This window comes from Lygodium microphyllum, chromosome 1 (genome assembly GCF_053477565.2).
Source record: "Lygodium microphyllum isolate KBCC chromosome 1, Lygodium_microphyllum_v1.1.10, whole genome shotgun sequence".
NCBI lineage: Eukaryota > Viridiplantae > Streptophyta > Polypodiopsida > Schizaeales > Lygodiaceae > Lygodium > Lygodium microphyllum.
The window spans coordinates 134,901,372-135,045,550 of NC_141135.1; the positions used below are offsets into that span (position 1 = coordinate 134,901,372).

The following is a 144,179-nucleotide window of genomic DNA, read 5'->3' on the forward strand; positions in this document are numbered from 1 at the left end:
TTGTTGCCTCGTCTCTTGTTGTATTTTCTTCCTCTTGTAGGAATGGAATTTCTCAAAGTTCAATGGAGGAACTCCAACTTGCATATTGGGAGACATAACCAAAGTATCATATTTTGGAGGTAGCATATGAATATATATTTGTGCAAGATCTTCAATTGCAATAGGTATTCCAATAGCTACCGTGTGATCTCTCAAGTCCTTTATATGAGTGATGAACTTATTAGTAGGTTTAATCTTAGACATCTTCTCAAGAGCCAACCGATTTTCAATTCTTCTTCCTTGTCTCATTTGTTGTTTCATGCTGGGCTTGCCCATCCTTCTATAGTATTATCAATGTCAAGATTGAGTCTTTGAAGTGATCACAATTTGACACAAGACGTTTGCATCCTGTCTACTCCATGCCACCACATCATCTAGGTTGGGTTGAAATTTCACCTATGGATCATTGGGATTTGGGTGTGGAATGGGCTTCACAATTTGACCTTCTATAGTATCCCATAACTCGTAAGCACTTAAGATGGCCTTCATCCTAGATCTCCACAATATGTAGTTTGTGCCATCAAGCTTTCCTTTGCTCCCCCATGTAGGAAGTTGAACATGAGAAGGCAAGTTCACGGTAGGCTATGCTATCTCTCCAAATCTCACAAATCTCTCACAAGTCTACTTACTTTGAGCCTATGCTCTGATACCATGTAAAAAAACAAGACATAATGGAATACATGAAATTTGTAAGCAAGTGACAAACTTAGAATACAGAGAATCAAAAACTTTGATTATCATAGAAGAGTACAATGGATAACTAACGTTTCCCTACCATGTGTGTGTTTGTTATAGGAAGTTTTGATATCACAAAGGAAATAGGCAAGACTAAAGACCATGTATACAGAAAAGCATGGCTATAGCAACAAAAATGAGCCATGAATTGATATGATAAACAAAGCATTGTATGCATGGTTTTTTTAGCATGCAATCAAAGCTAACGAGTAGGTCCATGAATTATACATGGTATTTAGTGTAGTGGCCCTTCAACAAAGAGGGGCTCTACCCCCCTTCGCACTTCCCCTCAAGAAGGTTGGTGGAAGTGCTTCAATAGGGCCTCCAAACAAAGCATTGTATGCATGGTTTTTTTAGCATGCAATCAAAGCTAACGAGTAGGTCCATGAATTATACATGGTATTTAGTGTAGTGGCCCTTCAACAAAGAGGGGCTCTACCCCCCTTCGCACTTCCCCTCAAGAAGGTTGGTGGAAGTGCTTCAATAGGGCCTCCAAATAAGGACCTAATGTAGTAATAACTTTACACATGTGTATACCAGGCATGCAATGTGCCAACCCCCACAATGGTTTACCTATGTAATTACATGAGGGGTGGTGTATTGATCTCCAACAAAAAAACTACCCTCTTATGCTTGGTTAGCTGAAATGGCTAGTTGTGCTTGGTTAGCTAAAAGGAGTCTTGTTTGGCTAGTTGAGCCTTATTGTTGTAACTTCTTTTATTTTGAGTTTTATGGCTCATCGTGTATTGTCTAATCCTATCTTACTAAGGATAATGATAAGGACTTTGTATATCTTATGTTATGAGATTATGGTTCTCACATTCACCCAAAAAAAAAAGAAGAAGAAACATTTGAAGATTAATAAAGAGATGGACAATACAAGTTTTTAAAATTGGAAAACATGAGCAACATACGCAGTTTCCAGTGCAAGTCAAGAGTGGGATTAAGAATAAAACCTCCTTGAAATTTGTACGCATTAGTACCAAAATAACATGCTCAATTTTTGGTTGATCAAAAGAACTTTGTAAGGATTATGACATTGCCTCACAATGTTTATTCATTCGCATTACATGTGCATGCTTGTGTGTAACATATAATAAAATGTACATACTTTGCAATCGCCACAATGGTCATTTGTTTGCCACAAAGAGGATACAATTTTCACTAGAGATGTTGAGTTGCTCTTATCCATTTGCAATTGCTCTTTCATGTTTAGGCATATACAAACCACCTAGTTAAATGTTTAACAACCTTTGCAAAAACTTGCCACTACTTGTTGAACAACAAAAAGAAATAAATGTTTTATGGCATCGTGCGACTTTAAGATGTAGAACTTCCAAGAAATTTTGCGTAGTACAATACATCCCAAAACAATCGAAGATGAGCAGTTAGTTTGTGCATGTTTGCTGGGTTCCAATTGAAGCCTTTCAAAGAGGGAAAGAAATAAACAACACAGACGAAGATCCCAAAACCTTAATGTGCATAAAGACTTCAACGAAAAATTTGGATAGCGATGCCATATCCAAAACTTGAGGTAAGAGAAACTCGCTTAACTAGAAATCATTGGGAGTGTTACACACTAGGAGTGCGTAAGGTAAATATTCCCAAGTTGACTTTGGCACAACATAACACGTCACGTCACAACACGTCACAGCACGGCGCGGCGCGGCGCGGCGCGGCACGGCACGGCACGGCGCAGCACGGCACCGCACGGCACGACACGTCACGTCACGACATAACACGATTGCAAGAAAAGAGAGTGAGAGAGTTTTGAGAATGAAAGTGAGAAGATGTTTTAGATTGAGAAAGATTTACAAAGGAACGGGCAATTCGAAGATGGCGCAACACGCTACCAATATCATCTCAACACCGTTTGGTAAGGAAGCAAGAGGATACTCCCTTATACACTCCCCCCCCACGAGAAAGCTCAATGTCCTCATTGGGCGAGAGAGGGACTGGATTTTTGACTCAAAAAGATCGGGGGTCTTAATCCACTCCTAGAGAGCAGATCAGTGTCTTAGCCCGCTATTTACAATAGGTGTATGTACAAGCCACGTCTTATCCACGGAAATATACAAGTGTGAGATAAAACGGATAGTCAAATACTGGAAGTAGTATGCCTTGCCCACTGACTCAATTACACTTGTGGAACAAAGGACTTTGCCAAAAAGATGAAGTAGATTTGTTCTGCCCACTTCTCACTGTACAATTCGTGAGACAGAAAATCACTCAGGAGGTAACAATGGATGATAAAGATCGGGATTTTCTCTTTCATTGTAGAACTGAAGGAGTAAGTCACGAGCATGCTCAATGACTAAGGGTTCAATCACCCATGAAGCTTCTTTGATTGGACGATTCTTCCATTTGATATGGAATTCGGGATGTTTACCGGTGAAGCGAGTTGCAAGAACGATTTCAGGTTCGAAGGGTAGATGTTTAAGTTGATCTGGCAAAGGACGTTGGCGACCGAATCTGGTGTCGGCGTGGAATCTCCGAAGTAGTTGTACATGAAAGGCATCATGAATTAAAACATTGGGTGGCAACTGTAGTTTGTAGGTCACATCATTAATATTGGTCACCACCTTGTAGGGGCCATAATATCTGTTGTTGAACTTCGGAGTTAGGTTTTTGGGCAAATCTATATTTTTGGAACTGACCAACACCAAATCACCTGGAAAGAACTGTACATGTTTGCGGCGATTGATGTTGTATCTTTTGGCTACCAGAATCTTGTTTTGACGAAGAGTATCTTGAGCGACTTGCATGCGTTGTTTCCAATTGAGCAGAAACTCTTCAGCATCTGGATTTGAGATAAATTGCTTTCGTGCTGCTAAGGCCATGGGAGTTATAACTTCTTTACCAGTCGCCACCTCAAAAGGAGTAAACCCGGTAGAACTATGGAGTGTGGCGTTGTAATGAAATTCAAGGATATCAAGAAATTGAGCCCAATCTTTCTGATATGCTCGAACATAACTTCGAATGTAGTCTTGAATGCCCTGATTGAGTCTCTCTGTCTGCCCATCGGTTTGGGGATGATATGTTGAAGAAAACCTTAATTGAGTATCCAATAACTTGAATAACTCCCTCCACGTGTTGCTTAGAAATCGGGGATCCTGATCTGAGATGATAGCCAAAGGTAGACCATGATATTTGAAAACTCTTGAAAAGAACAAATTTGCCACCCTAGGAGCTGTAATGGGAGGTTCTGTTGGAATGAAATGGGCTTGCTTTGAAAAATAATCAACTACCACAAAGATCGTTGTACAACCATGGGACTTTGGAAGATCTGTGATGAAGTCCATACTGACCACGTCCCAAGGACGGGAAGATACGGGCATCTCTTGCAGCTCTCCTGGTGGCTTCATGCGCTGTGCTTTGACCATCTGACAGGTAGGACATGTGTGTACATATTGTGTAACATCATCCCACATCTTCGGCCAGTAGAAAAATCTTTTAAGCCGATCAAAGGTTCGGATCTGACTGGAATGGCCCCCAATAGGACTATCGTGACACTCCCAGAGTATTTGGTTGCGGAGAGCTGCCACCTTTGGAACATATAGTGCTGACTGATAATGAATGAGTCCATCTTTGATTTCATACATGCCCCATGGTGTTTTACCTAATTTTATGTCTTTGATTAACTGCTCAGCTTCTTCATTTCCCCGCATGTGCTCTTTGACTTGAGCACCAAATCTACTTTTAGCCCACTGTGATAGCTTGTAACTTGACTCTTCGACTAAGGGCATCTGGCATTTTATTAGAAGACCCAGGCTTGTGTAAAATTTCTATATCAAACTCTGCTAGGAAATCCTACCATCTAGCTTGCTTGGGAGAGAGCTTCGGTTGGGTTTGGAAATATTTAAGAGATATATTATCTGTGTAGACCTTTGTGGGTTTGTCTTGAACATAGTGTCTCCACTTCCTTAAGCAGTAGACCACTGCGAACATCTCTTGCTCATGGGTTGCCCACCTCCTTTCTGTAGCATCCAATTTCTTAGATTCATAACACACTGGGTGTCCATCTTGCATAAGCACGCCCCTAATGGCATATGCTGAGACATCAGTATGGACTTCGAATGGGCAGGAAAAATCTGCCATCTTGAGTATTGGTGCCTGTATTATCATCTGCTTGAGTTGGTCAAACGCCTGTTGTTGCTTATCTGTCCCACTGAAAAGTAGTTGCGGGGGATGTCAAATCTGTTAAGGGCGTTGTGAGCTTGCTGTAGTCTTGAATAAAGCGGCGACAGAACATTGTAAAACCCAAAAATTCTCTGAGTTGTCCAAGCTTAGTAGGGGGTTGCCACTTCACGATGGCTTGCACCTTCTTAGGGTCAATTGCAATACCATCCGGCTTGATCAAGAAGCCTAGAAAATCTATCTGCTCAACTGCAAACTCGCACTTCTCGGGCTTAACATATAGCTGATGGTGGCGGAGCCGAGAGAAAACTTTGTGCAAGTGCTCCAAATGCTCCTCCAGAGTTTTGCTGTAAATCAACACATCATCAATATAGATGACTACAAAATCATCTAGGAAATCAATACAAACTTTATCCATTAGTTCACAAAAGGTTGCTGGTGCATTAGTGAGTCCCTCAGGCATCACCAGCCATTCATAACTGCCATAACGACTCCTAAAAGCTGTCTTTTCTTCATCCCCTTCTGCTATTCTGATCTGATGATATCCCGACCTCAAGTCGAGACGCGTGAAAAACCTGGCACCTTGAAGCCGATCCAATAAATCATCAACGACCGGTACGGGATATCGATTTCTGACTGTAAATTTGTTGAGAGCCCGGTAATCTGTACATAACTGGAGTGAGCCGTCCTTCTTCTTAACAAAGAGTACTGGAGCTCCATAGGGGGATCTACTTGGCCGCATGTGCCCAGAGGCTTCCATTTGACCTATCTGCTTCTTGAGCTCCACCAGTTCCGTGCCTGTCATCCTGTAAATCGGCCCAGCTAGAGGTTGAGCTCCTGGCAAAAGATTAATCTTATGATCGACACTTCTGCGAGGCGGCAACCCATCAGGCAAACGGTCAGGCATGACGTCTTGAAACTGATTACGGAGCTCTTGCACCTTGTCATTGCCTATGGTCCAGATGATCTGCTGAATCACTGGCTCTTCTTCAATTATGCGTATAATGCAAAGACGTAATTGCCCCCCATGTTTCAACTCTTTTTCTAGCTGCTTAGCCGTAATTTTTGAAATAGCTGAGATTTGAGTTTGATCCTGGTGATACTGATTGTGAGCAGACGTATCCCCTGTGAAGACTGGGATGGGGACGGGTTTGGGTGGAGGGCTGGATTGCTGATGTTGTTGAGAAACTGTATTCACTTTAAGATCTGGTAGCTGCACTATTGCGTGAAGAACTTTTGATGAAGCTTGCTTAACTGGTGTGGGCTGTTGTGGTGACTGTTTGGGAACCCATTTCTGTGTATAGTTAGTATGAACAGTGAAGAACGGGTCACTCACCGGCTTATTGTCGATATGAGTAGTCAGTGGATTTAGCGCTGAACATGCAGCATGATCCTGAGATTTACTGCGAAAGTATGGAACCCAAACCACTGTGGTTGGGGTTTGAAGATAAATCTTGTTTCTTTGCATCCCCAAAGTTTACACCACATGATGATCTACCCAATCCATTCCTAAGATACCCTCAAAACCATCCATGGGCACAACAATGAAGTTTAACTTTGCTCGCCACTGCCCTATTTGCACTAGAACATCCTTTGCCAATTCACAAGCTTTGTATTTTCCCTACACGAATGAAACTTCGACACCTGCTGCCTTCGAGGGCCTGACACCCAGTCGCGCTGCTAACTTCGGTGAAAGAAAATTATGTGTGGCACCAGTGTCCACCATTAAACTTTGCGAAATGTCTTCCACTGCTGCCTGCACATACATATTGTTGATGCTAGGAATAAAAGCAGGCATAGTAGGAGGGGTGTTAGCCCTGACAGCACCGACTTTGGGTTGATGGTCCCAATTCTTACTGTCTTCTTCAATTTCTGTGATATGAACTGAGGATGGGGGCAACGCGGTACCAGCTTGAACATAAGCTGCCCTAGACCCACTTCTTGATGACGTTGCCCCTTTGGAACAATCTCGAGCGAAGTGGGGGCCTCCACATAAATTACATGCTATGGGCCCTCCCCTTCCTTTATATCCACTAGAATAACCCCCCCACGATGAAAAATTACTTCGACCGGTTCCTACACCTGTAGATCTAAAGGTTGTAGATGTACTGGCAGGGCTTGAGTCGATGCGTGTGCCTTTAGTATACTCAATTCGAAGGGGTTGTTGATTTGACCATCCAGTTTCTACACTAGCATTGGTTTGATTGAACCCTTGACTTGTTCTTGGAGTCCATGATGTGCCACCAGAAGACGTATTGCGCATGGATCCGACCTGCCTACCTTCAAAATCCATGAGCCTTTCGGCCATATTCATAGCATTTGCAACTGTGGCTGGCTCCTGTTTTTCTATTTCTTGACGAGCCTAGCGTTGTAGACCATATAGAAAACCATGTAGTTTTGTCGTCGGATCCTTGTCGTGAAGCTGAAGCATAAGAGATCGATATTTTTGAATGTAATCCCTCATTCTTCCAGTATACTGCTTGAGGAAACGCCGTTCGTCTCTGACTTTGAAGGGCTCATTCTTGGGAACAAAATAATCTATCATTGCTTTCTGTAGATCCTCCCAAGAAAGTTTGCCCCCCTGCTGTTCCTCCTCAAACATAAGCCACTTAGCCGCGTCTCCATCTAATAACTGAGCTGTTGCGAGACCTTTGCGACGGCTTGAAAATTTCATTAATTTTAGGTACCCGTCCACCTCACGGATCCATCTATTTAAGTTGACGAAGTCTCTTTCTCCTTTGTATTTGTTCGGTGGTTGCGGTTTAAATTTTCCCATTTCATCCGAAGAAGAATCATCCCGATCTCTTCTGTCTTTCTTTCTGCGTCTTCTATGTGGTTCAACTTCATTATCTGTTTCAGCCTGAATTTTTCCCATAGCTTTGGGCAACATTGTGGCCAAAAGATATTGCATCATACCCTGCATGGCATCAATAGAGTTGGGCTCCCTACGAAGCGCCACTCTTTCCTTCAGTGCTGCATCCAAATCATCCTCATGTTCCGTTGGGTACTCTTCCCCAACCTCCATTTGAGGTTTACTAGCCCCAATTCCGAGGGCTACCGAGATTTCATCTTGTTTCTCTCTAGCTGCACTTTTATTTTTGTTGCGTCCACCCATTTTTGATGACACACAACTAGCTTTCCACTATGATCACTCCCACACCCGTTGAAGGTCCTGCCTTCGCGTGAGGAGAGGCTCTGATACCAAGTGTTTCACACTAGGAGTGTGTAAGGTAAATATCCCCAAGTTGACTTTGGCACAACATAACACGTCACGTCACAGCACGACACGGCGCGGCACGGCACGACACGTCACGTCACGACATAACACAATTGCAAGAAAAGAGAGAGAGAGTTTTGAGAATGAAAGTGAGAAGATGTTTTAGATTGAGAAATAGTTACAAAGGAACGGGCAATTCGAAGATGGCGCAACACGCTACCAATATCGTCTCAACACTGTTTGGTAAGGAAGCAAGAGGATGCTCCCTTATAGGGAGCTTCATCACTACTACACTAACATAGCATGCCTTGAGGGGGGCAAATGCTAGTACATAAGCGTATTTATCTGCCTCTATTCAATCTAATTTAAGATGCATTTATCAAAACTTTATTACTATGGTATTTAAAAAAAGCTCATTTTTAGGCGAGTTTCGTTTATTTACTCTTAGCTTAGTTTCATGTTGAGCACGGTTGCAAGGTTTTTGGGCCTTAAACCCTAGTCAGAGTCGGCGGGCTGCGCCCGCATTGGACCATGCAGACATTGCGACATGTTTCCAGGGGTTCCGGACGAGGCATTGGCTTGCTCAAATCCACAGGTGCATTACTGTCTCAATGTCTGGAAGCACAGTTTGTTGTTTTTACTGATTCGCCTGCTGCTGTCTGGTTGCCTGTTATCACTGTTCCGGCATTATTAACTCAAGAAGAAGTTGCGCTTCTCCTAGTTTTGTAAGCAAATGGTCTTATCGTAATAGGCATTCTCAACGTTGTCTACCTTTTGCTACTGCATGTCTCAGAAGCAAAATGTAACAGGTAAGTTAGGCAAGGCGAACAGCATTTCTAGCAGACATGGAAATGTCATACCAGCGTGGTAAGTTTGCATTGATTCTCCTAGTTTTGGTATTGCAATGCCATACCGGCGTGATAGCACTGCAGGCATTCTCCTAGTTTTGTTCGTAACAGCCTACCAGCGTCATCGCTGACAAGAGCACTTGTACTGCATTTTACGTTCTGAATGAGGTATTTATTGATGGAAATTTCTCTTGCGGTAACTCTCCTCGTAATGTTAAGAACATTGCAATGTCGTACCAACATCATGACCGACTCAGTGCTTGTGTTGTATCATAGGATTTTCTCTTCTTGGGGGACGAAAGAGAAAACATTGCAATCTTGCCAAGGATGACTAATAGTATTTTCTACTAACATTGTGATGCAAGGACCAATGTGAATATAGAAGACATGTCTTCTTCTTTATTATGCTGGTTGCATGCACCCGTTTTCAAAGAGACACACTAGTTTGCCCTTGGATCTTGTTAATGTGCAAACCTATGGCTGGCTAAATGCCTTTGTTACCAATGTAGACCAGCTGTTTTAGCTTGGCTATATGTATAACATTGATATAAAGCTCTACATGGGCTCAATGCATGCCATCTCCTGAGGTTTTAGATGATCAATGAGATATTTGAAGACATGATCCTCTCTATAAGATCGGGACTACATTCATATTGTTATGGCACTTCCAATGTTTAGCTCAAAGTAAATTCTCTCTTGACTAGGGTTACCTCATCCATGTGATTTCCAGTTCTCTATGGTAGCCACTGTAGGTGGTGCAATTTTGCACTATTGGAGCATCAAAGCACTTATTGTTTCTACAAGAGCTTTATCACCCCATATTGTTAGTCATTGATGGTAGTTTTTGAAACTTGGTAAAGGTTGTGTGACCATTATCAATACTTTTAATCACACCTAAGCAATAACATAAGACACAAAATGGAAAACACATGAACAAGGTACTAATGTAAAAGGGTCCGTGTTTCTCACCAGGAAAAAAACTCAGTTGTTTCATTGAGATGTCCTTTTCCAAATTCTTGTACGATGAAGATAATCATCCTCTAGTCAACTTTTAAGTCCCAAATTGAGACCTCAAAGTTAAGAGGCAAAATCGACCTTTAGATAGTCTTGGAGAAGCCTATCATGAAGAATTGGAGCAATGGGAAAGAGTAGAATAATCTTACTTGATGAAGAACGATACCTAAATATGCTCAATAAAGTAGAAGCAACCTTGCTCGTCAAAATTATACATAGGTAACTTAGTTAGATGAAAATGAAGCTTTGAAAGACTTACATGGTGGAGAAAAGTCAGTCCATTGATGATGGTGATGATTATCCTTCTCAGCCTGGGTGTAGAAAACCTTGGATTGATTCCTTTTGCAAGAAAGGGGTTCGATAGGTTGACATCAATAAAAATGGTGAAGGTTATGGCATTGATATTATTATTGTGGTTGTCTTCGTGATGCTTTTAAAATACAAGTCTTAGCTTTTTTGTTCAACTTTCAGCTTTTTGGCCTTTGGAGTTAATGTTTCCTTGGCTAGACAAGGAGAAGGACAGCCAATATGTGTCAAAATTCAGGTTTATGTATAAATATGTCATATTAAAGCTTTAGTCTTGACATATGATGCTTGAATTTTCATAAATGATGTCTTACTCTCTAGGACTTGAGGCCACAATCGAAGTATAGGAGGGAATGCATGCTTTTGAAGAGGTTAGAAGTGTTAGGAGTGGATAGTGATGCTAGCATAGAAGGTTGTAATAGATTGCACAACACGAGAAAAAAGAGTAAACAAAAGAAAATAAAAGAACTTTGCAAAGAGACAACTTAGAGATATGCTCGGGAAATGGAATCTATATACCAAACATGAGGTAGTTTGACAACAGTGAGTCATTGCCAACTGGTTGCATGGACATTGGCATCGGCTCCTCTCTCCAATAGGGCCTATGTTGGAATTTGTACATGATGGATGAATGATTGTGGAGGAGGGTGTCAGAGTGCAACAAATGTGGAAGTGTATGACCGGATTGAGAGTCTAGAGTAAAGAGTGAACACGGAGAGAGAGAGAGAGAGAGAGAGAGAGAGAGAGAGAGAGAGTAGAATGTAGTAAATTGCAATGAAGAATGTTAAATAAGGAAGCAGATATGCAGATGTGGGTGGTGTGTATGTTTGCGAATCTCTCCACTTGAAGATCTCACCACTTGTGCTCCTCGAAGTGTGCAAAATAGAATGTGTTTGTATGCTGGTTGAGTGGCCAATAAATAGCCAGAAATAATGAGGAAAAATATGGTAGGTTGTCTAGCCAAATTTGGCCAATTGCTACCAGATTTGGTTGACTTGCCAAATTAAGTTGTCTTCCCACTAACTCTAGCCGATTGATGGACAGCAATAAAGGCAGCTTGCCTTGCTTGCCCACATGGTACAAAATTGCTTGGAAATTGGTGCTTGTTGGAAGATGCACAAATTGATACTCGAGAGAAGCGATTGCACCAACTATAACCTAAGAATGCTAGTCTAGGGGATAACTAAATCTCTTAAAGAGGGAGCTTGAATGTGTGGGCCAAAAATATGCCATAAATGCAATCAAATCGGCGAGCATTAAATGTTAGTCGGTTGGCAATAATTGCTAAAATCACCACAAAAATTGCACATGAAAAATACCTAAAATCACTACAACGTTTGGCCCATTACTGCACATACCCAAACTCACTCATGAGTTGATAAAACTATCAACACCCTCTCTTAGATCGTGGGTGACTTGATATAATACAACGATAAAATAATCACGACTCATGATAGTTGATACAACAAAGACCACTAGATTAGGACCATGGATACCCAAGCAGTGGGTGATTAAGCCACCAAAGATGCCTCGGAAAGAACCGATGTTGATGTTGATCATACTAGCTCCTGAAAATAGGGAAGAATCATTGAAGTTCTTTGTGTTTGTCAAACAATGCCTCACACTAGCATACATGGCCTTCATATTGACAATGTCTATGAGCATACGTGACCATGGATTCCCCGCCTTTGGCTAGACCCCCAAAGTGTCCCCTCATGTGAGCTTGGACTAGGAGCCAATCTCACTTGTTGTCAAGTAACAACCCATCATGAACTTGGAAGTCAATCCTAGTTCCAAGATTTCAAAACTGGCCCGACTTGAGTCGCGATATGGAAGGGAAGTCCCTCTTTGGATCCTTTTCATTTGTGTACTTTATGTAGACGAGGTTCACTGCCCCACCTCACCACCCTCTCACACTTCCTCTTTGGCACTGGAGAGTCGTGAGGGATGATATTATCACTTGTATTGGAAAGTAGCAAGAAGGGCTACCAAGCTTTTCCCTTGATTTGTAAAAGATGACCCCTTTTGCACCTTGGTCTTTGCCTTATATATCTACTTGACATTAAGCAAGAATGATTGGATAGTATCCTTTGGCTCGAACTTGATCTTCTAGAGCTAGCCATAGAGGGTAACTGCATGCATGGTCAAGGGTGCCTTGTACAACATTTGAAGCTTTGCCCATATTGTTGAAGCTATCTTGTAGGAGGTTACTGCTAGTAGAACCTCTTTAGAGATAGATTGAAGCAATGTAGAATATGTGCGGATATCATTGGAATCCCATGTAAGCCCAACTTCCTCATGGTTGCCTTGGTCCCATTCATTAGGAAGAGGAGTGGGAGGTCAAGGATTCTCAATAGCTCGAGAAACCATGTACCACAATGGCTTATGCACAGACCATGCTTTCATAACAGCACTCTAGGTTAAGTAATTAGGGCCATGAAGTTTGCCATTAGTAGAACATCAGGGAGGAGCCGTCTGGAGAGGATAGGAAGAGAAGATAAAGAATAGAGAGACAGTATAGCCAAACACAACATAGATTGTACAAAGTATGAGTTTACATGTAGTGTTAAAGGAGTGGAGCATGAAAAGTCTGCAAAATCTGGGAGAATCAGAGTGAGAACAGCCAAAAAACATGGTCAGAAAGCTGAAATCACTGTTGCCCAGCTTGCACAAGGAGTAAATGCACAGAATACAGCTGATGCAGGTCAAAACACAGACAAATAAGCATCAAATATAGGTATCAGCATTAAAATATTGCAGAAAATCAGAAAGTGCAGATAGCTGATTGAAAATGCAGGCTGCAGGGGGTGGAAAATCAGGTCGGTTGTGGCAGGGACTGGTTGCCTAGGCTGCAGCAGACAGATGAAGGCAGATCAGCACCAGAAAACTGGGAGGGCAAACTGTCCACAGCATAAAACGGCACTGAGAGCCTGGACACAGACGTCTAATACCATGTTAGAAATGAATGCAGCGATGGAAGTGTAGAAGACCACTGTAATAGACTGCACAACACAAGCATATGGGGGTATCTGAGCTTTGTCAAACCAGCAAAACGACTGTGAGCATGGTTCTTGATTGCAGCCAAACATCCCATGACTGAATTTAATGCTTATGCCTGTCTTCAAACTGCCGTGTAGACAGCAAGGATCTACTACGACTGCTTTGAAAGTCAATTGCATAGGGGAAAAGCCAGCTGCACAAAATTGGGCCATGACTACTTCAAACAAGTTAACCATTGCATTAAATGTATCACTGGCAGCAGATTTAGTCACGTTTACGGCAAAGATAGCAACATGACTACTTTAAAAGTGTATTTACCATTCCAACTGCCTGTCCCAGCTATTACAACAGCATTTAATGTTGCAAACAGCATGTGACTTGCAAGATTTGACATGTGCCTTGCTTAGAAAGAGAAATAAGTGCTGTACCTACAATTACGACAGAGAATTTGCTGCTATTGCAACATATCATGCCAAGAAATTCATGTCTTTTGTTTAGTTTTGCAAATTAGGACCTAGTATCTTCGATGATACAAACTGGAAATACTTTAGATAGCAGTAATAAGCTGATTGGACTTTGGTATAATGTCAAATTGGATTTTTTGAAAAGGCTTTGAATCATAAATTCATACTTGCCACAAATTGAATGAAAAATTATCCAATTGCTTTTGTTCAGCTTGCAAATTTAGGTTTTTGTTCTTTTCTCAATTTCAATATGCTAACTCAAAAGGATAAAAAAAAAAGTTTCTGAATCGGATTATCAAGGTTAGGAATGAACTTGCCTTGTTATATCCTTTACACATGTGATGTAGGCATCCATTGAATCACCCGCAGTCACATGCTCCATCTTAAGTTGTTTGTGCACATAGGTTGCATAAGCCTCATTGCGAACTTGTCACAACAAAACAAGTTTATCCCAAGAATCCTTCGCTGTTGTGCACGATCAAATGTGTAGAATAACTTGTCTCTTGCACGATAGTGCAATTAAAGCATGTGCTTGGGCAATTCTCCCATTCTATTTCAATTGATCAATGGTGGGATGTGCCGTAGAAGGTGGATTGGAAGATCCACTTGTAACAATGGATGAATTGGATGAGTAACATATTGTGCAATAGGGCATGTAGGCCTAACATGTGAACATGTAACCCCAAAGTTGTCATGCTTCATCATGTATGTTCAGATTGGATAATTTGTGCCATCCAATTTATTGGAGTCCAGAAACATAGTTTGGAAGTCATTTTTGCTTGCTGTTGCTTGTTGTTTACAACTGAATTTTCACAATGATGGTTGCCAAATATGTGCTTATAACTGTGACAGTATAACAAAGCAAGAAAAAACTAAAAAAACTTGCATTTTGTACACAATTGATGATGTTGATGAAAATTTGTCGGTGAGAAGGCTCTAGTGTTCCCAAATTTTCGGTGTAGATGATGAAATCAGCCTTAATGTTGATGAATTTGGATAAATTTCACTAAGTCTCGAATTGATTTGAGGAAATTTGGACTTGAATGTGAAAAGCCCTATATTTTTGATGTGAAATTGGGCAAATTTACTCATTGAACATAAGATCTCTAAAATTTTGGTGAAAATTGGGGGTTTTGGATTCTTAAAATTTTTGAAGAAATTGAGTGAAAATTGATGTTTGTTGCGAAAATCCCCAAATCTTGTGCTTGTGAAGGGGTTGTATATGAATAGTATTTTTATTTTATGGGATTAATGTTGATCAAGACTGGGGAAAAGAATGTCTCAATGTTGGGATTGTTGGGGGAGATTTTGATGTGCCGAATTAGGTGATAGGATTGGGAGGTTATTTGTCAAGTCACAAGTTAGGCGATACAAGTAGATTAGTGTCAAGCATGATGTGGATAAGGGAGTGTTGATACTAGAACTATGGAGGAATAGGTGATAAGTGTAACAATTGGGAGCATTATCTTCCTTAGATAGAGTTTGCTCATAACAATGCAAAGCATTTGGCTATTCGCTATAGCCCCTTTACACTAGAACTTTTTACATGATATGCAAGAGATGTTGATGAGTGCAAAGGAAAGCATTAAAATAGTCCAAGATTGTGTTTCATTTTATGTTAGCCAACATCATACTCCTTGAGAGCTCTAGAAGGGCATGTGGATTTATCTTAATGTCCTAAAGGACTTTGATTCAGTGACTACTAGCAAGTGCTATAAATAATCTAAAGTATTGTGGCATTTTTCAAATTACCGAGAAGATAAATATGATAACCTACGAGGTGGTTTATCTTTGGAGATTCAAGTTTATCTTGTGTTTCATGTGAGTTGTTTAAAATGACTATTGGAACAAGGTAAAAGAATACCTTCGATTGAGGAAGTCCCACGGCTTGAGGACATAGCTCAGTATATTCCACTTGAACCCTAATGGTTCTTGACCATAGGGATATGACTAAATGGTCTCGTCAAACTATGTATTCGGAGTATTTGGTCAAGTCAAAGAATTGCCTACTCGGAGACAAGGCGGTGACTTAGTGCAAATGCACTAACACTTTGGGGTTAAGTTAGTTGCGCCCTATTTATAGGACTCAAGGCCCTATTTTACACATTTTGTGATCATCACTCTTGGACTTTTGGCTTGTTGATCGACGTATCCATACACTGGGAAGGTGTGGATGGGTGGTATGGGAGGCCAATGCTTGGGATGTGGTCGCGAATTGGAGTGCTACTAGCTTCCAAGCTCGAGGGTGAGCCCATTTGGCTCTATGACTAGGAGGTGAGTTTGACGTCCAATCCCTTTATATTCATGGATACAACTTGTGTTGTGTCTTGTGTGTATGTTGAATCTTAGGTGGATGTTTCATTCTCTTTCTTTGCAATCCCTCTCTTCTATCTTGTTTTGTGTAGGCTATTACAACAAATTTACACGCTTTCATTGCTACACCCACTTCTAACCCCACCAACATTCTTTGATGTTGGAAGGTGTGTTTGGATCTATGATTGTGAACTTTTATCTTGCATTTCTCTTTTGCTATCTCTACCCTTTCTATCTATTTCCACTAACATAGTCAATTGCAATTTTATGGTATCCAAAGTCTACATGAAGACAAGCAATTGCATTTCTATATTGTCTACCCAAGTGGTTATATTTCATGTTGCTCCCAAAGAGCATCATAGCCCTCCCAATTTCGGCCTGTTATATTCTAGTTTCACAATCAGCCATAGACTGATCATTCTCGCTTGATGTAGCTTGCAAAATTTAGATGTAATTATTCTTGATGCTTCTCTTGTTTTTATAGTCTTGGTTGGCCTATCCAAGTCTTATTAGAGTTTTGCCGCCAGTACACTTCTCTTGTGTGCAAAAGGAGACGTTGATGCATACACATTTGATGCGTTGGTGTCATTGTCATTGCAAGAAGAGCAATCACGAGTGAATTGCTTCAACATAGGTATGAAACACCAAGCGTTTGTATCCAAGTGTTGAAACAAAGGAAGTCCTGGCATCCATCCAACTGAAAGGGCAAAGGCAAGCCAGCCTCTTCTATGGACTCTTCAAGCACCAATGATGAGGGTGCTAAGAAAAAGAGATGTAATTATTGCAAGAAAAAGGGGCATGTCACTGAGGAATGCAAAAAAAGGATTGCTGGTGAAAGAGAGGAGCTGATCACAAAATGAATTGCTGAAAGTAGGTAAGATCAGATTGAACAAGGTGAAATTAGTGAGAGCAAAACCAAAAGCAGCAAAGTCAGCCTGAAAATATTGTCACCAAGCCACTAGATGATGCAAAACCTGATAACATAGATGTTGGGAATCAAAATGCAAGCAACAATAGCATTAAATGCAGTCAATACAGCGTGGAATCTAGTTATGGAAGCAAAACGAATGTATGGTTGATCAAAATGTAGATTTCAGGGGCACTTGACAAGTTGAACAACATAGCAGATAGGGGTGGTTGTCATGAGGACATGTATTTTTGAAATCTCACTTAACATGTGGATTAATTTTTAATCACATGATTAAGTAAATGTTGCATATGTGAGGTGCAACTAGGATTAGAGTAAATTTACGGGCCTCGGACCCTAGAAAATCACAAGATGTCAAAGGTAAAAGTTGCTATAAGTTATGTTGCACAGGTACTAAGTGGTATCTGGTGTCAATTGTTGGCCTAGGTCATTCATTTGGCCATAAGTGTTAGTTGGTGACACTAGAGATGTGGCGTTTAATGGTACCTAACGCCGATCTAATGGTCAAAGATGGCATAGAGAGACTCTGCAGTGGAAGATGCCCAACCAATTTAATTATTGGCCAATCGGATTATTTTTTTGGGCATTGAAATGATTATTAGATTAATTTTCAATAATTAAAGACTGAAAATTAATATTTAATGATGGATAATGTTGCAAAAACTATTTGGGAAGGTTGCCACTCGGCAATCTTGCCCATACAGGTTGGTAAAAGGTTGAAGAAGAGGAAAAACGAGATCATTCTTGCTGTAGCAAAGTGTGGGAGTGCTGTGAGCAGCCATGGCCAGCCTATTTTCAGCCATTGTAGCTAGCCACGAGTGAGTTTTGAGGAGGCGATTGTAGATTCGGACTCTCCATAGGTGGGCGATTGCATCCAGGTACAAGGTGATAGCTGATTTGGATGTCTCAGTTGTAGGCAATAGCATTCAATTCTATTGTGGTAGGGCAGCAGCTGCATTTGTTCTATTTTCAGTCATTCTTTGTGACAAAACTCTGAAATTTCTCTCTCTACAGCTTTCTCTCTCATCTCCTAGCCATTTCAAAGCCTTGCTCTGAAGATCTCAGCATTTGGACCCTTGGAGGTTGGGAAATTGCAAATTTCTTTGCAATAAACCCTAATTTACAATAGAAATTAGGGTTTACCATCAACCTCGGGAAGCGTGCCAAAGATTGGAAGCTCCAAGACTTGGATTTTTTAGGGCTGAAGGTGAATTTCAGCTAAATTTAGGTGGAGGACTAGCCAACCATTGAATTTGGGGCATTTCCATCGTTTATGAAGTGGGTAAAGGCCAAGTAAGTGCCCGAAACAAGGGGCAAATCAGATTGAAGACTTGCTGGTCACTTTGGAGAGCAAGGGGAGTTTGGATTGCGAAGGGGTTTGGGAGAATCCCATTATAAATCAACTTCTTCTTCAATAAAGCTAAAGAAATACCGAAAGGGGCGCCAATTTTGGGGCCAATTGGGTGTGCATTGTCCAAGATCAGTAGGTAAATTTGTATTTTCAGATTTGCATTTATTGTTTGCTGCCGTAATTAAGTTGTAATCAGGGATTTACCACCCATCCACGGAAGGAAGGCTGGTTTTAGTAGCCTAGGTTGGAAACACTTGGAAGCAGTCAAGGAAGATCAATAACAACAAGGGAAGAAGTTGTTAGACTTGCAACAATAGAAAACGACACTTTGGGACCTAATATGGACATTTGATACCATGTTAGTGGGTGTAGCAATCAAAGGGTAGAAGACTGTTGTAATAGACTGCACAACTTAAGAAAGAAACAGAGATTGCAAGGGAAGAGAAAATAGTAGAATATTGCAAAGAGAGAACTCAAAGATATGCTCGAGAAATAAAATCCATATATGAAGACATGATATAGTGGAGTACAACATTGAGTCACCAATTGATGTGGGCACAAGCATCCAAACTTAGCCAACTACCAAGTATCAAATCTTTCTATGCACGCTCAGCCGCTAGAGTTAATTCCTAGCCAATAATAATAATAATTAATTAAATAGAATACATGTCTAGGTCTGAACTTTAGCCATGCCTAGCTTGAATTTAACCTTTGTGAACTTGGAATTGTTGAAACTTTTTACAACCCTTTGTCTAGGACATTAAAATGTTTGAATGTCTAATCCCTATGACACCAAAAGTCATTCCCAAAGGGAAATTTAATGTCCTTGACTAAGATTTGTTGTAGGTGCTCCTCTAGCACTTGCCCATGACAACTCCTCTTAATCTCCCCCATTGTCAAAGCTAGGATTATTTGCCGTTGTGACACATTTAACTTAATCTCACGTGTGTATCTAACATATGCACAACTAAGTGCTCGACTTGGTGTTCGAAAATCATTTAAGTCTTGTGACATATATGTTAATTTGTACCTTTATACGATTTGTTTGTGCGAAAATGAAGTGAGCCATTTATGGCAATTGGTCCATTATGACTTGGATTGCATCATAGCCATGGCCATATGAGGCAATTATGCTATGCAACTTCTTGAGTGTACTTGTGCAATATTGATCTATAGTTTGTGAGGGATTGAATACCAAGTGACTTTTGCTATTCAACTTGTAAGGCTAACACTACAACAACTCGTGCACATATTCATTCATCAGCAAAGGATTTGTGCAATCAACAAAAGTACTAGCTGTCCAAGGCCAAAGTCAAGGTGTTCAACATTTAGGTATATTGGGTCACACAAAGTTTACTTGTGGATACCATTATAAAGCCACCCATGCTTTCTCTGGAGTCTTGATTGCCACACATGCTTTCTCTTGATTGGAAATAATCCGCCATTTTTGGGGTATTGTTGCACTATCTTTCTCTTAGTAGCCAACTTATGTGTTCACAAATCGGCTTAGGCTCAATAAGCTAATGTTCTATCTTGGACTAGCTGCCATATCCAAGCAAATTGAGGATTGAAGTAGCAACATCCGTTAGAGAAAATGGAAGTCACTTGAGATTGTTGAAAGAGATAAGGTATAGACATGGTACCACAAGTATGGAAAGTTAGTTGTGCCCGTACAATAGCATATGTTAAACATGAACTCTAAGATGAGTTTTGCTCTCCTTGCCTTGTAGTTATGGAGGCTGTTGTTCGCAAGGAAATGAACAAAGATTGGGCCATGTGTAAGAGGGATTAGGCATTGCACAAACAAGGATGTTAAAAGTATGCGGATGATCGCCAATAATCCATGTTCCTAGGTGGTGTATCTTTAAAGAGTTAGGAGCATGTGACACTTGAATGAGATTCGTCAGCCATTATGAGTGAGGGTGGCACTTGATTATTAATAATTGGTATTCTTACCAATGTTGCAAAGGCTCACGTGGATGGATGATGTGCAATAATGATGCAGTTGCAGCAAGTCACCTCAATGTAGAAAAACATTGATGTAAAACTGGTTAAGACAATTGATGGATGTGTGTGTGTGTGTGTGTGTGGAGATTTTCATATTGGAGGATATGCCTGGAAACCTTACAAAATGTGAGCTAGCATGTAACAGTCTAATGGAATCGAATGGGATTTCACTAGTGGGACAAACAATAGGTAATTTTGGCATGAATCTCTTCTCTTTATGGCTAAATCTAGTGTCAACAATTGACATCATATATTGAGAACATAAGTACTCCATGTGCAAAGTAATTTACATTTGGATTGTTGTACTATCTTTCTCTTAATAGGCAACTTTTGGGTGTTTGTATGGCTCAAGCTCTCAACTAAGCTAAATATTCTATCTTGGATTAGTTGCCAAGTACAAGCCAAAGACGTATCTATTTGGCACGTTCCATTAGAGAAAGATAGGGGTGGTTGAAATCGCTAAAATAAGATGAGGTATAGTCCTTCAAATTGTTACTAATAGCATTGGCAACTGTAGTGACAGGTCGTAGTGGAGGTGCGATGTTCAGCGATGGAAACGGTGGAGAGAGAGAGAAAGGGTGAGCAATTATTCAAACAATTAACTCACTATTAGACTACATCTCTGTGCTTCTCTTTATGGTGCCCTCTGACTTAGTACTTCTGAAAATGATGATGGCCCCTAACTCAGTGCCATTGTTACAACTCTATAGAAACAGAATTTGTATCCTTTTTCATTAATTTGACTATATAATGATTTATTAAATTTGTTTCCTTTGCACTAATTAGATATAAAGAAAAGTGCATTGGAGCTGTCCACTGATGAGTGGTCACAGGTTATGGTGGACCCACGCGGTGTGTAAGAGAAAAGATAGTTCACACTTCCACCTATATGGCCCGATTGGGCGCATGTGACCAGAACTCACACATATCAGGGTTAGACTTGCACACAGAAAGGATTGATGCCTTGAAGTGTGGGCTAGATCCGCTAGAACAGACAGTTACAATCAATAAGATGGCATGATTATGAAATGCTTGTACAATGTGCATGTGTGGGCTGAAAGCTTGAAATGCACATTTCTTTGCATAGGAAAGTCACATGAAGATTCTGATACCGTTTTTGCGATGTACATGGAAAAAGCTTTCATATGACACCCATATTGGGGGGTCCCTAAATTTTAGGAGGTCCCTAAAATTTAGGAGCCTCGAATTAGCCTAAAAATGCTAGTCCTAAAAAATAGGGATGTCATTCTAAAAATAGTAAATTTTGTACTCTGACTGTGCTTACTAAATTTGGTTGTTTCTATTCTTGACAGTATTTAGCCCAAAAAGGAAGGCCATAGAGAAGAGACAAGTGTCAAGACACTTGTCACACAAGTTTCCAAGTGTCCCACCACTTGTCACATTTCATGACATGTGGTTGGACACTTGTCTTATGCTACTCCACTTTCCCCTTTTGTACTAGCTCTTCCCTCTCCTATAAATAAGAGCTCGTTTTTCTTCATTTAGCATCATTTTTCTTTGCTGTAAACTCATGTACAGCACCGACAGATAGCCAGAAACTAGCCCCATCCATCCCCATCATCATCCCCCTCTTCTCCATTATCAAGTTCCTCCATATTCCCTCTTCTATCAATGCTGTTTTTTAAGACAGCAAGCTTGCAAATTCATTACAGCACCTCCTTCTCGAGCTCTTTCTTCCATTTTAGCAACAAGAAGCAAGCCCTATCCATGTACTACTGATCAATGATGGAGAAAGGTTGATTTTTCCTTTTTCTTCTCTCATACTGTAAAGAAATCAGTTCTTATCATTGCATAATAGATAATGCATGTGTGTTTGTACATCTTTGTATGATCTTGTGAGAGTGAGAATTACTTCTCCTCACTCTTTGGTTGATTGTAACTGAGCTCTTCCCTAAGGGACTTGGGTTGAGTAGAAATACATTCCTTCGGGGGGGGGGATTGCCCATCTTCAACCCTCAATCTTGTCTCCATTACTTTTACATTTTCGTGGCTGTAATTTGTGAGTAATTTGCATTTTTAGCTTTAAGTGTTCATTCTCTTTTATATTAAATCTCGAAAACAAGCGAATATCATAATTGTTAAGCATACTACGTTGTTCGGGGCGTTTACAGCCACAAGTTTTCACCAAGGGCTATCCAATTCCAACAGAGATGCTTGAATTATATAAGTTGTTGAGATAATGACAGCGATGCTTCCATACCAGAAGCAAATCTCCTACTTTTCAAAGAGTTTCTCACAATAGTCTCACCTAGAAATGGGCAAACCTCCGCCAAGTCTTGTTTGACTCCCAACTAGCTCTTCATCTCATTAATGCGTGAGAAGGGAGTTGACATTGAGGAATAAGTTGACATATATATTTGGATGGTAAAGAATATGGCACCAGAAACGTCAAATTAGTCAATTACGCTACAATAGCTAAACAATAAAGTAGATCTCAGCTTACCAAAATCCATCACAAGTAGAAGGTTTGCTCATTGTTGTAGGTGTAGTCAGACTTAAATCCGTAGAGAGTGAGAGTAAGAGAGATGCATGATGTGTGGGTACAATGAGTTGTACCTTTGTTTAGGTTTTTTTGTGTGATAGTTATATGTAAAGTACAAGTGCTAAGGGTGTGTTCACACACGAGCACGTATAAAAGGCATAGTGGCCTTTTATTCCCAACAACCTTCCACCTAAAGATAGTGTGCCTCAAGGTTGAGAAAAGAATCAGCCAAGCCTAAGTACGTACTTAGTTGAAATACATATACTATCCAACTCCCATCATTTGTCAGCAATGAGCAAACCACTTTGTTGGAAGACCCTTCGTGAGAAATTCTACAAGATTATCATCTGTATGTACCTTAGCAAGCTCAATACTTTTACTGTTAAGTACATCCTTGATAAAGTGATACTTCACTTGTATGTACTTTCTCTTTGCATGAAGGACACGATTCTGTGCTAGCATGATAGCACTCTGGCTATTGCAATGGAGAACAAGAGTCTCGGTAATACCAAGCTTTTCCACCAGATGTGAAAGCCATAAAACCTCCTTGCATGCCTTAGTGGCAGCCACATACTCTACCTCTGTAGTAGACAATGCAACATACTTCTGCAGCTTGGAGATCAAGGAAATTGCTCCCCCTACGAAGATGAATACATACCTTGAAGTAGACTTCCTACGGCTAGCATGACCATCAGTCCATATTCGTAAAGCCAATGACAAATGCCTTTTGCTTTCCAAAGCGGATGCACAAATCCTTTGTGCCCTCAAGATATCTTATGATACCTTTCATTGCTTTCCAATGCTTTCTACTAGGATATGCCATGCACCTCCTAACCACTCCCACCGCAAATGCTATGTCAAGACATGTAGCAACCATAGCGTACATCAAGCTACCCACAGCTGAAGCATATGGAATCTTGGCCATATTAGCCGTTTCATCATCAGATGTAGAGCTGTCCTCTGCATTGAGTTTCACATATGGAGGCAATGGTATACCAATTGCTTTGCCCCCCTCCATATTGAAACGTTGCAAAATCTTGGATACATACTCGTGTCGTGATAGATAAAGAAGACCTTTCGATTTGTTCCTAAGTATACACATGCCAATAATGTGATTTGCCTCATCAAGATTATTCATATCAAAACACTACTATGTAGGTTATGCTTCAATGTGTCCAACACACGAACATCCCTACTACCAATCAGCATGCTATCAACATACAAAATCAGTATAATAAAATTGCCATTTGTTGCCTTTTTGGTATATAAGCAGTGATCCACTCGACTTCTTTTGAATTTGAGATTGCATGAATGTATCAAACTTATTCGTCAATGTTACATTTATTGTGTAACTTGTTGGGGAACAAGTGCGAGAGATGACCGTCCCGGGGCCTTAGGCGCCTGAACAGGGTCAAGGGGAGCCTAGGAAGTAAGTGAGTTTAAAAATAGTAGAACTCACCTGAAGTGGACGGCTAGTGGGAGAGTCATGATTTGGGGTTTCTAGCCAGCAACTTCCTAGCTTGATTGGGTGGAGAGTCGAGGAGAACTCTCTCGTGCTCGTTTTCCTTATAGGTGAGTGGGGACACCGGTAGAAAAGAGTCCTGCATGTAATACTAGTATCAGAGCCGCTTCAACCACGTCCGCGTTGGCGATCTTGATGAGAACTGTAGTCGGGCCACGTTAATTGTCACTTTCTGTGTTGGCGATCGCGACAGGATGGTTTCAAGTTAGGCCACGCCAATCGTTAGTGTCCGTATTGGCGACCACGACGGGATGGTTTCAAGTCGGGCCAAGTCTCGCTTCTATTCATAATTCAGGTCACAGCCTTGTTTCCACGCGACCTGGCGGGGGTGTTTAATCACACCCTTACCCAACGCTCTTGTCGACAAGCATTATTCCCATGCGACCTGCACACAATTAGTGCAGATCTAAGGAAAGCTGCACCGTTTTTCACGCCATCTCTACCTTATAGAGACCATCGACATCTGTCCTACCTTTGTAATTAGGGAAGTACCTCATCTTTGTACGCAAATTTCTTATATTTTCTTTCTAATTCCAATGTATAGATGGAGGGGAAAGAGAGAGAGGGGGTAATCGAAGGTTCTAGTTCTGGGGACCACCCTACGGTGGATTCCCATGAAATGGAAATACAAGAAGAAAAATGGGAATAATTTTTTGCTACACGAGAACGATTTGATGATTTAATTGCTCGTGTGCAAGCACAGGGGGTTCAAATTGAGTTACTAACTCAAGTACTCACCGAAATAAAATCCCAAGTAGTCTTATTACTAGAAAGGGATAAAGGTAAGGTAGAGATCTCAGATATTCCATCTTCATCGAAAGATCTAGATGTGACTATGCAATACCAAAGAGAAACCCACCAAAAGCCGAGGGATAACCTAGTGTTAAAAGATATGAACCCCTCTCAGTTTCATAGGGAGAAAAAAGACAAATAAAGATACTATCTTTAACTTCCTCCAAAAATGGGAAGATTTACACAAAAGAATACTCCACCACTTCTTCAAGCGTTGGAGGCCAGTTTAACCTTGGGGCCAAAGGCATATAAATGGTGGAGAACTTTAAAGGAGGCAAATAAAATACCTGAAACTTGTGCTCAATTTGAATCGGTTTTTTTGAAAGAATTCCTTCTTGAAAATGAAATGGAAAGAAATTGGGAAGATTGGGATTTTGTCAGACAAAAGGGAAGACCGTTGCTAACATATCTCAAGGAGTATTGTGAGATAATCTTCAAATTGGAAGGAATAGATGAATTTCAAAAGACGAGGATTCATAAGGGGACTAGATAAGGCTTGTAAAAAGAAAGTGAAAAGTAGCTTATCTAAGATGCTTGAAGAGGCAATTAAATTCGTATTAATCAATGAAGATAATACGTGTCCAGGTGCACTCACTAGTCTCAACGACACGGAGCCCAAGACTAAGCAATTTGAGGCCTCAAAATTTGTAGGAAAATCTAAAAGGAAAATGCCATTCCTTAAGGGTAAGAAACAACCCTTTGAAAAGAAACAATATGTAAGGCCGAAGTTAAGTCAAGATGACTTTGATAAGGCCAAAAAAGAAAGGCTGTGTTTCAACTGCCTATCTTCTAACCATGCTGCTTGGAATCGCCCTCATAGGAAAAAAGGGGAAGATAAAGGAAAGGATAAGGACAAGGGCAAGGGAAAAGAGAAACAAATCCATGTAGTGCAAACCTTGGAATTAAACGGGCAAGAAAAGTATAAATCTTTAGAGGTCTTGCACAAGGATGTACAACATGTGTTGTATGTCAACTTCTATGTGGCAGCCTACTTTCGGGCCACATGATTTAGTTAGAGTGCATGGATTGATAGCGGAAAAGAGGATTAGAGTCATGATTGATGACTTTGCCCTAAAACTTCATAAATTATGCACTTGTGAAAAAGTTGAAACTTCCCCAACAAAAGAGTGAGCATCAATATGTTGTTCGTATGATGCAAGGTGAGGATAATAAAATATGGGATACAATGGTATCCAATTTGGAAATTGAGATCCAAGGATATAAAGATAAGCTTGATTTTCAAATTATGAATATGGAAAGAGCCGATATTGCTTTAGGGAGGGAGTGGCTATGGGGATTGGAACCATCCTTAAAGCGTAGTTATCATCATAATACACTGGAATTTGAAAGGGATGGTAAGACTTTTGTGATTCAAGGTGAACATGAAGTATCTGATAACCCTTTGATGTGTTCCCTTGAAGTTCAGAAGCTGATAAAGAAGGAAGCTTGTGAGGTATATATTTTATGGTCCCTCCTTGTACAGGACACTTTTACTTTTTGTAATATAAATCAACAAATTTCTTATGTTTGTGAGTTGAATGTAAATAATCAATTAAGTGGTTTGTTAGATGAATTTAAAGATGTGTTTCCTTTTCATTTACCAAGTTGCCTTCCACTAGATAGAGGTGATGTAAATCACCCAATTGACATAGATAGCAATTCACCTTGGGCTTTGCCAATTTTATTGGTAAAGAAAAAAGATGATTCTATGCGACTTTGTGTTGATTATAGAGCACTTAATAAGATAACGGTGAAGAATAAGTTTCCTATGCCCAGAATGGAAGATCTTTTTGATCAATTACAAGGGGCAAAATTCTTCACAAAGATTGACTTAAGATCAGGCTATCACCAAGTAAGAATTAAGGCCCAAGATATTCCTAAGACGGCATTTCGTACTAGACAATGTTACTATGATTTTTTGGTGATGCCTTCTGGTTTTACTAATACACCAACTACTTTTATGAAGCTGATGAATAGTGTGTTACGGCCCTATCTAGGACACTTTGTAGTAGTCTTCTTGGATGATATCTTGATCTTTAGTAAATCAAGAGAAAAACATTTGGAACATTTACGGTCAGTATTTCAATTGTTAAGAACCCATTCCCTTTATGCGAAGAAAACTAAATGTTAATTCTTTACACAAGAGGTCAAATATTTGGGACATATTATCTCGAAAGAGGGAATCAAGTTGGATCTAGAAAAAGTAAGGGCAATTATTGAATGGCCATCTCCAAGGAACCTAGAAGAGCTGTAGATCTTCCTAGGTTTATCTGGATTTTATTGTAGATTCATTCGAGATTATGCCAAGATAGCTGTTCCAATGACGGACCAACTTAAAGGGAAAGGAAAGAATTTTAATTGGGAAACATATGAAAATGAAAGTTTTCAAAAACTTAAGATAGCTATTGCTACAGCTCTAGTACTATTAATTGTGGATCCCAATAAACCATTCATGGTTGAGGCTGATGCCAGTGATAGGGCAGTAGGTGCGGTCTTATTACAAGAAGGTTGACCGGTTGCTTTTGAAAGTAAGAAATTAGACTGTGGAAAATGGAATTATTCCTTTTATGAGAGGGAGCTGTATGCAATAGTACATGCAATGAAGAAATGGAGGCACTATCTGTATGGTGCCAAACTTTTGATCTTGTCGGATCATGAAAGCATTAAGTGGCTTAATGACCAACCGGATCTACAAGGGCGTAAAGCCAGATGGGCCGAACTCCTCCAGGAGTTCGACTATGAGATAAGGTATAGAAAATGAAAGTATAATATAGTGGCTGATACACTCAGCAGAATGCCCATTATAAATGAATTGAGTTTTACTCAGTTCACTTTCGATTTGCTTGAATCCTTAAAAGGGAAATGCCAGGTTGATCCGGCATATTCCAACATATGGGAAGCAATAGAAAATGGGGATCCAAATGGAAGAGCTTGCACTGAGGAAGGAACATCTTAGGATGTTCAACAAGGAAATGGAGCATCATGGATTGCTCTAATGTGATTCAAGTGGAATAATTTTACCATTGATAATGGTTATTTACTCTACAAGGGTAGGGTATGTGTCGCGAAAGATGAAGAAATAAGGCGCCGGATACTCTTTGAGTGTCATGATATCCGAGGTATGGGACATCCAGGAGTTAATAAGACTTATAGTCTTATTAAAAGGCAGTTCTATTGCCCTCGAATGAATTGACTATGTAGTCAAATGTAATAAATGCCAGGTTAATAAAGCTGAAAGATTGAAAATGGAAGGACTTCTCCACTCATTAGAGATTCCTTTGGAAAAATGGGAGAGTATCTCCATGGTCTTTATTGTCGCATTACCCAGAACACAGAGGGGGCACGACTCTGTGTGGGTGATTGTGGATAGGTTAACCAAAATGGCTGGGTTTATTCCAACTTCAACTGATGTTAAAACACCAGAATTGGCTAGATTGTTCATAGAGAACATATACCGATTGTATGGTCTTCCGGCAAGTATAGTTTCTGATCAGGATAGAAAATTTGATAGTCAATTTTGGCTTCCTGTTTTCAGGAAATTGGATACTAAACATACGCTTTCGGCGCCAAAGATGGAGACTTACTGTTACTTCTGATAGCACATTTGCACAAGGCCTGATGTCTTTGTTAGGAACACATGCCAAATGGTCTTTCACGCGCGTTATACTCCTTGATTTCTCCAATCCACAATAGTTGCACCGCCACTTCTTTGATCCGCTGAAGCCCTCATATCCTTTGATTGGAGTGACGTGCCTCCAATATGAGTCTGGCGCCATGATATGATTAGCCTTTAGGACCTAGGTAATGGATTAAAGGAGAAGAAGAAAGAAGAAGAAAGAAAAAGAAAGAAGAAAGAAGAAAGAAGGAGAAGGAGAAGGAGAAGAAAGAAAAAGAAAGAAGAAAGAAGAAAGAAGAAAGAAGGAGAAGGAGAAGGAGAAGGAGAAGGAGAAGGAGAAGGAGAAGGAGAAGGAGAAGGAGAAGGGGAAGGGGAAGTACGGTGGAGCACCCGCAAATTGATGGGCAAACTGAAAGGGTTAACCAAATCCTTGAAGATATGTTGAGAGCATATGTAAGTAAAAGGCAAACTAATTGGGAAGAGTATTTACTGATAGCAGAGTTTGCATATAATAGTGCCAAGCACTCTTCCATTGGATAATAGTCCATTTATGCTAATGTATGGGTTTCAGCTCAAAGCTCCTGATGTAGTAGGACTGCATAAGGAAAAAGTTCAGGCAACAAATGATTTTTTGGAGGATATGAATAGTATGTTAAAATTTGCTCAAGAAAATATTAAGAAAGCTCAAATCGAGCTAGAGCTTATGCAAATCCTCACCGAAGAGACATCTCCTTTGAAGAAGGGAAATTGGTCTATCTTAAGGTGCCTGAACAAGCTAAAACCATGAAAACGGGACGATGTCCAAAGCTTTCACCTAGGTCCTCATAGCTGAGTGGGGGCACTGGCAGAAAGAGTCCCGCATGTAATAGTCAAAGTCAATCCCATGTTCTTGCTTATATCCTTTTGCAACAAGTCGTGCTTTCTACTTTGGCAAAGGATCAGATGTGACCATCTTGTAAACCCATTTGTATGGTAGGACTTTCTGTCCCTTGGGCAAATGCACCAAATCCCAAGTACCATTTTTCTTTAGAGATTCGATCTCTAATAGCATAGCTTTATGCCATTTTTGCTGTCCTCTTTGTCCATTGCTTCGTTGAAGCATGATGGTTGACCACAATTTGTGAACATGACATGCTCAACAATATAATTCGCACTAGGAATAAACCTATTTGGTTGTTTGGTATTTTTGGTAGACCGACGAATTCAATGATGAGTGTTGGTTGGTTGTTCGGCTTGCTAATCTGCATTAATAGCTTGTTTTTCATATGGTTTAGCATATTGTCTTACTTGTTCTGGCTGTTCTAATGGCACATTTTCTTGTTGAGATTGTGGTATGTCATGGGAAACTCCTTATTGATCAATTTCAGCATCATTCCTTGCATTTACAAGGTCATTTACAGCAAGTATTTGTTGTTTGTACAACACTCTTTGTTGTCCTACATGTATTTCTTCTCGGAACACAACCCTTTTGACTTTCTCAATCTTTTCAAGCTGTTTATGCATGCGATCTTCTTGGAAGATAATGTCATTGTCGCGTACAATTTTCATTTTCTCGAGATTCCATAATTTATATCCCATTTCACCCTTGTCACCATATCCTAGGAAAATGCATTTACAGGACTTTGGCTTCAATTTGCTGTGTTGTTCCTTGCATATGTGCACAAATGCCTTGCAGCCAAACACTCTTGAGTGTGCATACAAAGGTGACTTGCCCGACCACACTTCTTGAGGGACTCTTCTTCTCATAGACATGTTTGGTACGAAAAAATAGGCCTTTCTTACCCACCGTGTTTGCCTCGTCTCCCCATGTTTTGCGCGTTTCACTTGCGCGTGTCTTCTTGCTTGGCACTTTTGAGGGGATGAGAAGCCTTGGATACTTTAGCCCTCTCTCTTTTCCAGCTCTGCACTCCTCCCCCAGCCCCCCTTGGATTCCATCCAGCTAGCAACCTTGTTTGACTGTTGAACCTCCTTTGACTGTTTGACCCTTCTCTAGTATATAAAAGGTGCTCCTCTTCTCCATACTTCCACACCAATTTAGCAAGCATTTGTCTCTAGCCTCTTACTCTCTCCTTTTTTCCACACCCTACCAAGGTTGAAGGCTTAAGTCACTTCCATTCCCTCTAGTAGTGTTGCTCTTTCAACTTTACTCCAATCCTCTCCCTTTCTTTCAAGTTTCAAGTTTCAAGTTTTAAGCCTCAAGACTCAAGCATCTCACTCACTCACTCACACACACACACACACACTCTCTCCAGCCTTTTCATTCATCATTAGCACCATGACTTGTGAGAAGCACGAGGTCTTTAATTTGCACGCGATCCATGTGGAGAGGGACATAAAGAAGTCCAACTCCCACCATTGGATGTGCAAGTATTGTGGGAAGCACCATACGAGTGGTGCAACTTGGCTTCTCTAATATCTTTCCAAGACCGGGAGGGAGGCAAGTTGCTCCATGCAAGGAAATCCCTCAAACATCGCGGATGAGATTCTCCCAAGATGAGAGGGGGATCCATAAGAGGAGGAGGAAGTGGCATACTGGCACCAATTGCCATGTCTACCAATGAGAAAGCATCAAATGTAGGCGTATCTTCAACCGATGGAGGAGAGGCCTCTATCATTAGTGGTAGGGGCTCCACATCCGCATTTGGCTTCGACTAAAGGTAGAGAGTGGAGGCTCATGCGGCATCGGTGAGATAATTCTCTCTCTCTCAAGCTCCTTGTCATATGCATTGCCTTTCTTAGAGAAGGGTGATGACTTGCGGACATTGAAATTGCATGCACGGTGACTGAGTGCAATCTTGTATTCAATGTCCTAAAGAAGAGTGATGAAAGAAGATGGTAAAAGCCATTGTCAGTGTGGGTCCATGTGAAGGATGGATTGGTGTCACATATAATGACATGGGGATGAAAAAGATTGATGAAGAGGAGAGGATTGATAGAGCCCTTGATCCTATTCAAGGTGCATGGATAAGATATGGTTGCTCCATTTTGACTGACGGATGGAGTGATCGTAAGGAACAGGGCATCATCAATATACTCGACAAATTTAAAAGGCAATGTATACCTCAATAATAGCTTGCCGAATGTGGCGATAGATGAATGTACCTATCATTTTCCTCCCCCTCTTGCCGGTATCTACGGCTTGCAAAAAAATAAGTGTTGAGTGGACATGTAATTTGTGGTTATAGATGGGCCTCTTGAATGTGGTGCAAGTTGTTACCGACAATACATCAAATTTTCGGTTCATGGGCTGTTTGCTTAAGACGGAGTTTCCCATGATTGTGTGGACTCTTCATGTGCAAGTCATTGTTTGAACTTACTCATGGAGGACATTGGGAAACTCAAGTGGGTGAAGAGGGTGGTTCGCAAAGCTACATCAGTTGTCACCTTTTTCACGGTAAAGGCAAAGGTGCTTGCAATGTATGGTGAGTATAGCACACTTGAGTTCAAGAAGCCTTCTTCAACTTGGTTTTGCTTATATATGATTGTTGCTCGAGCGCCTGTTTGAGTTGCGGTTTTCCTTGCGCCAAACAGTGGTGTCCACTCTATGAAATGAGTGGAATGAGCATGAGATAGAGGAGGCCAAAGCCATGCAGCGCTTGTGTCTTAATGAGTATTTTTGGGAGAAAGTTCGTGCTGTTGCCATTGTCGTGACTCCCTTTTATAGGGTGTTACGTACGAGTGATTGTGAGGGCTCTACCATAGGCCTTCTCACTTACTTCTTTAGAGTGGCATTGGTGGAGGCACGTGCTTGCATGGTGATCACAGAGACACAACGTGCACATGTTTTAGAGATAGCAGAGAGGAGATGGGCATGGATGTATAAGCCCATCCATAGTTTTGTTTCATTGGTACATCCGACCTACAAGTCGTTGGTGATCATGGATGATAGAGAGCTTCGTTTGGACTAGCTTGCTTATTTGACTTGTGTGGTTCTTGTGGATAATCACAATGTAGTGTTGGAGAGCTAGAATGCTATGCAGATCAGAGAGGGCATGCGACTTTTGCGTCTTCTACTTGTTGGAGGAGAGAGTCACTTGTGAAGCCTTGAAACCTTTTTTTTTGGTGGCAACACTTTGGATACACATTGAAGACCCTTCAACCCTTAGCCATGAGAGTCCTTACTTAGGATTGCTCTTCGAGTGCATGTGAGAGAAACTGGAGTGTTTATTTTCTCATTCACACGAAGATTCACAATTGTCTTAGGACACGACAATTAGAGCGGCTAGTCTATTGTTGCACTAACATGGCTATGATGAGCATGGGTAGTCCAAAGCAAGTAAACACTTAATCATGAAATTTAAAATTTGTTGTTTTAAACTTTAAAGTTTAAACTATACAATTTAGACTTAGTATTTACAATCTTATGTGCATTGTGTAGGTAAATGTTGATACATTTAAGTTGATGCATGACACTCTTTTGAGTGTACATTAGGAGGTGAATGAGGAGAAGGAGATGATTTTTGCGGAGCTCTATAGAGAGCTTATGGTAGCAGATACTCGTGACACTCACAATTAGTGTGCTCGTGGGTGAGGAGTTCGAGTAGCTAGTAGTAGGGGCATGGTTATTCGACGCCCTCCGACATTGAGGGGTGGTTTGAGTGGCTTGCAGACATATGTAAGGCGGGGGTCTAGTAGCTCATATCCTGTGCCCTATGATGGCATTTTCCCCTTGCCTTACACAACTAGCACCTACGGAGCTATCGTTTGATGATGATGGTAACCTCATCAATGAGGATAAGTATTAGAGTGTCTCATCATTTGATATCGAGGAGTCATCTTTAGATTCCCTTGATGAGCACTTAGATGGTTCTAATGATGATGATGATGATAGTGATGCCTCATTATAGATTCATAGGTCTCTTTTTTTTTGTATCTACTATCGTTGTATCCACATGTCACTATGATGCATCATCCATGGATCATGTATGTACTAGACTCTAGTTGTATCACAGTTGTGCGCAGCCTATGCGACCGCGATGGCCACCCTCATGTATTTATTTTATTTTGTAATGAAATGGCTATTTCCACTTTAAACATGTAGATTGTGTTCTATCATTTAATGATTTATGGTCTTAAAAGAAATCATGTTAATTTTTCTTTGTACTAATATTGTATCTTATCTTATAAAATCATAAGGTACTATTTAGTACCTTATTTTATCATACCGTATCGTATCGTATGTTTGGTAAGTGACAACTATGTTTTTAGTAAGTACTAGGAATTTTTGAAACTTATCTAATGCCTCGTTTTTACCACAGATTGGATAAATCTATACTTTGTGTGTGGCATCATCAACATGTGTGATAAAATACTTCTTCCCCCCTAGAGACAACCCTAGCATCTCACACATTTGAATGTACCAACTCTAAGGGTGAAGATTTTAATGAAAGAGACATTTTATGTGATGTTTGAGCATGTTGGCTAAATATACAATGATCACAATGATCAAAATCAGCATATCTCAAACATGGCAAATAACCAAAACGAGAAAGCACTTCCATTCTAGTTTGTCTCACGTGCCCCAACCGGCTATGCCACAAAGACACACTTGGCTGCTCGGTTATGGTGACAACATGATCGCACACACCAGATACATATAATGGATATAGAATGTCACTCTTAGAGCCTAGCAACAATCTTGAATCCCTTACATATCTTCCATTTTCTATCCCCAAAGGTGATGTGATAGCCTTCATCATCTAGCTACCCTATGCTTATTTTACAAATGGCTCAAATTACTTCAAACATAACTCTTGAGTAAATTGCACAAGCCAATTTTGCCAAAATTTCACAATTTTTGCAAAAGCCTCAAATTTGTTTGGGGTCCAATATAGAAATTGTACTACAAATACATGTTGAGACCAAATTTGCCGCAAATTTTCCAATTTTTGCAAAAGCCCCAAATTGTGCAGGGTTCAATGTGTCAAAACTTCAGGAAATTGTACCCATCCCACTACAATTTCCACAATTACATGCAAAGCCCCAATTTTTGAGATATGAGAGTGCAAATTCCACGAATTTTACTCAGCCGAGTAAAATCTTCAAGCAAATGCCAAAAGCCCCAATTTTACGGGAGTAAATGCGTGCCCAATCTTTGGGATTTGTCAAACTATGCTTGTACATATGCTTGGGAAATGGAATCCATATACTAAACATGAGATAATAGTGTACAATAGCATGCCACTAGCTATGTAGGCATTGACACCGCATCCTCTCTCCAATGGGAAGTCCACCTGAAGAATGATGATTGAAGAGGAGGAGCCCTACTAAATATAGGAACAAAATAGGCCAAATATAGCAGTTGGTTGGTGCTGGCCGACTGGCACGAAATGCCACAAATGCCACACAATTATTCACAATAAAATGACTAAAATAAGGACAAGTGTGCTCAGCCCTGACTAGCATGCATTGACTCACACAAGCTGACAATCGTGGTAACAGATGGTGTGTCACAATTATTTTTTAATCCAAGCTCTTTAGCTAATTGCAAGGAAATGACATTTTCATTCGCCCCAAGATCTATCAAGAATAGTGCTTGCTTACCTTGCAACTGTCCCCGAGCTTTTAATAATTTGGGCATCTCTGGAGTGTGAGTTGTGTTTGCAACTACATCACTGATAGCATTGATTTTCACTGGTGACTTAGGCTTGTTGTCAAAAACCCTGCTTTGTCCTTTGTTTGGACATTGCTTTGCTATGTGGCGTGTTTGTCCACATTTAAAGCACTTCCCTTCTTTCATGAAGCACTGCTTTTCTTCTTCGGAACGTTGCTTTGCTTGTGGGTATAGATTGGAGCGAAATTGAGGAGCATTAGGAGGTGTATAGGGCTTCATCTTCTTTTGATTTGATGGCTGTTTTTGCCGCTGTTTTTGTGCTTCATTTGGGGTTGAATACTCCTCATCATCAGCTACTCTCTTCTTATCATTCTTTTGGAATGATTTGTTGCCATTGTGCTCCATTTCCCATGTCTCAGCATGGTCAATGAGTTCCCTGGGACTAGAACAATGATAATGATTAAGAGCAGTACGAAGTTTAAAATGCAAACCTCCTTGAAACTTCCTAAGCTTTTCCGAACTACTGATCTTCTTGAAATGTTGGACCTTCAAAAGTAGCTCCCAAAATCTCTTGGTATAGTCACCAAGTGACTCATTTTTCCTTTGCCAAAGCCGATCCCATTCCATTTTTACATCTCTTTTGAAATGAACAGGAAGAAATTGACTTTGTATCATGCGAACAAAGGACCGCCATGATTTTGGGGCAGCATGATTATATTCCAACCTTGTCCACCAAGTATGGGCTAAGTCGGTCAAATGTAAAGCTACAAACTTAATCTTTTCTTTTTCTTTATACTTGTCACGACCGTACAAAATTCGAAATTGACGAATAAACTTTAGAAGAAGATCAGGATTTCAGGAACCATCATACATACTGAACTTGATCTTCTTTTCAAGTTGAGATAGTGACTTAGTCTTCTTCTTCTTCTTATGCCTTCCTCCATGCCCGGATCTTGAGGTTGAAGATCATGAAGTACTTGATGGGGATGAAGATGGAGACGAGGGTGAAGAATGTCGACGCCTTTGACGATGATGAGGTCTTCCATGAGAAGAGTGTGACTCTTCGTCTCACTAGAAGAGGGTCCATTAGAGTAGGCGCCAGATGACTTTGAAGAAGAGGATGAGCTTCGACGCAATCTCTTTCTTTGTCTTGAAGTAGAATGGGACTGCCTCTTTGGACTTCTTGATCGGCTCCTTTCATAGGTATGGCTTTGTTTCCTTGAAGCAGATGGGCTTCTTTCCTTGAATTCTTTGGGATTCTCAACTTTTTCTAGTTTGAGAAGTTGCTCACGAATTTGTTGATTCTCCTCTCTAAGACTTTGAATGGCTTGAAGGATAGCACTCGACTGATCCATTGAGACTCTAAAAATATGCTCAAGCACTCAATGCAAGGGCTAAAAACAAACAAACTTATAATTGTAAGCACTACCAGTGTTGGGGTGAGGACCGAGCCAAAGCTCTGATACCACTGTAAACGCCCCGAATAATGTAGTATGCTTAATAATTATGATATTCGCTTGTTTTCGAGATTTAATATAAAAGAGAATAAACACTTAAAGCTGAAAATGAAAATTACTCACAAAATTACAGCCATGAAAATGTAAAAGTAATGGAGACAAGATTGAGGGTTGAAGATGGGCAACCCCCCCGAAGGAAATGTATTTCTGCTCAGCCCAAGTCCCTTAGGGAAGAGCTCAGTTACAATCAACTTGAGAGTGAGGAGAAGTAATTCTCACTCTCACAAGATCATGCAAAGATGTACAAACACATATGCATTATCTATTATGCAATGATAAGAACTGATTTCTTTACAGTATGAGAGAAGAGAGAGGGGAAATCAGCCTTTCTCCATCGTTGATCAGCAGTATTAGGATAGGGCTTGCTTCTTGTTGCTAAAATGGAAGAAAGAGCTCGAGAAGGAGGTGCTGTAATGAATTTACAGGCTTGCTGTCCTGTAAAACAGCAGTGATAGAAGAGGGAATATGGAGGAATTTGATAATGGAGAAGTGGGGGATGATGATGGGGATGGACGGGGCCAGTTTCTGGCTATCTGTGGGTGTTGTACATGAGTTTATAGCAAAGAAAAATGATGCTGAATGAAGAAAAACGAGCTCTTATTTATAGGAGAGGGAAGAGCTAGTACAAAAGGGGAAAGTGGAGTAGCACAAGACAAGTGTCCAGCCACATGTCATGAGATGTGACAAGTGGTGGGACACTTGTCTCTTCTCTATGGCCTTCCTTTTTGGGCTGAATACTGTCAAGAATAGAAACAACCAAATTTAGTAAGCACAGTCAGGTTACAGAATTTACTATTTTTAGAATGTCATCCCTATTTTTTAGGACTAGCATTTTTAGGCTAATTCGAGGCTCCTAAATTTTAGGGACCTCCTAAAATTTAGGGACCTCCCAATATGGGTGTCATATGAAAGCTTTTTCCGTGTACATCGCAAAAACAGTATCAGAATCTTCATGTGACTTTCCTATGCAAAGAAATGTGCATTTCAAGCTTTCAGCCCACACATGCACATTGTAAAAGCATTTCATGATCATGCCATCTTGTTGATTGTAACTGTCTGTTCTGGCAGATCTAGCTCACACTTCAAGGCATCAATCCTTTCTGTGTGCGAGTCTAACCCTGACATGCGTGAGTTCTGGTCACAGGCGCCCAATCGGCCATATAGGTGGAAGTGTGAACTATCTTTTCTCTAACTCACCCCGTGAGTCCATCATAACCTGTGACCACTCATCAGTGGCAAACTCCAATGCACTTTTCTTTATATCTAATTAGTGCAAAGGAAACAAAATTAATAAATCATTATATAGTCAAATTAATGAAAAAGGATACAAATTCTGTTTCTATAGAGTTGTGACATGGTGTGAAGAAAATTGCTAGGGTTTGCACTCAGGACACACTGAGTGTACGACCAAGATAGAAACACAAAGAGACAGACACAAACACAGAGGGCAAAACTGAAACCCTAAACGCAAAACTCAAAACTAACACATAGAAACTCAAACACAAATAGAAGAAGGGAGAGAGAGAACACAACTCTGAAGTGAATGAATGCTGTAAATGAATGTAAGAGTGTACAATGTTCTCAAGGGTAGAGCAATGTCGTAGTGTGACGTCCACGGGAGATGGACCCCAAGTCTGTGACAACTAGTCGAAGTGTAGGAGTGTTGAATAGTGAATGACAGCAGGCTGGTCACCAAAATGCAGCAGTTTGGATGCTGGAATCTGGTAAATGCAGCAGTGTACCACCGATGAGAGGCTGAAAACTGTGCACAGTTTGTTGTAAACAGCAGATTGAGACAGTGTCTGATGTGGCTGGCGAGGATTGGATGATTTGATCGCAGCAGATGATGATGTCGCAAGCAGCTGATGTCAGGATGGATGAAGGCGTCAACAGTAGGAGCAAACATGGGTGGAGTGGCAGCAGTCTCGAGGGTTGGACAGCCACGTGGGAGGAGGTTGATGGCTGAAATCTGCACATGGAGTGAGAAATCTGCACAGATGGAATGAGGCTGAATGGGGATAGCCTGTCTATTTATAGATGTGGAAGATTGCCCCAAAAATTAGAGTTTTCACTAAACTCTCTCGAACCACTCCTCGTTTTAGGGTTTCCACTGAACTCTCTTGAACCGCTCCCTGTTTTAGAATTTTACTCTAAAAGAGCATTTTTTAGTGTGTTTTAGGGATGTTTAAGAGGCTAATCAGCAAGTAATGCATGTTTTAGCTCAACACCCCCTCTCAAGTCCAAAATTGAGCCGAAAGGTTAGACTAGCCATTGTGATGTTTATTTACCCCAAGGCGTCCCACCCCAAAGTAACCAGGGCATTGGACAAAGGCTGCACGTGGGCTGCCTAGTGGCCTACCTAGACTACAGAGGCGATGATTATCATACCAAGGGAATCCAAGTAGTCACCCTAGAGAGGACAAGGCATCAGACAAAGGGTGCATGTGAGCTGCCCAGTGGCCTACCAAGCCCTACAAAGGTGGATAGAACCATACGGAAATTTTTTTTTTTTTGAATAAGTGAGGTAAATTTCATGGGATGCAGCTGATTGAGTAATAGTCACCTAGAAGACGAGAGTAGGGAGGATACACCCAACACATCACAAGATAGAATAAGCTAACCCATCCACTCAGGGTGTCCATGACGAGGAAAAATAGGTGATGAGGTATCCATGTGATGGATGATGGCGGTGTGGTAACAACAGCCGCCGGTGGTAACAGCTTAGGATCCACTCAAGTGGTGCTTTGCACAATGAGATGCAAAATATGCTACATGCTGAAGAATGCTCATGGAGCAGGTGCCACTTGGACAATGTCCCTCGTGGAGAAATTGTACACTTGCCCAAGCTCCCTAATACAAAGAGAATGAAATTATGCAATGCAAAGGGTAAGGTACAACAGGGGGAAGAAGCGGATGTCAAAGACAAAGTGCTGAAGCGTGTAGAATACCAAGAAGGGTAGGAACCCCTCTCAACTTGGATGTAGATGCCGAAGAAGGAAGAGGAGCTTGATGTTGGTCTTCGTATGGTGTCGAGAACCATGAGGAATGAAAGAAGAGGAAGTGGATGAAACACCCTGCTAGAAGAGCAAGGTTTCTAAGTCATCGCTATGTTAGCATCGAGAGAGATGTTGCACGATCTACCTCAGGAGGGAAAACCGTGATATTGGAAGAAGAGCAAGCGCTCCTAGGATGAGGAAACCATGAAAAAAACAGTATGCATCTCCACGTCTCTAGCCCAGGTAGGACCAAAGCAATTTGCAAATTAGCCCTACATTGAAATACAAAACCCTGCAAAGAGATGAGAATCTGCAAACACAGAGGTTAGTGGTGAGATGCTCTAAAGCAAAGCATAACATAAAGAAAATCTAACTCAAAATAAATGCAATGAATGTGTATGTGTGTGAGTAAATGTAGTGAAAGTCAAAAGAATGGAAAAGCTAAGGATAACGAATCCTATGGGCTCGATTCTAAGAGTGCGAAAAATGAATGCTAGACTGATCTAGGGTATCCGAAAGGACCTAGAGATATGTTAGTCTAAGAAGGTGGCCACCATTGCGTACGTCCAGTAGCAGAGCTCTGCCAAGGGAACTTGTAACGAAGTGGATAGGAAGGTGAGATGGATGTATGAAGTGCAACGGGATCGGAACTTGCAGATCAATCAGCCAGTCCCTCAAGGGTAGTGAAAGAGATGGGTTGCCGAGGCTGTACTCGAGCCACATGGCCAACAGCAACGATAGGTGCTGAAGGAGTAGTTGAAGCAGGAGCGGAAGTCGTAGCCCCAATGGACTGTGCAATCGCAACGGTCTATTGAGGCTTTTTAGGTGGAAGACCTTGGGCCTTGGAGCGACACTTCTTGTCCACATGGCCTGTTCTCTGGGAGTGTGTGCAAAACCGGTTTTTCTTAGAGAGTTGTAGCCAGATAGGTCTAGATTCTTTGGTTCCATTTAAGGAAGAGGAGTCACTCTTTGATTGACTTGCCTTCGCTTCTTGCGAGTTCTTGCCACTGGTGGTTTTCCCTCTTGAAGAAGAGGCAACCGATCTCCTCTGCTTTGAATAAGGCTATGATGAGGATGTCTTGTGGACTTGATAATGCAACCTTGCATAACACAAGAACTGGCACTCAAACTCGTATAAGGTTGGCAATCGAGGTTGCGAGATGATGTGTTGAATGGAATTGAAGTATTTGTCGGGCAACTTATTCAAGAAGAATGCAACCTCATCATCATCTGACTTTGGAGAGCCAGTAGTGGCAAACTCGGCAAGTAACCGCCTATATTTAGCCAGCTTGACTTTCAGATCATCCCCTTCCTTAATAGAGAACTCTTGAAGCTCAAAGTCAAGATTGATGCGTTGAGTACGATCACGAGCCACATAGCGGTCGAGAAGGTGAGTTTGATGCGAATGGGAAGTACTGCAACTGAGAGTGAAACTCAAGAAGCAACCCTTGCAGCAGCTCAACATTGGCTGTGGCATTGTGGGCTCCTCTCCATTGATGGATGTAATCAGGGTGAGCTAGTCGAGGGTTCGGTATAGGCTTTAGACCAATGACGAGGTCCCAAAGACCTTGAGACTCAAGCACTTGTTGCATGAAATTAGACCAAGTAATGAAATTTGATCCGTTAAAACGCGTCTTATCTGTGAAGGCATTCTTGGCCGTTTGCAATAGGAGTGGTAGTGCTCGGAGATGGATAGTGTGAAAAAGTGTAGTGTGGGTAGGATGGGGGAGTGGAGTACACTTGGGAATGGGCCTGAGAGTGCCCACCAAGCACGCAGGTAGTGTGCAAGGTGGATCCATAGGTAGGGATGGGCTGACTAGGCATGGGCATGGTAGCCACATGAGAAACCCAAGGAGGTGGAACGAGAACACGAAAAGTAGAAGATGGGAATCCCTACGTAGGTGTAATCCAAGGAGAGTGTAAAGACGCACCATAAGCTGAGGATGGAAACCCCTGCATATGGGTGGTCATGGGAGATATGAAGCTAGGGATAGTGAGGGGAATGCCCATCATAGTCGACCCAGGAGTTATGGGGGTGGTCATGGGAGATATGAAGCTAGGGATAGTGAGGGGAATGCCCATCATAGTCGACCCAGGAGTTATGGGTGTGCTCATTTGCTGAAAGGTGAGAGGCACTGTGTTAAAGGGTGGCATTCCTCCTAACGAAGTACCATGGTGCAAAGAGATAGAGAATGGGGTGAAGAAGGAAAAGATGCTAGGAGCACAGATGGAAGATCCAATCCCTAGGGTGTGTAATGCATATGTGGAGTGTAATCCAAGGTTTTGGAAAGATGAAGGTGATTAAGGTGTGATATAGAAGAGGGTGGAAAGGGAGGGAAGTGAGAAGTGTGTGTGACATGCTCAAATGAAACAGAAGCTATAGATGTACCTGAATTTTGTTTGCTTCGTGAGCCCCCTCTATTGAAGTTTACATATGCAAACCCATGTGGATGCTGTACCTCAAAAGAAGAAACAAGCAAGGGTTTTGATTTATGCAACACAAAAGAATTGTACAAATCTGACATTGGACCTGACTGAGATGATGTAATGTACCCGCCTTTGATTATGTGACGAGTAACGCTTTAGTAGTCTCCCAGATTTTACCTTCCACCGGTCGCCATCCGTACTCTAACCAGAATGATCGGATTTTGTTTGGCTGGTTAACCCTAGGTCTACCCCGCAAGGGAAGCGTCTTGCCATTACCCACGGATGATTGATCTGAAGGTTCCTAATTGATCTAACAATCACCTATCAACGACTAACTCATATCCAGAGGTGTCCTACGAGAGGCTCCTTGTCCGGAAGGAGCAACTACCATTACCCTTGGTTCATGGAGTGCAACACTTTTTTTCTAGTAGTGGACTAAGGATTTATAAAATCCCTCGCAATGCTCTGGCACAGCCGCCGTACTTTTTCCCTAAGATGATTTAGAGTTCAGGTTCTAAGACCAAACCCTAGGTAAGTTAGCGAATCGGCTCTTCCTAGAGTTTCTTTTTAGCGTTTGTTTTTGGGGAAACCTCTGGGCTAACCAAGACCACCTTGCCATAGGATTAAATTCGTCGGGAATCCATTCACCTGCTTCCCTCTATGGAAGTTCTTAGTTATCTAATTACCTACCATATTATGTGAAACATATAAAAACAACTTTATTAATTAATATCCTTTTATGCACAGTTGTTCGTTTATGTAATTTACTCATGGACAAACAGTCAGAATAAAACAAATTTATTGATTATATTCCATAATGTGTGTTTTCCTGCCCATACAAGGGAAAAATTACAATTTCACGTGCTGTCTCATCCGGTGCATTTGCACGTCACCAAGATCAAAGCCACCTATCGCTAGCGTTCATAGGTGTCCCAAGTGGAACTTGGGCCATACAGGGGACTAAGTAGTTCCTAGGTGCGAAAAAGGATTTACTAGCCAGAGCTTCCCTGGCACCTTTTCACCTTCTACTCAATATGATCCCTGTTGGGAGACATCTTGCCATCGGAGCTGGTCCATGCTTTCGCGGCGGTAAAAACATTCCCTCTTGGTATGGGGATTCAACACCTATCCTTGGGGGAGGTATAGGGCTCCTCAATTCTTATTTGGTTCGTAAATCATGTTGTTCTTATCTATCTTTTGTCTTGGACAACTTATTCTCTTTAAAATAAGTCACAATATATATTTGAATCCATCTAAAGTGGAAATTAAGCCATCTAAACATGATACCAGAGATTTTAGACTATTCTAGTAAACCAGTTCTGCTTCTTGTAAATCCTGTAGAGATTTTTGCAGTTTTTTTTCTATGTGTGGACGTGCAACACCACGTATACGCACCTTAAAATAAACTAAGTAATGGGGACATTACATTCTTCCCTCCTTAGAGAAATCAAGATGTCCTTATCTCGAGAGAACTGGGATATTCTTTTATAAAGGTTATCTCATCAACCCAAGTGGCATCCTCTTCAGGATAATTCTTCCACTGGATGAGATATTCTTTAAGGGCTCTATTCTTAAGGATTTTTTCTTTTACATCCAAGATTCTATCAGGTTGAAGTTCAAGTAAACTTTGGCTCGGCATTACAACTTGCTGATCATCAAGAATATGATCAGGATTAGGTACATAGGGCTTCAAGAGACTGACATGGAATACATCATGAACTTTTAAGGTTTCAGGAAGTTGCAGCTTATAAGCATTAGGTCCAAGAGCCTTTATGACTTTGTAAGGTCCACAGTATCTTGGGCTTAGCTTCTTGAATTTTCCAAAGTATAAAGAACTCCTCTTTGGGTACACAGATAAAAGCCTTGTCCCCTTCTTGGAAGATTCGCTCTTTTCTTCCTAGGTCAACATAGACTTTTTGTCGATCCTTGGCAGCTTGTATATCTTGCTTGATGGTTTTGACTTGTTTGTCCATCTCTTCAAGCTTCTTTTTAGAAGCTTCATCCTTCAAGGTAGGGTTGGAGAAGTTTAGTGGGTTTAGGCATTCTTGCCCATATAGAGCTTGAAATGGGATCATTTGAATGCTCTGATGATAGTACACATTGTAAGCAAATTTCAAAAAAGGTAGATATTGTATCCATCGTCTAGGTTCTTTGCAACGATATGCCCTAAGTATGTCTTTAATGACCTAATTTACACGCTCTGTTTGTCCATCTGTTTGAGGGTGATAAGTTGTACTAAAACAAAGCTGTGTACCGAGAGCTTCAAATAATCCCTTCCAAAAATGCAAAGTAAATAGAGAATCACGGTAGTTGATAATTCTCTTTGCTATTCTATGAAGTCTAAAGATTTCTTTGACAAATAACTTGGCAATATCTGAGGCTTTGTAGCTGGTTTGACCGGAATAGGGTGGGTAACCTTGGTCAACATGTCTACAATTACCATGATTGAGTTGTATCCACCTTGAACTGAGGGTAATCCAACTATAAAATCCATACTAATGAATTTCTGTCTCATATGAGGAATATCAAGTGGTTGTAGCTTTCTTGGCAGCTTAACTCGTTCGGCTTTTATTCGTTGGCAACTCAAGCATTCGATTACGTATTTAAGTACGTCACTTTTGAGCTTTTCCCAATGATAGCTTTTCCTAATTGCATTGAGAGTTTTGGCATAGCCATGATGTCTTGAAAATGGGGAATCATGAGCTTCCCATAGTATCTTCTTCTTAAGATCTTGACTTGAAGGAATACATAATCTTGTGCTGAAATAGGCAAGTCCTTCGCCAACGGAGAAGTTATGTCTTAAGCTTAGAGTTTTGTTCTTTATTCTGAATTTCCTTCAACATTTGTTGATATTTGGGATTATTATTCGCCTTCTCCTTGGCTAGCTTGATGATAGGATTGCTAGGCATTGATATCATTGTAGTTAGTGTTTGAGCTCTAAGAGGTTCTTCTGAGATAAGTGCATTGAGAAACGATTTGCGGCTTAAAGCATCTGCAATTACATTTTCTTTGCTCGGTCTATACTTGATCTCAAAATCATACTCTTGCAAGACTTCGATCCATCGACGTTGCCTCATATTTAGATCTGGTTGAGTGAAGATCCATTTAAGAATTTTATGGTCAGTTACCAGTGAGAATTTCCTCCCGAGTAGATAATGTCTCCATAACTTAAGAGCATGGATAATTGCAAGTAATTCCAAGTCATGAGTAGCATAATTTCCCTCGCGAGTCTTCAATTTTCTGGAGGAACATGCTACTGGATGTCCTTCTTGCATGAGTACACATTCCAAAGCAAGAGAGCTCGCATCGGTCACCACTTCGAATTCTTTGCTAAGATTGGGTAGTTTGAGGATCGGGGCTATAACTAAACTTAGCTTGAGCTTATCAAAGCTAGACTGTTCAACTTGGGTCCATTTAATGGCAACCTGCTTCTTGAGTAGGTCGGTGAGGGGTGTAGCAATTAAGGCATAATTCTTGATAAAGATCCGATAACATCTTGTTAAACCCAAAAAGCTACGAACTTTGCTTACATTGGTTGGAGGCGGCCAGTCTTGTACATCCTTGACTTTGGCTGGATCTATTGAAATTCATTTTGTTGAAACTATAAACCCTAAATACTCGATTTGCTTCTTGAAGAACGCACACTTCTTCTTCTTAGCATACAACTTGTGAGTCCGCATTGTCTCAAGAACTGTCCGCAGTTGTGACTCATGACTTCCTTTATCCTTGGAATACGTTAAGATGTCGTTAAAGAATACAAGGACGAAATCATCAAGATAAGTTCTGAATATATATTGCATTAATCTGTTGAAGGTATTGGAGGCGTTGGTTAATCCAAATGACATTACAATAACTCGTAATGACCGTACCTTGTGCTGTGCTAAAAGTAGTTTTTGGACTATCTTCTTGCTTGATTCTGATCTGGTAATACCCTGATCTGAGATCAATCTTGGAGAAAATCTTCGCTCCTTGTAGTTGATCAAGTAGTTCGTCGATCCTTAGAATCAGATATTTATTTTTGATTGTTACTTGATTTAGCCCTTGATAATCAATGCAGAGACAGAGAGTCCCATCCTTCTTTTCCTGAAATAACACCGGAGCTCCCTAGGGTGAGTTACTGGGTCTAATGTATCCTTTATCTAAGAGCTGTTCGAGTTGTTCTTTTAGTTCTATGACTTTTGGAATGGACATTCGTTATGGTCGTTTTGCAACTAGTGCAGCTCTTGGTACTAGCTTGATTTCGTGGTCGACTTCTCTTTGTGGTGGAAGTTTAATTAATTCTTCAGGGAATATTTCAGCATATTCCTTAAGCCAGGATGGTTCATCTTCAGCTTCTTTATCCTGTTTAGTTTTATTTAATTTGATTAGGTATACAGGTGAGCCTTTTCTTAAACCTTTAGCGATTCGAGAAGCTTTCGCTAATTGAATCTTCGGTTTTCCTACTTCTCCTTGTGTGGTCACTTGTTGTTCTATAAGATTCAAGAATGTGACTTGGCCTTTTTCACAATGAATATGAGCGTCTCCTAGGTTCATCACTCTGAATTTCATGTTGGTCTGGTTGCCACCCAGATTAAACTCCACCTTGTTTGTTGTATTGAGGAAATTTCTTTTCCATCAGCTAACTCAACTATCAGCCCAGGTGCATGCATTGTGTCTATGCCTAGTTTTCTAGCACACCTTGGTGATATAAATGAATGTGTGCTTCCACAATCGATCAAAATTTTAAAGGGTTTACCATTATAGATTGATGGTGTTTGAATCACTGAGAATTGTCGATTTGGTCCCTTCTTGTTGAGAGAGGTGTGAATTCTCGCTCTCTCCACGTCGGTTTCCAAGGTGGAATCTTTGTCGTCTTATACTTCCTTGAGGGTTATGCCGGCAACTCTTTCTCTAGCTGTGGCTGTCCAGCTCTGGTTGTTACGGAACTTGCTTTGGCATTCATTTTGTTCGAGTTTTGGGCATCGCATTTGGATGTAGTCAGGTTCGTTACAATAATAGCACTTGAAAGCGTCTTTATTACCACCAGTAAAGCTCTCCATCGCTGACGTTTTAGCCTTTTTGCTATTAGCAGATTGGAATTGACCTTGGGCTCTTTTTGCATAGCCCCTAGTTATATTTCTGTTTTGGAACTTATTATTTCAAGGCTTATCGTTTCTTGGTTTGGATTGGAGTTCTTATACGATCGGTCTTGCTCTTATTAATGCATCTTGGAGGTCGGATGGATGCATTGCTTCAAGCCGCGCGTTTAGGGGATTATCTAATCTCCGTGGCAAAACTTGGATACTTGTTGCACAATGTCCATAGACGGTGCTTACTTGAGAAGTGTTACAAACTTCAAGTAATAGGCTTTCAGTGTCATTCCAAGTTGCTTTAGACCAGATAATTCATTCATCTTTTGTGTGCGGTATGTTGGCGGAAGATACCAGCCTCGCACTGTATCCTTTAATACGTCCCAATCAACGGACGCTTCGGAGATTCCTTGACACCATTGTTTCCACCAAATTCGGGCTTTTCTTGTTAGCTTTAACTTACCGATTATTGCTTGATTAGCTCGAGTAATTCCAGCAGTAATAAAATAATATTCCATGGACTCAACTATATTTTTGCTTCAACCTCGATAATTTTGCCTTGGCCAGGAAAAATAACTCATATCTTTGGCTACAATACCAAGTTTTTTTATATTTCTTTTTGCTCTGATACCACTTGTAACGTTCCCGCCTTTGATTATGTGACGAGTAACGTTTTAGTAGTCCCCCAGAGTTTACCTTCCAGCCGTTGCCATCTGTACTCTAACCAGAATGATCAGATTTTTTTTGGCTGGTTAACCCTAGGTCTACCCCGCAAGGAAAGCGTCTTGCCGTTATCCACAGAGGACCGACTTGAAGGTTCCTAATTGATCTAACAGTCACCTATTAACAACTAACTCACATCCGGAGGTATCCTTCGAGAGGCTTCTTGTCCGAAAGGAGCAACTATCATTACCCTTAGTTCATGGAGTACAACGTTGCCTCAAGTTGCACATGCACATCACGTGCTGCCTCATTCGGCACATCTGCACGTTACCAAAATCAAATCCACCTATAGCTAGCATTTATAGGTGTCCCAAGTAGAACTCGGGCCATACAGGGGGCCAAGTAGTTCCTAGGTGCGAAAAATGATTTACTAGCCACAGCCCCCGTGGCACCTTTCCACCTCCTACTTAATATGATTCCTGCTGGGAGACCTCTCACCATTGGAGCCGATCCATGCTTCCGTAGCGGTATAAACATCTCCTCTTGGTATGGGGATTCAACATCTATCCTTGGGGGAGTTATAGGACTCCTCAATTCTTATTTGTTCCAATGTTTAATTCAATCAAAATCTAATCTAGAAGATCACAAACAAGATTGATGTTTGCAAGCAGTTATGACTTCAATCTATCATGCAACTTTCAAGTGATGCTTAATTCTGGTAGCAATCGACACTTGAGTTTCACATAATGAAATCTTTCCCTTGGAATTTAACTAGGGGCATTTAGATTTTGGGATCTCCAATTTCCCAGTTCTTGTAACCAAGTTTCTAGGCCTTAAGTCAGTATTTCTCAAGAGACTTATCTTATTTGGATAGAACTTTTTTAGAAAAACCTGTGGTATCGCGGTTAGTAAAGGATTGTCATTTGCACCCGTGACTCTGTTAGTGATCCCTGTGCTCGCAACTCTCTCTATTGTTTCCACGTTAGTAGGGTTATTTGCGATTTCCGCTTTAGAACTCTTTTTCTTGGAGGCCATGACGGAATAGAGAGGAGAGTAGAGGTATGATAGAATAGGATAGAGTTCTTCAGTGTCTTCTCTTCTCAGATTAGAGTAGAAGAGGATGAGAGACCTTCAGCGTATCCCTTTCCTTGGGTTTAACGGGATGATGTCTCTTCGTCTTGTGGAATAGAGTCTCCTCTTTCTCGATTAGCATCTCGTCCTCGTCAAGATTGCTCATTGTCGCTCATCCTTCTCGATCAGCATCTCGTCCTGTAAGGATTGCTCTTGTCGCTCCTCGTCTCGTGGGAGCCATGGAAGAAGCTTGACGGGTTCAAGCAGTGCTTCCATATAGGGTTGGAGAGAGAGAGAGAGAGAGAGAGAGAGAGAGAGAGAGAGAGAGGAGCTGATTACAATAGAGCTTCGTCGCGTCAATAGTCGTAGCAGAGAGACTTTTGCATGGGTCGTTGTTTGTTCCTTACATGATACTCTACTCCTGTTTATATAGTAGTGAGGGGGGGGGGGGGGGTAAAGAGAGGGTGCTTGCTTTTTGGCGTTTTTGATAACATCATCAATGATAAGCTTTTTTTTTTTTTTTTGCGCAACAACTTGTTTGGATCATAACTTCGTTATATGAACTCCAAATATAGACGTTGGAGTACTTAAAACGATTGGAACGGATCTACTCAACAACCCAGTCCGGGCAAAATTGCGAAAAATGACGATTTTCGTAAATCACATTATTTTTATCTGTCTTTTATCTTGGACGAATTATTCCCTTCAAAATAAGTCACAGTATATATTTGAATCCATCTAAAGTGGAAATTAAGCCATCTAAACATGATACTAGGGATTTCAGACTATTCTAGTAAACTAGTTCTGCTTCCTATAAATCCTGAAGAGATTTTGCAGTTTTTTTTTCTATGTGTGGATGTGCAACACCACGTATATGCACCTTAAAATAAACTAAGTAATGGGGACATTACAGATGATGAAGATGGATTGCTAGACGTTTCCAATGCCATATGTCCTCCATGATCGGAGAGGTGGCCAGCCTCACCAACTAGTCCGAATGTGGTAGCAAAACTGGTAGGAGGGGTGTAAACAACACTGTACTTGTTGCGATAGTACTCCTCAAAGTCCTCCTCTTTCATGTTAGTGAAATTTGGAATAGGAGTTGAAGAAGGTAAAGTTGGAGTGTCGTCCTCTTCACCGAGTTCATAATGCTGTCTCAGGGCCTCCAATGATGGAGAGACTTGATAAGACATCATAGGAATTGGAGAAGGTGTCTGGGACATTGTGATTCGGTTACAAATCGTATTGTGTGCCTCACACAAAGACTAGCTCTCCACAATATCTGCAGGATACTCTTTACAAGAGCACCGGCTTCGATACTATGTGAAGAAAACTGCTAGGGTTTGCATTGAGGACACACTGAGTGTACGATCACAATAGAAACACAAAGAGACAGACACAGACACAGAGGGCAAAACTCAAACCCTAAATGAAAAACTCAAAACTCAAACACAAACAGAAGAAGGGAGAGAGCAAACACAACTCTGAAGTGAATGAATGCTGTAAATGAATGTAAGAGTGTAGAGTGTTCTCAAGGGTAGAGCAATGTCGGAGTGTGACGTCCACTAGAGATGGATCCCAAGTCTGTGACCACTAGTCGGAGTGTAGGAGTGCCGAATAGTGAATGGCAGTAGGCTGGTCACCAAAGCACAGCAAATTGGAGGCTGGAAATTGGTAAATGCAGTGGTGTACCACCAATCGGAGGTTGGAAACTGTGCACAGTTTGCTGTAAATAGCAGGCTGAAACAGTGTTTGATGTGGTTGGCAATGATTGGATGATCAGATCGCAGCAGATGATGTCGCCAGCAGGCTGACATCAGCATGGATGAAGGCGCCAGCAGTAGCAGCAAACACGGGAGGAGTTGCAGCAGTCTTGAGGGTTGGACAGCCATGTGGGAGGAGGCTGATGGCTGAATTCTGCACGTGGAGTGAGAAACTGTGCACAGTTTGCTGTAAATAGCAGGCTGAAACAGTGTTTGATGTGGTTGGCGATGATTGGATGATCAGATCGCAGCAGACGATGTCGCCAGCAGGTTGACATCAGCATGGATGAAGGCGCCAGCAGTAGGAGCAAACACGGGAGGAGTTGCAGCAGTCTTGAGGGTTGGACAGCCATGTGGGAGGAGGCTGATGGCTGAATTCTGCACGTGGAGTGAGAAACTTGCACAGACGGAATGAGGCTGAATGTGGGTAGCTTGTCTATTTATAGATGTGGAAGGGCGCCCCAAAAATTAGGGTTTCCACTAAACTCTCTCGAACCGCTCCCCGTTTTAGGGTTTCCATTGAACTCCCTCGAACCACTCCCTGTCTTAGGGTTTTACTCTAAAATAGAAAATTTTAGTGTGTTTTGGGGATGTTTAAGAGGCTAATCAGCAAGTAATGCATGTTTTAGCTCAACAGATGGATAGTGAAGGAAATTGGGAGGTAATGGAGTGTGACAATATTGTAAGAATAAATCATCATAATCGTCCTCCCTCTTATTTGGAATTGTTGAAGGAGGACCTTGTGAGTGCATCACTTCTACTGCATGAAACCCCATGCAGCCCAATATTGGTTGATGCTGCATCCAACTTAGTCACCTCTCCATTTATTGTGTTTCCCAAGTGTCAGCAGGTCTGATGCTGCCAACAAGTGCACATATTTTACATGTTACATACTTGGCACTCTATGGAAAACAAAAAAGATGAGATAAAAAAAACAATGTTTGAACCAGTTCTTATAGAGATGTGAAAGACAAGAAACTTTAGCATGAAAGGAGTGAAACTACGTTAAGGCTTATTGCTAGAGCTATATCCAAGAGTACCAAAAAGGGACAGATCAATGTCCTGATGAGAAAAAGAGTGGAGAAATGGTTGGGTATGTGGAGGAACTGGCCAATTACTCTTCTGAGCTAACAGAGGAGGTGTTCCCATGCATGTCATTGGGGTGCTGTCAAAGCAAGTCAAATATTGGAGGAAGGCTTAAGTGTTTATACTTGGGGGCCATTTATGCCACACAGATTCACACCACACTCCATCCACCCACCCACCCACATCACCGCCACCCCCACACCAAAAAAAAAAGGACAAGAAAAAAGGTGTCCACACTTTTATTTGTAATACTGTATATCATTTGAGAGAAATTGATGGGATAAAACCCACCATGAGAGACACATGTGCATATGTACATGAATGTGCAAAGTGGAGCCCCAGATGCAACCTCAACAGCTCCAATGAAATTCTCACCCATATTGGTTTTACCCATTAACACCAAACATTCAAGAGTTTATTGATTGGTGGTGGAAACTTGATTTGGTGTATGCATGTGTTCCAACCAATTCCCCAAATAGATAACTTGAACACCTTATCAGTCTTTAAAACTTCTCTTAGAGGCACTCATGTTTTTACTTGAGACTACTCAATGCGGACGTGCACTGAGGAGCAGGACAAACTAATGCAGTAGTTTTAAGTACAGAATCATATCATGATGCTTCTCGAACTTGTCAAGTTTGCTACTCATGATATAGTGTGAATAATATTAGCCCTTTTTTGATGCTGTGTGGTGTTTACATTTAAGTAAGAAAATGTGCTCCATTGATGTGCTCTGCAGTCTGTTCCTTAGACAATGTATATTTATCTAGTTAACCTCATGATGGTGCAGTTGGTCAGGGAGATGTGTGCAGGGTGCCGGCTTTTAGAAGCTATTGTTCTGAAGTGAGCTCAAATTCAAAGCAACGCAAGAGTAAAGAAGAGAGACATGCTCTTGTGATGCAGTTTGTCAAAAAGTATGCTGCATTGCCCTTGGTAGATTGAATAAAGTGCCATATTTTTTATAATTGTTGCTCTGCAAATCAAGTCGAGAGATTTAACACATCTGAAATTTTTTGCACATGAGAATTTCTTATGATTGAATTGCCTCCTGTACAAGCATGTGCATTCTTTGTTTTCAGAAAATATAATACCTCTATCTATGTTAAATAAAATTAACTAGAAGAAAGTTAAGAACTTCCATAATTGGTGGGTGGCCGTGTACAACTCAATTGAATTAGTGACCTAAAAGTGTGAAGTGCCTTTAGCTCACAACTTGTTGTAGAGAGCTCATGGCAATGTAGCATGTCCAAACACCATGTTCAGGGTGGATAGTGCAAGTACCTTGTTGAAGTGTCAATTGTAATGTGAAGACTCTGGTTTAATTAGCAGATCTGTCCATGGTTAGACAAGGTGCTTAGTCCTGCCCAAGAAGCATTTGACATTTGGTTAATAAAATATAAAAGCATGTTAACTTTGCTCAATGCATGGTCTTCAATACATATTCCTGTTTGCTGTAGTATGCTCCTAAGTCAGTACTATTAAATCAAGCTAGTTCTAATGAAGGCCATTTACTTGACTGAACTTTTTGAGTCTTTCTATATTTACTGCAACTAGAGGCATTTCGAAGAGAGACACTTTGTTTGATGTACCCTGCTTTTGCTTTGCCAAAAAGGGTTTATATTTGTGTGGAATCATGCTAAAGTTTTGAGAGGGGCTAATGAGGCTATCGTTGTTCTCAGTGAATGTGAATTCTGTACTAGATATAATTTCTCCCTTATCAGGCCAAGCCATCCATGTGCTTCTTATGGTACACTAACGTGTTCCTCTATGAGTCCTTCCGGTACAATGATGCTCTAATATGAACACTTTTTATCCTCTTGGTGGGGAGGGGTTAATTCTTTTTGTGACCGCCCTCTAGAATGGTGGTATTGTGAGTGCACAATGGAAGAGCAGCATTTAATGTTTGTTGTGTTGGTAAAAATGTCAAAAAATACAGGTGGTACAAAAAAACTCCTAATAGGGATGGACAATGTCTAACAAGCACAGACAGCCCAGGAAATGCAAAAACTGCATAAGAAAAGCACATTGGAACTTGACAACTGAAGGAAATGCATAGAAATGCAACACAGATGGCCACTCTAGAATGAGTAGCCTCCCCCATCAGAGCACATGATAGACCTATCAGAGCTCCAAAAGTCCTCATCTGACTCAAACTGAGGCTCATGGGCAGGAGATGACAAGGCATGACAAACATGAATGTTGGTGGAGGTGGATCCATTGGCTACCTCTTTGGTGTGCTTGTCATACTCCAAAATAATTGGGGCAAGCTCATTTTGTAGAAGCTTCTCACGGGTGCTTGTTGTAAGAAGGTTGGTGTACAAGACATCAAACCGGGGAGATGGCAGCTGAGTCAAAAGAATCATAGCCATATCCTCTAAAGAAATCATCTTGCCAAGGTACGCACGCTTATTGCTCATGTCCTCCAACCTGTTGATATGATCCTTCATGGAAGGAGAATCATCAACAACGAGCATTCATAATCTCTTCTCGAGAGTAATCTTGTGGGCAAATGTCTTCTAATGGTACAAAGAAGCAAGCTTTGTCTACACTTCTGTTGCTTTTTGCAACCTGTGCATATGCACTAGGATAGAAGCTTGTAAGCTCATAAAGAGGAAAGAGTGAGCTCTAGAGTTGAGCTAATCCCATAAGGCCGCACGATCCATTGATGATTCAATTGTCGGATCCTCCACAGGACGGGGAATAGGGTGGGTAACAAACTTCCAAAGATTGAAGGTGTTAAGGATACACTCCACCTTACATGACCAAAGCAAGTAGTTGGAATCATCAAGCCGGTCTTCTTTGGGAAAAGAAGGGAGTACGGGCACGTATATAGAGGGTACTGTGGAAGGCATATGAAGGCCAGTAGAATGAGCCTTCTGGGAAACATGGAGAGAATGGGGAGGAGAGGATTCTCGAACAAACAGGTTAGGTGACCTCCGTTTGTGACATGAACTAGCATGAAAATCTCTTTGTCTCTCAAAGGAAGGAATAGAGACCCTTCCTCTGAGTCAGCAAAGAACTGGTGATAAGACATCTTCCTATATACGTGCAAACACCCACAAAAAGTTGTGTTTGGCTATGGACAGCCCTGAAATAGGAGGAATTGGCTATAGGATGCAGTGATCTTGATGTAGAAGGTTCGCTTGAGGGAAGTAAATTGTCGTCTATCAAGAAATAGTTGCAAAAAACACAAAATGTTGTAGAAGATCTTGTCGCCTGATGGTAGAAGTAGTCACCTGGCCAAGGGAATTGTCACTTGCAGGCAGAAGCCTGCATTTTCAGCAAAACGCTGATCAGACATTGTTGCTTGGCACTGTAGAAGGTTGCCTCCACACTAGGACAATTGATTGGTGGCACAAAAAGTTGACGCCTAGATGCTAGATGATGTTGCCTTTGCACAGATACTCCACAAAAGGTTGCGTTTGCAGCAAACATAGATGTGGACGGCCTCCTCTGCAAGAATTAGATACCCTGTGTCTCTCTCAGACAATGATACCATGCTTTGATACCATGTGAGTGCGCAACGGAAGAGAAACATGAACATAGAGAGAAGCAAAAATAGAGAGAGAGAGAGATGAAGTAGAAGATGAGGGAAGAATATGCACTGATTGAAGAAGAATGCTGATACAATGATGGTGGACTGACTAGTTCTTGCATGCAGTCCAAAGCATTAGTGAGGGCACCAGATCAGGCTGATGATGACGGCAGCAGTGGAGGAGGAAGATGATGCAAAAAAATCCCGGAAGCATGGACAATGTCTGACAGGCAAGGACAGCCTAAGAAATGCAGAATTTGCATAAGAAAAGCCTCCCCATCAAAACACATGACAGACTTGGTAGAGCTCCAAAAGTCCTCGTTTGACTCAGATTGAGGCTCACATGCAGGAGATGACAAGTCATGACAAACATGACTGCTAACAAGTACTTTCTACCTTGACACACTTAATACGTACATTCATTCATTTTCAGTACAAGCCATTCAAGGTCTATTGCATTCATTATCTCTTTGTCTTCTTGCTTCTCTTAGTGTATGTGTGCATGGACATGCAAGCTATGGCTTTGTCAAGAACCAATGAAGTATTACAACACAACATGTGTGTTCTCATTGTTGTTGTGCTTTTTTCCCCAATCCCACCTTGGCTGTGTGTCTTGGTTCTTCTTTTGTATTATGAATCTCAAAGTGATGATGAGAAGATTGACAAGAAATTTTTTTGCAGTCTTGTCTATCCTTGTTATATTTGAAAGTGCCTTCTGCATCTAATTGAAACGTGGAAATTTGTTGCCTCGCCAAGTCACCTAGTTGCGAGTAGCTTTAATATGCATCATCTCCTTATTGTGCTGTCATTAAGGGTACCATGTTAGACACTTGCTGCTGTTGTAATAGCCACATGATGTTTTTCTAAGATAAGACACAACAAGATGTCCACAAGGGGGACACCTCCCCTCCAAATATTGGGCTAGAGAGCGGGCCAGAGCCACATTGTGTTTTTCCCTCCGCATAGATTAGATGGCTCAAAAGATGAATGAACAACAAAGCAGACCCTCCTCTTTAGTGACCCTACTAAGGAGGAGGACCAAACTAGTGTTTGAATGGGCATGGGCTAGGATTACCATGTGAATATAGGCATCCAACCAAATGATACACCCAGCAAGACTTGAAGCCTTAACCTTGTGATCATAAGTCTATTGTTGACCGCTTCTCTAAGATGATCCTTTTGAAATGCCTTTATATGCTTTTCAAGTATTTATTTCAAAGTAATGAAATTCTCAATTCTACTCTTTCTTTAAATATCCCATTCCCTCTAATCCCAGAATGGGGCCTTCCTAATCTAGATGACTTTTGTCGTTATTTGTGGGTTTGCTTCCTAAAGTAGAGGTCAAAGGCTATGTTGGTTAGGCTTGTTATAAGTGAGATGGGCATTCACATAGGGACTACCCTATTGAATGATGGTGGCAGGTTTGTCTTGCATCAGTTCACCGAGTTCTTGCAATAACATGGCATAGTTTTCTAGTTGACCTCGACCACCTCTCCCTCGTAGAATGGAGTGGTTGAGTGTAAGAACCTTGCAGTCATGAATATGACCCGTTCCATGTCTTTTATAGCCGAACTGTGCGAGCACTTTTAGTTAGAAGCTGTCAACACCTTCTAACTCGATAATGCACAAAATTGTGCAATGGAAGCAAAGGAACAAGGAGAGGGGAGAAAAGAAGATGAAACTCGGAGAAACCAAAAGGAAAACATTGTGAACTGAATGCAATACAAGGCTTCGAATGCTCAGCCCTTGCTTGTGTGAGTGCCATGTTAATGAGGTTGCAAGACTGAGGCAGAAGACGAGAATTTGATTGAGGGGAATGATGAATAAATAATGATGGTGGCTGGATGAATGTGTGTGGAGGCATGCCAGTTGCTGCCTGTTATAGATATAGGAGCATGAAACATATTGATCGACTTCTGCCACACAAAAAAGTAGCCGATCTGATCAACCAGCATCTAGCAAAATTCCAAAACTGGTTGCCCATGAGAAAAGGATGCCACCCAGGCTGCGATATGACTAAAATCTGAAATGGACTACATAAAACAGACCGTGTGCAACATGAACAGCATGAGAATAGCATTGGATGCCAAGGAAAATGTCTGGAAACCCTACAAAGATGTGGGTATAGTGAAGGAGACTGACACATAAGAAAGACCAACAAATAATGACATCATTAGAGCTCCTAATGTCCTTGTTTGACTCGGATTGAGGCTCACAAGTAGGAGATGACAAGGAAAAGGACACATAATAATGTGTCTACTAACACAATTGTTTTTCACTAGACCTTGTTTGAGGCTTTTTATGATGTTAAAAGCCATCTCTTTATCACTTGCACTTCTTTGGTTGCTGTATGTAAATCCACATAGCGAATGATAAGCAATAAAGCTCTCCCCTAGATTGGAGCTTTTGGTTTTTATAGAATACCCTACTAGGTCGAGGCCCATTATTTTTCAACCCTCATGCTAATAAGATCTTGACCCGAAGAGGTGTGTGTTTAAAGAGGGGCATTATTCAAGCTCCCCCTTTACTTACCTTTGAAAATTGCCTCTTTTGTGCTTGAAGATCCTAGACCCTTTCTAGCTCCTAAGCTTGTTGAGAAACCTAGTCCGAATCACAGAATCTTCTGCCATGTCCGAATCACAGAATCTTTGCAACTCTAGTGTACCCTTTCCATAGCATATACTCTTCTCATGTGAACCTTTTAAGTATCTAAAGATACATTTCACTACTTTCCAATGTGGCTTGCTAGGGCTAGACAAGAATTTGCTAATAACTCTCACTGCATGTGCAATGTCAGGGCGAGTTGCAACCATGTTATACATCAAAGAATCACAAGCTGATGCATAAGGTATACTCTTCATAGCACTAGCAGCTGCGCTAGCCTTTGAGCAATCAGCTTTGCTAAGCTTTGTATGTGGCGGTAAAGGCACACCAAGAGTCTTAGCATTAACCATATTAAATCTATCACGTACTTTGCTGATGTACTTGTCGTGTGAGAGAAACAACAAGTGCTGCTCTCTATCTTTTTTAATGCGCATGCCCAAAATGTGTTCAGCTGTCCCCAAATCTTTCATTGAGAAGGCTGAACTTAGCTGCCTTTTGGGAGCTTTCAAAGTACTCTTATGCTGTCTTGCAATCAGCATGTCATTGACATATAAGGCCAGCACAATAAGGCTTCCATCATCAGCCTTTTTAGTGTATAAGCAGTGAATTGCATGACTGCGTTTAAATCCATGGTTGAGCATAAAAGTATCAAAATTTTTATACCATTGTATGGGGGCTTGTTTTAGCCCATATAAGTTGCGTTCCAGCTTACAAACCAAATGCTCTTTCCTTGGAATAGCAAAAACTTCAGGTTGTTTCATGTACAACTCTTCACCCAAGTCACCATGAAGAAAAGCGGTCCTTACATCCATCTGATCCAACTCTAAATCCAAGGACACGGTGAGAGCAAACAAAACACGGAGTGTAGTCATCTTTACCATTGGTGAAAAAACCTCTTGAAAGTCTATGCCTTCCTTCTGTGTATAGCGCTTTGCAACCAAACATGCCTTGTACTTGGGCTTCCCATCAATACATTTCACCTTGTAAACCCATTTGTTAGGGTTTCATCTCTTCCTGCATTGTAAGCTCCCACTTTCTCTTGTTTTCACACGGTTGTGCTTGTCTAAATGTCATAGGCTCACCTTCATCAGTCAATAAAATGGAATTCAAAGATGGCTGAAACCTTTGTGGCTGCCTTTTGACACGTGTAGACCCTCTTACCCAATGATCTGTATTGGTAGGCAATGGGCCTACATCCTCAAGTATGTGCTCATCATCACTTGGTGGCTGATTTTCAGCATTTTCTTGTTGCGATAGCTTGTTTTTAGCATGTTCTTCTTGTTGTCCTATTCCATCTTGTGCATCTATTTGCTGTCCATTATCTTTTGTTTGTAGCACAATAGGTTGGCGCTCATTTTCAGCATCAAAGGGACAAAATCTTCAACTAATGATTGTTGAATGACTGGCTGTTTATGCTGAAATTTGACCTTCTTTTTGTCAAGGTTACCATGTGTAGCATTTTTCAGCAACTTTGCCTTATTAAATACTATGCCTCGGCTGCGTACTATCTTCTTGCCCAAAGGAAGGTGTTTATGTTGAAATTTGACATTCTTTTTGTCAAGGCTACCATGTGTAGCATTTTTCAGCAACTTTGCCTTATTAAATACTACGCCTCGGTTGCGTACTATCTTCTTGCCCTAAGGAAGGTGTTCACAAATAAAACAATTATTTACAGCTATCAATTCCCTGCGTTGTGCGAATGTTTTCGAGCCCTTTCTTTGCTTTTTTGCCCTCTTCTCAGGTTGATTTTTAGATCTGTCTCTTTTCTGGACCTTAAACAAATTTTTATTCGGTCTTCTCCCCACTTTGTAGGAAGCCCGAATCCTTCCTATGCAGCAATCCCATTAGATGTAGCAACAATCTCTATGAGTTGATACATGCTAAACACGGTGGATTTAATGTAAAAATCCCAGCTCACAAACATATTTTTCCATTTGCTCATGAAGGGGTATGGGGCAATAAGAAGTAATAGGCAATAATGCATCCCAAAACTTCTTATTATATTGCTCCAAATTCTTACATTCCTTTGCATCTATCTTATTCCAAGCTGTCATGATGTCCACCTCAAAGGTACTTATCAACCAATTCGATGTAAACATTTGCATGAATTATACCCACATTGACGGCACTCTACCTTGCATTAAAAGAGGGTACCACCATTGCAATGCATTCCCTTACAAGAAAGTGGTTGCCTTTCGAATCTTTGAGGACTCAATGAAGTTCCTCCCCTTGAATAGGCTGCATTAAACTATTGAACGAAAGTCAAAGCTTTCAGCCTATCTTGTGTACTACTGAGGGACTTAATCTTCACGTCTTTTCCACCCTCATCAGTCTTTTGCTGCCCCTTTTACTCTATAAAGACATATTGCTGTAATTTCTTAGCCGAAAGAAAAAATCAGCACTAGCACAAAGCTTTGGCTTGCAATTAGGTACCTCGGGCCCACGAGATCAAGGGATTGAGTGGTATTCCAGCAATGGAACCATGAAACCAGCCTTCCGTAATTGGAAAGGGTGGTAATTCCGTGATTAAGCACTTAATTACTGCAATCAACAAATGAGCGTAACTTGAAATGCACAAATTACCTTAATAATCTTGGACATTGGACACCTTGTTGGCCCCAAAGTTAGTGCCCCTTTCGATATTTCTTTTACTTTGATTGCTAATGGAATGAGTACAAGATGAGATTCCATAACCTCCTTTGCTTTTCCAAAAGCTCCTTGCTGAAATAACAATCAATAATCAATTTGGGCCAATTGCCCCTTGATTTTTTACCTAAGACTTGCTCCAAACCACCAACTGACCAAATGCTGCCCCAATTTACAAGGTATGGGCTGACATCTGAATTCCTTGACAATTACACAAATTTGAGGTGCTGAATTTAGTGTACGATGCCTTCATCAATTGGCACGAGTCTTGAGGTGGTTGTGAAACCTTAATGTTTGCAAATTTGACTGAAATTTGATCCAAAAGGCTGAAAAATGCTGAGAATGATCGAGCACAAGTTTGAGAAGGTGAGAGAATGCCAGAAGAGAGAGAAATTCCTGATTATGACACTAGAAAGGCATGAAATCTGATTTTTGCCTGTACTTGACATCATTTAATGCTGTTGCCAACTGCCAGGTGATCTCAAACTGCTGTCACCTGCCTCAATCAGCTGTTGTGAGCTTCAAAAGATCCCAGAATTGTTGTTGCTTGTATCAAATGGCTTGATTCTTGTTGCTTCAGCCTCCAGAAGGGGTCCTTCACTGTAGGAAGATTAGACCAGCAACTTGTTTTCTCTCTTTTCCTTAGCTTGAATGAAGTGAATCTCTCTCTCTCTAGCCTCTAAGAACATTTTTTAGTCTTGCATGGACATTTTTGCCAAGTGGTAACCTTTAAAATTCATTTTCTAGTATTATCCAAATATTTAATTAATTTTCAGAAGTAAATAATTTGGAAAATGAAATCTAGCCCTTTTAACCTTGCCAAAAATTAAATGCGCCCATCCATAATTAAATTGGCTAGGCCATTTGCAACCTGAAGTGGTTCATAAGCTGTGTTGACCCTTAGACTTGCATTAATTAATTAATTAATGCTAGTCCCTAGTGTCATTAGTGGCACTTATTGGCCAAACCATTGTCCTAGGGTTACATGTGATACCAATTGACCATCAAAACCTAGTCAGCATAACTTATCACAATGTTTGCCATTGACACTCATTGCATTTGGGGTCCTTCGCTTGCTACTATGGAATATGTCATGTGCATCATATGTGCTTAAACAACCTTGCACATTTGATTAATAACTTAATCAAATGTTATCAACAAGATTAAAGCATCTCAAATTTCACGTCCCTGTGACATGTACCATGTTGAGAAGGTTGGCCTAATTAAGGAAGTTGGAACTCCAATGCATAGACATGCTAAAAATTGACAATTAGAAAAAGAATTGTAATTTTTGAATTTAAGACTGATTTAATTACAAGGGAAACTTTGTCAAACAGCACAAAAGACACATTTTGTTGAGTTTATGCAGATAGCTTGCAAGGGGAGCAATGGTTTCGAAAACAAAAGAAAAAAGAAAACACCTTCTCATGATTCGTGACAAGATGTATTGTTGAAGTGTTGAGAATGAGTAAGGGTATGAAGGGATCATTGCCTTAATTCAAGGACAACCTTAGTCCAAAAGTATGGTTGAGTGCTAGGCCAATGACACAAGTGGTGATATTAATTTCTAAAAGAGGTTCAGTGTTAACATGTTAGGAAGACATGCGTTTTTAATGCTTAGCTTTGGCATTGTTAAGTTGTGTAAGTGTGAGGTACATATGTGAAATGCAAGTTAGTTAGGTGACAATGAATATCTTAGTGACCCAAGTGATAAGGAGATGACATTTACAAAAGTTGTGCAGTTATGCCGGATAGTTACTTGTGGTGCATGGTCTCAGTTTGGCTCTAGGCCATTAATTGGGCCATTAAATGTCAAGTGGTGACATTGGGACTAGGCATTAGTTATTTAGTTAATGTTAGTCCTAGGTTAATTAATATGTGGGACAATTAAATGTCTAGTGGGGGGCTAGTAGAATTAATGTAAATGGGCCCTAGCTAGCTCTTGGGTAGGGTCAAAGGGTTAATGGATTAATTTTCAGAAAATAAATTCTGAAAATTAATTGTTTAAAGCTGGAAATTACTTTTGGAAAATTGCCAAGTGGCAAAATAGACTGCCACTCGTCAAAATTTCTCATGCAAATTGTAAGAGGGTTTTTTGGGGGCTGGTAGAGAGTCATTCCAGCATTCAAAGGCTGAGGGAGGAAGGAGAACCCATCAAATGAGCTTTGAGGGGGGTGGCAGCTGATCGTGCAGCACGATAGAACAGGGGCAGCAGGTCTCCTTCTCAGCCTTAATGAGAAGTTGTGGTAGAAGAGGAGGGCTTTGTAGTAGCACTAGGGTTTTTCCCCCCTTTTGAAGCTGTTGGGGCCATCAGAATTGCCATCAGAGCTACTGATCCAAAGATACTCCTTTCAGCTAGTTTTCTCTTGTCTACGAATCAGCCCTTAGTAGTTCTCAATCAATTCCAGCTTGGGGCGATGAATAGTTGCAGAAATTGCTGTTAAAACCCTAATTTATAGCAGAAATCAGGGTTTTGACAGCCACTTTAGGATCCATGCCCAATTATTGAAGACCCAGAACTTGTAGTAGTAGTTCAAGGCAAGATATTTGCAGCTGAACCAAGGGGTAACCTATTCTCAAATTATCGTGGCCGGCATGCAAGAAATTGTGACCCAATCTAAGCTCGAATTGTTGTACTGTCAAGGGGCAAATCATACCCAAGCAGTGCTGGCCATTTATGCTTGCCCATTGTATTGAATTTGTTGAGGGATCAGCCTATATCTCTTTGTACTTCAAATTAAAGCAATACACTTAAATAAATATTTCAAGGGGTGCCAATTGTTGGGGTTAAGCGGGTGTGGGCTGGCCAAGATTAATGGGGCAAAGTGTATATTCTCAGATTTGTGTACTTAGTGCTTGCTGCAATTCCAGTTAAATCAGGTTTATACCACCCATGCTAAGAAGAAAGGTTGGCTTCATCATTCCATTGCTGAAACAGATCAACTCCCTCGAGTAGGTGGAGCCAAGGTAGTTGTGTGAAAGTCAGTAAAGTTGCATATTGCTGAAATTGTGACCAAGTGGACGTACAACAACAAGCATACCTTCATTTAGTGGCTCAAGCCATGATGATGTATCATCATTTGAAGGTAGACAAAATACTAGAGGAAACACAATTCCTAATCATGAAACGAGCACACAGCATGGGCAGCAAGGAGAAAATGCTGATTTGGGGCAAGAAGTGGATCCCTCAAGGCCACAAAATATTGATGACTCGCTAGGGGATGAGGAATATGAAGACCAGTTTAAGGCTCGTTTGAGGACATCAACAGACATCTTTGCTCAATTGGCCAAGGATCCTTAGTGATGAGATTCTTAAATGTTTCAACAAAGGACAACAAGGGTAAAAAGAAGATGTCTTCTCCTAAGGCTTTTGGATAGCAAAGGAGCCTTCAAAGAAGAGTGATTGCAATCCCAAGTTATGTTCAAAGTTGATAAGCAACACAAGGAACTAGTGCCAAGGGGGTAAAACATGCAAATGCAAGGCCATCTTGGAAGTGCCAATCCAGCGAACTTTGCACTACCAAGCATGCATGCAAATGTGGGGCAACATGGATACTTTCGGGATGGTACAATATTCCAAGCTATGGTGGATCAAGGATTGCATATGGGAATATAAGGCACAACTCCTTATGATATGCAACAATTGTTGTATGAAATGCGAAACTTAATGTATCAAGGTATGGATAGTGGAATGCAAAGCCCCTTGTATGGGAGTATTGGCATGATGCCTGGGTCACAAAGTGGCATGTATAAAATCACATTTGCACCCTTTGGTATGTATGGAGCTCAAGGAATGAATGGTGGTCATGTAGATGCTTCATATGATACTGGTTGTATTACAAATATAGCTAATGCACCCGTTTTCCAGTCGCCAATTTATGATAATTTGACCTTGAAAGGGCCATCAAAGGACTATGATGAAGGTGGTAAAGGGGTCAAATTTGAATCCTTAACTGGTGCATAAGATACGCTGAAAGCTTTTTATTCAACAGTTTGATGTAGCCTATTTCGGAGGTAATTTTGCCAAGTTTTTTAATATTCATAAGGTGGCTACTTTCTTGAAGAGGAATGGATTGCAATGGTGGTCTACACTTTTAATGCAAGGAAGAGCACCGTTAACATTGGTAAAATTTAGGCAAAATGTTTGCTTCAAATTGGTCAACAAGTACTTTTGAAGTGGACATTATGACAGCTTGGAACAAGGTGGATGCAACACAAGGTAAAAACTTGGTGCAATTTAATAAGAAGTTTTGGGATGCATTGTTCTAGGTCACTTCTTATTGAGATATGCTCAAAATGGCTAAGAAATGTTGAGATCTCCCAAGAATGGGTTGGAGAAGGTGAGAGAGAGCCAAGATAAGAGAGAAATCAGATTTTCTTCACGAGAAAACCCTAAACTCTACCTGCAGTCTCCTCCTGCCTTCATTTAATGCACTCACCTATTGCTAGGCCCCTCCAAAATGCTATCTCCCGATTAGCAATGCTGTTGCTAGCCCTTGGAAGGTGACTTCCTACTGTCCCTTGCTTGTTGAGGCCCCCAAGTGGCTGTCTTTTGCAGCAAATTGCTATTCTTTGATGAGAAAATGGACAAGTAGCTCTCTCTCTCCCTCCCCCTCTCCATCTCCCAAGCTATAAACTGAGTGAATAGTTGAGACTCAGTCCCCAAAAATGTTTTCTTAGTTTGCATAGTCATTTTTGCGAAGTTGTAGTCTTTTAAACCTATTTTTTATTATTACCGAGCCATTTAATTAATTTTCAAAATTAAATAATCGTGAAAATTTATTTTAGTTCTTTTGACCTTGCCCAAAATTAAATGTGTTCACCCATAATTAAATTAGTTAGGCTATTTGCAACTTGGAGTGGTCCCCAATCTTTGTTGACTTTGAGATTGGCATTAATTAATTAATTAATGCGAGTCCCTAGTGTCACCATTGACACTTATTGGCCAAAAAAGTGTCTCGGGGTCAAAAACTGATGCCAACTGATCAACATAACTTATTCGGCATAACTTATTACAACTTTTGCCCTTGACACCCATTGCATCTTCGAGGTTCTTGGCTTATTACTATGGAATATCTGTTGTGTGCATCACATGTGCTTACACAACCTTGCACATTTGATTAGTAACTCAATCAAATGCTATCAACTAGATTAAAGCATCTGAAAATTTCATGTCTGCATGGCAGGTTGTTTCAAATTTTGGCTTACAATTATACATAGACATAAGTACGCTATAACTAGTAGCTGAATGCTTAGCATTGTTATATAGAATCAAAATATGAGGGAAGTAACACTTTCAATCAGATTGTCTACAGGAGATATATGCAGAAGTATATCCTTCATGGTTTGATTCGTCTGTTTGGTTTATCCATTGGTTTTAGCAGGTGCCGAGGATGACATAGATAATTGAGTCAAAGATTGTTTGCCAAACATGACCAGTGGACTTAGATTTCCGATCATAGATTATTTTGTCGGGCTAATCATAAAATCTATAAAGGTATTCAACAAAAAGGCTAGTCAACTTGTGGCCTTTCATGGTTATCCTTGTAGGAATGAATCGAGCTATTTTTATCAATTGGTGACAATAACCGAGATTGTGTCATGACCTCAATTTGTCTACAAAATCCAGAGGAATGCTACTCCATTTTCTATCAAGATTAAAGGATACAAAATCCTTGCTTGTCTATGCCATTTAACTTTATTAAATTGACATTGCGAGCACTCAAGCACATAAGACTCAACCAGTCTTAATATGTGGTCAATAAAAGTGACCAAGGCCAAAGTCCGTTGTATACCAGGGTGTCCAGCGCTCAGCACATTGTGACACTTATATAAAATTTTCTTGCGGATATGTTGATCATGGGGTATACACATTTCGCCTTGTTTAAATGATAGCTTATTATAAACATAATAATTTTTCATCATCTTTTTCTCTATAGCTAACTTTCAGGCATGTGGACCGCCAAAGCTTCTTGGGCCACTAGATCCCTCTTAAACTAGTAGCTAGATTTTACCGAAATGAAGATTGTTTTGGTAACATCCTTTGAGAGAGAGATAGAAATTAGTTGAAGTTTTAGAGAAGAAAAATGTATTGAATTTAGGAATTTGACTAAAAGTAATGGCAACCATATCAGTTGTGCCCTTTGTATAGCGAAATTCGAAGTCAAACTCTTGTAGAAAAACTTTACCCATTTTGCCTTACAGCCAAGGAGATTGGGCCGATTAAAAAGGTGTTTCAATGAATGGTGGTCTTGTCAGAGTGAAGTAGTACGGAAGTGAATGACCAAGACAAAGAGTAAACATAGAGAGAAGAGAGAGAGAGAAAGAGACAATGAAACATAGAAAACCTATAGTGGAGAATGTTGTATAAGGATGTAGATATATACACGGGTGTAAAGAAAATGTCTGTGTATATCTCCACCTCAAAGATCTCAATCTTTGTGAACCCCGAGGGCAGTCTCCATGAATCTCGAGGGTAGTCTCCACAATCTCCACGAACATAAAGAAAATACCAAAAATAACAAGTTGACTGCATTAAATGCAGTTGATTGGAGAGCGAAACTCTTTGACGAGTTTGTTCGATTGCAGTATGTTCGCTTGACACATCAATTGCCATGTGGTGCTCCTGTTGTACTTGCTGTCGTTGCTATACTTGTTGCTCCTGCCTGTCGTACGTATTGTTCTTGCGTGTCGAGGAGGGAACACCCAGTTCTAACACCCCCTCTCAGATCTTGGACATGGCAATAGACTAAAGGGATTTGGAGTGCTGTCGAAGTAAAGCCTAGGGAAGTGCCTTTGTAAACAAGTTCATAAGATTATCCTTTGTCTTGCAATAGACTAGGGAAATAGTCGCATCTAGAATCTTCTTCCAAATGAAATGGTACAGTATCTCAATGTGCATCGTTTGAGCATGAAACACAGGGTTTTTGGCCAAGGCAATGCGACTCACATTGTTGAACTATAGAATAGTAGGACTTCTCTGTGGGCATCCAAGCTTCTCCAAGAGCCTACAAATCCACATTGTCTCACATGAAGTAGAAGACATCGCCCAATACTCTGCCACCGTCGACGATAGGGCAACCGTGTGTTGCTTCTTGTTGCTCCATGAAACAACACCAGCACGCAAGGTAAAGCAATAACCTATCGTGGATCTCCAATTATCTACATTGCAAGCCCAATTTGAATCACTCCATCTTGTAAGGACCAAGTCTGTAGCGCGGGTACTTGCTGTATAATAGAACCTGAGATCAAGAGTCCCTCATAGCAATTACAAAATCTTATGAGCAGCTTGCCAATGCACCATCTTGGGTTCGCTTATGAATCTGGTAAGCATACCTATTGTATAAGATAAGTTAATACGAGTATTAAGAAGCGAGATGAAGGAGTCAAACAACTGTCGATAACGGGAAGCATTTGCCAAAGGAGAATTAGAACGAGCGATAGCCTTTCAATTCGGATCGATAGGAGTCGTAAGAGACTTGCATCCCTCCATCTCACACAGTCAAGAGCTCTTGTACATACCGTTGTTGGGAAAGAAAGATTCCCCTCGGAGTTTGATAGATCTCATGACCTAGAAAGAAATGAAGAAATCCCATATCCGTCCACATAAACAACAAACAAGATGCGACCTCCATGTGAAGAACGGAAGCCTGGAGGCTACTCAACTTAAATCTCCTTCTTCAACTCCCCATTTAAGAAGGAAGACTTCACATCCAGTTGATAGACCAGCCATCTCCTATTGCTAGCCTAGCCAAGGACCGGGTGAATAGTAGCCTTTCGAGTTGTAGGCACAAAAGTATCACGGAAATCAATGCTCAGGCGTTGTGCAAAACCTTTAGCAACAAGGCGGGCCTCGTGCTTATCCAATGTCCCATCACTGCAGTACTCGGTCTTGAAGACCCATTTGACTCCAATGATCTTATAGGGAGGCTTTAGCACAAGATACCAAGTTCTCTCAATCGACTCCAGCTTTTGCTCCATTGCTTTCTATCAATGATTATACTGTAAAGCCTCCTTCACGGATGTGGGCTCTTGATCTTGCATGACACGAGTCATCAAATAGTAACTAGTGTAAACAAGCTCAGTGTGGCGTGCTTGGTTTCTCTAAGAACGCCATGGGCCATCCTGCGGTTGCCACTTCTCATGGATCCCCTCAATCCTTGCATAATGAAGAGTGTCACGAGCCCAATGAGGAGGCCAGATCTTACCTCGTTGCTCTCCATCTATTGAAGTTGCTGGAAGGTCCATCGACGATGGGAGAGCAATCAGTGAATTTGGTTGTGGTTGAGAACTAAGCTTCTCATCCAAAGAGTCCTCAAGAGGCATTCGCTCTAGAGAAACAATCTCCCTGGCATCGAGCTATCATTGGATTCTCCAAGAAGAAGGTGTTCCTCACGCCCCTTTGAGGTTGGAACTTCCACGAACCTAACATCATGGCTTGTCTAGACATCCCTCTTAACGGGATCATACGATGGCTAGCCTTGAGATTACAAGCTATAGTTCACAAACACCTGTTGTTTGGAAGCCACTTCAAATTTGTCACATTGTGTCTTCGCGATGTGAACATATGCATCACACCCAAAAACCTTGAAATAAGAAGCATTTGACTTAGACCGAAAGTATGCCACACAAGGGATCATACCAACAACAGCGGAAGGATGTGAAGTGTAGTAGCCACAGCCTCAGCCCATGTAAACGCCCCGAACAACGTAGTATGCTTAACAATTATGATATTCTCTTGTTTTTGAGATTTAATATAAAAGAGAATGAACACTTAAAGCTGAAAATGAAAATTACTCACAAAATTGCTGTGGTTGAGAACTAAGCTTCTCATCCAAAGAGTCCTCAAGAGGCATTCGCTCTAGAGAAACAATCTCCCTGGCATCGAGCTATCATTGGATTCTCCAAGAAGAAGGTGTTCCTCACGTCCCTTAGAGGTTGGAACTTCCACGAACCTAATATCATGGCTCGTCTAGATATCCCTCTTAACGGGATCATACAATGGCTAGCCTTGAGATTGCAAGCTATAGTTCACAAACACCTGTTGTTTGGAAGCCGCTTCAAATTTGTCACATTGTGTCTTCGCGATGTGAACATATGCATCACACCCAAAAACCTTGAAATAAGAAGCATTTGGCTTAGACCGAAAGTATGCCACACAAGGGATCATACCAACAACAGCGGAAGGATGTGAAGTGTAGTAGCCAGCCTCAACCCATGTAAACGCCCCGAACAACGTAGTATTCTTAACAATTATGATATTCGCTTGTTTTCGAGATTTAATATAAAAGAGAATGAACACTTAAAGCTGAAAATGAAAATTACTCACAAAATTGCAGCCATGAAAATGTAAATGTAATGGAGACAAGATTGAGGGTTGAAGATGGGCAATCCCCCCCCGAAGGAATGTATTTCTACTCAACCCAAGTCCCTTAGGGAAGAGCTCAGTTACAATCAACCAGAGAGTGAGGAGAAGTAATTCTCACTCTCACAAGATCATGCAAAGATGTACAAACACACATGCATTATCTATTATGCAATGATAAGAACTGATTTCTTTACAGTATGAGAGAAGAAAAAGGAAAAATCAACCTTTCTCCATCGTTGATTAGTAGTACATGGATAGGGCTTGCTTCTTGTTGCTAAAATGGAAGAAAGAGCTCGAGAAGGAGGTGCTGTAATGAATTTGCAGGCTTGCTGTCTTAAAAAACAGCAGTGATAGAAGAGGGAATATGGAGGAACTTGATAATGGAGAAGAGGGGGATGATGATGGGGATGGATGGGGCTAGTTTCTGGCTATCTGTCGGTGTTGTACATGAGTTTACATCAAAGAAAAATGATGCTGAATGAAGAAAAACGAGCTCTTATTTATAGGAGACGGAAGAGCTAGTACAAAAGGGGAAAGTGGAGTAGCACAAGACAAGTGTCCAGCCACATATAATGAGATGTGACAAGTGGTGGGACACTTGGAAACTTGTGTATAAGTGTCTTGACACTTGTCTCTTCTCTATGGCCTTCCTTTTTGGGTTGAATACGGTCAAGAATAGAAACAACCAAATTTAGTAAGCACAGTTAGAGTACAGAACTTACTATTTTTAGAATGACATCCCTATTTTTTAGGACTAGCATTTTTAGGCTAATTCGAGGCTCCTAAAATTTAGGGACCTCCCCAATATGGGTGTCATATGAAATTTTTTTCTGTGTACATCGCAAAAACGGTATTAGAATCTTCATGTGACTTTCCTATGCAAAGAAATGTGCATTTCAAGCTTTCAGCCCACACATGCACATTATACAAGCATTTCATGATCATGCCATCTTGTTGATTGTAACTGTCTGTTCTGGTGGATCTAGCGCACACTTCAAGGCATCAATCTTTTCTGTGTGCGAGTCTAACCCTGATATGCGTGAGTTCTGGTCACAGGCGCCCAATTGGGCCATATAGGTGGAAGTGTGAATTATCTTTTCTCTAACCCACCGCGTGGGTCCACCATAACCTGTGACCACTCATCAGTGGCCAGCTCCAATGCACTTTTCTTTATATCTAATTAGTGCAAAGGAAATAAATTTAATAAATCATGATATAGACAAATTAATGAAAAAGGATACAAATTCTATTTCTATAGAGTTGTGACAGCCCATAGACACTGAGGTGTGTGACGATGCTCCATCATGGTACGAGCCATCTCAACGAGCAAGCTCATTACAAATAAATTTTCTGCTCTTATCTGGTTTTAAGGTTTTCAGTTTTTGGTTGGATCGGTTATTGTCAAAGACCAACCAATCCTAAAAGTTGGAGAATGCCTCCGACTTTAGCTTCAAGAAATAAGCCCATGTCATCGTGTTGTAATCATCCACAATAAGCATGAAATACAAACTCTCTCTAAGGTTCTCCGTCCTCATTGGTTTACAAAGATTGGTAGAAACAGACTCCAAGAGTGTTGAAGACCGCCTCGAAGCCTTGCTGGGAATAGCATCACGAGTCTGCTTCCCATGGATGTAGGATACACAAGGCTACTGACCCACCACAATATTCAGCAAACCTTGAACAAGTTGTTCCTTGGACGCCTTTTGAAGATAATCATAGTTGAGGTGGCGAAACTGAGCATGCCAAAGCTTGGACTGGGTTTTTGAGGTAAGAAGAAGAGAAGTCAAGGTAGAAGAAGATCGCAACCTATAGATCCCATTTTTCTCATATCCTGAAGAAAGACCTTGTCTCGATCCATGATCAAGAATTTGAAAAGAATCTATATCAAATTCAACCAAGAGGTCGAGGGTACAAATCTTATGCATCGAAAGTAGATGGTATCCCAAGGTCGGCACATAAAGCACCCCAGATGTGTAAGCACCACCTTGCCCATTTGGAATACGATGCATGTCTCCCCGTCCCTATATAGGAATAAATGAATTGTCACCAATGAGAATCTAGCCATGCAAAGGTCGCAAATGAGCAACACTTGCTAAACGAGTCATGTGCCGTGAGGCACCACTGTTAACAATCCACTCCCGAGTGTATGGGGCGATCAACATAGGGTCAGTAGTAGTTGTTAGGGTCGAATCCTCAACCACCTCCAAGTGGAGGAAAGCTGCTAATGAGGGAGTAGCCACCTTTTTGGAAACCTTTGAAGATTTCTCCTTCTTCTCCTTGTTGGGGCAATCCTTCTTCCAGTGACTTGTCTTGCCACAGATGTGATAAGTGGACTCCTTTTCTTTGTCCTTCTTGGATTTGCTGTCCTCCTTCTTTTGGTCCTTCCTCTTCTTTTGAGAGGATTGACCAACCAAAGCCTCAGATTTAAAAGCATTGGTACCTTTCGATTGCTCCTCTTGGTCTAAGACCATAGGAATCAACTCTTCCCATCGAAGAGTCTCTGACCGCACTGAAGCAATCAAGGCGGAATAAAAACCATTGAAACATGGCGATAACTGTGAGAGAAGAGTTATGGCCATGTCTTTAGAAGTGATCACCTTCCCTGCGTTTTGTACCTGCATTTGAAGCTGCCTTTGCTTAGTAATATGCTTCCGCATGGAAGATGACTTGTTGACACTCATGGTCCTCATCTGCACTTCCAAAGAAACTCGCTTCATGACAATCATATGATTGTACATCTGTTCAAGCTCCAACCATATTTCTTGGGCCACCATCAAATGCTCAATTTGAGAGAACTGTTATAGTACACGATAGAAATAAAAACGAGCGGATGGAAGCATTGAATTTATCCCAATGTGCTTGAGCCTTTGGCAACTCCACCTTATCACTGGAAGAGATTCTGGGGTCATCTCATTAAGAAGGACTACGAATAGCCTCCGTAACAAGCTTCGCCAAATCATAGGACTCCAAAATGGCAAGCATCATGACCTGCCAAGTGCGGTAATTCTCACCATCGAGGTTTTTATTTGATGGAAGAGCTGTTAAGACAGGCACCTTCCGTTCCATGATTGCTTGAAACTCTATCTTGGCCTCGGAAGACATTTTCACCTACAATGCCTACGCAAAACACAAAGAGCAGCCTCCTTTGATTGTGAGAATGGAGCTTGCTAGGGCTCTTTACCTCTCGTCTTGCTTCTACTACGCCCGCTAGAGGTAATGAAAAGATAAAATCTGCACTTGAAGGCCCAAAACACATCCTTCTTCTTTCTCTAACAGCAAGAACTAGGAGTAGCTTGAGCAAATCCTCTCCTTTTTTGCATGTCGACGCTCGCCTCAGCCTTGTTCTGATGCACAGCCCTCCTGCTCGCCCTTGAACGTTGAAAACGCAGGATTGTGTTACGCTGAAAACTCCTCTTTAGGTAGGTTCACCCTAGGTTAGTCCTTCAATGCTTTGATACCATGTCAGAGTGAGGCAGTGTGGAAGCAAATGACCAAGACAAAGAGTGAACAAAGAGAGAGAGAGAGAGAGAGAGAGAGAGAGAGAGAGAGAGAGAGAGAGAGAGAGAGAGAGAGAGAGAGATATGGAACCGTAGAAAATTTGCAATGAAGAATGCTGTATAAGCATGAAAAAATATACGGTTGTAGAGAGAATGTTTGCGTATGTCTCCACTTCGAAGATCTCAATCTCCGTGAACCTTGAGGGCAATCTCCACGATTCGCAGCTTGAAAGTTGGAAGCACAACTAACTGAGGCTGTGCAAACCCATGCCAATAAATAGGCCAATAACAAAATGCCAAAAATAACAAGTCTCTTGTGAAGACCAAAGCCAATAAATAGGGCAGTAAGAAAATGCCAAAAATAACAGGTCGATTGCATTAAATGCAGTCGACTCAACAACAAAGTTGTGCGACTAGTGTATCCGATTGTAGTCTGCTTTCTTGACACGTCAGCTGCCACATGGCACTCCTATTGTACCTATTGCGGCCTATTGTACTTGTTGCTCTTGCTCGTTAGACGTGTTGCTCTTGCTTGTCCATGGAATGTCCAGCTCTAACAGGTCTGTCCAAATAATAATGGGGCTGCTATACAAATACTAATGCCATACTTTAAGGGTTTGAAGTCACCAATAATTCCTTCTTTTGGATAGTATAACATGTTTGGGCCTTGGTGAGCTTACGACTCTCAAATGCCATAGGTCAACCATCTTGATAAAGGACACCACCTAAAGCATAGTCGCTCCATTCATATAAGCCTCAAAAGGCTTATTTGGATCGATAATTTGCAACATCATTGTAGTAGTAACGAGCCGTTTCAAGGTTTGAAAACATTGGTTGCTCTCACTAGGCCAAACTACTAGTGGATTAATGCACTTCTTCTTGTTTTAGATACCCTTGAGTAAACATATCGAGGGTTTAACATTATCAACATAGCCCTTTATGAATTTTTGAAAAAAGGCAGTAAAACCTAATAAGGAATTTACTTGCCTTATGGTCTTGGGAATAGGCTAATTGAGCACTACTTGACCTCTTCGCAATCAATTTGAATGCCATTAATTGAGATGACATGACGAAGGTATAATAGCTCCGTGTGAAAAAAATTGCACTTTTATTGTTTGACAAACAATTACTCTTGCCTTTAGAGACATAAGACGATGCGCATTTATGCGGCATGTTTTTGCAGCGAGTTATGTGGAACAGAGGGTGAAGTTGGATTTTCGAAAGCAAATCCAGCTTATACGATACACTATTTATCTTCTTGGTAATCAAGAAAGTACGATAATACCTTGAAGATAATTTATAGCACAATGTTCATTAGCATAAAATGTGGCATGATCTTGCCGTTTTAATGCTTTTCCTTACATGTCATTAAGGAAAATGACTATCCACTTTCCAAGGTACAAACGAAATAAATCATTCATCATCTGTCAGAAAGTTGCACGAGGATTGGTCAATCCAAGAGAGAGGACAAAAAATCGATAACGTCCATATTGTGTTCGAAACACGATTTTCGAGATCTCCTCCAAAGCTATCCTTATTTGATGGTATCCAGACCTTATATCAATTACTGTGTACCACAAAGTCAATCTATTAGGTCATCCATCCTAGACAATGGATATTTATTCTTGATGGTCACCTTATTAATGCCTTTGTAATCGATGAAAAGGTGCATCACACCATCCATTGAGCCCAGAAGAAAGCACACAATTTTTATAATTAATATACAAGGAAGATTATTTATAAAAGAACATGCCAAGAATGAACATGGTTGAGATGCGTAAGTCAGAAATCCATAATGTGATGGTGTTAATGCATTAAAAAATTTAAATCTAGTACCACTGCATCCTGCGCATTGAACATGATAAATTTGATTAGTAGGTATTGAGTGAGAAGAAATAAAATTATTAGTAGAATCATTATCAAATAAACTATAATGTCTTGACCATTTATATGCCCTGTGACTTTTAGAAGGTCATGTTGTCTAGTAAGAATTTTATTAATGGAACTACTATTTCTTTTTTTTAAAAATTAATGTTGGAACTACTATTTCCAACATTAAGAAAACAATCTTTTGTTAAGCTAGGATTCAACAACATGTGCATACTCACATACACTTATGGTGAACAAGTAAACAACAAGAGAGAAGGGTGTCGGATGGTCACATCCACTATGTGAGAATGAATATGAAAGTACAATCTCCAAGGTACTAAGTATCACAACCCTTGGTGTGTATTCACATGGGAAAAAAACCCTTCTCTAACAAGAAGATAAAAAGTGCCGTTGGATAATGGTGCTTTCACACTAGAACAGAGGAGGAACAACATAAGTGTAACAAATCCCCCTCGAGTGAATGATGTGAACATATGGAGAGAATAGAAAAATCAATCCACAAATAGTATGAAGCCTATAGCCTTGGGAAAGGCTTCAAAATTTCTCCCTAGAGAGAGCTTTTGTAAACACATCTGCGAAGTTGTCTTATGTAGGGACATGAACCAAATCAGTATCCCTTGTATAGAGCCTCTCTCTAACACAATGAAAATGCACCTCAATGTGCTTAGTGCGAGTATTAAAAGCTAGATTCCTCGTGATTGCAATGGCACTTTGACTATCAATATGGATAAGAGTGGGTGACTGTTATCCCACACTAAGATCGACCAAAAGGAGTCTGAGCCATACACATTCCAATGTAGTTGTAAATGCTGCCCCGTATTCAGCTTCACGGCTAGATGCGGCAATTGTAGACTACTTCTTGCTCAAGCAAGAAATGCATGGATCACCAAGCATGAAACAATTGCCACTAGTGGATATCCTCCTGCAAACCAACCAGCCCAATCACTATTTGTAAATGCATTCAAGCGAAGAGTACTACTTGTATGATAAAGAAGGCTCAATGTGTGAGTGCCTTAAAGATAACACAAGACACATTTAACTGCTTGCTAATGTGTAGTACCAAGGCTATGTATAAAGCTTGCCAACTGAGAGACCCCAAATTGAATATTAGTGGTGTATTACACAAGTACAATAAACAGGCAACATCCTATTGATAAAGAGAAGCATCAAAAGGTTTTCCTACATCCTCAAGTGTAAACTTGTCGCTTATCTCAACGGGAGTAGAGATAGGCTTGCAGTCTTGCGTTTGAAAATGCTCAAGAAGCTGGCCAGTGTACTTAGAGTGCTGCAAAATAATGCCCCCCTCATCTGCAGTAAACTATATGCTAAGATAGTAATGCAAGTGGCCAAGATCTCTCACATAAAATACATGTTGCAATTCAGCTTTTAAGATTGAAATGTGTGTCTCATGAGGTTCAAACAATAGCATATCATCCACGTAAAGAATAAAAATCAAGAGGCTATCTCCATCTTTGCGGATATAAAGTGTGCTTTCAATGTTTCTATTATTGAAGCCAAGAGCAGTCAAATATGCTTGTATCTTCTCATACCATGGCCTAGGTGCCTACTTTAAACCATAGAGGGTTTTACGCAAATGACACTCTTTGCTTCATAATCCTTTTTGAACAAAGCTAGCAGATTGAGTGACATAAACCTCCTCATGAACATCACCATTCCAAAGAATAGTCTTCACATTCAGGTGATGCACATGCCAACCATAATAAGCAGCCAAAGCAATGATACTACAAATGGTGGTTATACGTGAAGTGGGTGGAAATGTCTCATCGAAGTCAATTCCAATGTTGTGTGTTCTTTGGCAATAAGACGTGCCTTGTAGTGATCAATGCTACCATTAGATTTGTGTTTATGTCCCTTTCAGCCAAGGAGTTGAACTATTGTGACATATATTCCCCTCCTTGACTGGTAGGTAGTGTAATTAGCTTGCATCCATTGTCATTTTCAGCCAAGGCCAAGTATGTTTAATGGCATGCAAACACTTCAGATTTGTCCTTCAAAGCATATGCCCAACAATGATTAGCCATGTCATCAATGAAGGTAACAAAGTACAAGTATCCTTCGATGGATTTGGCACGCATGGATCCACAAATATCACTATGCTCAAGCTATAATTTCTAATCAACATGCGTAGCTCCACCTTTGGAAAACAAAGCACAATTCATTTTGCCAAGTACACAACTTTCACATACATTGTGAGTAAATGCTTTCAACAGAGGGAGATCTAGCACCATATTTTTACTTTTTAGGTGAAGCAAACTGCCATAATTAAGATGACCAAACTGAGCATACCATAACTCAGTGCCATCCACAATGGTGACATTAAACGTGTAATGCATCCTTTGATACTCTCCTCTCATTTAAACCAAGTTGATAAGAGTCCGTTGTACAAAGTACTAGTGACAATGAGGGCATCCCCATTTTGGCATCACCACAGTCATAGACATTGTATTGATCCATGTAGAATTTAACCATAAAACTAGCATATGCAATGGTTGAAACTAAAAGCGAGTTTTTTTTAATACGTGTCACATGAAGACCTTTCGAAACGTGAAAGTTTTCCCATCCATTGCAATAATAGAAGACTCACCAATGCCTTGAATTGCACACGAAGCATTGTTTGCACATACAACAGATACCTCCTTTTCTACATTCGCATATGATACAAACAAGTCACATTAGGATGCTATGTGCTTAGAAGTTCCACTGTCAAAATACCTTGTGCTGCAATTTTTAGCAATTGAAAGATTGTAAAAAATTGAAAGGTTGTCAACAATTTTCAGCAATTGAAGCATCATACGAATGATGTACAACAAAGGTATAAGATTGTTAAGCTTACCAAATGTGCGGTGCATCCTTTGCATTTGTTGAATTTTCAACAACACTCATGCCCAATTGTTTCTTTTTTTCACTTGCCATCTTCTTCCTGCATTCTTCAATACCATGCCCCTTCTTTATTGCAATAGTTGCACCCTTTTTTCTTAGCATCATCATCCTTGGTGCTTAAAGAGTCCATAGAAGAAGTTGCTTTGCCTTTATCCTTTGAGTTTGAGAGTTGCCATGACTTCCCTTAGTTTTGGTGGCTTGTTGGAAATGCTTGATTTTTGATATTTTTATTAGAGTGATTGAGCTTTGATTGTTCTTCTTGTAACAATATTGATACCAATGCATCAAATGTGTATGCATTAGCATCTCCTTTGGAAAATAAACGAAGTGTAGTGGGCAAACAGGCTACAGGAGTCTCATTGTGCACCTAATACAAGCTTATGCCAAGCAGCCTTGGCTGATGTGCATGATTGAGTATGTGGAATAACCCGTCTCTTACACGAAAGTGTAATCAAAGCATGAGCTTGGGCCCATTTCAACTGATTTGTTGTGGGAGGTGCAAGAGCAGCTAGAGCAGAAGATCAAATGGTGATAGTGGATGAGCTAGAAGAACCTATAATATTCTGTGCAGTTGGGTATGTGTGCCTAATTTTTGAACCACATACATAACCCCAAAGCTGCTTGGCAACAAGTACATGCTTCGTCATGTATGGCCACATGGGATAATTAGTGCTACCAATTTTTGTAAGTCCTCAAGTATGTTGAGCAAATCATTTTGCGTTGCCATTGCTTGCTGAAATTTTTGGTTTTTTTGTAACTAGCTGTTGTCGAAAGTACAAATGCAGTTGCATCATAAAAATAAAGCAAAGAAAAGACCAAAAACTCACTATTTTTCAAAAAATTGATGGCGTCGATGAAGAATTTGCAGCTGAAAGGCTCAGATGTGCGCAATTTTGATATAGAAGTTGTAATTGGCATCAATGTTGATGAATTTGGGGAAATTTTACCAAAGCCCCAAATTTAATTGGGGAAATTTGTGCTCAAATGTGAAAAGCCCCAAATTTTGGCACAAGACAGCTGAGTCTGAGCATAGAATGCAGAATCCCGAACATTTTGGTAGGATTTGGGGTTTTTAGGCAAAAGCCCCAAATTTGTTGAAGAAATTTGAAGGAAATTGCTGTTTGATATGAAATCCCTAAATTTTGTGCTTAACTGGGGCACTGTGCGCGAACATGAGCACTTTTAAATGACTTAATGTTGATTAAGCCTTTCGAGGAGAATATTTTAATGAAAGTAATGTTGGGCGGCTGATGAGGATGTGGTATGCGGAAAAATGGCACATTCAGTAGCATGTGCAGGCCATCTATGCCTTTAATAAGGCTGCGTGATGTGGCAGACTGGTGAAGGCAGGTGTGTTGGGATGCAGACTGTCTGGGGGATTGACGAGGCTCTGGCTGCAAATTTGATGGCAGGCTGGGAGGCGTCTGGCTTTAGGCAGCACACATGACGGTACTTGTGTGGACTGATTTGGCTGAATATCACGAATCAGGCCAGTGCAACCTGAACTGGCTGAGCGTGAGGAGATGGGCTGCTGACTTGAATGTACTACATGTGGACAGGAGTTAGACAATGTGCAGGCTGTTGATGAAGATTGCGAATGAAGCAGATTGTGGAGCACTTTATTCTAATAATCGGGTGGCAATCCAAAAAGGTATCACATGCAGAGTAGCACTTGAGGATTGTCCAAGGCCTTTGTTTTATGCGATAGATATTTAAACTCCTGTGAGGGCGTACCCAAGCTCTTCTTTTTCATATAAAGCTCAAATAATTTTTGGAAATTTTCAATCCGGTCATTGGTCACAAAACATTTTGGAAAAACGAATTGAAAATCAGCCCATGTTATTGACTAAGGGCCTAGCCCCACCCACCAAGCATATGCTAAACCCTATAACATGATTTGTATTTGTTTGATGCGTTAGAGTCATCGAACTGATACAAATCAAAATATAGTGTTCATTTGGCCAACCATGAATGGATGTTCATCTCATCATATTTATTCTCTTCCCTTTAAAGGGATCAAGTTCGAATTGAAGAGGCAACCTCCTCATGGTTGCGTGCACAAATGGAAAATGCAGAGTGCGCAATTTGACCAATTGCCATTGCATTTCTTGTACTTGAGCTTGGAGAATCGCCATGAGGGACAAGGATTTGAAAGAAGAAGAGGCTTGGGGATGTTGTTCGTCGTGCATGTATTTGAACTTTGGAGAAGTTCGATAGGCATGCTCCATGTGCTGAGGTTCAATAGGAACGGGTGCATTAAAAGGAGACACCTTGCCGGAAGACATCGTATAGATAAGAGAAGATGGAGAGAGAGAGAGAGAGAGAGAGAGAGAGAGAAACAAAGGTAGTCTTTTGAACCGTCAAAACAGCTTTGTATTTAATGCATAATAATAATAATAATAATAATAATAATAATAATAATAGGGGTGGAAAGTTGGGGGGACAGCGTAAGGGGCTTGTTTGTGGCACCACCATTAATTCAAAAACAAGAATCAAGAAATAAGAGAGAATTTGAGATTAAGGTTAGAAATAACCCGCCAAGAGGGACATGCAATCAAATCGAGAGGAAGATGCTAACCATCTCGAAAGACACACCAATCCTTGGAGTGCCACAACTGTCGTGCTAATGGCACATTAGGTTATCTCAAAGGTTTTAGCAGTCCAGTCGTCACCCTCTATTGCCTTGTGAGCCCTGCGTCCAACAATTTCCTTACTAACTGGCAATCCATTAGTTCTAGTGGGCCTCGTCGCTAGTTTGCCATCTCTCCTTCTCCCTTTCACGATTGCTTGATTCTCTCTCCACGATTGCCTTATTCTCTCTATGATTGCAGTTGATCACATTTTTTCTTTGTCGAAGATATTTTTTCTCTCCCCCCACCATCATGGTTATTCTCTCTCTTCATCGCCATAGTCTCTCTCTCTTTTCTCGATGACTAACATTTGTAGGCATGTTTATACTAATGTCTATTTATAATATTAAAATTAAAATGAATGCTAATGTTAAAGTTTAAAGTAATGATAGTATTTAATGTTACATTAGCATTAAATTAATAATATCAGTAACATTAAATATTAAATCGATAGAAATTACTGTCAACATTAACTTTGATGATTACTTGAGCCATGAGGTTTCAGCTTCTGATGTTGGTTTGCCATAGCCTTGAAGTGGTAACTTCTCGGACTCTGATAATTAGAACCGCCATAAAAACTGCTCGCACATAAGCATTGCCTCAACTCAAAATCCAGCATGAGTACAAAACAAGAAACATACCTTGGTTTCATAGCCACCACCCGCAGCATGTGCCTCTTGTGCATGCCTCTCATGCCAACAGTGTCCCATACCACCCTTAATGGGATAACGATGTACTTGTCAGGTGTGAATCATCATGGTTCTATGAGTGAAAGTGGTTTTGTGCGTGTCTTCAACCCTCCACATATGCACTTGCAGCTGCCTTGATTACATCAGCATCAGCATCTACAGAGTTGTTAGTACTACTTGAAATATCGACATCTATCCACATTCTACTCCACACACACTACTTCTCTTCGGGACGCTACCACTTGTGGTAGGTAGGAGGTAAACTATAGGATGTGCACTTTGTTGTGGAGGTTCATGCTCATTTTCCATATTGACCACAAGGTACTAGCGCCTCCATTGCTTTAACTAGCAAATACATCATCAGACACAATCGAGGCAATTATTGATACCCTTACCAATCACGTGGGCAATATGGTCCTTCACTTGTGCAACACTCCCAATCAATACGACATGAGTCGCATTTCCACCACTTCATGGATTGGATATTGGACTTATCTCTCATTGATAGAGCCAAATAGTCTCATCCTTGAGCTCAGAAGCTAGTAGCACTGTGGGCCAAGACCACATCCTAAGGATTTGCATTCCATACCACTAGCCCATAGCATCCCGGTGTAGGGATGCATCAGTCAACAAGCCAAGAGTCTAAGAGTGGTGATCACATGATGCATGTGTGCAACATGGAAATGTCCACCTAGGATCCAACCTACATACGAGATACAACACAAGCCAAACTCGACCTAAAAGAAATCGGACATGAGACTCGCCCCCCAATTGTAGAGACAAATAGGATCATCCTTGAGCCAAGGAGATAGCAACACTGCGGGCCATGACCACATCCCAAGGGTTGGTGTCCTATACCACTAGCCAACATCATCCTAGGATAGAAATGCATCGGCCAAAGAGTGAAGAGTCCAAGACTAGTGATCACACAATGAATGTGCACAATAGGACCTTAAGTGCTATTTATATGACTCGGCTGCTCTAACCTTGAAGTGTCCTTAATGCATTTAGACTAAGTTACTTTGTAACCACTGTGACCAATGCTACTAGCATCCGTGTGGATGTCTAGTGACATAATACTTCGCCCCTTGTGAACGATTGCTATCCTCAGCAATATTCTCAGGAACGAAGTGGGGAAATTGCTCAGGAACGAAGTGGGGAAATTGGCTCTTCAGTGAACGTGCCAACTGCCACGCATTTAGACGGTTTTTCCACTTGACCAAATACTTAGGATAAACGGCCTGACGGTATCGTTTAGTCCTAAGGTCAAAAACCAATTCGGGTTCAATTGGAACATAACAAGCAGTATTCTCAAGCTGCAGAACTTCCTCAATCGGAACAATCTACTCACCTCGTCCCGGTTGTTCTTTTAAACGATGGATATGGTACACAGGGTGAATTTGGATTTTTGAAGGTAAGTCTAACTCATAAGATACACTACTAATCTTTTTGGTAATTTGGAAAGAATGACAATACCTTGAAGACTAGTTATAGCACTTGTCGGTAGTTAATGAATTTGAGTCCTTTGGGAATTTAAGGTAAACCTATATGCCTTCATGGAGTTTCCCAGGAGTACAATCTTGGTTAGCATAAAACATGGCACGATCCTAGGTTGTTTTAATGCTTTTCATTGCAATCATGAATGTCTCTTTTATATTGTTCAGAAGGTCGATTACAAACTGCATCTTCACCCCCCTGAGCTGTGGCAATTGGTAGTTTCGGTGCATGATTGTACACAAGTATAAATGGGCTATAACTAATTTCCGAATGCTCAGATAAGCAAACTCAATCTGAGGAAGATAACGTTTCCAATTAGATTGTCTACGGGAAACATATGTATAAAGCATATCCTCCATGGTTTGATTCGTTTGTTTGGTTTGCCTATTGGTTTTTGGATGTATGAGGATGACATGGAAAATCAAGTTTTCAACTTTTGAAAGACTGTTTGGCAAAAATGACCAATGAACTTAGGATCCCAGTCACTAACTATTTCATGAGGCAAATCATAAAGTCTATAAAGTTGGTTGATAAAGAGAACAACCAACTCATGGCTTTTCAGAGTCGTCTTTGTAGGAATGAATTGAGCCATTTTTGTCAATGGATCGACTGCAATTTAGATTGCGGCATGATCTCAATTCGTGCGTGGCAACCGTACTACAAATTCCATAGAAATGCTACTCCATTTTCTATCAAGGATTTGTGAAGAATGCAATTGGAGTACAAAGCTTATTATTAAAAGAAATTGACTTGCATTGATAATTAGATGATTAAGGTTTTTAAATAAAACAGATATAAGTAGTAATAGTTGGATTGGAAAAACATTGAGTGAACTCCATTACTGGAATCATATATACATTACTTTTTGTGATTCAAGAGAGTAAATAGCCCTCCATCACATGGAAATAACCATGAAGCTCAAAAGAGAATACATGATTTTTATAATTGATATATAAGGAGGTGTATTTTTCAAAGAGCCAGGGCATGTCAAGGATAATATCCACATGATCAAGGATCATAAGTTAAGAATTCATGATCTCATGGTATTGTTGGACCGAAACATCCAAGCTTCATAGCATTTGTTCCTAGTAATCTCCTACAGGGACCTTTGCATAACACGATAAACTTTGTTAGTGGGTAACGTGTGGAGTCACAGACTTTGTATCAAGCGAGAAGAAGTTGTTTTAAAAGCTTGTGCAGGCCCATAGTTGCTAAGAAACTCGTTTTTCATAGTTGCTAAGAAACTCCTTTCATAAGGTTAGGAAACTCGTTTTATATCTAGGCGTTACAAAAACCTGGAAAACACCTATTTTAAATTTTCAAAAAATCCATGCCTAAAAAAATGTGTTTGAACTTTTGTAATCAACATTTGTCACAGATTCATTTGGCACATTGATACAGACATTAACGTTGTTTGCAGGAAATTTTGTTGAGGAGTTGTCTATAATGCATGTATATATTGATGGCTTGTTCTATGATTAAAGCTAATATTGTTGTGGACAATGGACCATGATACGTGTATATGTGGATGTCATGTTGAATCTTGATTTGCATTGTATAAAGATTCTGAACTATGATAAATTACATCATATGAGTCATACTCTATTTGTATAATGTCTCATAATAGTTTTCTTTCATCTTGAATGAAACTGGTTTCTAATATTTTAGGAAACTCGTATGAAACTTATGAAATCCGTTTCAGAAACCCTTGGTAACTATATGTGGGCCAAAAGCAGTTTTATTAATGAGACTATTGTTGCTATTGCTAGCATTAATAAACATTCTTCGAATAAAAATTCAGAAGAAATACTTGAAGCTTTGAGAGTATTTATTGAAGTCTTGGAAGTAGACTTTGCATTTTTATTTTGGGGATCCTTGCGATCAGTGTGAAAATGACTTGTCTAGTAGTAGGTGAAACAATGGCCCTTCCAGCGATCCTCGTTAGGAGTGACCTTATGCTTGCTTTCCTTTTTCTTATGCAACTCTAAGGTAGTTTGACGAGTTGCTGTTGGGTAGTTGACTTCATCAGCTTTAAGATTGAGACATATTGATGGGAAACCCTAGTCGATTGACTGCCCCTACTTGTAGCCAAAGTATTTATCCAAATTCTTTGCATATTTGTAGGCATCCTCGAGTGGGTGAAGAGGATTGCTGAGCACCTCATTGTGGTTGTCTGGCAGCAATCCAAAAAGAATTTGCATGTAGAGTAGCATTTTAGGATCATCCAAGGCCTCATCTTACACATTAAATCTTTGAATTCTTGAGAGTATATATCCAAACTCTTCTTTCCCATATGAAGCTCAAATAGGTTTCAAAAATGTTTAATTTGATCATTGGTTACGAAACATTTTTGAAAAATAGGTTGAGAATCAGCCCAAGTCGCTAGCTTAAGGTGTAGACTCGCCCATCAAGTGTATGCCTTCCCTTGTAACATGATTTGTATTTGCTTGATGCGTTGGGCGTCATCGAATTGATACAAATCAAAATGCGCCATCCATTTGGTCAGCCATGAATCAATGTTTGTCTCATCACATTCTTTCTTTTCCCCTTTAAGGGGATCATGTTGGACCCAAACAAGCAATGTCTTGGTGGTTGCAGGCACAAAAGGAAAGTGGGGTACGCACAATTCAGTTAACTACCACTGCATTTCCTTCGCTTGAGCTTGGAGAATCCTGACAATGGATGAATCTCCTTCCGACTTGAAAAAAGAAGCAGCTTGGGGATGTTGCCCGTGCATGTGTTCGGGTTCGAGAGAAGCCAGACATGGATCCTCTGTGTACTGAAGTTCAGCAGAAGCGGACTCTTCAAAGGGAGATCACCATGAGAAGACATGGTATTGAGAACTTAAGGAATGCAAGAGAGAAGAGCAGGAGAAGCATAAACAATCTACTTTAAATGCACGATTGAATTGTTAAAAGGAAAAAAAATATGGCAAGGAGAGGGACAACTTTAGTCAAGGAGAGGGGGAGGTTTAGTTGGACTGTTTTTGTCCTAGTTAAGGGTTTCATTAAAGATAAAAGAAAGAATACAATTTTATTTTAAACAAAATGATTGATCATTCATTAAAAGAAGTGTGTGCGTGGCTTTTAAAAAGTTTGCCACGCTTCTACGAGATACAAATTGTCGCCTATGTTCCAGTACCACTCGAGAAGAAAAATGATACTCCAATCCATGTGGACGATGATAAATCCCCCCTCCCCCCCCAAGTCGAGTGCCGGTTGCTCACACACACCATAGCCGTTGAAACTTGCCGTCGATTACTTAGGCTTGCCATAGTCATTAACACCTAGCATGGATTGTTTGCATGTGTGTACACTCTTAGTTGGCATTTGTCTAGAGTTGCGAGAGTCTAACTTGTGTGACGACCTCTCGCTCTTCCATATTTTGACAACCTTTGTTCTCTTCCACAAGTGAGAGCCAATTCCTTGCTTGCTAGCCATTTAGAGGGAAACGATGCCGTTTGACAGTCTACGTGTCTTGCAACAAAAAGAATTTTGTTCAATCACAATCTCTCTCCCCGATGCCCTTATTGATTGTAATAACTAACATAGCATTTAATCTTAATGTTAATCCTAAAAGTAATGTCAATATTAAATGTTAAGCTAATGTTATGATTTTATGTTACTTTAACAGTAAAATTAATAATCATATTAACGTTAAATGCTAAATTGACAGGATTATTGTCAATTTAAACTCTGATGCCTATTTCGGGCTACAAGATTTTTGCATGAGACAATGGTTTGGGAGTGGTAGGTCCTTAGACTCCGATCGCCAACACTGTTGAATAATTCTTGTGCACAAGTATCATTTCAACAAAACTAGAGCATGGTTTCAAAACATACCTTTGTCTCGTATCTATCACTCAGAACATGTGTTTCTTATGCACACCTCTCATGCCACCAGTGTCCTATACCATCCTTAATGAGATAAAGGCGTACTTGTCAAACAAACCATCAAAGTTTCGTGAGCAAAAGTGGTTTTGTGTACGTCATTGGATCTTGTATCCAATTGCAGGTTGGTGCTCTGATACCAACGAAACATCCCCCTAGGATCCAACTTGCACACGAGACACGACACAAGCCAAACTTGACATAAAAGGGGCCAAACATCAAACTTACCTTCCAACCATAGAGCCAAATGGTGGGCTCACCCTTGAGCTTGGGAGCTAGCAACACTTCCGGTCATGACCATGTCCCAAGGGTTGGCATCCCATATCACTAGCCCACACTATCCTAGTGTACGGATATTTTGGCTTAAGGGCCAAGAGTCTAAGAGTGGTGATTACACAATGAATATGCTCAATAGAGTTTTGAGTTCTATTTATAGGACTCGGCTGTCTTAACCTTGAAGTGTCCTTAGTTCATTTGCACTAAGTCAAATTGCAACCATCGTGACCAATGCTACTAGCGCTTGTCTGGATGTCTAGGGACATAACAAATAGGGCCTTAAATCCTATAAATAAGACTTGGTTGTCTTAATCGCGAAGTGTCCCTAGTTCATTTACACCAAGTCACTTCGTAACCATTGTGACAAATGCTTTTAGCGCCCATCTGGATGCCCAAGGACATAACCTTTAAGCCTCCAAAATGACAATGACAAGTCCTCTTAAAAGTCTTCCAAGGCTCAAAAAGGGGTAGATCAAAAAGCGAGGTTGAAAAGAGGCAAAAAAATCAAGGAAAGATTGGAAATTGGTGGCACAATGCAAAGAATTGATGGCTGCAAGCAAATGATTTGCTTGTGATCGGGAGAGGCTCATGAATAGGAGAGTTACATGGCAAAGGATTGCCCAAAGAGATAGCAAGCTGAAAATAAGGGAGATACCAAGGGGAGAAAGCACAAAACCTCAATTAGTTTAGTCTTTGATGTAGTGGTAGATCAGCCCAATGATGATGCTACTAAGTTATGGGGAGCACGGGGCAAGGTAAGAGATCAACATGCATTGATTTTCTTTGATCTTGGTGCCATAGTTGCACTAGTACCATGTACGAAAGGGTTCATACTATACTTTACTTTAGGTACCATACCTTATGTATTAGTACCATAAGGTACCAACTTAATGGATACTTATTTTCTTGTTTGAACCGCAGTTTGAATTGCAGTTTGGGATACTTAAGGCAATTGTTGACAGAGAGGTTGGAGGATGATTCCATAGATTTGATTCCAGGCAGCAACCCTCCTAATAGGCCACCATATCGGGTGAGTGCAGCCCAAGAGGATGGAATTATGAGCCAAGTTAATGAGATGTTGGAAAAAATGGGTTGATTCAGTCTATGTCATATCCCTATTGTTCACCCATGATGTTGGTGCAAAAGGAGGATGGGTCATAGTATATGTGTATTGACTACCGTACACTAAATGAAATTATGATTAAGAATCACTTTTCGATTTCTAGGATCGATGACATTATGGATAGGTTTTAAGGGGCAGCCATTTTAAGCCGTATTGATTTGAAGAGTGGATATCATCAAATTCGCACAAAGGTAGTGGATGTATCAAAGAGAGCATTCATGACATCTTTTGGGCTTTATGAATTTCTTGTGATGGTGTGTGGGTTTACAAATGCTCCCACCACATTTAATCGAGTGATGGACAGGATATTCAGACCACATAGAGCTTTTATGGATACATTCTTTGATAACATGACTGTCTTTTCAAAGAATGAGGCGGAGTACAGAAAGCATTTGAACATTGTGTTCAATGAATTGCATAAGCATCAATTACTTATTAATGACAAGAATAGTGTTTTTTTTTTTTTTGGAGGCATGAGATCCACCTTTTGGGGTACATTGTATTGGCTAATGGGGTGCGTGTGGATTTTGCAAAGGTTGAAGCCATATGCTCATGGTCACACTTGAAGAATATGCAAGAGGTTCATAACATTTTAGGCCTATGTTCCTACTACAAGAGATAATCTTTGCACTTTGCTGCAATTGCTTCTCCATTGCATGCTTTGCAAAAGAAGGGTGTTCCCTTTAGATGGACAGCAATTGAAATTTTTGTGAGAGTGCGCAAGGGAAGGAGGAAAGCAAACATGGAGAGAGAAAGAGACAATAGGAAAAATGGAAGAAATCCACACTGACTGAATAATGAATGCTGAATACAAAGAGAGGACTGATCAGCCCTGCATGCAGCCCGGGGTGTCAATGAGGGCACCAGATCAAAGTTGGAAATGATGATGGCAGTAGCAGCATTGGAGACAGAGAAGAATGCCAAAGTCGGAGAAGCAACTTGCAAAACATGATGGGCAAAGCGAGGAATGACCAGCTATAAATAGTTGTAGACCACCAAATCTGGCCGACCTGCCATAAATGGCCCAAAATCCGACCTGTTGCAAATGACCATGAAGCTGCAATAAATGTAGTCTGACTGCATGGAAAAATCTGACAAATAGTGACATGGCATCTTAGACAATCTTGAAGTAGGTAGGCACTAGCAAGAGGTGTAAACTAATTAACAAATGTAGGAAAAGGGCCTAAAAGAGAAGAAATGCGCAGTAAAAGGCAAGACCTCCCATGCCTCTATCAGACTTTGACAAGAGCTCACAATTGGGAGTTGACACATTGACAATGCTAAAAGAGGCAGGCTAACACTCCTCTCAGGTCTTGGGAGTGTTTGAAGACCCAACAATCTCATGTGATGAAGCATAGTGTTGGGAGTAAAGGCGCATATGTCTTGCCACTTGTGTATTAGCTACACTAACAATACCTGCATACCCGCACACCTCTACACTGCAAGTGGCGGGTGCCCATCACTGTCACTTTTTTCTTTATTCTTTCAGTGACATTTGAATAAAGGGAAGGCTAGTCACACATTGTGAGTGTTGGAGTTCCCATATCTTCTCTCTCTCTCTCTCTCTCTCATTCCACCATAGCTCTTCCCATAGAAACAGGGAATGCCCGTTTCGGCGCATAGGAACAGATTAACGCGTTCCGGGAGGTACGAGCCCAGGAAACGCTGGCGAAACAGTTCAGCCCGTTCCTTGGCCCGTTCCATCCCGTTCCTTGGCCGTTTTCTGTTTGGAACGGCCATTCTAGCCCAGCCATGTAATTTTTTAATTTAAAAAAAAACTCCTGTTTGACGTTTCGCTCCCGCCCGTCGCCTGTCGCGCTTGCCTGTCGCCTGTCCCTTGTGCCTGTCCCCTGCACCTGCGCCTGTCCCCTGTCGCGCTCGCCTGTCGCCTGTCCCCTGCGCCTGCGGCTTGTCGCTCCACACGCCCCCGCCTGTCGCCTGTCGCCTGTGGCCTGCCGCTGCGCCCGCCTGTCGCCTGCCATTCCACGTGCCCGCCTGCCCCGCCTGCTCGTGCTCCTCCGCCTGCTTTTACTCCTTCGCTTGCAGGCTGCTCGGCCTGCCACACCTACCTCGCCAAGGCCGTGGGCGTGCGCCGTGTCTACTGCGCATCTGACTCTCCCACCTGCCTCTAAGTCTCCCGCCTACGTCACGTGCGGCACACGGTACACTTTGGACCTTGGTTGAAATTTTTGCAATTTCATTGAACTTTGACGCATGGATGTTGAAATGTTGGTTGGAAATTTCTGTAATTACTAATTTCATTGAAGTTTACAGTTTACTGATTATTTGTCACTTCTATATAGATGGCAGCATTGACATCTATGGGATCTTCATCATCCTCAGCAGATACTTTGTCAACAACTGGACGAAGTCGAAGCACTACTTGGTCATGGTGGGATGAGGTAGATGCAGGGGTGCCATTGAGAGGTGGAGGGGCTCGCCCTTGGAAATGCAAACTTTGCCCTTATGCTCGCACTAGTGGGGCTGATAAAGTGAGAGCCCATCTTCTACATGAGGAGAGAAAAGAGGTGTGTTTTTGCACCAATGTATCAATTGAGAAAATGCAAGAGTTGCTTGACCGCATAGCCACTTCTATGGGAAATTCACATGCTAGGAGTACGCCAAATATAGCAGTGGATCCAACAACATGGACTCCAAGGCCAGCAGGGCATGGTGCTTCATGCAGAAGACCACCAGGATTAGTGGCTACGTAGCCTTCTCGTGGGCCATCAATGGCAACAGGTCGTGGTGTTAAACAGAGTTCCTTGCACACTTCATGGAAACCAAAGAAAAAAGAGGAAACAGATGCAGCAGTGGCACACTTTTTTTACCATGACCATATTGCATTCAAATCAGCCAGGTCACCTTATTTTTTAAATATGGTGACAAAGATTGCAGAGTATGGATCCACATATAAGCCCCCTTCATCAGAAACTATCAGGACTACATTGCTTCAAAAGGAGAAAGTAGCCATAGAGATTGCAACAACAAATATTCGCAATCAATGGGCAAGAAATGGAGTGACATTGATAGCAGATGGATGGAGTGACACACGCCATAGGTCCATACATGGTGTTGTTGCATATTCTCATGGAGATGTATACTTCATTGGTAGTCATGATGCTTCAGAGACTGGAAAGAGTGCAGATGTATTGGCATCCGAGTGGTGCGAGGTAGTGCAGGCTGTTGGGGCAGAAAATGTAGTGTAGTTTGTGGCAGATGGTGAACCTACAAATAGGGCAGCAGGAAACATTTTAATGGCAATGTATCCACATATTACCTTTAGTCCATGCATGGCGCATTGCTTGAATAACTTGTTGAAGGATATTGGAGACTTGCCATGGATTGCATCTCTTGTTGCGAATGGCAACAAGATTATCACATTTATATGTAATCATCAGTACTTGCATGCTGAGTTTCGCAAGAGAAGTGACAAAGAACTTCTTAAATACTCGGATACACGATTTGCATGTAACTTTCTTATGCTTGGTCGATTGCACTATTGCAAAGGTGCAATTCGGGAGCTATTTGCTAGTGATGAGTATGAAAATTGGACTGGGACTGCCATTGCTACTGCTGTGTTATGTAATGCATATGTTTCTGATAGAGGTTTTTAGGGATGAGGTTAATCGCACCAACCAAATGGTTGATCCTATTATGCACATGTTGAGGCTTGCAGATGGCATGGATCCATGGATTGGGAAGATCTATGAAGGTATGAATCGCATGATTGAGAGGTTGGAGAGTTTGGAACCAAATGCAGACAGGTATGAGCAGATCAAGGAGATATGCATCAGTAGATGGAATGAGTATGACTCTCCTATGCATGCTGCAGCATATGTGCTTGATCCTGAGTTTCAAGGAAAGATGCAAGAAAGAGACCTTGAGGTGGTCAAGGCTTGGAACACATTGCTTGCAAGGCTTTATCCCAGCTGTGAAATGCAACGCAAAATTAAAAATCAGCTCTTTGTATATCAGCAAACATTAGGGATGTTTGGTACAGAGGATGCACTAGAGGACAGGATAAATATTGGGGCTGCTTTATGGTGGGAGGACTATGGGGCAGAAGCTCGAGAGTTGCAGAGTTTGGCTATTCGTATTCTTAACCAAACAATTAGCTCTTCTTATTTAGAGCAATTGTGGAGCTCATTCAATCACATTCACTCAAAGAAGAGAAATCGTCTTGGTACAATGAAGACAAATGACCTAGTTTATGTGAGCTCCAATCTTCGCTTGCTAGCTCGTACATCAGTTGCAAAGGCTGATTCTTTTATATGTTGGGAAAAAGATGACGATGATGATGATGGTGATGATGATGGGCAGGATGTTGTTCAGCAGGATGAGCATTCAGGCACAGTGGAGCCATCTTTCATGAATCAGAGCACTTAGTAGCTAGCCTTTTGGAACTTTAGAGTATTGACTTGGAAATTGGAGCTCTTGTAACTTGGATCTTTACTATTTAGGCTTTAAAGTTTAGTGCATATTTTGTGTTTTTGCAATGCACACTTGTTGCCAGTTGGACTTATGCAACATTGTTGATTAGAATGTTGAATTATGAATGCGACAATCCATTGCTAGTTACAATGTTTTGAATCTTTATTATTGTTGAAACTTGATTATTATGTCTCTAGAGTCTAATTTCATGAATTATGGTTGATATGATCTCTCTCTCTAGATTCTAAGACAAGTGTTGACTCTCTCTCTCTCTCTCTCTCTCTCTCTCTCTCTATATATATATATATATATATATATATATATATATATATATACAGTTCCCTCCGTTCTCGTTCCCTCACTTTGGACGTTCCCCCCGTTCCCCGTTCCTGGTAACTATGGCTCTTCTTTCCGCTCTATGCTTCAACTTTAAGGCTCACTCCCTTCAATTGGCATCACAGCCATCTTCCACGAGAGCTCGAGCCCAACCCGACATTGCTTTTGCTTGTGGAGAATACCTTTAGCTCATAGTTTCAATGGCAACCATGGCTTTGCTTGGAGAGGTATGAGTGGGTACATTTCTCCTTCCTAGTAATATAAGGATTGTTGAGGCTTGTTCCAAGCTTTCTTCTTGACACATTCAGCATTGTTTTAGGGCTCTAGCATAGGCAGCAAGGCGGCCAACAAGACCTGAAAATCAGCATGGTTTGCGTCAGTTTGCTGCCTTGAATCCCTGCTCAGCCCAGTCACTCCTCCAGCTCCCGTATGGTCATTGGGCACTTGGACAATCATCTTTGACACTACCCAACACCTTTGGCATGAGTTTGGGCATCAGTTGGGGCTCTTGGTTTCAGCCATTAGCTCACAGTTTATGACAATTTGCTTTATTACAGTTCTGGACAGCCCTTCACTCGTTGTTTGGAGGTCACTTGTGCTTCTCGGGATATCTATTTGATGCCGGATCATTTGGGGATGTTATGCCAATGTATTAGAATGCTATGGGACTGATTTGAGCACTCTTTTGCTAAGTTTTACATAGATTTTTTACTGCTGTAATAAACAGGGCTGAAGCTGATTTTATCAGTAAAAGCAAATGTCTATTGCTCTCAGGTGCTTACCGACTATTTGGGTACCGATGCTTATGGTTCATGTTATTTGCTTTGTCATGCTTTTAGCTTACTTTTGAGGTGAGATTAGAGTTTTGAATCTTGACATGGCTGTCATTCACTGTTATGTACGGCTATTTAATGCTCCCGTAAGAGATTTGCAAGTTACTTGGGTTAGATGCTCCCAAATTGATGCTACTTGGATCTTGGATGTCTGGATGTCTTCCATGTGATGAGCCTTGTTTGCATGTTTCGCATTTGACTTTTGTTTCGAGAAGGAGCCGCTACTTGACATTTGGATATTACATTGAGCATTTGGTTATGCAGCTGAGGTTCAGGGTCTAACACTGAGATCGTGGGACTTGGTGACATGTACATACTCTTGTCATGCTCTATGCATGTGGCTGATGCTTAATGGGCTGATTTGACATTACTCTTGGGCCGGCACCTATCTCTGTCACAATGTTGTCAGTGATGTATGCATTTTGGTTGGTTATGTATTGAGCTTCCATTACGTTGCTCAATCTGTTGTACCTTTGGTTGGTCTCTTCTGTTACTTGTGAGACCTACTCTATGCATGATGGTTATGCCTATGGGATATATCTCAATCTGACAGAATGATTCTTTTATAGTTCTTGGTGGTAGTCGCATATTCACTCATTGCGGGTTAGAGCTATTCTGTGGCAGTTGCAGTTTGTCTTATATCAATGATTGCCCATCTTTGGCATTGATTTCTTACTGTTATACTTCATTTTCAGCATGTTGTAATTCTAGTTTAGTGCATTGTTATGTGGACAATTTATCATTTGGTTGGTACTCCTTGTTTTCAGCTTCATTTAGCAATGGTATTAGAGCTGTTTACAATAATTACAGCAGCCTGCTTTGACAGTTTGTGCACTTGTTTGCTTGTATTATGGCTGGTGGATTGAGTGATAGTGCTATCTTTAATATTGGCAAGATGGATGGCACCAACTACAGCTACTGGAAGGCCTAAATTTGACAAGTTTTAGTGCAAAAAATGCAAGTTATGCCTTTGAAATATAAGGGTATCAAGCCCGAACCTATTGATGTAGAGGGTTGGGTTGAATTAGATAAGCTATGTAAGTCCACCATCATGTTGTGCCTCTCTATGCAGGTGTTTGATAATGTTGTTTGTAATAGGCAACCCGTAGCATGGGACTTATGGGAAAAGATTTGCAATGTCTATGACCAATAAAGTTCCGCTTCTTAGATGTAGTGGTGGCTGAAGCAACTCATGGACGTTTGCATGAAAGAGGGTACTTCTATGTCAACTCACTTAAATGAGTGCCTCTTGTTTCTCATAATTACACTGTCTAAATCACGGGATCCATTTCGTATTACTATGTGTGCCCGCATGGCTATTGATGGGGTACAGTTATAGGATGTAGAGGGTGCACTCCTGACTGAAGAGGTTAATAAAAATAATATAGATACTTCTCGCACCTCTCATGCTTTGACAGGTAGAGGCAATAATGGTAGAGATGGTAATTCCCGCCATGGGAGAGGCTTTGAGCAATCTCACTCTCAGTCACGTGGATAGTCTCTCAGTAAGTCTTGTGGCCATTACTCCTTATTGACTTGTCATTACTATGGGAAAGCATGACATATTAGGCAACAATGCCATAAAATGCGTGAAGATAAGCGCAAGGAAATGACAAGGGTAAACTGCAAGACACAAATGATAATTGCAGCATTGTTTCTAGCAAGTCATGCGTTACGATTGAAGAGATTAATGTTGTGTAGACTGATTCTAATGATGATTTCATACTTGTAACTTCTTCTCTTGATACCTCACAGCTGATTGATGCTTTGTCAGGGTATACTCAGTGTTGGTTAATAGACTTAGCGGCTTGCTTTCATGTGATGCCCTCATAGAGAGCGGTTTCACTTCTATCACAGTATGATTGGATTTGTCTACTTGGGTAATGACCTCGCATTGTAGATAGTTGGTATTGATGATGTTTAGCTGTGGTTTGGTTCAAGTTGCACATTTACTCTTCATGATGTACGGCATGTACCGGCTCTCATGAAGAGTCTTATCTCTGTTGGCACTTCGGATGATGTAGGTTATGTAGTTTCTTTTGAGGATTTCTCATGGAAGATTACTCATGGGAATCTTGTTATTGCACATGGTGCTAAGTCCAATACTCTCTATCCCTTGCTTGTATCTAGGTCAGTTGACCATGTTTTGGCAGTGGATACAGTTTCACATGTATCTCTGTGGCATCAACACCTTGGGTATATGTCCTTGAAATGAATTAAAATGCTTATCCGTTTGTAGTATCTTTCACCCCTTGACTATAAGAGCTTTGAGTCTTGTGATTATTGTTTATATGTAGGTAGATACATAATATGCATAAAAATTTTGGTATAGTTGCATTCGTACTACATACGGACTAGTTCGTTCCATACGGTTCGTACTGTACGGTACGGTACGTATCCGTACCATTTCATACAAAAAAAACAGGCTATTTTTGGCCTTTGAAGACTAGACCATACAATATCTTCCAACTCCTAGGCCTTATGTTTATTATCATAATTCCAAGTCTCACATACACACACACACACACACTCTCTCTCTCTCTCTCTCTCTCTCAACTTCCAAGATGAGTATGCAATTTCAAGAGCATTCCTCAATCCCCCTCCTCTCTCTCTCTCTCTCTCTCTCTCTCCAAACTAATCGCCAAGTCTCTCTCTCTCTCTCTCTCTCTCTCTCTCTCTCTCTCTCGTCTTACACACACACACACACACACACACACACAAAAAGAATGAAGAGCGTGTTTGTCCATTCACTCTAAACTTTGCTTTGTTCTTTGAAGTTTAATGTATTATATATACACTTTCATCTGCCTTCTAGTAGCGCATTGCGCATGTTGTGCATGAGGTTTTTCCTTATTATCCTCATGTATTCATTCTATTAACTCAAGTGACATTGCTATTTTAGCTCTAAACATGTGTTCCATTATCTATAATCCAAAATAACCAAGTTTTTGTTTTTTTGTTTCTTTCATATTAATATCAGACCGTACCTTATAAAATCATAAGGTACCAATTAGTATTGTACCGTATCGTATCTTTCGTATCTGACAACCTTGAAGTCTGGTACGACATGCATGGATGAGCCATTGACTTTTGTTCATTTGGACGTATGTACTTACATGCCTTGTTAGTGATGAGGTGGCGCGAAGTATTTCGTTACCTTCATTGATGACTATACCCATAAGGTGTGGGCGTATCTTATTAAGCAGAAATGAAAAGTCTTGGCTTTCTTTGGTTGAGAACCGGTATAGGTGTAGATTGAAATGCTTAAGGTCAGATAATGGGGTGAGTATGTCTCTAAAACCTTTGAGTAGTTTTGTGACAAGAGGGGTATTAAGCGTCAGTTGACCGCCTTGTACACCGTATCCTAGAATGGTATGGTTGAGCATATGAATAGGACAATTCAAGAGCGAGTTCGCAATATGCTTAGCTAGGTAGACTTACCATAACATTTTTGGGATGAGGCAGTTACTAGTGGTCTATACTTGATAAATTGGTCCCTATGTCCTACTCTTGACTATTTGGTTAAAGAGGGGGTATGGTTTGGAAAACCTCTCTCATATGCTCATTTGTGTATCCTTGGTTGTGAGGCTTTATGCTATGTACCCAAGGACAAGCATAATAAGTTGGATCCTAAGTCTAGGAAATGTATCTTTCTTGGTTATGGGGATGCAGGTGAGATGGGCTATTGTCTATTGGATTTGCATACTTGGAAGGTTATTCGTAGCCATGTTGTTTTCCATGAGGAGAAAATGCATAAGCAGCTATAGGGTGATATTTCAAGAGGAGTCTCTTTCTACTATACATCTAGCTAGACAGCCTATCGTAAACTATCAAGGGGCAAATTGTGACTAAGTAGTGTTGGTTATTTGTGTTAGGCCATTACATTGAATTTGAAGAGAGATCAGCCTATCTCTCTTTGTACTTCAAATTAGAGCAATATAGTTAAAGTAATACTGCAAGGGGTGCCAGTTGTTGGGGCCAATTAGGTGTTGGTTGTCCAAGATTAAGGGGATAAAGTATATATTGTCTGTATCCGATGCTTGCTACAATTTTATTTAAAGCAAGTTTTTGCCACCCTTGCCACGAAGAAAGATATATTTAAGAATATACATGACTCCAAGAACCCACCGCGAGGCGGAGAGAATGAAGAAGGGCATCCACTCATTTAGGAGGCAAGCATGTGATTGTGGGATAACCCTTGGAGATCTCCAAACAAGGCCTTACAATCATACATCAAGCTTATTTAAAGGCAGCTAGCATTAACGAGAAAATAGAATATCGCTCCTTTCTCTCATGGTAGTAAGGTACCCTCACACACTAAGATCCTATCACGCACTTGCTCTTCCAACGTGCTATTAGAGCAGGTTGTGCTTTCTCCATCTCCATAGCCCATCTAGATCTCACTCTAGCTACTACTGTTGAGAAACCATATCATTCAGTATGGTTTCCTTCTCTATTTCTATTTTTGGTTTCCATTTATAGTTCAAAAAAGGCTTTTTAGGCACTTTTGGAGAGGGTTGGGATGCTGTGTAAAGAAAATACCCTAACACAGAAGCATAAATAGAAACCGTACGACAAAGCACAGACTAATAAAAGAACACAGTTAGGGTTAGGGTTAGGGTAACTCAAAGACAATGAACACAGTTAATAAATAAAAGGATATGACTACTAATAATACGATGCTCATGCAGGAAACACACTATGCAGTGAATGAATACTGAACCTTGAACTCCTGTATCTCAAGGATTAGGGTAGGGGTAATGAGCAGGAGAGTGTGTCGTACTCCGAACGGATCCTGAATCGCAGCAAGGCAGCCTCTGGATGCCGAACACTAGCAAACATAGCAGTGAGAAGCTGGATTTGATATGCATAGTAGTGAGGAGAGAGAAAGACAAAACGCATGCAAGACAGCTTGTAGGAGAGAGAAAGACTAAAAACGCAGGCAAGACAGCTTGTAAGAGAGAGAAAAACTGCAGCGGCTGCAGTAGGACAGAGAAAACTATCACGGCAGCAGCTGGGGCTTGAAAATGCAGTAGTTTGCTGACGTGGTAGGTTGTACGACAGTAGTGCAAATGATCAACAGTCAGTCGCCAGGCAAAAATAGCAGCAATTAGCGTATGGAGGGCTAGAAACGGGCGCTAGACTGTAGGGAACAATGATGGACAGCAAGGGTTGAGATGTCCTCTGCGAACGAGGTGTGGGTAGTAAGTTGATAACACTTGAAACCTGCAAAAACGAGATTCAGGGGAGAGTGGAGGGCTGGCTGCTAATTTATAGAAAATGAAGGTTCTAGATCCTCTCTTACTTAACTCTCTTGATCCGCTCCTCGTTTTAGGGTTTTGGCTAAAATAAGCCTAAAATAAGCATGTTTTGGAGCTGTTTAAGTCGTTAAGAGCAATTCTTAGCACAACATGCCCTACGAGAGACTTCAATGGGCAACACTCTAGACTGTCTATGCACATATATATGGCACTAACTTCACCTATTCTACCTATCCCAAATTCCTTTCTTGCAACATTTGGTCACTCTCTTCCTCTCCACTACTACTCACACGTTGCTCGGAGGACATTGCAGTTCATGGTCTACATCTCTCTTGACTAGGTGCCCTAACTTCCATAACTCCCAGGGTGTGTTTTGGGCTGTACCTGCGTTTTTTATTGCAGATTCTCTTTCTCCACTTGGCGGCCATCATCTCCATTTGGCACTAGCAAGCACTTGCATTTTTGTTGCTAGATTCTCTCTCTCTCTCTAGTTGGTGATAGTGCTCTCCACTTGGTGTTAGCCTCTCAGGCTATATTTCGTAGTTCGACACCACCTTGGCATCGATGACGACTCCATCAAGCACCTACTACCTCAGACACATTCGTTTTTGTAGTTCTTGCTTCATTAGGGGCTGGATTTCCTCATTTGACAGGTAGTCTTGTTGATTCTTAACTTTGAGAGTATGCTTTCATAGCTGGCAATCTTCTTTCTTGACTCTGACGGCATTAAAGGGCTGTGTTTTACTTCCTCGACATTTATCCTTGATCGTTAGATTACTTGGACATCCTATTGTTGGAGAATTGCATTTCACTCCCTTCACAATGTAGATGCCTTTTAGGTGCTGTCGCCTGCATTTCAGATAGAATAGTGCAATTATCTTCGGCTTTGTTGTAGCAGCCTTGTTTTGTTAGCATGATTGAGTGCTTCATCATAATCTTCTTCTATGTGTTTAGAGTCTCTTTTCTCTCTTAGTGTTTGCCTTACACACTGTGTTTCTCCTTGTATACCCTACTATCTCTTAGGTTTGCTTTCACAAGAGTCATTTCTTGACATGGAATCAAAGTATACCTCATTTCTTGATATGGGAGCATAGCTAGAGGTGCTCAAAGAGGTGCAACTATGTGCTATATTGGAAAACACAAAGATAGGTTATAGGTTAAGTATTATCTTTTAGTTTTCCCCTCATTTCCGTTGCATTATTTGGAGATGCCGTTTTTTTCTTCTCCCTTGCATCCTCCCTTTTCCAAGCTGACACATTGGTACCATGGCTTTTCTTGACGGACAGTTCATTGGGTGCTTCATATCTCCCTTCTAGGCCATAGAGATTGCTCTATATCAATTGTGAGAGTATTACACTCCAAGCAATAAGATACATCCAATGTGCACTAAGTCCTTATGAGAAAAAGGAGGATTATCAGGTTCCACCCCTTGGAGACTGTTGTATTGTATTATGGAGTCCTCCTTCACCACATAATCCACCTCCCCCCCCTTTCCTCCTTCAACACCTACTATTAGGTCCAATGGCTTCCATGACCATGGCTTGCAGTTCTACAGTCTCTCTCCATTGAGAGGCAATGATTGTTGGATACTCTCTTTTTGTTAGTTTGCTCCTTTGAGAGACAGAGGTTGTTCTACTCCTTCCACTTCTTCGGCTCCACAGGCCGCTCCATTTGAGAAAGTGATTATTGTCCACCCATAGCTCCCTAGGAGCTATCTATTTCATATCCTTCATTGTCTTGCTTTACGGATAGCAACTCCGATGCGGGTATCAACGAGATTCTGTGTGATACTCCTCTCTCCACCCCCTCTTCTACTCAAGTTCGAGAGGCCACATTAGGAACTACCTTGCCTTCTTAAGCATCACCGGCAGTGTTTCTTCCTCTTTCAATGTTTCAGAGGCCGTGATCCATGTGTTTCTTGATTCATTATCTCTTTTTGAGTGGATTCAGAGGGGGACTCATCTTTCTTCTTCATAGGGGGAATCTCATTTCTTCACCTTTAGGGGGGGTCCCTTTTCATATTGTGGTTCTCCACACACCCTTTACCTCCTTGGATTGTTGATATCCTCATGCCATTTCACCCATTGATTTCCCTTCTCCTTTATTCCTAATGATATCCAAGATCTACAGGTTCTTCCTAGTACGAGGCTTTGGATGTTTCAGCCATGGCTTGGTGGCTAGGCTTGCATATATCTTCTAGCATGGAGTGATTGAGCTTGTGGCTTCTCTCTTGAGGTTGAGTTTCGGCTCCTATCAGCTTGTCATGTCTACTGCTCTTCACTATAGGTTACCTCCCAAGTGAAGTACTAGGATTTTTGTGTTGATCTTCATCTCTCTCACTCCTCTTTTGTGCTCCTTTATGGGACGAGAGGGGGTGTTGAGGAACCATATCATTTTTTACCCTTTTCCTTCTCCATTTCTATTTTTGGTTTCCATTTACAGCCTCAAAAAGGCTCTCTAGGCGCCTTTTGAAAGAGTCAAGGCGCCATTTGAGAGACTTTAGTGGGCTACTAGGGTTGTCAGGTACGAAAGGTACGATATGGTATGGTACGATAAAATACAATACTAATTGGTACCTTATGATTTTATAAGATATGGTACGATATTAGTATGAAAAAAAAACAAAAACTTAGTTATTCTGGATTATAGATGATAGAACATATGTTTAGAGCTAAAATAGCAATGTCACTTGAGTTTATAGGATGAATACACGAGGGTAACAAGGTAAAATCTCATGCACAACATGCACAACGTGTTACTAGAAGACAGATGGGAGTGTATGTGTAAGTCATCATGCAACAGAGCAAAGTGTAGGTTGGACGGACACAGAGACTCTTTATTCTTTTTTTAGAGAGAGAGAGAGAGAGAGAGAGAGAGGGGGGGGGGGGGAGGGATGCTTTTGGAATGACATACTCATCTTGGAAGCTGGGGGAGAGAGTGTGAGAGAGATTTGAAATTGTGATAATAAACATAAGGCTTAGGAGTTCAAAGATATTGTGTTGTGTAGTCTCCATAGGCCAAAAATAGCTTGTTTTTTGTTACAGATACGTACTGTATGGTACGGTATGAACTAGTCCATACACAGTACAAATGCAACTATGTGGGTGACACTCTAGACTATCTATGCCTATATAAATGACACTAGCTTCACCCGTTCTACCTGTGTCGCATTCATTCCTTCTGGCGTTTTGTCACTCTCTTCCTCGTCACTACTACTCACACCCCACTTGGAGGATATTGTAGGTCTTGGTCCACATTTCTCCCTACACTAGGTGCCTTCTCTTCCACACCTTTCAAGTTGTCTTTTGGATAGCAAATTCTCTTCCCTTACCCAGGGACCATCTTCACCATTTTGCGTGAGATTGTACTTGTGTTTTTGGTTGTAGATTCTGTTCTTCCACCTGGCAATGATCATCTTCATTTGGCATTAGTTGGCACCTTCGCTTTTTTTGCCAGATCGCCTCTCTCTACTTAGCGATAGTGCTCTCTAACTAGTGTCAACCTCTTAGGTTTTGCTGCTTGATTTAGACAGGATGTAGTTACTTTCAGAGTTTCGGCTCCGCTATATGATATTTGTTCACTTAACATGATTCAGTGCTTCATCTTCTTCTTTTATGTTTTTTGAGTTTCACTTCTCTCTCAATGTTTGCCGTACACACACTGTGTTTCTGTCTGCAGACCCTATTGTCTCTCTAGTTTGCTTTCACTCGATAGCTAACACTCCTCTTGCTCTAACACACTCCATAGCTAAGACTATAGAAGCCAATTATAGCTCTCTAGCCACGCATCTGTTTTCTAAGCTAGTTATATCAATATTCAAGAGGACTTCAACTACTACATTTTGACTACTCACATCTTTTGGATCGGTTGCCTAAAACCTATCATATCTTTCTTTAACCCGCTCTGTTAGCTTCTGCAAGTCATAGCCAGCAAGGTAGAGGTGTAATAAATCACTGATGTCTCTCAGCAGACTTAATCATTTTCAGTGATCTACAGCGTGATTTGAAGGTTGGTTGAAGGCGTTCAAAAGCCCTAACATGGACAACCGAGATTGCTTATCTTGGTGGAGCATGAACCAAAATTCAGAGAAGAGGTGGCAGACTGGCAGAATTATTGGGCGACAGTTGGGAAGGCCGAATTGAGGGCTGCAGCAGTAATGAAGTCTATCTGGATTGAGTAGAAGGAGCATTTGCTTGTTGTCTTGCTTCAGGGGCAGAAAATACAGAAAAATAGGCCACAATCATGATGCAGCAGCCAGCATTAGCAGTGGACTGTAAAACACAGAATGGGCTGATCTTCAGATGTGGCTGCAGTTAGCGGAAGGCTGGACAACCATTGGATGAGCTGGGCTGATGGCAGGAATAAATAGAATCTTCAGAACAAGGGATGGAACAAGTAGCTGGGCAGCCTCCTATTTATAGATGTGGATCCTCCCAAGGTTTGGGTCTTTGCTTGTGGGACATAGAACTTGGTAAATTTTTAATTGTGGAGCTGCTTTATTGAGCTAATTAAGGTTTAATGAGAAAGGCTCAGTTTTTAGCTAACATCCCCTCTTAAGCCGAAAAAGGGGATCACAAAAGGGATTGTGAGTGTAGCTCACCTCCTGTTTATCTAGAGATTTTCCACCCCAAAGCAGCCAAGGCATCAATCAATCGGTGTATGTCGACTGCCTAAGAATCTGCCAAGACTATTGTGGTGATGGCTATCTTATGTGGGGTTACCAAGGGGCCATCCTAGAGACAAAGGGTGCTTGTTATCTGTCTAGGCGACTACTAGGATTTGTAAAGGCAATGCTAAACCACTTTTAACTTTTTTTGTGGTGCCAGGCGAGGACTTCTAGAGCTTTGACATTGAGATTGTCTGTTATGTTGTGCATGTAGACTCTTTTGGTGGAGGATATGCCAATGCATGTGTCGTTTTTTGGCACAATGTGGTAGTCATGGCTTCAATTGCCTATTTATAGGTGGCTCCCCCCTCACTCCTTTCATCCATCAGATCATATTATCATGCAGCCGCTGTGATCATCATTTTCATCTCTTGCCTTTATTTTGTGCCTGCACTAATGCTTGGAGTTCCATGTTGGGGCTGACAGAGATAAGCCATTGTATCATTCAGTCTCAATGAGATTGCCCTCCATTTTAGGGTTGCCACAAGACAAGGTGCCTATCTCTTGGCAAGATAGCATCTTCTGTTACCATGGTTACCTCCACTGCCCACCCTCCTATCCCCATCCATTTGTAGCTACCTTTGATCTCCCTAGACCTACCACCCCCCTCTTAAATTGGCCAGACTATTCCCTAGCTATATGATCCTAAGATTTTGATGTTCCTTAGCTTCCAAATTCCATTGATGAGTCTTACTGCTTTGCCTGCTAATAGCATCAAATGTCATTTTGTCATGTGAGCTGTACGTAGCTTGACACCGCTGCATTGTTTGTGATATGGTGGGCCCCTTCAATGATCATTATTGCATTTAAAACATTCGTGATACTTGGGCTAGCTGCATGTAAATTTGGAATTACAAAACATGTATACAAATTGGATTCTTCTACTTTGTAAGGTGGTTGCCCATTATCTACTCATATGTAACTATTTATTGACCTGCTTTTGCACTCTTGTTTGTAGTCCTGTTGGTGAGATGCCTCATGATGCCATCAAGTTAAAGTAGAGATAGGTGGATTCTTTGGCAAATACCTACACGGATGCTATTCATTTGGGATTAGGGGCATAGAAGTGGGAGACACCCTGACACACTTGTTGAAAGTGTGTCAAACTCCATAATGGCTTGGGAAATCTCAAAATGCATTTCCCAAGGGGAATGTTTTCCCTCGTCTGAAATGGCGCAATGTGGCATTTCACCTTGTACCCGAAATGTATTCTCGATGTTTCCTTCTTCAAGTGGGATGTGGAATGGGAAGTGGCAATTTTTCAGGATTGAGCATGGGTTTAGGTCATGGTAAGCTTATATATTGCTTGCCTTTTAATACACCCTACTCTTGCTGTTCCTCCCTCAGAAATGTCACCTTCTCTCTCTCTCTCTCTCTCTCTCTCTCTCTATCTCTCTCTCTCTCTACATATTTCACCTTCTTCCCCTCTTCTTTCCCACGCCTTAAAAAATATGATGTGGTGTTTCTGTTTCTCTCTTCTACACGATCATTTCCCTTTTTGTCTTTGTTGCTGTTCCCATTTCCATTTAGGAGCTTCCCTCTATAATTAGAGGATAAATGGGAGGCCACCTTGCAGCTGAGTAGAGATTTTAGGCCAGTTCTTTGGGAATTGCCTTCAGCAGCAGCATCAACAGCAGCAGCATCAACTTCTGCTTTCTTTGATAGCAGGAAACCAGAAATCTTAATACCTTACTCTGCCATGTTCAGAAGCAGGGCTCAGATGGAACTGACTGTTGCAATGGCAGAGGATGGGGTTGTTAGGGTTGAGATGCTGCTGAGTGGAACAGCAGGTCATTATAAGGAATGTGAGAGGGCTGGCAAAGAATGAAGACGAGGAGATAGCAGATGGTGGATGGAAACAAGTGAAAAAAGAGGCGGTTGATGCTATTATCCATGATAACAGCAGGTGCTGAAGGTAGTGTAGGGAGTGGGAGAAACCATGGCACAAATGGGCTAGACTGCTCATACACAAGATGTTAGTAAAGCTGCATGTAGAATGCTAGAGAAGGCTATAAAAAGTTGGGCAAGACAACATGCAGGAGAGGTAGGAGCTAAAATTTTGCTGCTCTTGTTCTCTCATGGCAAGTTTTTATCACATTGCTGCAAATTTTCCACCAACTCTACAGAGCTCACAGGTTACTGATCGAGCTGTTGTATAGCTTGAAAATCTTAAACTTGCAAGAGTACTTGTCATCCATGCAGCTACTTCAGAGGATGCTAGCCTTATCGGTCGTGCTTTAAAGGGACAGTACTTGTGAAGATGATGCAGCTCTTATATAGTGCATAAGCTTGCAAGTAGGGGTCTTGGCTATAGTTTGATCTATGCAGTGATTGTTATCAACAGCTCCATATGATGAGAGGAATATAATGTGCATGTGCTCAGTTATCAGAAGCCGTGTTTTCAACAGCAAGCAATAAAATGTTACAGCTACTCAGTTCAGCTTCTGGAACTTGTACTTCTATGATCGTCTGTCTTGTAATGTCACGGCAACAAATAAACTTGATAACACTGTTTGAATGCCTTAAATTTGATTGTTGCAGGTACAGGGCTTCAAACAAGGGGCAGCTTCCTGGAATAACCTTGGTTCGGAAGGAAGTGGGTGGCAGCTATCAAATTCTGAAAGAAATCTTACAGGACCTGGAGAAAGAACATGGGTACGATGGTACCTTGGAGCATGCTGCTGCTGTGGATGGAACAACTGATTCTGTTTCTGCTGAAAGAGACGACCTGGCTTTAAATGTTGAGACTGGTGCGGCTTCCCCAACTACAGAATCTGATAGTCATAACCCAACTTCTGCTCAGAGTCATTTGTTGCATACTGAATCCATTAGTCGTAAGGTAAATAAGACTAGCAAGGTAAGTACAGACAAGACTATAGCTGCGCAAAAAAGTGCTCCTATTAAAGGTGCAAACGTGGCACAAGTGGAAGAACATATTGTACAGAAGAGAATTACAAAGGGTGCCCAGAAAGGTGTTCCTGCTGACATTGCAAAACCAGCACAAGTTGAGGAAGACTCTATACATGTGCAGATCCCAAAGGAAGTTTGGAACGAGGCAACTGCCAAAGATGCAAAAGTACCCCAAGTGAAGCAAGACATTCTACCAGGAAAAATGAAGAAGCATGCCCAAAAATTTTTTCCTGTTGAAGATGCGAAAGTAGTAAGAGTGGAGGAAGACATTGTAGAAGGACTCTCAGAGGTATGACAGCATTATTTTAAGGTCTGGCTATATAAATTTCCCTCCAGTTTTTTGTTTCAAGATGAGCTGTTAAGGCCCATGGTGCTGGCAGTTTTCTTGTTGTTGTGAACTATATTTTGTGGAATGAATGCTTTACAGCAGGGTTTGTCAGACACTTGTGATGAAGATGACGATGACATAGCCGCTCCTGAGTACGGTGAGTGTGAATCACCAATAGAGCAGAGGATGGTGCAGAGCAGTGATAAAGACACCCCTTTCAGCACAGAAACTTCGGTCATATTAAAGAGTGTGCCTCCTTCAGTCACAACCAAAGACATTAGAGAAGCTTTTGCAGATTGTGGGGAAATTGTCAGTTGTAATGTTTTTCATATGTCTATCTATTGGAATTCACCAAAGGGAGGGCCTTATTATGGCACGGTAACCTTCAAGGTATATTCTAATGTAAAGCTTAATTATTTGATCATGTGTTATCGTCTTATACATGTTTCACCTTAAGATCTGTAATTCTGGCAGACAGTTGATGGCTTCTGTAAAGCACGAGACAAAAAACAAGTAGTCTTGAAGGATGTGGTGGTCGAAATCGAGCAGGTGTCGAAACAGATCAAGTTTCAAGAATGTCATCCCATTCAAACACAACACTCCATTACCACTGGAAACACAAAGTCGATAGATATTGAGGGCAGGGAAAAATTAAATACTGGTAGAAAACAAGTAGTCTTGAAGGATGCGGTGGTCGAAATTGAGCAGGTGTCGAAACAGATCAAGTTTCAAGAAAGTCATCCCATTCAAACACAACACTCCGTTACCACTGGGAACACAAAGTCTATAGATATTGAGGGCAGGGAAAAGTTAATTACTGGTAGCAAAAGTTTTTTGGAGTCAACTATCGAACATGATCGCTCTGGAATGGCAAACCAAAACTATCACAGATTGTGGAACCCTCTTGCTATTAGGATCAAGAATGTACCCTCACATGTAAGTAGTAGCCATCTTAAAGAAGCCTTGAGCAAATATGGTGAGATCAACAATCTAACACCATTTGTCAGGGGCACTGCTGGTACCACATATATTGTCTGGTTCAAGGTAATTTATTGAATATTGTGGTTGAACTTTACTATTTCACTGTTTCCTGCCACTTACGTGAGACTTTTCTTTGCCCTTAGAGTGATCAAGCTGTAAGGTGTGCTCTGAACGAACGTCAGTTGAAAGTGGGAGACAGATCATATCAACTTCAAAAACAAGCTAACCCGTGGACATCGGTAGTCCGCATGTCAAATATTCCCACACACGTCACAGAAAATAAGTTGAGATCTACTTGCGAAAAGATTGCTGGTGTAGTTGGATTGGAGATGAGGAGAGGCGGTATCGCAGATATACATTTTGATGTTAAAACCTATGATGAGATGGAAAATGTTGTTCAAGGGTAAGCAGCTTCTTGCTTTGATCCTGGCTTACCCTGTATGTCCATAATAATGGTCTTTGTTGTCTTATTTAATCAACCCTCTCTTGAGCACTACCTTCACTTGCCAAACCTGCTCGTGTGCAAGAGTCTTGCTTGGTAAGGTGCTTGGTTAGAGGAACAGCTGCCAGGTATAGTAATGCCAATCTTGTAATCTTTTGGTCAGTGGAGTGGCAACTCTGTTGGAAGAGAAGTCTGCAAACTTCTTTGATTCTTTTACTGTAGTGTAGTTTTCACATATTTATCAACGTAATTCAATAAGGCACATCACATCCCTAAAATCCACATTTTGTAGATAAGGACCTGTGTTCAACTGCAAAGGTTTAACCATTGCTGTCACTATGCTTGACAGCCCACAAGAATGCTATCAACAATAGTGGGTATCACTTTGTCTTTTTGAGTAAGTTTTATTGCCTATGAATTATGATACTATTTTCAAATATATAATAGGCATCATTGGTTATGCTGAGCTTGAGATTACTGGACTCTAGAAGCTCTACATTTGCTGTTGGTTTAGCTAGTTTTTTATTAGATGATTTCTTAGTTGTATTGCATGTTCCCAAGTCATATGCCTCTGCTTGGGACAAGAAAAAAATTATAAATCTCTTTTGGTTCGACTCGATGAAGGGTTCCATCAGTTCTTCCTGTCTGTTCTGCTCATTTTTAGGGGCTTCGGAGGTTGAAATTCTTGCCTTAACCGTTTTCATTTATCTTCTTCTTGATCACCCTTCAGATAGTTTCTGCCACATCCTGTAAAATGCATGTCGTTCACATTTTCTTTTGAAAAAGCTGGGGTTGAACTGCAGTTCCCATTTTCTTTTGTATAAACTGAGATTTCAACCTCAGTACAGAAATCGGGTTAAGTATGGGAAAAGCCAATGATGATGAATTCTTCAATTGGTGTCCATTGGTCTTCAATGTTGATGGTATTACCATCCAACTCTTGGTATAAAAAGCTATATGCTATAAATAATTAACTGCCACTTGTCAAAATAAAGTTGACCAAATTAGCTGTATGTCTGCCACTACTTTGGGGTTCTATCATCACTTAGAGTATACACTCTGGTCTATTTGTCTACCAGCTCTAAAGGTTTAAACTTCAGTCTTCCACCATCAAGGCCCTTACATGCTTTCCATCATTTGTATAAGGTAATTGTCCACATCACTAAAGGCTAATATTGAAATAACTAAATGAAATATTGAGTAACATTCTAGTATTTTTCACACCACTATCCTGAGCACAAGGCCTGTATATTTGAGGTGTGTTTAGTAGAAACCCTAGATAGTGACACAAGGCCTGGTGTCTAATGTATGCCAAGAGGCACATCTACTGGCTCGACCATTATGTAATGGTGCCTAATGTATGCCAAGAGGCACATGTACTGGCTTGACCATTATGGAATGCACCCATAGTGTGTTTACCTGGTGCGAAACACACATACAAAAAAGTGTGTTGACAGGTCATGGGTAATTTAACCCATGACACAAAACACAGAACTTTGTGGAAGGTTTTATCTCATAGAGGTAGTAGCTGACTGCTGATTTGTTCGGGTAAAGGATTTCATGCCTCTGTGAAAGAGGCACAACAAAGGGTCTTGCACTTTTTCGCAATGCAGTATTGGTGTTTTTGTGTTAGATTTGTTCCTTTCAGAATAAAGTTGTCAAGAAGTTTTTGATATATGGGTGTTTATTTTTGCATGCTGAGCACCAGCGCATTTCACAAGCAGACTCTTGAGGTTTTCTATTCTTCTCCTGGCTGCCAGGTTATCCAGAAAATTGAATCACACCTAAAATATGTCAGCCTGGTATGAAACATGCATTGTAAAAGGTGTGTTCACACACTTGACACATGCCGGGAATTAAATCCAATGTCTCTCTGTTAAGATTAGGGGCATTGGGTGAGTGAACCTGACACCTGTGACAGCATGCAAAACTTAGTGGAAGATTTTACCTCAGAGCTAGCCGATTGCTGGTTTTATGGGGTAGACAAAATTCCACTCAAAAGGGAGAGACATGGTGGAAGGGGTCGTTGCCTTTCCCTGTGTGGTCTTGGTACTTGTTTGAGTTCTGTTTCTTTTTCAAATCCAGTTTTTGCCGTTTTCAATATAAGAGTGGCTATTTTTGCATGTTAAGCTGCACCATGGTACATAGACAAGGCTCTTGAGATGTATTATGCTTCTACTGGCTGGTAGGTTATCCAGAGATCTGTTCCCTTTAAGTATTTGTTGATAACACTAGATTGCTTGGTGGAAATATAAAACTTGCTACTAAAGGATTATCTTCTGGTTCGTATTCTCATTTGTTTAACTGGGTGTAGCTAAGTGGAGCTTGTTAAAATATAATTGCTGGTGGTTGTGCAAAAGAGTACGTATGAATGTGTTCTCGTGACTCATTTGTCTGTTCATTGTACTGTCCAGACTGGGCAAAGTGAATTTCGGTGGAGAATTCAGATTGAAGCTTTCACAAGCACCAAGGTTTTTTTGTGGACATAATCCAGGCTTAATGGATAGGCATCAGAAGCCTCAGCATGTGAAGCAGCTCAAGGATACAGTGCTGAAACATTTCGAGAGACACATTGATCAGCTGTCCACACACTTGCAAGATTTTCGTGAACTAGTAGCTATGCAGCAGGAGATGCTACGAGTATCCACCAAGCCCTTTACAGCCAACCGTTAATTCTTCACATAATCTTCCCATAAGTTCATAACCCAGTGATTACCACAGTTTTGTCAATGACGGTAGTTAATTCGACTGTTGAAATTAAAGGTAAGCTATGCATGCCATCTGCAAAGCTTTGGTTAGGGCAAGAGTAATCCGATAAGAACAAGCAAGTTGAGGTGTCAAGTCTGTTTTTTGATCCTTAGTACTTACTATTGCATTTTGTATTAACGGCTATCTGCTGGATATTCAGGTTTTCACACTAGAATTGTTATTGATAGAAGTTCCTTTTGCAAAAGACGCAGCAAATCAGATGGCTCAGCATCTGAATGAGCCACTGTTGTAGTATGGTTGTAAAATTGCATGTAGCTGACAGCTTTTGCAGTGGTTTTAAGGGAACAGAGTTTCCTGGAAGGGCCAAAGTCTCTAGCACACGAGAACCTTGCAAATCTTAGGATACAACTCCAGAGAGTGAAAGCAATAAGGAGCGTTCATGATGCTTGTCATTGTGACTTAAATGTTAAGAAAGTATAGGAAATAAATCTATATTCAATGATATAGAAAAGTTGAGATAAACACCGTATCATTGAATCGGATCCTTCAGTTTTCTGTTTCTTTGAGGGTCAGATCTCTTAATTCTGCCAATTGTTTATTTGTAAACACTATTTTTTTTGGAAGTGAGAGCCAATAATATTTGGTTTACCAAAAGCTAAACTTAAAAGTCAATGGAAATATTTTAATTTTGTAGTCTTTAAGTCTAGTCATGGAGCTAGAGGCTTGAGAACTAAACCATCAAACCTGAAGTTTTTAGTAAATGTACTTGAATCGAATTGGGTCCACAATGCAAGCTTTTGGGAGATTAGAAGCGTTACAAGAGAATCATGGGTTTCAAGGGACTTTTGATCGAGGGAAATGACCTCCATGACCTGTAATATCCCCTTTCAGCTGTGAGCCTGTTATGGGAATTTGTGAAAGCAAATGTTCTGAAAATTGGAATTTTATTGCCCCCTTGCCTGCATATTGAGATTCTAGAGACCACGCCTACCTGGTTGTGATTGGAGTGGCTGCCCTAGCATAGCATATGCCGAGCGTTTATATTCATCCATGTTCAACATACTATGGATGATAAATTTTCTTCTAAGCCTTGTAGACGAAACAATGATGACATGTGTAAGAGACACTCTCTCTAGTCTCATGGACATTGTTAAGATTTCTTTCATTCTTGGAAAGCCTCACATTGTGGTTTAACAATCGACAAGTCTTTTCATTTGCATGTCATCCAAGGCAACATTGATGACATTCTTGCATGGTTTTAGGGTGGAGGCCGACAACATAACGTTGCTTGAGGTTTCGTGGGTAAAGCACATCCATGTAGTGGTTGGGGTGGATGTTTTCAAGTTGTGTGCAAATATGATGGGTGGGTCTCTCTCTCTCTCTCTCTCTCTCTCTCTCTATATATATATATATATATATATATATATATATATATATATATATATATATATATATATATATATATATATATAGATAAAATATCTACCCACTTTGGGCAACTTTCTCATGGTAGAGCGAATCAAAGCACATGTTATGAATGAAGGATATGTAAAATGTTTTTTGAAGGAGAGATTTACGAGTGTTTAAATGCATCTAATGTAAGGGTGCACTCACTGCCTAATTTGGATGGTTGCCATGCCTTTTTTTTTTTGGGGGGGTGCTATTGTGCCTATCAAAACAAGTAAAAGAACTTTGAATATGTCAAATGTTATGTCTTCTTAAAGATGATACTATCATGGTTCATTGCATAACATGCCTCACCTTCTAGATGATGCTTAATCCATATAAATGAAAGATATTTTCAAAAATTAATTAGCCACATGAAATCGAAATCATCTCATCAAATTTAGGTCTTGGGTAGTCTTTGTGACACCAATGGTCTACTTGGATATCAAACATTTATGACTACCAAATTGCATCAATCTCCTTTTCCATAGGCAAACTCACCAATAATTATAAGAGAACAATAATAGCAAAACAATTGTGTATATATGAAGGTTGTAAAAAAAGATATAATTGTTATGCTTAGAATAATTGGTGTCCACTTTATAGTTTGATGTCCTCTTGATCTTCGAAAGGAGACTAATTCACTACAAGCGGAATTATTGGTCGAGTTCAGGTTTCCATATTGGCTTAGCAAAGGCTTACAATGAGATAAAATCTAATGGATGGCTTTATTGGAATCACAAACCCATCTTTATTCTTTTCTTTGAATTCACCAGTACTTCTACGGTGTGGAAGCTAGAGCCAAATTTGGTCGATCTTACATGAGCAACTTCAACGACATACTTAGTTGTGTGCTTTTTAGCCTAATATTCCTCAATAAGATTGAATATTTGTAAATCCAAATAATTCCTTGAATAAATCAACTAATCAAATTTACCATAAAATAGTAGAGAATAAGAGGAGCGATTGAGAAATCCAACAAAGTATTGCATGTTTAGGGTAATAGAGGGAATTGATGGGATAGATATCTTCAACTATGGAAGTCCAAGGTTTCTTATCAATGGAGGTTGCTTACTAGGGCTCTTCCCATTAGAGATATGCTATGTGCTTGCAAGATTGCTTGTGGCCATTGTATCTTTTGCATTGTAAGTGATGAGACTGTGATTCATCTCTTCATCTCCTATCCTGCTAATATAAATAGATTAGGAGCTTTATTTCTGACATGGACCTCCCTGACTCAATGGGGTAGACCATTCGTTTTTGCGTCATGGGCAAGATGCCTTCTTTGATTGCTTCTAGCTAGATCAATCCTCTCTCTTTCATGTTCTTAGATGAATTACTTTGTGCCACATTTGGTGCAATCATATTGCCTTTATTTTTTATAAAGCCTTAGCTACTTGTGCTCATGTCACCCATGTTCGAGGATTACTGTTAGTTGTTGCTTTATGCTTATATATTGTTCACTCCAGTTCAGATGTGCCATCCACATGATATTTGTGTATTATGTTCTAGTTGCATTTTGGCTTGCTTGTGATTGGTTGGGATTTTTTTTGACTAGCCAGACGACCTAGTGTAGATATGCTCATTCGATTTAAGCTTATTGATGAGAGAGAGAGAGAGAGAGAGAGAGAGAGAGAGAGAGAGAGAGAGAGAGAGAGAGAGAGAGAGAGAGAGTTATGTTCAATGTTAAGCTATCTCAATTTTTCCCGTCATTAGTGCTAATTTACACATGCCACTTGTCCAAGCTAAAATAAACTTGCTTAAAATAAGAATACTAGTATTGGCTTGGTATAAAAGTTATGAATAGACTCTGAATAAAAGATACGAGAGTTCTCTATGTGAATAAAAAGCAACTCTCTTATGCTTTATCGAAGATAACTTAAAAATTATATTTGCTTTTCTTTGAAAAATGAATGAACCACTTTCTTATTCATTGAGTTTATTGACTAAATTGCAAGATGGCCAAGTCAATGATAGAGTTCTCAAATTGACAAATCATCCCAAAGTGCATGCAAGTACTATCATAGAATCAAATGATCAAGTGATGGAGCCATTAAATCAACAAATCATCCCAATGTGCTAGCAAATACTATGGTGGAATAAATTGAAGGATCTAGATGAGGTTATTTAAACAATATCATATGATTTAAATCTCATTTTTGAAAAATATCTATTATCTTTTCATTCAAAAGCATATCTTTGGATGGTATGTACAAGTTAATTTTAGGTCTTTAAAAATTTATTGATCTCTAAGGTCAAAACTTATGATTAATGGTAAGGTAAGAAGTTTGCTTTCATTAAAATATAAAGATTTAACACCACTCAAACTTTTAGACTATTGAAAACTAGTCTGTGTTAATCACCTTATAAAGATACAAACATTAAATGTAGCTTCTATTATGCCAAAGGTAAGGGCATCCCTTAATTGGACAACTATGTACACATGGTATATTCATGTAAGTCACCTTAGGATGGTCATCGATGAGGAGGGCCAAGTGTGATTGAGCTTTGTTGTTCACATGACTTGTGAGTTACTTTATCTAGTACAAGACTTTTGAGCTCATGTCAAGGCCTTTTATGTTGGAGAGAAAAAGGTCCAACAAAAGAGAGGCCAACACTGCATAGAAAAAAAATCTCTATTTCCAAAACAATTGACTCTCTCTCTTTGAAAGATGCATGACAAGCTAACATTTTAAAGTTCTTGCTTCTCAATATCATCAATACTACATTCACTTGAAGAAAGAATGAAGTAGGGAAGATTTGGACTTAAGTGTGGGCCTTGTAGAAAATTCCACTTGAGCATACAATGAGGTAATCCAAAAATAATTAAAAATAAAAGAATGCACATTTTAAAAAATGATCATTTGTAAAAAATACACAAATTAGCCCATTGCCTTAAAGTTGTTAACTATCCCTAATTAAGAGTTTAGAGGTTAGTCCTTGGAATTAAGTGCACAATGCTCAGAATCTGATGACTCATACGTAGATTGATTGGGATTAATGGCATAGTTTCTTTTCATAAAAAGATGAGGCAAAATACTATATGAAGCCTTCAGTTGTGCTCACGACATTATGTTTCGAAACATTCTATGTATTGTCTCTTATTTTTTAGAAGCAACCTCATAAACATCACAAATAGGGAAGGCTAGGGTTGAATCGATATCACAAATGGAGATGGTTGATGTGGATCAACATGGATGGCTAAGGCAGAATCAACATCACAAATGGAGATGGCTATGGAGGAATCAAAACCACAAACATAGATGGTGGTGCCTGAATCATGATCAAAGAGATATAGGACAGAGGCATATTACCTCCATGTTGAGCTTGATCTATAGTGTGGACCATTATCTAAGGAAAACAAACCATATCCCATGTCTTCTACATTTAAAGAATTGTGTAGGCCATAAGAAAAGAGGAATATAGATCTATGGATTGATATGAAAATGTATTCAAAAGATCATTTGTATTAATCTATGTCTTAGTTGTTTCAAGATATTACATCATTAGTAAGCTTTGATGGAGATGGTTATAATGGCCTCCTTGGATACACACAATATTTGGATATCATTAGCAATATACATAAGTTAGAAAGAGATTTGTTAGAGAGGGAGAATGCCCTTTGAGGCTAACATTAGAGCAATGTAATCACAAACTATTGCAAAGTAAGAAGACTATTTTAGAGCTTGAGAAACAAAGAGACTAATCGAGGCTTAAAGAAAGAATATTGGGGTTCACAAATGGTGCATGAAACTTCAAAATATTCAAGATATGAAGTTACAAAGCATCCACATTAAGAAAAGGATACACACAGTGAAGTAAGCTTGCTCTTTGTTACTTCTTCCTCCATCTCATAAAATAATAAAGCATGGAGACATCAATTGCACACATTAAAATGCTTCTCAATATGGACACTATCAAAACAATCCCAAAGTATCCAATGTATTAAAATCTTAGAAAACAATAGATTGAGGCTTTCTTAAAAGGAAAAAAACTAACTGTAAGTGATATGTAAACCTTATTGGATGAGATTGGTATAACCAACAAGGGATACATAGCTATTTACAAATCTCTTCAATGAAAGATGAATGAATATCAGTTGTAGGGATCAATACTGACAAACTCAACACCACTCAAAAGATTTTGCAAACAAGTAAATGGTCAAGCTCTACAAGTCCTAAAGACTCCATTTCATATTGAGGATACATACTATGGAACAATAGGGGAGGCAATGGTTTAGAAAAATACAACAATATGTTCAATTATTTGAGGTGACTCTAGATGAATGTGATGGTGTCTTGAAATTGGTATTCAAGCTCAATGAGTATCAAATTGTGAAGGATACAAAGCTAGAACAGGTTACCATAACCTTGTGAAGGATACAAAGCACCTACACAATGCGAGGGGGGGAGGGGGCGGGGGGGGGGGGGGTGGGGAAGAGGCTCGTAGATGGCCAAATCACTACCCTCGTGTTGTGCTAGCCTACCCACCCTCGTAAGATGATGAAAAAAATGACTCAGAGCCAGGGTGGTACCTTAGGAGAGAAGGAGAACCTCACGAGAGAGAAAGAGAGAGAGAGAGAGAGAGAGAGAGAGAGAGAGAGAGAGAGAGAGAGAGAGAGAGAGAGAGAGAGAGAGAGAGAGAGAGAGAGAGAGAGAGAGAGAGAGAGAGAGAGGAGAGTAAATCAATGTGTGTGTGGATATACAAAAAAAACGGGGGTGAATTTGCCCTTGGCTCTGGCCTTTATAACCTCTAGTATTGCACACATGGCAGGTATGTGTACAATCATATCTACACATGAGAAGAGATATTAGTGCTAGACATGTGGCAAGAATGTGCACCATTAATCCATACATGTGTGGGTGCATGTTTCTACTGATGTGGCACTGAGTAACCTTAACACATGGAATGGCCTTATATAGAGAAATTTGAAAGTCAAATTTTCATTTCATAAATTGTATGCCTCTTAGATCTCCATAGCCCTCTCATCCAAGATACTCTTGATGCTTTCCACGGTGAGTCTCTCCCACTTGTGAAGTCTGTACAATATGATAATGCATGTACAAGCTCAAAGAGTACTCTCTCCTTGCATTGTGTTGGTCGAGGTCCTACACAATCCGAGGATGGGCTGACTCAAATCTAGAGGCTTACCCTTACATTGTACTAGTCTGAGCTATGCACAAATGAGGGGGGCATTTCAACAATTTGGGACTCTCCCCTCTCATGTTGTTTGTTTGGGTCAAAACACACCCCCTAGCACCCACACAACATTGGGGGGGGGGGAGATCATAAGTACCTTGCTGTCCATTTAAGCCATGCTAGCCATTATAGACATGGTGCCCATTATATCCACAATGCCCCATTGTTTGGGTTTAGCCTATTTTTATCCAAATTTTCTAGTTTTCCACCCTTTCCATTGTTTGGAGTTCTAATATTGTCTTTATACTTTTTTGTTGAGATGGCTAGGACAAAGTAAATTGCAAGATTAGTATTCTGGAGAGACCCTCACATTGCACATTAAGGATTGGCCTCTAGGAAAAGCATCCAACAAGATCTCATTCTAGGAAGAGCATGCCCACATTGTAAGCCAAAGCTCAATGAAAGTGATATAAGCAACATAGCTCTATCCTGAAGGAGCCAAAGAGAATTATGGATTGCCATGAGTATAGTATTGTCAAGCTCCCATTCATGAGGGCTATGAAAGACATGCAAAAGGAGTAATCTAGGCTTTCGCCATTCAGCTGCATTGGATCACCTACATGAATTTGCAAAATACTTTATGGATGAATTTTAATAGGACTATGTATTTTGGCAGCTCATGCAGATAGGGTCACATTTATAGTGATGGAGTTCACATCCCTTAGGCTTCTCAGATTTAGATATGAAAAATGGATGGCATCATGTATAAAAGATTGAAGGGAATTTTAGAGATTCCTCCACTAAAAAAGAATAAGAAAGTGAAGGTATCTAATGTCATAGAAGGACCCTTACATGCCCACAAAACAAGGATAATTTCTCTAAAGCTAACTTAAGAAGAAAGGGGAATGTGTGGGATAGAGGCCGAGGGAGATTAATGAAAGGCACATTAGCATGCACAATGACAACTATGAGGCCCTAGAGATGCTTGGCCCATGATTTGATGTTGTGCTACCTCTAAGAAGGTTCCACTAGTAGTAGCAATTGAGCGTCTTTTACTTTAGTGAGGAGGATATTTTAATCCTTGTAGACATTCACAAGGAGGTCAACAATCATGTGATGATATCATTGTAAGGTATGGTATTAAATTATAACACCAAAAAATTTATAATTCTTTTCTTGCTAAGCAAATGGCTTGAAGCTTATTGCTTATTTCCTTTTTCAGTTTAATTATTGTAATGCTTCCTTTTGATCAAGACGATAAGGTTTTCATCGTAGACTCTATCCTATATGTAGTGTTGATCTAGGAGAGAACATTCCTTATGGACATGTGCCCATGGTACAAAGAATGTAATTTAGATCTCATACAGTATCTTGTGATGGCATAAAATGAAAGGTAAGAAAATCTTTGGTATATTTATTCTAAGATATCTCAATTTTTTTTTTGGGGTAATTTTATTAGCCTCCTTGCCTTATAAATCTTAATGGGACCAGGTGTAGTGTATGGCATTGCTACAAAAGGAGATGTTTTCTTGCAGATTCAATAGATGGATGCTATGATAATGTGAAGCAGTAAGTCATTTAAGCCCATGAGAAGGAGACGAAGAGGGGAAGAAAGAGAGAGACAGAGAGAGAATAATATTGTTTTCCTTTACTTAAACATATCTATTGAAAAACTTATTAAGGGCTTTGATGCTACTAGATTGGCTAAAAAGTACATGAAGAATTAGTTGCAAAGTGTAAGAGTAGGGTGATGGCCATAGCTATGGATTGAACAGTATATTAAAATGTCAAACAACTCATACAGTATCTAGTTGGGCTACAAAAAGTGATATAAGTTTAGTTTTTCTTAAATTAACCTAGCATAAGATTAATAAATTTATACTTAGCCTCATTTTATACCATTTTATGCAAGATAATCACTTAGCAAATTACACCAATGATAACTTTCTTTGCTTTAGAGTAGGGATAGTTTAATATCTAATCAACTACATACTACATTGAAATCTTTCAATATCACTTGCCTATGTGCCTCCATCACCACACTCAACACTCAAATAAGTCAAAAGGCTCAAAAGGTTAGAACCCCATCTAACTACTGTAGATTTAGATAATGTGAAGCTAACTTACATCACAAAGGATAGCATCGACTTCTTGGACTTCAGATACATTGAGTTTGATATAAAGAGAATGCAAAGATTGTAAAGATGCCAAAATTTTGTATGTAAAGATGGTAAAGATGCCAAAATTTTGTATATAAATCACAAATTGTCCTCTTGTATATAAACAATAGGTTTGCAAGAAAATTTCAATCATTAGAAATTAAATTTAAATTATTTGTGTACTATTTTTTATCCTTTTTACACCTATTGCATTTGTATTTCTATCAGATAGATTGTGGCAAGAGAAATTTTTTTTTCATGAGAGTATCCCTACTTAAAGTATTGATCTCTTTTCTTTTGGGCACCTGCACATAAGGTTTACCATAATTAACATTATACACAAATAATAAAACATGTATATTAGATAATGCAATATAGTTTTAGATTATACATTCTATTTACCTTGTTACCATTGCACTTAAACTAGTAAGTGTAAGGGATACTTAGCTTCTCGTTTACTAGGTCCCTTTGCACTTAACGTAAAGATATGTTTGCTCTTCCATTGAGAATTGTTGAAAGCTTATCCTCAAACCAAACCTCTAACATTGTCATAGGATTATCGGTGTCATCACGTAAGTCTTGATCAATTACTACAATCCTTCCATCCACATAATGCCATCTCATCTAATAGAAAGTCAAAATAAAATTTTGTGATGCAATCATATATTTACAAAAAAAGAAATTTCATTGTACTTTGAATGTATCCTCTACACACTTCTTTTGTGTCCTAGTTTTGACCTAGGAATTCCATGCATTTTCTCGATTTGCATATAAATATTAACGATATTTTGTTAGATATGATCAATGCCCCACCCTCATTAGGTGCTACCAATGATCCATGGTGCTCAAAGTTGTAAGGCCCCCATTATGAGGAGAAGCCAAATGTGAGCCCAGACATTGGTTGAGTCCTGACTTGTATATCAAATGAGGTCTATGTGACCGGATGGCAAAAAGGTGACTGTTGTGGGTCTAATCTTTGGGATAGACGGAGTGGTTAAGCTGGTAGCAACTCAAGGCGCATTGCATCGAGTTGCAGGGTAAGGGAGTTAAAAGGGGCCCCTATTGTGGGGTCCGGCCTGATGGTAAAGGGAATATTCCTTCACTGACTAGTGGAGGCTTATATGGTAGGTCGGTCAGTCCAACCTCATGGCCTTCGCAGGCTATAAAAGCTTAACCCCTTCACAACCATCGATTACTTATCTTTCACCCAGTCAGAGTTGTTGTTCCAGCTAGCCTTAAGCTCTTCACCTATCTTCTGTCTAGATCGCCATCTAAGCTTCACACAATGGAAGCGCACGGGTGGACAGAGCCCTCTTTGTATCAGTTGTTTGGAGTTAAAGAATTTACTGATTCTCCTCTTATCTGTTGTGTACTCTCTATCTCTTTCTCAGATTCTGTTCGCTGCGCCGTGTAATATTTTACATATTTTAGGAACTTCCTCATCATATAAGAAGTCTACAAAATTAGGTAATGGCATGAAGAACTTACTACATTAGGTCGTAGATGTATTTGAATATCTACATAAGTTTTTAATCTAAAAGATTCACATGTTTTTTTTTCAAAATTAACCAGTCTATGCTATCTAGAGATGGGAGTGGAAGAGACATGAGAGATCCATATCATGTCATGCTTAATAGTGCAGTACAAAATTTGTCATAAAATGAAGCTCCATCCTCCACCAATGACCTATTTGAGTTCTCTTTGTACGACTGCTTGCCAATAGAGCAATGAAATGCATCAAGGATTCCAAGTATGCTTTTGATAGATTGCCAATTTTCAAGGTTTGATCAATATATAACTACAAACATTGACAAGCTTTAAGAAATTCCTAAAACATAAAATCCAATTTAAAGCCTATTGAAATACTTTGGACTTATAGTTTAGTTTATGGTGTGGCCTGTCAATGGGCGATATCAATAAGCACAATTATGAGTGCATATATACATATTGTATAAGCACATCCTTGCTTTTTTTTCGTAGTTCTTCAAGCTTGAAATATTTGACTCAACCCTTATGAGTATCAATGAATTCATTTCCATATCTTCTCCTCTTCTTTATATGCAACATGACCCAAGAACCAACAAAGATGGTAGTAGGAATCCACCTATTGTTTTCATGCTCAAAATTATTGTATATTGTGATTTCTTTAATGGAAGAGAAAGGATGTTGAGGAGATGAGGCTTCTAGTGAAATAGAAGATGGAGTAAAAGAAAACATTGAGTGAAAAGAGAGAATAGCAAATTCTATGCAAAAATGGAGGGAGGACATTGACTTTGTTGAACTATATGAGAATTTTGAGAAAATGAGAGGGATATCACAATGGAGGGAATATATTTGGGTATTATTCAGTAATTTTGAGAAAATGACTAGGAGGCTGCAAAGTTATGTGGCGTTAATAAGAAATGCTCCATATAGTGTCTTTAATCGTACCAGTACCTCTTATTTTTTGTGCTTTTGTGAATTTGTGCTCTAAAAATGTTTTATTTTTAAAAATAATTAAAAACTAAATAAAATAATTCAAAAATTAAAAACCCATTTTTACCATAATCGCAGCAATCCCCCTATTGGTTGAGAGTCTCTCTCTCTCTCTCTCTCTCTCTCTCTCTCTCTCTCTCTCTAAAAGGACCAAAATTGAGTCCAAATCTCCCCTAATGGATTCTATATACACTTTTCAAAAACTAAAATTTACTCTCTTAGTATTCTACCAATATTTTGCATAGAATTCAATGTTTTTTATACCACCAATTCATCTAGAGAATCAAAACACTTGAAGCACTTGAAACCATTTAAAAATGCCCAAAGCACATTTGGAAAAAAAATTTTGATTTGGGCTATTGGATGAGATTCATTTATTGTATACATGGCTTTCAGACTTTTTTGGCTAATCATGGCTTTTCTCGTGTTGTATTCTAACAATTTAAAACTTTTTATGAGAATTTTGGCCTACTTAAGTTTTAATGAAAATATCAATGTGACACTAAAATTAACACTAGAATAACATCTTGAAAATTTATAAACTCAATTGTCTAAACAATTTAGTAGTTTTACATATTCAAAAAGTAAAATTTACTTGAATGTTTACCCTTGTTTTTTTTATTCAAAAATATTTTTAAATAATCACATCATGCAAGATGATTTAATGGACACATTATACAAGGAAACCTCCAATTGAATGTGTAGACAAGCAAGGTTGTGTTCCTCTCTCTAGAATTTGTTCAATTTGAAGCCAAATTCTTTTTAAAAACCTAGTTTTTTTATAGGGCTCTAAAGTGGGCTTTACTTTTACCTAAATATTGAGCATTGGCATGCATATGTGCATGCATACACACATAATGGACTTAGTTGTCTAATCCATAGCATTACTACATATCCAAAGATGCATCTAGATATAATGAATTAACTCTTATCTCATCTAGATGTTATGTTAGCTTTCATTTTCTTTTTCCAAAAAACAAGGAAATGTCCTAGGATGCTTCATCAAACAAGGTTATTCTTCTCTCTCTATTGTAATTTATGTTGAAGCCTAGGAAAATTTAAAAATCATGTCTTATAAGGTCCCAAAATTAGCTATGTTTATATCCTAATGGTAGGTATAGGAGAAATGTGAGTAAGCCTCTTGCTACCTACTCTCTCACATAATATCTAGAAGGGAGGCATCCCCTCTCTACATCCCCCTCCCCTCTCTCATTAGCATTTGGGTGTATGTCTCTTGAGGGAAAAAAGAAACCATTTGGGTGTACATCTCTTGAGGGAAAAAAGAAATCATGGTTTCTATTATGGAAAAACATTATGGGATTAATTCCGCGAGGCCTACATCATCATCATCATCATCATCATCATCATCATCATCATCATCATCATTGAGAGTCTTACACCCTTGCCAACTGGTATTACTGCCGTGTTCTTCTTCTTCTACAAATCATATTTCTATCATGGCCCCGAAGAAAAAGAATTCAAAAGTAAAAATCACGAATGACCCTACTAACAAGGAAGCACAATTGGAGTTGCGAGTATATGAGTCACTAATGGAGTCACAGGTGCCGATAACAACCCTTTACCAATTGTGATATCATAGGTTTTTCTAAAAATTTCTATGCGAATTCAATAGAAATAAGATAACTCTCTTAAGAAATACTGCGATCTTAGAGTATTCACTTGGTAAATTATTAGAACATCTTATAGGCTAGAAATTGTTAGGGGAACTATGAAAACCTAGAACTCAAGAGAAGTCATGAGGAATTCAAGATGGATTTATTAAGAACAAACCTCGAAGAAATTAGTCAAGGATATAGTTTAATCTAGAAGCTTTGATAGAAGATTTTAAGACTAGAAATATCTCTAAGTTAAAGAAACTGACTTAAGACCAAGAAACTTGGCTACAAAAATAAACCTTAAATTGGGAAGTTAGAGACCCCAAAATCTAGATACCCTTAGTTAAATTCCAAGGGGAAGAGTTTATTATATGAAGTTCAAGTATCGATTTCTACTAGATTAATCATCACTTGAAAGTTGCATGATTGATTGAAGTCATAACTTCTTGAAGACATCAATCTTGTTTGTTTATTTTCTAGATTAGATCCTCATTGAATTAAGTACTAGAACATATAAAAATTGAGGAGCCCTATACCTCCCCCAAGGATAGGTGATGAATCCCCATACCAAGAGGGATATTTTTACCACAGCGGAAGTATGGATTAGGGATCATATTAAGTAGGATGTGGATAGGGTGCCAGGGGGACTTTGGCTAGTAAATCCTTTACGCACCTAGGAACTACTTGGTCCCTTGTATGGCCCAAGTTCTACTTGGGACACCTAAAAACGCTAGCTATAGGTGGATTTGATCTTGGTGACGTGCATATGTGCCGGATGAGGCAGCCTATGAAATCATAAATTTTCTCTTGTATGGGTGAGAGGACACACATTATGGAACATAATCAATGAATTTGTTTTATTTTGATTGTATGTTCGTAAGTAAATTATGTAAATGAAAAACTGTGCATAAAAGGATTCTTTTTAATTAACGAAGATATTTTTATATGTTTTACGTATTGTGGTAGGTAATTAGATAACTAAGAACTTCCATAGAGGGAAGCGGGCCGATTGATTCCTGATGAATCTAGTCCTATGCCAGGGTGGTCTCGGTTAGCTGAGAGGTTTTCCCCAAAAACAAATGCTAGGAAGAAACTCTAGGAAGGGCCAATTTGATGACTTACCTAGGGTTTGGTCTTAGAACCCGAACAATAAATTATCTTAGGGGAAAGGTATGGTGGATGTGCCAGAGCACTACGAGGGATTTCATAAATCCTTAGTCTACTATTGGAAAAAGGTGTTGTACACTCCATGAACCAAGGGTAATGGCAATCGCTCCTTCCGGACAAGAAGCCTCTCAAAGGACACCTCCAGATGTGAGCTAGTTGTTGATAAGTTACTATTAGGTCAATTAGGAACCTTCAGGAGGTTGGTCCTCCATGGGTAATGGTAGGGCACTTCCCCTGCAGGGTAGACCTAGGGTTAACTAGCCGAGCAAAATCCGATCATTCTGGTTGGAGTACGGATGGCGACGGCTAGAAGGTAAACTCTGGGCAACTACTAAAATGTTATCTGTCACATAATCAAAGGCGGGTACATTACATCCACATCTTTTATATATTTTCTCGATTTCTGTGAAAATCTATCGAATTTTCACCTTGTGACAAGGTACATATGGTTGAGGGCCAATAATTACTTCAATGGGTACAAAAGGTGCATGTTGACCTTGAGGGATGTATCGAGCACATTTGGCTTTGGTAAAGGCTTGTTAAAGCATTGAGGAATTTACATTAGATGGGGCCAACTTAGGAACTCATTGAAAGTATAATTTGAGAAGTATCATTGGGCATGACTGGGTGTGTAGGCAGTATGACAAAGACTAGATATTGGCATTTTCTTACATGCCAACTTAGGAACTCGTTGAAGGTATGATTTGTGGAGTACCCTTGGGCATGAGTAGGTGTGTAGGCATGCATATGAAAGAGACTAGATCTTGACCTTCACTTATATGCACATGGTGTGCAGGCCTAATCGGGGATTCAGTGGATATAAGGGTGGGAGTACAAACCTCGTGTTGGTTTTGGGATCCATACATGATAACAAGGAGGCCTAGGTGGGGACTCAATGTGGGTGGTTCATAAGGGGCCTTGTCCACAGTCTTAGAGAATTGATATAGAGGTGGCAATACAAACATCATGTTGGTTTGTGGATCCGTATGTGTTGAGGAGGAAGGTTGGGTGGGAACTCAATCTAGGTGATTTTGTGAAGGGTTATTGTCCCACAATGCTAGTAACTAATGAATCAGAATCATGCCTCGATGACTTCTATATAGTTTTTTTGGCTACTTTCCATGACAATATGATCAATGAATATAAGGGATTTAAAATAGAAAATCTATTTCTGATAAAGCAACAAACTTAAGCTCTGTTGTTCCATAGGATCAACTTGATTATTCTAGCATTCATTAGTGAGGTGACCAACCTTCCTGTATTTTTGACACTTTGTCTTATTCATGTGGTACCGATTTGCTGCTTCATCTCTTGTCTCGCCACAATGGTTGCAAGTAAACTATTGCCTTTTTCAACTAATGGTGGCCTCTTTGAAAAGAAGATAGGATCTTTGCCTGAGGTGGTAGCAATGGGTTATTTTCCCTTAAGATATTTCTCGTTTAGTACAAGAGAATCACCTCCATTTTGGCAACTTGGATTCTCATCTCAAGGATCATTCCTAGCCTTAGAAGAATTGATGGACCTTGAGACCTAAAGTCTAGATGCCATTCCCGCCCTAGGATAAAATACACTTTCATAGCAAGGTCAACTCTTGCTTGCTCCATTTCCAAGGATTGACAGCTACAAACACCTCTCAAGCGTAGTCGACTTTCATACACCTCTCAAGAGTAGTTGACTTTAGCCACATCAAAGTTGATTCATTCCTTCAAAAACTAGCAAATTTAGATCTTGTGGTAGAACTAGAAATCTTATGTTTTAAAAATATAGCCTCCTATTAAAAAATGAGAGCCAGAAAGTCGTAAAATTGACCCCACAACCATTGAAGTAGTAACTTAGGTTCATCCTTTTGGGACCATTGCCTTTGGTATGAGCATATTGTTTTTCTTTTGAGGTGTTAACTTCTTTTGGACTTCAAAAATTCCAAATGAGTTACACTTTTCTCTAATTGAGAATTTTTGAGCATGTTCACAAAATGGAGCAACACCTCATGTCATTTTATAATATTAACAAGCTATATAATGCGGGCATTGTATTGTATGCTAAGGTGGCGGCTAGACTAGATAGGATACAAGGAAGAGGAGTCTTTCATGCATCGGTGCTAAGAGGAATGCACCAACCAAATCCTTTTCCATGTACTATCATTTATCCCTACGCATAGGTGCCAACATTGCCTCAATATGGTGCTCTAACCCAATGGTGGCACACCAAGCAGCGTCTTGAGTTATTCTTTGTTGAGAAAAAGGCTTCTACACAAATGCTTTTTGCCTGGTTTCAATGTTAGATATCCCATTTTAACTCATTGTAAAAATTTCCATGTTTTAAATACTCAAATTAAATTGTACTACTTATGCTAATTATTAGCAATTCAATGTGCAAGTGTGCTAATATTTCACTTTTCTTTAACAAAAACACAAGTTTGACAAGATTACAACTTAATTTAAACATCCCATAATTCTTTTTTTTCCTATTATACTTGCACACATGAGCATCCACAAGGGGGGTGCCTTGCCTCCAAATATTACCCATGAAACAACACATGCATCTCCTATGGACACCAAGGATAATACATGAGCAAAGAAAATGATGGTGCTTGATTGCAACTTGGATCCTCCTCCTTGGGCCATCCACCAAGGATGGAGGAGGGTTCACCCAAGTGTTTAAGGGGACACTTGATGTGGACATAGGTGTCCTTACCCATGATGAACCTTGTAGGGCTTGAACATACATTCCTCTAAGCTATGCAACAATCCCGAAGTAGTAATGCTGTAACACATAGACGCCTACTGTGACAACCCCTACCCCAACATATATCAGTGTGTATTTTTGCACATCCTCCCTCATCTTGTCCTTGTCAGTGTTGTAATAGACCTTGATTAGCTCACTAACAACAAGAGCAAAGACTGGATTTACACCTAGAGTTAATATAGATATGTACTACCTCATGAGAGAGTGAAATCTAGCTCACTCAATTTGTAGAGATTGCAGAGAGAAAGAAAGCATGTGGAAGGCTTATCTACAGTGGATACTCAGTGAGACATTATGTATACATGAGAGAAGTGCAAAAACACAAAGAGACTACATCTTTTGCACAAGCGATTAAGAATAATAAATGTTGCAAGGCTATAGATGATAAATACAAGGCCTTGTTGAAAAATAGTACTTGGGATGTAGTTGAATTGCTTTAGGAAAAAATGCCTATTGTATGCAAGTGGGTCTATAAGGTAAAATGTAAATCTAATGGCTCACTAGGGAGGTACAAAGGCAGATTGGTAGTGAAAGGATATGCCTAGTAAATAGTATGGACTAGATTATGAGAAAACCTTTAGTCCAGTTGCTAACATGTGTAAAGAAGCTAATTTCCACATAGGAAAAAATTGAGCTAGAAATACAAAGAGATAGACTAAATTTCCAAGAAACCATAGCCAAGGTGGCTAGGCATGAAATGGTATTGTCGTGAATGGTTGAGAATCAATTGATGAGAGGGTGGAGCATGGTATGCACCCCAAGCTATGGTGGCCAAGAGTATGCACCCTCTTAGATTGTGGGAGGTTGAAACCTCAAACATGAAATGTTAGAAAATGGTAAAAATATCACTTGACTAGTTACAACTTAGCCCTTCATACTTACCCCTAGTAGGCTAAATATTCGCTAAGGCATTAAGGAAGTTTTACTCTATTACAAGCCATCCCGGCCTAGAAGAGCTTTGTCCTCAAAGCTGAATTTGGGAATAAGATACCTAGGATGAGTACAAGGATACCTTGAAATAAATGTAGTCATGCTAAAATAAAAGTCCATGCTCAAGAAGATCAAATAAGTTGATGAAGGAAGGCCATGTAAATGGAACAACCTAATGTAGGCTATCCAAAACAGGCTGTAGTACAAATCTGGACATATCTTGAAGTAGAATTGTTCAATTTTCATGTCCAAACTATAGAAATGCAGAGGAAGATATGTATAAAAATTGAATTTTGATGAAGATAAAGCAATTAGCTTTAGTACATACATTTATTACAGCAAGTTGGTTATTGTTCAGTGAATGAACTATCCTATTGAAGAAGCGATGAAAAATGTTCCAAAAATGAAGCATGCTGCCGATTCCATAGGCAAACCCTTCCACTTTATAAGATACTCCACAAGAATTGGGTTCCATAGAACCTTCTCCTGCTTACCAATAATATTTTTAGGCTCATAAATGATCAAACCATCTTCATTAAGGGGAGGTAGTTCTTCAAGAACTTGGATTTCAGGTGTTGGTAGTAAAGGCACCTTTGCCTAGCCCCCCATGTATTATTATACTAACAATACCCCTGCCTTGCACAATATAGGGGTGGGCACCCATCACTGTCACTTCATTCTTTATTATTTCAGTGACATTTAAATAAAGGGATGGCTGGTCACACACTGTGACTGTTGGAGTTCCCACATTGTGTGTGTCTCTCTCTCTTGCTCTTGCTCCTTTGACCATAGCTCTTGCTCCAGCTCGTGCTTCCACTTCAGGGCTCATCTCTCTTCAACTGGTATCAGATCCTTCTTCTTTTTGAGCATGAGCTTGGTTTGGTACACTCTCAACTTCCATTTGAATACCTACAGCAGTAATCTCTTTATTGGTAGCCATAGCCCCTCCATTCGAGCTTCCTATCGAGTGCATTCTTCTTAGGCACTCTCTGAGACTTCTCGAGTAAGTTGGAGTAGCCCCCATAGCCCTCACCTTGTTGGTGCAACATCATGGTGCAGCATCATGTTGTCTAGAGCAAGCCCATTTTTAGTATTAGCTCACGTTTTTCATCTCCTACGGTATATCTTCTTCATTGGGCAGCTATACAAGCACTTATACACTTGGTTTTGATGCTTGGCATTGATCCTTTGACCCTTGGCATTCCATTTGAGTACTAAGCTTCAATTTTGGAGTATTATAATATCCCACAGGCCGTCCTAAAACAGGGCAACACTTATCTTTGATGTCTACACTCATTGCCATTGGTTGGATGATGCTTGGTTATGCCCAATTGATGCTTATAAATTCGAAGTTGTTATGTCATTGCTTGGAGTTGATTCTGGACTGATTTAACCACTTTATTTACTCTATTTTGACTGAGGTTTGCTAGCTAGGAATACAAGGCAATTCTCTATTTGATGCTTCTATGGTCAGTCTCATAATAAGTCCCATGGCCATCAGCCCTTGTTGATTTGTCATTACTGTGGGAAAGTAGGACATATTCAGTTGTAATGCCATAAAATGCACAAATACAAGTGCAAGGAAAAGAGCAAGGATAAAGTACATGACAAAAATGATAATTGTAGTATCGTTCCTAGCAAGTCATGCATTAATATTGAAGAGATTAATATTGTGCAGACTAATTCTAATGATGATTTCATACTTGCAACTTCTTCTCTTGATACTTCATAGCTGACTACTACTTTGTCAGGGTATACTCAGTGTTGGTTGATAGATTTAGGGGCTTTCTTTTATGTGACCCCTCATAGAGAGTGGTTTCACTCCTATCGTACTATGATTAGATCTATCCATTTGGGTAATGACCTGACATCAAAGATAGTTGGTATTGGTGATGCCCAATGGTTCTAGTTGCATGTTTATTCTTCATGATGTACGTCATGTGCTGACTCTCATGAAGAGCCTTATCTCTATTGACACTTTGGATAATGCAGGTTATGTAGTTTCTTTTTGTTATTCCTCATGGAAGATTACCATGGGGATCTTGCCATTGCATCTGGTGCTATGTCCAATACTCTCTACCCCTTATTACCTGTAATTGGGTCACATGTATCTCTATGGCATCGTCACCTTGGGCACATGTCTTTGAAAGAAATGAAAATGCTTATTCATTTGCAATATCTTCTGCCCCTTGACTATAAGTGCTTTGAGTCTTGTGATCATTGGCTATATGGTAGACAGACATGTAATATGCATAAAAATTCTAGTATGACATATATGGGTGAGCCATTGGCTCTTATTCATTTGGATGTATATGCTCCCATGCCCTACGAGTCATTAGGTGGCATGAAGTATTTCATTATCTTCATTGATGACTATATGCATGAGGTATGGGCATATCCGATTAAGCAAAAATCAAAATTCTTGGCTATATTTCAACAATGGCTTGCTTTAATTGAGAACCAGCCTAGGTGTAGGTTGAAATGCCCAAGACCAGATATAATGGGGGTGAGTATGTCTCTAAAGCCTGTGAGTAGTTTTGTGACAAGAGGGGTATTAAGCATAAGTTGACTCTCCCATATATCCTACCCTAGAATGGTATGACTGAGTGTATGAATATGAAAATTGATGAGTGAGTTCATAGTATACTTAGCTAGGTAGGCTTATCACAACATTTTTGGACTAAGGTAGTCAATACTGCCACATACTTGATAAATCATTCCCCATGTAATGCTCTTGACAGTTAGGTTACAAAGGAGGTATGGTTTGAAAAACCTCCCTCATATGCTCATTTGCATATCTTTGGTCGTGAGGCTTTATGCCATGTATCCAAGGACAAGCACAATAAGTTGGATCCTAAGTCTAGGAAATGTATCTTTCTTGGTTATGGAGATGCAGGTGAGATGGGCTATTACCTATGGGATTCCTAGGCTCAAAAGATTATCTGTAGCCATGATGTTGGTTTCCATGAGGAGAAAATACATAAGCAACTTGAGTATGTCGTTGAGGTATGCAATGTGATATTTCAATAGGAGCCTCTTGCTACTGTACAACTAGCTAGATAGCTTATTGTAATAACTGATGTCCTACTAGCCTAGGCCCCTGATGCTCCACAGGATGTATAGTCCACATAGCCATCTTTGAGTCAATCTACTAGAGATAGACGACAACCTATGCGATGTGTGCCCTCTATGGATTATGTTATGGTGATAGATGCTGGTGATCCTCTTATGATGGGGCCATGCGCACAGGTGATAGTCACTCTTGGGAGAGGGCCATGTAGTCAGAGAACAACTCACTACAAAAAAATCATATGTGGGATTTGGTTTATTTACCTAGTGAAAAGCATGCTTTGCCATGCAAGTGGATGTACAAGTTGAATAGTACACTTGGATGCCCCAAGCCAGAATCCAAGGCTAGATTGGCTACTAAGGACTTCAAGCAGGAACATGATGTGGACTTTAATGAATTCTTTTCTCCTGTTGTGAAGATGACTATTCTACACTTGGTACTGGCCTTAATTGCTCAGGTTGACTTGGATCTTTATCAAATGGATGTCAATATGGCTTTTTTTCATGGAGACTTGCATGATGAGATTTACATGGAGCAACCTAAATGCTTTGCAAACCCTAGAGGGGAGCACCTAGTATGCAGATTGCAAAAGGGTCTTTATGGCCTTGAGCAGGCACCTAGGGAATGGTATCACAAGTTTGATACTTTATGCATTCACAGGGATATTCCCATAGTGATATGGATCTATGTTTATACATGAAGAAGGCTTGTAATGGCAGCCTTATGATTTTTTATCCTCTATGTGGATGATATGTTGATTGTTGAGAGTGCTCATGATGATATATATCCATGTCCCATGTAGCAATCTCTCTCTCTCTCTCTCTCTCTCTCTCTCTCTCTCTCTCTCTCTCTCTCTCTCTCTCTATTGTTGCTAAGTCTCAAACATGGATTCAAGTTATGAATGCACTTTTCACAATCCCATTAATTTTGCAAGGGTCAATGGTTTACATGAGATCCATTGTCTCTTACACTTTTAGTAGTTAATATCAGGGTGATAAGAGTATCACATTGTTACTCCCCCATGCATGTACAATTTCACATTTCTCTAGGCTCTTCTATGCATGTTTTGTAATTACATATCAATATATCAGTACTTCAATTGTGCACACATAAGCAAAACTATAATGCACATGTTTTTGCTACATTCAAATGTGCATTATTGCATGAACTTACTATAAAAGGGTACGGTACGACATCAAATAGTTTATTAAAGTTACTACAAAAACGTGTGATATATGTTGTTAAAAAAAATAAATAAATAGTTAATATCATGATAACAATATTTTCTAATTGTTTATCAATTGCACACATATATATTCACATGTGCTTATATATCTACATTCCACCCCTCCCTTGATACTTTGTACGTGCTTTATTTACACATCTTATAATGCTGCAATTGAACGAAACTACATACACAATTTGCTTCACTTGCACATTCCTCTCTCTTTCTCCTATTCTCTCTCATTCTTATTTCATTGTGCCCAAAAATTAATGCAATCAAATAATTATAAAAGTATATATTCATTGTGTACATCAAATATCAATCAAGTTCCGTTGTTGGAGGATAGAATGGGTGATACATAACAAAGTCTAATATTGAACTATGGAAGCATGCAAGCTCAATCAAGTAGGGAAGCTTGTGCTCCAAGAGGATAGTGTCCATGAGGTTTCTTTCAAATAGGGGTGGGCATATAAAGGCATTGGGTGAGTTCCTCTACATCTTCTCCACAGTATCGTCCACAAATAGTGTTGTTGTTGGGCTAAAGTGTGGCCTATCAATCTCATCAAAACGTCTCAAAAAAAGGGGCTTTGTGTAACTCCTTTCATAACAAGTGGTTGCAAGTGTTGCTTTGCACCTGTCTTGTCCATATTAAAATACAAAGGTTGGCACTTGCTTTGATGACTTCATATGCCCACTTCTAACCAGTTAGAGTAGCTCACTTAGGTTATCCCCCTTCATTGAGCTCCAAATGGCAATGTCAAACAATGTGGATATTTTCTTCAAAAACTTAGAGATCCCTAGCCACAAAATCACCTAGTAGTGGCCTACTTCAAAGGGCTTCAGTGATAATGATCTCTTTTGCTTTGGTTGCCTATGTAGAAGCACCACATTCACATCAAATACAATTAATTTTTGGGTTGTGGGAGAAAGCTATACATATGCACATGGAAAGGTGAGCACAAGTGTATTGGTATGGTGAAAAAGCAAACTACATTACAATCAAATATTATACAAGTTTATGTAACATATTAGCCTTGCTTTTAGAAATCTTCCATCTTTAACAAAGCGACACAGACATGCAAGTTGTCTATTGGACTCTAGTGCTATTGATGCAATGTTACCATATCCCGCATTGCAATCTAATATGATGTCCTCTTCTTTTATGTACGTTTGTAGAAATGAGCTTCAAAAATCCCTACCACATTGCATGTTAGCTACAATATGTGGTATTGATATAAGGGATTAGAAATATACTAAATTCCTAGAAAACAACTCTGCAATAGATTAACAACATTGGATCTCATATTGACCTCTTATAGGGATCCTCATGTATCTCGCACCCACTCATCCATAGTAATGTCATCTTTTGTGAATTCTAAAGGGATAATTCCATTGTAATTGATGTCCAAGTGCATGTACATTAGAATATACATCACATGTACCTATATTTAAAGCATAAAATACTAATTTTAGTAGTTGCACTTACTAAATGGAGCCAACAAGTGTGATACATAAATCATAACTAGCATGACATATCGTGACTTTAAAACTCTCACCTCTCTACCTCCAATGACACAAATACGTGTCTCATAATGAACAAACTTGTACCATGCACAAGGCCCAACACTTCTACCCTATTGACTCCATCCATCCACATCTATTCTCCATAACTTGTTTGATAAGCTCTACCATGGAGTGTACTGTGGCAATGAAAATTAACATCCATGTGTCCTTCACACGCGATCAGTCACATACATGGCATCAACTAACTCTATCTCAGTATGGGAGTTCCATAATGGACTTCCATATCCCAATCCATGCATGGCACTATCTTTGAAACCACCATGATATCACATGATGTGTTTGTGGTTTCTTCAACAACCTAGATCATTGTGTTGGTTGACCTCCTCCAAAGCCTCTGCCAATCGGGAGAATGCCTCACTTGGCTAATCATTTCATAATGCATTTCTTGTCTTGAATGGGTCACAAAGAACAATATGCCACTTCACCTTTTCCATTTTAGCAACATGGGAGATGGTGTCTTTTAAGGGGGCTTCCATGAGATTGCCAGTGTGGACGTCTGCAAATAGATTTCACTATTAGTAACATATTCTCCTTTCTTAATGTTACTATAGATAATATTCTTGTGGCATATTTGTTCACCTATGTGTATGGTTGGCACATCCTCCACCATTGTAGGTTCATAATCTCAAATTGTATCCCCCCTTCAAAAAGATAGATCATCCTCATTGATATTATATTATGAGAGAATGCTTAAAAGCTTTCACATAATGTGACATTGAAAAACAAAAACCATACTAAGAGACAACAAAGTGCAATATACTTCTAAGAAGAATGCATGTCATTTTACTTACCGTAGCTTTGGACCCTTGTGTCTCTTGCATTTGTTTTTTTCTTAAGTATTTTTGGTACTCATTAGAGGGGTATTCACCTTCTAGATAGTTGAGAAAGATAGGACATCTTTGACATACCTCCTCGTCCCACTCCCGCTCTATCTAGTAATTCTCATATATGCACTGCTCATCTTGCATGTCCACCCAGTCCTCGCATTCTCTCGACAAAGTTTGTATATCCCCCCTCTCCATCTACTCATACATGAACTTGTCAAACAAAGTCACGATTACATTTTTGAATGGATTGACTCTAGATAGCATTGCAAACATACTACTAAAGAAGGATATTGTGATTTTTCTGTTAAAAAGTCTCTATGTTGTCAACTTGGATGACTTTTGTGACTCTATATCTTCATTTGGCTTGAAATCATAGAAGATAGTGCAACACATTTGCTCTTTATGTTTTCTCTTTATCTCCTACGTGTACTAAAAAAAAAAGTCATATTCCACTTGAATAATATAATAGTCATTCCAACTCAAGAGTAGTCTCCTTTTGCCATCTTGCAACATGGCCCAAAAGATATTTTGTCTCACCCAACTTAAAAAATGTGCCTTTTTATCCAGTCAAATCAAAGTTATTTCATTTAATAATAATGTGTCAAACTTACAATACATATAGTATAGATGAACGAGAATAACCTACATTCAGGCATGCCTATCAACATTTGAATTTTCATGTCAAAATTCTCCATGGACTTCAATATCCTTACACAATCTACTTCGTTTAGCTTTGGGAATGCCAATGTGTATACTCTCTTCTTATTCAAAATACCCTCGGTCTTGGAGCCCCACTCCAAGCATAAGTTAGTTTTGCAATGGTAAAAACATTGTTACTTTGGACCAATGTAGTTTGAATACATAAAACAAGTATAGAGAGGCAGCAATTTATTGATACCACTTCTCTCCAAAGCTAGGGTCTACAACTCTTAGCAAATGTAAAGTTTTCTTAATGGGCTTTTCAATAACACTGTAGTATGCCTTGCCCCACTTGATTCTAAACTCAGAGTCAAAGAGCTACATCTATTTTTATTTGACTAGCCACACCACCATATCATACTTGTCCTATACTTGGTAATTAGGTACAATATTATTTTGTTGAGTGTTGAAATGATCTATTTTTTGGCTGATTTTTGTTGTTTTTGAGAGTTGAATGGTTGATTTTATGAGATGATTGATTGGTTTGAAAGTGGTTTGAGAGTGTTTTGGATAGGTTGGAATAGTTTTATTAAGCTCATGATGTTTATTAGTAGAGATGTAAAGTTCTCATGATGTTCTGATATGTTCCGATTGGTCTTGATTGGTTTTATTTTGTTTTGTTTTGTTCTGTTTTCTCTCTGAAAGGAGGGATGGAGTATTGATTGATAGGGTTTGAGATTTTTTGAAAGCTTATTGAGTGATTTTTTGATGGTTTGGAATGGTTTTGGTATGAGTTATGTGGTTCTGATGCTTTCTGTTGACCTTCTGTAACTCTCTGATGAGCTTCTGATGAGCCTCTGTAGACCTTCTGTATGCTTCTGTATGTGTTCTGATGGATGAGAGTGTAGCTTGGGAAAGTTTTTTAGCCTTGGAAAGAGGTGAATACAAGTGCAAAAGAGCTAAAAGAAGTGAAAGAAGTAGCTGCTGAAGACTCAAGTAAAGACTGAAGTGAAGTGACAGTGGTGAGCTATGAAAGGACACTGTAGTGGCTCTGGTGCCTCTTCATATCAGACACACCTCTTGGGAGGGGTATCCACGACCTAAGAAGGATTATTGTGAGTGATTATGAGAGATTTTAGTGAGGATATGATGTACTATTGATGGAGAGAGAGAGAAAGAGTCAGAGATAGACAATTCTATCAAAACAGAGTGATTGTATATGAGAGATTGAGAGAGATGACTATGAAGATATTGAAGATGAATACTATGTGATGTATTTCCATTCAAAGATGGTGTATTCCTTTGATTTCTTTGTTATATTGATGGATTTTGTGAAGATATTGAAGAATATGGTTGATTCTATCAAATCCGTGGGAGATCTACATGATGCTGCATGAAGATTTGTTGTGCCTGGTGTTCTTTTCTTCATTATGATCATATAAAAACTAATAAAAAGCTTGTTGATGTTACAAGATATATTTTCTTGCAAGAGAATTCCCTTTTCCTTGGTGTTCCTCTTGGGGCTCCATGTTTTTGGTGCGCAGCCGGGGAATCTTGCCATCAACAAGCACCAGAAGAGGCTGAAAATGAAGGAAATGGCATTGCCAAGAAGAGAAGAATTCAATGGATGTTTGTAAAGTTCCTTCTTCCACTAAAGAGTTGGAATTTCTTATAATCAAAGCCACTTTCCACAAGAAGTTCATCCCATAATGGCGGAAACACATCACCATCATGATGCATGCTCTATGTGGTGGACAGTTTCCTCTTCTTGTTGAAGCAGCAAAAACTTGCATCTTGATGGCAAACTGTTTGGGAACAAACTGAAGAGCAGAAACAGAGAGAATGACCATCCATGGAAGATTTGGCATTCATTGAGAAGTCTCCAGACATCATCAAGTGGGAGATTGTGAAGAAGCTTCAGGAGTCTTGGTTTGTGGAGGTTCACAAAGACAAGGAAAAGAGTTGGAATTTGTTCGTGGATGCTCAACAGCAAGATACATGGGATGCTTGGTGTTCTGATAATCTTCTGTTTGTCCAATTAGCAACCCACTGGAAGTTGGTAGACAGAGTGTTTTTCACAACATACACTGTTGAAACCATCAAAAGCTGGAATTACTATGATGATGGCACCACCACAATGCTCAGATGTATGCATTTTGACACCTTCAGAACCGAATACCTTCCTTTGTGCAGTGGCATGAAAGCAGAATTTAGAGACGTTGAAAAGGAAGAAGTAGAAGAAATGTTGGCAAGAGAGTCCTCCAGAGACTGAAGCCTTCTGGTATCCCTCTGTGGAGTACTAACAACATAGTGGAGCCAACCCCCTAAATAAAGAGGCAAGCGTTAGAACGAGTCTAAAGGTACGTGAGAAGAGAGAAAGCAAGAATCAAAGTCGAGAACAAGGTCGCAGCAAAAACCGCCTTTGACACCCTTGCGGAAATCTTTACAGAAGTCCCAATGGCACATCAAGCCCTTCCTCCTCCTAATGGAGGTCCACTTCCAAGCCAGATCCGTCCTGGAAATATTGATGACAGGCCAGCAAATGTAGTTCCATTGCCAGTTTTTAAGGGAGAGTACAATGAAGACCCTGATCTTCATGTAGCAGAGTTTATGGTGGCATGTGTGGCTAACAATGCCAGAACCCCTGAGCATTGGTTAGCAATATTCCCCGCCACTTTCAATGACACGATGTTTCAGTGGTATGAGAGACAAGCACCAGGAACTTTTGGTACATGGGACGACCTGAAGTTGGCATTTCTCACTAAATTCAGGTGTGAAGGTTTTGAAGAGCGGATGCGAGAGGAATTTATGAACCTAAGTCATGAACCTAAGTCAGTCCTCTAGAGAAAGAGTAGAAGCTTATGTCTCACGAATGGACATCCTGAAGAGATGGACTAACCATAATCTAGATGATGGCATTTAGAAGGGGGTGTTTCTCAGAGGATTACAACCAGAAGTCCGTAAGTTTGTGGAGCTGCAAAGACCAGCCACACTGCAAGCTCCAACAGAAGGTGCAAGAATGTATAATGAAGTGGAAGCTAGATTGGCGATGAATCCAGGAAGAGGAGTCCTACCTCCTCTGATGCCACGAATAATGTACCCACCAAAAGCAGTCCCAGGGACAGTCCCTTACTCCTACCAACAGATGCCCCCAGTATCACAGTACAGTGCACCAAATCCACAGTGGCCACAATCAATGCCTCAAATGATGGTTCAACCACAATAACAATGGTCCCAACCAATTTCCTCAATGCCAAATTAGCAGCAACAGTGGAACCCTACCAACTGGAGCCAACATCCAACAGTTCAAACAGGAGCTCTGAATCAGAATCAGAACAGAGATCCCTCTGCACCAACCCAACCTGTTTATGCAATGATTACAAAGACTCCTCAAAACCCTACTACTAGTACCTCAGGAGGAGAAAGCTTGAAGGATTATTTATACAACTCAGTTGCAAATATAAAAAAGGAGTTGATGGACGTGATTACAGAGCAGCTACAGACGCTGAAAGTGAATACTGCTAGCATATCCAACGTTGCAGGAGCAGGAAGAGATGTGATGTGGTCAAATACCTGGTGTGGTAAGTGTCATCAAGCAGGCCATTTAGCCACTGAATGTACACAAAAACCAACCATTCCTGGAGCTTTCTGTTCCTACTGTTTGCAGAAGAACCATACAGAGAATATTTGCTCTCTGAAGGAGATGCATGATAGGAGAAGAAAGGAAGAAGACGCAAGATTCAACTTGTTGGAATCCAAAATGACAACACAAGATATTGGACCCAAGCCTAGAGAGTTTCTTCCTAATTTCGGACCCAAAAGATTTCCATCCCAAAGTTACAGAGGAAGACAGTCTGGCGGTGGTCAGAGATCAGAAGTGGAGTGTTTCAAATGCGGAGAAAAGGGACACATTTCACCAAATTGTCCAAATCCCAGAAGGTCAGTGGATTATAAGCCCTTATGCAGTCAATGCAAAGGATAAGGCCACACTGCAAAAGACTGTCCAAGCCCAGTCCCAATGAAAAACAGTGCTACTGATAGTCCAGCCAAGGCCCAAGAGCCTACCTCCAATTTAGTGGAATTGGACGTTGCTGCCATCACGCGTGCAAAGAAGAAGGAACCACCTATCCAGAAAGAAAATAATCCTCCTGCCAGAACAGTGAAGTTCAATCTTCCACCAGAAGAATAGAACAGAACAGAGCCTGACAGTGCCGTACAGAGCACCACAGTGCCACAGAGAGTCACAGAGACAGTTCCAGAGACAGGACTAGAGGTCCAGGAGATAGAAGAGGAGGAAGTGCCACAAGTGGCAGAAGAAGTTCCCATGATGCCCCTGTTGGAAGAAAAAATGAAAATGAAAATGGGTGTTGCCCCATTCCCTAACCGGTTAGAGAAGCTAGTGGATCCTATTAAGGAATACGATCTGGTTAGAAATCTAGATACCTTTAAACCAAACCTTACATTTCGACAATTATTGATGTTGTCTCCCATTTGTTGAAAGAGGTTCAAAAGTATACCGACAAGAAGACGTGGATTAAGGATTTCTCCCTCAACAGCAACAAAGTCCAACAAAGCTCCAGAGCCTGTAAAAGAAGTGGACGTGGCTAACGCCTTCCTAGATCCGAGTACCCCAGAGACTGGCGTGTGGATAGAAGACTGCTTCATTGCAAATGCACTGATTGATGGTGGTTCATTAGTGAACATTATGACGGATGTGACAATGAAGGATCTATGCCTACAAGGTGTGCAACCAACCCAATGGCTCATCAGACTAGCGGATCAGAGCAGAATCAAGCCTTTGGGCATTCTCCCATATGTGAAGACTACAGTGGCTGGAAAAGATTATTGGCTAACCTATCTGGTGGTGAATCCATACTCTTATGGTACATCCTACCCCCTATTACTGGGCAAACCATGGCTTTTTAAAGCCAGAGCAAGGACGGATTGGTTCAAAGGAACCTTGACCTTGGGTAGAGGACCCAACAAAGTGGTGCTGAAGCTATATGGTTCTCAAAAAGGACATGGATCCACCTCCTTGGAATCATCTTCTGACTCCCCTAATGAGGCTACAGATGGAACATCAGTAGACGAAGATGCTGTCAAAGAGATCCTTCCCAAGAAAATAGTGGCACGTTCCTTAACAGTGGGTACGGTAAGCCGACTCCCAAAAGATGCAAGGCCATTATCAATGGGTGAATACTTCCTGCCTGAACCAGGAATGATTTCCGAAATCACTTTTGATAGTGAGATAGAAGCATGGATGTACTGCTCTCCCTGTTACATGGCCATAGCAGAGCCAAAGACAGAGGCAGAAGATGAAACAGAGAACCTGTTCTTCTCTTACAGAGCTCCTACATAGACACAGATAGAGCCAGAGCCAGAGCTAGAGACAGAGCCAGAGACAGAGACAGAGACAGAGACAGAAGAGGAAGGAGATGATATGGAAAAAGAAGGTTATGAAAGCGAGACGGAAGAGTCTATCCCACCTAAAGAGGATACATATGAAGAAGAAGTTTCAGAAGCATCAGAAACAGACGAGCTCATGCTGTGGGATAGAATGGCGATGGTACCATTTGGTCTGGTAAATGGATCTTCTCATATGCAAAATCTTTATAAGAAATGAATTAAGAAGAACAAGCCGTCTTTCAGCAGTGGCTCTTGTTGTCCTCAACCACCTTTGCCAATAAAAGATGATGATGATGCACCGTGCCAACAAGCACCAGTCTCACGATTCCAACAGGCATCAGAGGGTCCCTATTATGTGGCATTCCTGGACGTGTCATCAGAAGATGAGTCTTCAAGCCAAGAGGTAACTAATCTTGAAATCGAACCCGACACGGCTCTAATCCCATTTCAACATCTCAAGAGGCAACCTAAGTCTCCACCAAAAGAAGAAGTTGGTTCTAGTGGAACATCAGAAGAGGACACCACTCCCTTGAAGGAGTCGGATCTGTATCCAGAAGCAGTCCATGGGACCTTCATTCGTGAAGTAGAGGGTGAAAGGCAGTTAACTTTTGTGGATGCAGATGGCACTGAACGCCACTTGAAGGTGGGTAGCAGCCTACCAGAAGAGGAGTTGTCAACTTTGTACAATTTGTTGAAAGAGAATTTGGACGTGTTTGCGTGGTCCTACAAAGACCTAAAGGGGATTGATCCCACAATATGTCAGCATCATATTGATTTGGAGCCTGATGCCAAGCCAGTATGGCAACGACAGAGGCGAATGAATCCAAATTATTCCACATTGGTGAAAGCAGAGCTGTTGAAGCTTCTGGAAGCCGAGTTCATCTATCCAGTGGCAAATAGTGAATGGGTTTCACCCATTGTGGTTGTACCCAATGGAGCCCCAAGAGGAACACCAAGGAAAAGGGAATTCTCTTGCAAGAAAATCTATCTTGTAACATCAACAAGCTTGTTTATCATGTTTCATATGATCACAATGAAGAAAAGAACACCAGGCACAACAAATCTTCATGCAGCATCATGTAAATCTCCCACGGTTTTTATAGGATTAACCATATTCTTCAATATCTTCACAAAATCCATCAATAGAACAAAGAAAGCAAAGGAATACACCATCTTTGAATGGAAATACATCACATAGTATTCATCTTCAATGTCTTCATAGTCTTCTCTCTCAATCTCTCATATACAATCACTTTGTTTGAGTAGAATTGGCTATCTCTGACTCTCTCTCTCTCTCTCCATCAATAATACATCATATCCTTACTACAATCTCTCGAAATCACCCTCAATAATCCTTCTTAGGTCGTGGATACCCCTCCCAAGAGGTATGTCTGATATGAAAAGTCACCAGAACCACTACAGTGTCCTTTCATAGCTCTCTACTGTCACTTCACTCTAGTCTTCACTTGAGTCTTCAGCAGCTACTTCTTCCACTTCTTTCAACTCTTTTGCACTTGTATTCACCTCTTTCCAAGGCTAGAAAAATTTCCCAAAATCACACATACATTCCACAGAACACTTACAGAAGCATACAGAACAGTCTACAGAACAGTACCAAAACAGCTACAGTACAGAACAGAACAGAAGCAGAACAGTCTACAGAAGACCTACAGAAGGTTACAGAAGGTCATCAAAACCTCATAACTCATTCTCAAATCATTCCAAACTCTCACAAACCATTCAATAAGCTTTCACAATATCTCATTCTTCATCAATCAATACTCCATCCCTCTTCACAGAAGACAATCAGAACAAAACAGACCAAAACAGAACAAAACAGAAGGTATACAGAACCATTCAGAACCTATCAGAACATCACAGAACCACCAACAAACATCATAATCTTCCAAAACACAATCAATATCATCCAAAACATTCTCAAACCACTTCTAAATCAATCAATCATCCCATAAAATCAACCATTCAGCTCTCAAAAACAACAAAAATCAGCCAAAAAACAAGTCATTTCAACACTCAACATATCCCCACACTTAATAAGGAAGCGTCCTCGCGACCCAGGAAAAAGGGAATACAAGTTCAAGGAAAAGCTCACTTTTGATCTTCAATATCTTTTAAAAAAGAATCCATCCACCACGACCCCATCTTATAACCTGTTTCTGATAGAAAAATACAAAGAAAGGAAAACCCTTTTGAAATTAACATCTCTTATCAAACTAAAAATCACCACAAATTTGTAAAGGATATAAGAGTTTGCTTCTTCTTCGTCAGCATCAGCTTCAACTCTCCAACCACGACCCTATCTCTACAAATCTCCAAAACATAGCTCGTACACGAAATCCAATAGGAAA

The 144,179-nt window shown here is 40.2% G+C and overlaps 1 protein-coding gene across 3 annotated transcripts; it reads left to right on the plus strand.

Annotated features, from left to right (window-relative positions):
• The first annotated feature begins 8,570 nt into the window (after positions 1-8,570).
• On the plus strand, positions 8,571-112,024 carry LOC148041712 (uncharacterized). Of its 3 annotated transcripts, XR_015691344.1 has the most exons (8): positions 8,571-8,723; positions 52,728-52,851; positions 106,554-107,211; positions 107,350-107,640; positions 107,725-108,294; positions 108,375-108,634; positions 111,088-111,436; positions 111,582-112,024. XR_015691344.1 is itself a non-coding variant. In XM_087681599.1 (7 exons), the coding sequence occupies exons 1-7, from the start codon at positions 8,660-8,662 to the stop codon at positions 111,344-111,346; spliced, it is 2,226 nt and encodes a 741-aa protein (XP_087537725.1). In that variant the 5' UTR covers positions 8,571-8,659; the 3' UTR covers positions 111,347-112,024. The 3 variants fall into 3 exon arrangements, 2 of the variants coding, with proteins under 2 accessions (XP_087537725.1, XP_087537738.1); XM_087681599.1 differs by having other exon boundaries at positions 111,088-112,024; XM_087681612.1 differs by having other exon boundaries at positions 107,353-107,640; positions 111,088-112,024.
• The last annotated feature ends 32,155 nt before the right edge of the window (positions 112,025-144,179 follow it).

Coding starts and splice junctions, on each gene's coding strand:
- LOC148041712 (XM_087681599.1), top strand. CDS start 8,660: ATGCAGACATTGCGACATGTTTCCAGGGGTTCCGGACGAGGCATTGGC. Junction 52,852..106,553: donor GTGATGCAGTTTGTCAAAAA/GTATGCTGCATT, acceptor TGATTGTTGCAG/GTACAGGGCTTCAAACAAGG. Junction 108,635..111,087: donor ATGGAAAATGTTGTTCAAGG/GTAAGCAGCTTC, acceptor TGTACTGTCCAG/ACTGGGCAAAGTGAATTTCG.